The sequence below is a fragment of the Malaclemys terrapin genome, chromosome 2 (assembly GCF_027887155.1).
Source record: "Malaclemys terrapin pileata isolate rMalTer1 chromosome 2, rMalTer1.hap1, whole genome shotgun sequence".
NCBI classification, from domain to species: Eukaryota; Metazoa; Chordata; order Testudines; family Emydidae; genus Malaclemys; species Malaclemys terrapin.
This window is the reverse complement of record NC_071506.1, coordinates 280,090,913-280,235,091: the sequence shown is the minus strand read 5'-3', so window position 1 is coordinate 280,235,091 and position 144,179 is coordinate 280,090,913. Positions and strand designations below refer to the sequence as shown.

Below are 144,179 nucleotides of genomic sequence, written 5' to 3'. Positions count from 1 at the left end.
TCTTAGAATTACAGAGGATTAGAGTCGGAAGAGACTTCAGGAGGTCATCTAGTTCAACCCCCTGCTCAAAGCAGGACCAACACCAACTACATCATCCCAGCCAGGGCTTTGTCAAGCTGGGCCTTGAAAACCTCTAAGGATGGAGATTCCACCACCTCCCTAGGGAACCCATTCCAGTGCTTCACCACCCTCCTAGTGAAATAGTGTTTCCTAATATCCAACCTAGACCTCGCCCACTGCAACTTGAGACCACTGCTCCTTGTTCTGTCATCTGCCACCACTGAGAACAGCCTAGCTCCATCCTCTTTGGAAACCCCCTTCAGGTACATGAAGGCTGTTATCAAATTGACCCTCACTCTTCTCTTCTGCAGACTAAATAAGCCCAGTTCCCACAGCCTCTCCTCATAAGTCATATGCATATGCACACATACCCACAGAGTTACAATGGAAGGTAGAGCATATTTATGCATGACAATAATATACCAGCTGGAAGGTTTGAGCCCAAGCCCCCCTTCTGTCCACACACAGATCAGTCTGACTCAGGTCAGCAAACACTCGGGTCCTAGAACCCTGCTGGGGAGTGGGTCAGAGGACAAGTCCTACTGTGGCTTGGATCCAAGTCTTGTTATTTTACAGTGTGGAAACAGGTCACCCCATAGACCTGAGTCAGAAGGTCTGCATAGTGCAGTACGCATGCATTCACATCACTGTGAAACCCTGATCCAGCAACCGTAAAGCCATTTACAATGCAGTGTGGACGCTACCTGGTTTGCAAGCCCGGGCCCCTGGGTTTAGAGTGCAATGTAGACATACTCTCAGACCCTGCTGCAGACTGCAGTAATGCAGTGCTGGTGCAAGTGATGGGAGCCCCAGAAACACCTCGAGAAGTACGAGCCAGATTGTCAGCTGGTGGAAATCCACATAGCTCTGTTGACATCACACTAGCTGAGGATTGGGCCCATCTTTCAATCCGGTACATTTCACCAGCAATGCTCAATTCACTATAGGGAAAATATCTGTCTAGTTGAGTGGGAGGGGGAGAGAAAAAGATTCAAATTTAAATTAACTCAAGGCCAGCTTCAGTTGCATTCCCTGCTGGAATTCTTTCCAAGTGCCCCCACCCCCAGCCCCCCTTTTGCAACACAACGCAAATCTTTGACACCGAAGTGCTGTTACTTTTCACACAACACACCTCCTTTCTTTCTTTTTAGGCTGTGCTCCGGACATGGCTTTGGCTAATGAAGTTTGTCAGCAGCCTGGAGGACTTTTCCTTGTTGGGTGGGAGGGAGGGAGGGAAAATTGGCAGAATTTGTCAGAGTTCATCCACGTTTTAATGAAGCGGCCCCCGGCCAAATGAGGAATGACAGGGAGGTAACAATGAGCAGGCCTCCACTGCATCTCAAACCATCGCCTATAATTTCAGGAAGTAAGAATTCTCCAGGTGACAGATCTTTGGGTCCTTTCTCGTTGCAGTTTATGGAGCAGAGCTGTGGGCTGTAGGGTATTGAGCACAGAGAGAAACAAGTGACAGCATGATGTCCTGGGCAAGGTCTCCATGGCAGCTCTGAAGCTCATATTCCACAGTCTCTGGGCTCAGAGGTTGCAGACACAGCACACGCTGCTGCTCAGTTTGGACGCTTTCAGCAGAGAACGACTGCATAAGCGCTGGACGTAATCACAGCAGAGATGGAAAAGTCCTATTAGTTCTCCTTGTCTACTGCTGAGGCACGATTCCTCCTTATGCTGCATTATCTGGTGCTTTGTCTGATCCAGCTTTACATTACTCAAGCACTGGGCCTTTGTAATATGGAGGTACGGACATAGTGACACTTGGGAATGACCCAAAGCCTATTAGAACCAATTGGAGTCTCTTTCCATTGACTTCCATCAGCTGGAAACCAGTTTGGTTTTCAGCCGGATTCTTCTCCCACTTTCACCAGTGTAAATCAGGAGTTGCTCCAGTATAATCAGTGGGCCTGCACCAGTATAAAACTGGTGTGTGAGAGAGGAGGATGGATCCCATTAGGTTTGGTGAGGGTTCCTTTGCCTTCACAAGTTTGCTAATGTTCTTCAGGGAACAGCCCTGCATTGGTCCCCCAGGGGAGAATTGGATGATCAATAAAGTCTTTGCCATCTCCAGCTTCTACAGCTCCACAAGTGAGAAGTGAGGAAATGGTAGAAATTCACTGCCAAGATGATGTTTTAAACACAGAGATAATCAGCTAGATTAAGGGTGGCAGAAATCCAATGATTAGGGTGCTATTGGAGGACACAGGAGACATGGGGTCAATTCCCTACTCTCCCACAAGCTTCCTCTGTGACCTTAGATATGTACCTGGGGCAAACCTCAGAAGACATAAATCTGCTGGAGGCACCAGACTAGAAGAAAGGACTCCTTTTCCAGGCCAGTGGAGGAATCTATGCAAAGGAGATATTTCAACATCTGGTGGCTGAACACCATATCAATGGATGGAGGGGGCTCGTGAATTGCTGAGGTAGCCATTACAAGGTTGCCCAACCGGATAATTTGTCCGACGGTCTAGAATTCTCACAGCATGAAAGTTTTCAAGCATCACCACTCATGAGTGAAAATGTGAACAAATATTAATAAGGTGCTGAACTAGGATTCATAGATTCCAAGGCCCGAAAGAACCACTGTGATCATCTAGTCTGACCTCCTGTATTGTGCAGGCCAGAGAACTTCCCCAAAATAATTCCTACAGGAGATCTTTTAGAAAAATAGCCAATCTTGATTTAAAAATTGTCAGTGATAGAGAAAGCACCACAACCCTTGGCAAACTGTTCCAGTGGTTAATTATGCTCACCGTTAAAGAATTATACCTTATTTCCAGTCTGAATTTGTCTAGCTTCAACTTCCAGCCATTGGATCGTGTTATATCTTTCTCTGCCAGACTGAATAGCCCATTATTCAATATTTGTTCCTCATGTAGATAGACTGTATAGACTATAATGGACGGCTGACCTGTTTTGAATAGGATAGTAAAGAATAATGCTAAAGTTTGTGAAACTTTTGAGAATCCGTTAACATTTTCCCCCATACCTGGCAGTTGTCTAAATATCCACATATAATAAATATCAAAACAAATCAAATTCAGCCCTTGTAGTCATGGAAACATTTATAATTGTTTTTAATTGACTGGTTCCAGGGCTTTCCTCTAGATCGTGCAGTATGGTTCATGTTGTCTGTCTACTTAGACCAGGGATCGGCAACCTTTGGCACGCGGCCCATCAGGGTAAGCCCCGGCGGGCTGGGCCGGTTGTTTACCTGCAGCGTCTGTAGGTTCGGCTGATTGCAGCTCCCACTGGCCGCGGTTGGCCATCCCCAGCTGATGGGGGCTGCGGGAAGGGTGGCCAACGCATCCCTCGACCCGCGCCACTTCCCGCAGCCCCCATTGGCCGGGGACAGCGAACCAAGGCCAGTGGGAGCTGCGATCGGCCGAACCTGCGGATGCTGCAGGTAAACAAACTGGTGCGGCCCACCGGGGGCTTACCCTGACAGGCTGCGTGCCAAAGGTTGCCGATCCCTGAGTTAGACTGTAAGGCCCAGATCCTCAAAGGTATTTAGATGTCTAATTCCCATGAGATCAATTAGGCACCAAAATACATTTGAAGATCTAGGCCTAAGCTCCTTGGAGCAGGGACAATGGCCTTAAAGTACAGTAACGCTCTGCTCAAGGCAGGACCCAAGATGGGGACCAGGTGTAGGGTTGCCAACTTTCTAATCACACAAAACCAAACACCCTTGCCCTGCCCCCTGCCCCGCCCCTTCCCCGAGGTCCCGCCCCTGCCATGCCCCTTCTCTGAGGCCCCCGCTCACTTCATCCCCCTCCCTCTATTGCTCGCTCTCCCCCACCCTCACTCACTTGCTCATTTTCACTGGGCTGGGGCAGGGGCTTGGGGTGCAGGAGGGGGTGATGGCTCTGGCTGGAGGTGAGGGCTCTGGGTGGGGCTAGAAATAAGGGGTTCAGAGTGCAGGAGGGGGCTCCAGGCTGGGGCAGGTGGTTGGGGTGTGGGCTCTGGGGTGGGCCAGGGATGAGAGGTTTGGGGTGCAAGAGGGGGCTCTGGGGTGGGGGGTGGAGCTGTAGGGTTCAGTGTGGGAGGCAGCTCTCGGCTGAAGTAGGGGGTTGGGGTGCGGGCTCTGGGAGGGAGTTTGGGTGCGGGACGGGCTCAGGGCTGGGGCAGGGAGCCGGGGTGTGGGCTCCGGGAGGGAGTTGAGGTGTGGGAGGGGGTGCAGGATGCGGGCTCTGGGAGGGAGTTTGGGTGTGGGAGATGCTCTGGGGGGCAGTTATAGGTTCTGGGAGGGAGTTTATGTGCAGGAGTGGGCTCAGGCCTGGGGTAGGGGGTTGGGATGCAGGAGGAGGTGAGGGGTGCAGGGTCCGGGCAGCGCTTACCTCCTTGGGGAGGCTGCAACATGTCCCTCAGCTCCTAGGTGGAGATACAGTCAGGTAGTGCTGTGTGCTGCCTCTGCCTTCAGACATCACCCCCGCAGCTTCCATTGGCCATGGTTCCCGGCCAATGGGAGCTGCGGAGTCTGCGCTCTGGGTGGGGACAGCGTGCGGAGCCCCCGGGCCGTGCCTCCGCCTAGGAGCCGAGGGACATGTTGCTGCTTCTGGGGAGCCGCGCAGAGCTAGATAGGGAGCCTGCCAGCCCCTCCAACTGCCTTTTAACGACCCTGGTCAGCGGTGCTGATCAGAGCCACCACGGTCCCTTTTTGACTGGGCGTTCCAGTTGAAATCCCTAACCAGGTGGTTTTGTGCTACCTTTCTGTTCCCCCACTCTCTGGGGCCATATCACCTCTCCTTTTCATAAGCAACCTCAGAGCTGCTGTACTTTCTGGCCATCAAAGGCTGTATTTTGACCCTTCTGCTTCCTGTCTGCTGTGTGGCTCGGATACGAGGGTTTATGGTGTTGCCATTTCAAAGCTACTCTATTTGTTACTGTTCCCAGTGACACAATATTAGCAGCAGTGCCAGTTCAGGGTCGAGGTTTGCCAAGGCATCCCCATGCAGGTGCAGTGTAACTGCTGCACCATCAGCTGAGGTGCCTGGACTCTAAATACCCCTGCACTGAGCCGCAGCTCCCAGGTGTGGGTGAGGCACCTCTGTGTGTCAGTGAGGGGTTTAGCCACGGTCTGCAGGTCTGGGTTCACAGCAGCCCAGGTCATAGCGCAGCGAGGAGTGTATTTGTGAAGTTAGCTGGATGCTCACACAGCACAACCCTGGGCAAGGAAACCTCATGCCCTCTGGTGCCATAGGAAATGCCATGCTGGATCAGAATCTGGCAAAGCTGCTACCACGGCCTATCCTGCTGACTGCGATTGTCTCTCTTTCCATGTGCTCCCCCATCACTCTGTCTGTATCAAGGTGTTGTCTCTTGTCTTATACTTCAATTGTAAGTTTCTGGGGGTAGGGACCACCTTTTTGTTCTGTGTTTGTATAATAATAGATGGAGATATACCTATCTCATAGAACTGGAAGAGACCCTGAAAGGTCATTGAGTCCAACCCTCTGCCTTCACTAGCAGGACCAAGTACTGATTTTACCCCAGATGGCCCCCTTAAGGATTGACTCAAAAGAACTCATAACCCTGGGTTTAGCAGGCCAATGCTCAAACCACTGAGCTAACCCACCGCCCTATAGCCCCTAGCACAGCGGGGTCCCTGCTCCAGGACTATGACCATACAAATAATAAGGCCAGTAGCCCACTTACCACCAAGTGGCGCCCTAGGGGGTAAGAACAAGCTTCAAACATAGCCAATGCTTATCTCGTGATAAATCCAACAGCCCAGCCCCCTCGTTTTGACCTTCCATACCTGTTTTGGGTCAAGCTAAAATAGGGAAAGAACAAGTTGGATGTCTTCAAGTCACCGGGGCCTGATGAAATAAATACACCCTAGAATACTCAAGGAGCTGGCTGCGGAGATACCTGAGCCATTAGCGATTATCTTTGAAGAGTCACAGAAGACGGGATAGATTCCGGAGGACCGGAAAAGGGCAAATATAGTGTGTGACAGTGTACCCCATAAGCCTTTATGGGGGGGTGCTTATAAATGTATGTATGACATAACTGGAATATGTTTTGTGCTGCCTGTGCCATGTAACATATCTCCGTAAAGGTTATGGTCTACTATATCTATTCATCCTATTTGTACATATATATCATTTTCTACTTGAGGTTAAGAATATGGGCTGTATGCTTGCTTGGTTTCTAAGTAAGCTTTGGGAGGCATTTGGTCAGCTTCTTTAGGAAGGCATTTGCAAGGTTAAGTACCTGATCAGGAAACACTTGGGGAACAATGTTCCTGTGGCACCTTTAATACTAAAACTGTTAGTCTTAAAGGTGCCACAGGACTCTCTGTTGCTTTTTACAGATTCAGACTAACACGGCTACCCCTCTGATACTTGGGGAACAATGCATCTTGGAATGCTCCAATCCACATAAGAAGTCTTCCTGGAGACATGCAAGATACCATGTGGGCAATGGCTTCGGCCTGTAAAGACTGAGTCATGCAGGGACATGTGACTTGCCCAGGTGACTCCAGAACTCCATCTTGGAGCTGGACTTTGCATAGGAGGGAGGAGGGGGGTCTCCACCCACAAGAGAGAGTCTATTTAAACCCGTGGGAGACCCCTCCATTTTGTCTTCAGCTGGCTAAAGAAGGAGCCTCTCCATCCCCCCAGGATACTTGAAGGAAACTGGAACAAAGGACAGTAACTACAGGGGGTGTGAGTGATTGCTGGACCCAGGCTAAAAGGAGATTAGCCTGTAAAAGGGAGCATTCTGGAACTGGTGAGGAACTTATCTGTATTTAGTTTGATTAGACATAGATTTGCACATTTTATTTTATTTTGCTTGGTGACTTACTTTGTTCTGTCTGTTACTACTTGGAACCGCTTAAATCCTATTTTCTGTATTTAATAAAATCACTTTTTATTCATTAACTCAGAGTATGTATTAATACCTGGGGGAGCAAACAACTGTGCATATCTCTCTATCAGTGTTATAGAGAGCGAACAATTTATGAGTTTACCCTGTATAAGCTTTATACAGGGTAAAACGGATTTATTTGGGTTTAGACCCCATTGGGAGTTGAGCATCTGAGTGCTAGAGACAAACACACTTCTGTGAGCTGTTTTCAGGTAAACTTGCAGCTCTGGGACAAGTGATTCAGACCCTGGGTCTGTGTTGGAGCAGACGGGAGAGTCTGGCCTGGCCAGACAGGGTGCTGGAGTCCTGAGCTGGCAGGGAAAACAGGAATAGAAGTAGTCTTGGCCCATTGGGTGGCAGCTCCCAAGGGGGTTTCTGTGATCCAACCCGTCACATAGTGCCAATCTGTAAAAAGGGGAATAAGGACAACCCATGGACTTACAGACCACTCAGTTTAATGTCAATAACCGGGAAGATAATGGAGCAAATAATTAAGCAATCAATTTACGAACACCTAGAAGATAATAAGGTGATAAGTAACACTCAGCATGCATTTCTCAAGAACAAATCATGTCAAACCAACCTAATAGCTTTCTTTGACAAGGCAACAAGACTTGTGGATAGGGGGAAGCAGTAGCTGTGGTATATTTTGATATTAGTAAGATTTTTGATACTGTCTTGCATGACCTTCTCATAAACAACCTAAGGAAATACAACCTAGATGAAGCCACTGTAAGGTGGGTGCATAAACTGGTTGGAAAACCATTCCCACAGAGTAGTTATCAGTGGTTCACAGTCAAGCTGGATGGGCAAATTGAGTGGAGTCCCATAGGATCAGTTCTGGGTCCAGTTCTGTTCAATATTGATTTAGATAATGGCATAGAGAGTACACGTATAAAGTTTGCAGATGATACCAAGCGGGGAGGGGTTGCAAGTGCTTTGGAGGATAGGATTAAAATTCAAAATCTTCTGGGCAAACTGGAGAAATGGTTTGAAGTAAATAGGATGAAATTCACAAGGGACGAAAGCAAAGTACTCCACTTAGGAAGGAACAATCAGTTGCACACATACAAAAGGGGAAATGACTGCCTAGGAAGGAGTACTGCGGAAAGGGAACTGGGGGTTATAGTGGATCACAAGCTAAACATGAGTCAACAGTGTAACACTGTTGGGAAAAAAAAAAAGGAAACATTCTTCTGGGATGTATTAGCAGGAGTGTTGTAAGCAAGACACAAGAAGTAATTCTTCCACTCTACTTCATGCTGATTAGGCCTCAGCTGGAGTATTGTGTCCAGTTCTGGGCACCACATTTCAGGAAAGATGTGGACAATATGGAGAAAGTCCAGAGAAGAGCAACTAAAATGATTGAAGGTCTAGAAAACATGACCTATGAGGGAAAAATTGGGTTTATTTAGTCTGGAGAGAAGATTGAGAGGGGACATGATCAGAGTTTTCAAGTCCATAAAAGGTTGTTACAAGGAGGACGGAGAAAAATCGTTCTTCTTAACCTCTGAGGATAGGACAAGAAGCAATGGGCTTAAATTGCAGAAAGGGCGGTTTAGGCTGGACATTAGGAAAAAGTTCCTAACTGTTAGGGTGGTTAAACACTGGAATAAATTGCCTAGGGAGGTTGTGGAATCCACCATTGAATATTTTTAAGGCCAGGTTAGACAAACACCTGTCAGGGATGGTCCAAATAATACTTAGTCCTGCCATGAGTGCAGGGGACTGGACTAGATGACCTCTCGAGGTCCCTTCCAGTCCTATGATTCTATGATATCTATACCAGGCCCATTCAGAGTAGCCCCTCCTAGCTGCTTTAGAGACCCAAAAACCCCCACCAGGGACAATTATGGGACAACTTGTCCATAGAAGAAGTTTCTCCCTAATCCCAATCAGTTAGCAGTTGTTTTATCTGAGGCCTCCATCAGCTGGTGAGCTGCACCATCCCCTTTTGTGATAACACAGCCCTACCTTAGTAAAGACCTTTGAGCTAGGCCTATCACTGAGCAAAGAGTGGTGTGTAAGCTGCACCAGCCCAGAAAGCGCCCCTCGGAGACACAGCGCCATCCCCACTTCCTTCTCACTCTGGGAGGGAGTCATGTGCCGCTGGCCTGTACCCGTATTACAATACTTCCTGCCCTGGCTCGATTGCACTGGCAGCAAGTACAGGGGTGGAACTAAAGCTCTTCACATTACCTGCCCACCAGATAGGAACTCAGCATCAGGACCTGCAACACGGCCATTCTCTGGGCAGCCCAACGAGTGCAGCTGCCTGATTGGCTACACTGCCTGATTGACGGGAAGAGTCAGCAGACCTGCTCTTAAGCCCGGTAGCACCAGCTTTCAGCAGCTGCTCAAAGCATTTGCCCACGACTGCAAAAGTTTCTGTGTCTTCTCGTTCCCAGCCTTGCTCTTGCCTTGTCTCACTGCGGGTAACCCATCCCAGTCCACACCCTCGGCTCCAATTCCTGACTTTGGCTCTGATCCCTGGCTGTGGTGCCTGCCCTCTGACCCTGGGCTCTGAGTCCTGACTACTAACTCCTATGCTAGCCACTAGGCATGACTTCCCACATCCCAGTCACTGACAGCACGTGGGTGCATAGCAGACCTGGGAGAAAATTTTTGGTCCAGAATTTTTTTTCCAGTGGAAAATGCAGATTCGGCAACCCCAAAACATTTTGTAAATTCATACTGATTTCACCAATTTGTTTCTTTACAAAGACAAATGCCCCCAAAAAGTTCTGAAAAAATGAAAATGCTTCATTTCAACATGGGGGGCGGGGAGGGCGTTTTGATCTTTTGGCTTGAAATGACTTTTCATTTCAAAATGTCTTTGAATTTTATTTTTAAAACATTTTAAAATTGGCAAAATCAGAATGAAACGTTTCGCTTTGGTCAAAATAAAAAAGTTTTTCTTTGACCCGAAACAAAATTCTTCAAAACTTTTCGTTTTCAGTCTGACCCAAAACAATTTTTCTTTTGAAATTGCCAATCATAGAATCATAGAAGATCAGGGTTGGAAGGGACCTCAAGAGGTCATCTAGTCCAACCCCCTGCTCAAAGCAGGACCAATTCCCAATTAAATCATCCCAGCCAGGGCTTTGTCAAGCCAGGCCTTAAAAATCTCCAAGGAAGGAAACTCCACCACCTCCCTAGGTAACGCATTCCAGTGCTTCACCACCCTCCTAGTGAAATAAAAAGGAAATGAAAAATCCATTGTTCTCTCAGCTGTAGTGCATAGCCCTGTTTTGTGATCAGTGCCTGGACCCTGGGACATAGCAATGTAAGGGGAACTCTGACTTCTTTGCAATCTAGTCCTACGAATGGAAAGTGCTATGAGAAGCTATTTGGGGCAGGCAACATCCTTTACTCTGTGTTCATACAATGCTTCATAACGAGGCCCTGACCCTCATTATAGGCCTTTAGGAGCTACCACCATAGAAATATTAAATAAAAATAATAACTGTGAAATTTGGCAGAAATTCTCCATTTTGACCAGATGCTGTCCCCACGCACTCTGGCAAACACAGACCTAAATCCCTCCTGACCTGTGTAGTTTTGTGTGAATCCAGCAAAATAAGGCAGAACACACCAGATGACCTTTCCAAGGCAGTGAGTCTTTGCCACTCTAACTTGTAGCAACCAGTGGCGGTTCCGGGCACCAGCGCTCCAAGTGCATGCCTGGGGCGGCAAGCGGCGGGGGGCGCCCTGCCGGTCCCTGCGAGGGCGGTAGTCAGGCAGCCTTCGGCAGCTTGCCTGCGGGAGGTCCGCCGGTCCCGCGGATTCGGCGGTGGGTACGCCGAAGCCGCGGGACCGACGGACCTCCCACAGGCATGCTGCCAAATCCGCGGGACTGGGGACCTCCCGCCGAAGGCAGCCTGCCTGCCGTACTTGGGGCGACAAAAAAGCTAGAGGCACCCCTGCTAGCAACCCTGCTTTTCATTTGCTTTCCCAAACTCCTGCCAAGTCATACGGAACTGAATGAACACGATTCTTTCCCCTTCCTAGCAACCTAATGCCAGCACAATTGAGTTTATTATTGTAACTTAACCCTCTCTTGCAAAGTGTATTTAAGGGCCTGGCTTTGAATGAAACCATAATTGATCCTACTTTGCTACAAATTTTGCTGCTCTTTATTTAACTCGCATTGCTTGTTGCACAGCGGCAGCCATTGGATATTAAGCGTTCTCTGACAGGAAAAACCTGTGAGGACAAAAGATGAAAGCCTCAATAGTGCCCGAATAGCGGCCATTGTCCTGAAGTTTTAAAATTTCATCTGTTTGCAGCAGACCAGGGGTATTTTTTTTTACAGGTGCTCCGTGTCATTCAATGAAATTAATTTCACAGGACATGGTGGCAAATGGGTTAAGGCTCTTTGAGTGTATTGGCTGGAGGTTCCATCCTACAGCCACTTTTAGTGGTTGATGGACAAACAAAATGGTTCCATGGCCACACCCCTAATATCCCAGGTGCCTTTTGATTGGCTCTTCTTTGGTCTTCTTGACTAAAACAGGAAAAAGCCATACCAGATAGAAAACAGTTCACAGCCTAGCCCAAGGGAAACTTACTGGGGAGTCCTTTCTAAAGTCATGGCAAACCCATGGACCTGGAAAGGCAGTGTCAGGACTTCAAATTCAATTAAATCAGACAAGACCCACACCCAACTGGTTATTACTATTAATTATTATTATTATTTGTAGAACAATAACACCTAAGAGCCCTACTCATGGACCAAGACTCTATTGTGCGAGGTGCTGTACAAACATGGAACAAAAAGACGTCTCATCTAGTAAACAGCCACAAAGTCAGAACTGTGTCTGGTGATGAGCCCATCATTCAAACTCATCAAAAATTTCCAGAGAAAACTTTTTTTCCCCATTGCAGAATGTCATTTTTGTCAGAATGAAAACATTTTCTGCAAGAAAAATGCCAATTTTGACAACATTTTTCAGTTTACCAAAGCGGCCATTCACAATGAAACATTTCATTTTGAAAAGTCAGCTTCAGCCAAAATGTTCCATTTCAAACTGAAATTTCAACTTAAAATGACATTTTAACTCAAAAGGAAACATTTAGTTTCAAATCCACATTTGCAAACAAGGCATGTCTAAGGCCTGGTCTACACTGGGGGGACGGGGAAATCAATCTAAGTTACGCAACTTCAGCTACGTGAATAACATAGCTGAAGTCGACGTACTTAGATCTACTTATTGTGGTGACTTCACTGCGGTGAGTCGACTGCTGCCGTTCCCCCGTTGACTCCACCTCTGCCTCTCGCTCCAGTGGAGTATCGGAGTCAACGGGAGAGCGCTCAGCGGTAGATTTATCGCGTCTAGACTAGACGCGATAAATCAACCCCTGCTGGATCGATCACTCCAGAGGTAAGTGTAGACACGCCCTAAGTTGATCACCAGAGTATCTGAGCACCTTAGTAATTAAAGAAGGTTCTCTGATCTTTTCTGATATTAGCTGTAAATGAACCATCCAAAACTCTCATTTACAATAGATTATCTAGTACTGTTTATAGCAAAACTTTTTTTAGGGGCGGGTAGCAACACATAACCTTTGTCCAGCCCCAAAACTTTCCACTTGCGTCTGTTCCATGAGTCGTACCCTTTAGCGGGTGTGCCAAATTTTTCTCTTACTCCATCACTCTGTACCTTAGATATAAACCTCAAGTGCGGAATGCTTTCCAGTTCTTGCTGAAGATTTATCAGGCAACCATATGGCAGCCCCTCTGTCTTCTTTGGCTGGTGGTGACAGCCTCCAGGTTCCCAACATGCTACTGAGAGATGGCATTCATTTCCCGCAGCCATCTTTACCATCCTCACGCCAGTCGAGCTATGTTTCAGGAGTGGATTTCCCTCCCCCCCCCCCCTTTCAGCTGTTGCAAAGCTGACTTAATTATCATTCCAGGTCCGCAGAACAAACAAATGCCCTGTTGCCTCCCCCACTTGTTCTGTGGCTTTGTTTGCCTTTTGTCTGCTCCTCTTCTTTACAGCCCTGAAGGTGTCCGGGCTCTGGAGTGGTGGCAGCGAACTGAAACTATGAGCTGGGCTTGTTCATTTGGCTTTGCAGCTAGGACTCTGCAAGCATTTCCCTGCCTTTTCAGCTCCTGAGGGCGAGGCACTGCATAGCGACATTGCTCTGCCATTGCCTCCGTTTTCAAAAGTGACCAGCAATTAGGGTCGCTTCTGTTTTCAGGAACTCAATTTGAGCCACCGTAAAGGGGCCTGAGTTTCAGAGGCTGGGTGCTCAACCTTTGGTGGAAAATGGATCCCCTTTAAAGTGTGCCAAATTGGGGACCAAAAATACAGAGGCCCCCCAAATCACTAGCCACTCTTTAAGTTAGGCCACATATCTGAGATATAGTGTGTGGTGTGTTGAGTTCATTGACTAGTATTGTCTCCTTGTCTGTATGTTATCACTTGTTTGCTACTTAGATGGTAAGCTCTTCGGGGCAGAGACTGTCTTTTTTTGTTCTGTGTTTGTACAGCCCCTAGCACAATGGTTCAGGCCTAGCACAATGGTCCGAGCTCTTTGGCGCTATGGTAATGCAAGGAATAATAAACAATTACTAATAATAAACAGAAGGATATACAGAAATATATATAGCCAAACTCAGATGACAGATCCATAATTCAACCTTAGCAAAAGTACTCCAGCAATCGAGTCTTTGGTCACTGATTGCAAGAGTGGTGCACATCAAGTTAGGGAAAAGAAACGATATCACGTGGCCACTCAAAACAGCTCCAATTTAGACTGTCCAACACTCATAACCAGTCGCTCTCAAATAGGGTGACCAGATAGCAAGGGTGAAAAATCAGGACAGAGGATGGGGGGTAATAGGCACCTATATAAGACAAAGCCCCAAATATCGGGACTGTCCCTATAAAATCAGGACATCTGGTCACCCTACTCTCAAACAAGCCACTGGCTGAGACATTTACAGAAATTTATTCAGGGAATACTCACCTCCAGTGAATTCACTCAAGAAAACCATAGTCTGAAAAGAAAAAGCACAGCGAAATTAATCAAATAAACTATTCACCACAAATTGCATCCGCAGATCTAATCTCAGAGAGGCGGGTGAATGGGGTTTCAGAAATAACATCTCAATCATCATGTCCATTTAATCCTGTATATTTCCAGTGAGACTGACAACAAGGCTGACGATCAGTGCCAAACACGGGAGTGTATTTTTTCATATAAACACACTTCCACTAGGAGTGGAATTCACAAAAAGCATTTACTGAGTTCAATGGGAGTAAGGTGCTAAGTGTCTTTGTGAATGCCACCCTAGGAATAAATGCACCAAACTCCATTTCACACTGACCGTCAAACAGCCATGAGACGTAACAACTTTCTTTCAGTTCCAAGCTAGGTCCCTGATCCAATAAAGACGCACATGAGTAGTCCCATTAACTTCACTACTCACATGGTTAGAATTAAGCACATGGCTAAGGGATTGCAGGAAGGTGAAAGGCTCCATACATCACTATTACTCAACTGGGGACTGGACAGCACAGTCAAGACTATTAATGTTGCCCTGACGATTTTCCCTCTGTCTGCTTCCTGTCGCTCAGCCTCAAGATCATCAACCTTTTAATTCACCACTTGCCCATGAAAAGAGCTGCAAAACCATTTGTGCTAGATAAAATGCTTTGGATTGTTTGATACAACATTGCTGTGGTTCCAATTATGTTTCCTTGCTTTTATCTTCTTTGTATAATCTACTCAACCCTCCCACTAATTAGATCCTTATTTGCCCTTTTTTCCCCTAAAAAACTGTTTATTCTTCACATTGTTCCTTGCAGCTCTGCTTAGCTAGATTGGCTTCTGTTATCTTTATTTTTTAAATATATGTTTGGAGTTTATTGGCCCAGACGCTCATTAAAGCTCTCCAACTATTCATTACAGACCTGCAATTTTCCATAGTAAATTTTCTAGACAATCAACTCCGATCAGCATTATTTTTATCCCATTCCACATTCTTTCAAAGGGTTCTTTTAAAAAAAGGCCCAATTATTCAGATTATTACCTTTCATACATAATATCTCCTTAGAATCAGCTCATATCTGATGATATTCTGATGGCTAGACCTCCAGATGTTTTACTTTATTTATCATACTTGGCTCGCTTTCTAGGACTAAGTCCAAAATGGCCTCTGATCTAAATGATTGCTTAACAAATTCTGTAAGGGAGGGAGATTTGACATTAACTCAAGGGGGAAAAAAGTGTATCCACGATGATTTCTGTAACTGCTATTGTATTCTTTATCTATAAAACCAAAACTTACCTTGACCAATAATCAGCCTTTAAAACACAATAAGGGTTTTAATAAAAAGAGTTTTGGAAGGGATGCAAACCTTCATGCTTCAGGGCATAAGCTGTCCTCTAATTAACAAGGGTTAGGAAGAGAGTCTCCATAATTGTCAGCTACAGGGTTTCTTACCCTTCTTCTGCAGTTGCCAGCTCTGGCCACTGTTACAGACCCGGATATTGGATTGGATAGAGCACTAGCCTTCCTCCAGGATGGCAATCCCTATATTCCTTTAAAAAAAAAAAAAAAAAGTCCAATGAATTTGTAACGAGCAGTGGCACTTTGCCGACAGATTCTGTGCTTCTCAAGTTGGGGAATAGAACTTAGGACTTTGGTACCAAAAGGACAAGCTTCTACCCCTTGAGCTAAAGGAGAACTTTTAATGGAAAAGGAAACAGAGGTTCAATGAAGTGAAAGCCAATGCTGTCCAACAGGAGGCAGGAAAAATTGACCCATGAGGGTTGTGACACTTCCAGGGGTACCCAGGGCTGGGAGACCCCTCGCTACCAGCTGCTCTTAGAGAGAGGAAGCCTGAATATCTAGCCCCCTGTTCCACTGAATGTTCAGATTTGCTGCTTCCAAAGAAGCAGTATACCTCAGCTTACCCATTCCACCTCTGCTCACCGCTCTGCATAACACCCAGCACTGGTGTCTACTGAAATCAAGTATAAGTTTTTTTAACAAAGCACAGAGATTCAAGTGATAGCACAGAGAAGTGCTGGAAACAAATGGTTACAGAGCAAACAAAATCATAACACACATTCTAGAGCCTGGACTGAATTAACGAGATACTCTCCTGGCTGGCAGAATATTGTTCACCCCAAAACTTTACAGCCAGACTGGCTGTGAGCCTCTTTTCATGAAACAAATATGCTGTCGGCTCGTTTCCCGAGTGAAGGAGCCCAGGTGTCTCTTTGCTCCCCTAAATATACCACTCATTCTTCGTCTTCATTCATGAACCGGACACTCCCTGCTAATTGGTTTTTCCTTTCCTCTCTTGTAGATTTCACAATCTTTCAACTGGTATCTGGCTCAGGATACAACCAATTGTGAAACAGACACTACTCACATGGCCAGACATAGAGATAAGCATCTGCTACCTCCTACCTGATGGAAACATATCCACAGGATGTCACCTCCTGGTATGTCTCCTGCTTTAACTTCCAGACTTTAAGAACATAACTGTCCATATAGATACATAACTCCTTAAGTATTATCTTTATTTACACTTTGTGGTGATTACAACAACCAGTGGTCTACTGCCTCATGGTAGAGATCTCATCTGCCATCTTTTGGTGAACTATTATGTTCATATCTAACCCAGGGGATCCCTGTAAAACCCTACGCATGTGCCCTCTGCCAGTTGACACCAAAAGGTCTCTGGGTCACAAGGATGCATTTGGTCAATTTATAATAATAGAATCACAGAATCACAGGACTGAAAGGTTCCTCATGAGGTCATCCTGTCCATTCCCCTGCATTCAAGGCAGGACTAAGTATTATCTAGACCATCCCTGACAGGTGTGTGTCTAACCTGCTCCTAAAAATCTCCAGTGACGGAGATTCCACAACCTCCCTAGGCAATTTATTCCAGTGCTTAACCACCCTGACAGTTAGGAATTTTGTCCTAATGTCCAACCTAAACCACCCTTGCTGCAATTTAAGCCCATTGCTTCTTGTCCTATCCTCAGAGGTTAACGAGAACAATTTACTTCCCTCCTCCTTGTACCAACCTTTTATGAACTTGAAAACTGTCCCCTCTCAGTCTTCTCTTCTCCAGATCAAATAAATCCACTTTTTTCAATCTTCCCTCATAGGTCATGTTCTCTAGACTTTAGTCATTTTCAACCAATAATCAGTGAGTGAAGATCCTAATGTATTTTATTCCCTTAGGGAACACTCACAGTATAAAATCAGCTGTCTTGATGGCTGTCCGGCTTTCTCCCTGTCTATTTTCCCTCCTTCGATTCTGGCCTGATTAGCGTAGCCAGCAGACTCATGCTCTGTATAACTGATATAATCTGCAAGCCGGGATTCCAAAACAGGCCAGGGGAGCTGGAATTAGGCAGGGATTCATCTGAAAGACAGCACAGTGCACCCCTCACACCGTACTGGGTTTGGAGAAAAAAATATAACCTACAGAACCACCCCCACATCAGAGAAATCCCAGGTGCTGCAGGGACTGAAGGTCTCTCCCTGCACAATACTGAGCAGGCTTGGCTATACTTAGGCCCCAATCCAGCAAAGCACTTGACCCTACGTTTCACTTTAAGCAAATGGACAGTCCCATTGACTTCCACACCCGTGGAGCCCAAACTCCAGAGACTCGAAAGGCTGACCCTTGTCCCCGGAATGCTGATCAGCTGGGGAATGGGCAGAGAGGAGGAGGTGGAGAAAGGGGTGTGCAGGCTGCCTGAGAGGACACGTGCCACTGCAGGGACCCAGCATCAGGCCCCTGATCAATGACCAAGGAGCTGATATAGAGCGGGGCACTGGGACTGTTCATTAGCTGATAAAGCAGTTGAAGGGATCTGTGGGTGAATTCCTGCCTCCTCGAGGCTCTCCACCTCCAGGGAAGCTCACTACCAGCAAGGGGACCCCCCCCCGCCACACCCCCCGCTGGTCCAGGGCCTTAGTTTGTGGTGCCTCCTGAGATGGCAACAGGAGATAGCACGGCTCACAAGAGGGTCCCCAACGGGGTTGAGGAGTACAATGTGTTCAGATGGGATTGAGGAACTGTCTCTCTGCTGTGCTCTCTTACAGCTAGGGTGACCAGATGTCCCGATTTTATAGGGACAGTCCCAATTTTGGGGTCTTTTTCTTATATAACCTCCTATTACCCCCCACCCCGACTTTTTACATTTGCTGTCTGGTCACCCTTCTTACAGCCAATGAGTTTAAATTACAAAGGGCTGCGGCCTGTTTGTGAGCGTGGGAGGGTGAGATCCATTTCACCGCACGATGAGCCCTTTACTAAGATGGTGCTAATCCTACATGACGTAAGCAAATGGAAAGTCGCACAACATCATGCATTCAGTGTTGGATCCTGGCCCAGCCTCATCCCCGCCAGTCATGGCACTGTTTGCCGAAAGTCGTGTTCATTTTCAGACCAGGCTCTCTGGCACTCTAGTCCACTATCCTGCTTCTGGCAGTAGCTAATACCGGATGCTTCACTGGAAAGCAGAAAGGCAGCATGATGCAGCTAACCCACTGTGTAATCACCCACATGATTGCGCGCGCGTGTGTGTGTGTTTGTGAAATATCTCTTCCTGATGCTTACAAGTAAGCCCTGAAGCCTGAGGCCTGTTTACACTAAACACACCTCCTAAAGTTGTCCAGCCCTTTAAAAAAACCCATCTCCCCACTACTTGACTCCGTGACCTCCTGCAGCAGGGAGTTCCACAGATCGGCAATACACTCGCAGGAGGGGAGTAAGGTGAGGAGATGCACAGAGTAGAACTGATCTGCATTTTTCAAATGTCCAAGACATTTCAAAAATAAAAATGTATATAGCCAAAATAAAAATTGGGGGAAAAAATTGATGACTCCCCCCCCTGCCATTTTTCAACTAGCTATTCCCTTTCCCAACCTTATCACCATTGTTTACTAATATAATTCTTTATTATATTACTATTGCTAGGAGCTGTACACCTATAACATGTTCAGTTCTATTACACTGCCCTGCTCCCTGCATCTCAGCTTAATGCTTTGCCAAAGCACAGGCTTGAGGTTTGTCTTTCCAGGCCTTTTCAGAAAGCATTACCCCGAGTTAAACCTCAGGGCTGTTATATGGACAACCCTGCTAAACAGGTGTCAATAATTCCGAATCATCTCTAGAGAGAGAGTACCAGACAGATTCTTAGGCCACGTCTACACTACAAAATTAAGTCAACCAAACTTACGTCAGCATACAGCTGCCGCAGTACTTACATCACATGCGCATGTCTCCTCTTTGTGTCCTCACCAGGTTCACTTGTATCATCAAATGATTGAATCGTAGGACTGGAAGGGACCTCGAGAGGTCATCTAGTCCAGTCTCCTGCACCCAAGGCAGGACTAAGTATTATCTAGACCAGCAGTTCTCAAACTGTGGGTTGGGACTCCCCGAAGTGGGTTGCAACCCTGTTTTAATGGGGTCACCAGGGCTGGCTTAGACTTGCAGGGGCCAGGGGCCAAAGCCAAAGCCCGGGCCCCACTGTCTGGGGACAAAGCCTGAGGGCTTCAGCCTTGGGCAGTGGGGCTGAGATTACAGGCCCCCTGCCTGGGGCTGAAACCCTTTGGCTTTGCCCTCTCCCCCCCCCCCCCCCACACACACACCTGGGCTGGCAGGGATCGGGAGGGCTCAGGCTTCTTCCCCCAAACCCCTTCCTGGGGTTGTGTAATAATTTTTGTTGTCAGAAGGGAGTAGTGGTACAATGAAGTTTGAGAACCCCTGATCTAGACCATCCCTGACAGGTGCTTGTCTATCCTGCTCTTAAAAATCTCCAATGATGGTGATTCCACCACCTCCCCGGGCAATTTATCGATTGTACTATCCATGTGGGGCATAGTGGGACAGCTCCTGAAAGCCAGTAACAGTCAACATCAGCAACACCATGTCTACACTGACCCTGCCTACATCTAAGTTGGCGCTACACCGCTCTACACCCTCAGGGATGATTACTCAGTCCTCCAAGTGTGGCCATAATATGGATTGTGTGTCACCTGGACTCCTCTGACCTTGAGACGAATGGCAGCACCTCAGTGTCCCTCCAAACACTTCAGAACCCTGTCAGCAAACAGTTGTTGGAGGGCGAGGATCTCCACAGCCGGCAGCATTCCCGCCCCGGCATTAATAACGGACTGATCCTCAGGTGCTGTATCCAAGGCACGACAAGTATTGGGACTCTTTAAATTTCCGATACAGCTTCGGCAACAGCTAGTGAGCACGTCCAGTAACTGCCGTACCTTAGTTCTAGAGATCTGTGGGCCCTTCTAGCTGAATTGTCCTGGCCTGCCCTCTGCACGTGGGTAGAGACAGAGTACCCAACTAAAATCCATCCGTCCTCCCCACTGCTTCTTTCCCGTTCTTTGGAAGAAAACGGGAAAAAAATGGAATGCTGCAGAATAAAGCATGTGGGTTACATCAGACTGGTAGAAAGCTCTCTTGCGTATTAGGCCCTTTCCTGCTGCAGTGACATTTTTATGGTGTGACGTACGGTGCCAGCGATGGAAGGTGCCAAATCTGCCGGAGCTGAGGAGTTATTCTCAGGAAGCAGAAAAACCCGAACTAGCTATTTGAGCCCTGACCCTATAAAAAAAAAAATACAAACCCATCTGGCTGCTTCCCCACTGCCACCTTTATTAGGGGGACCCTGGGAAAGGGTATTGGAATCCAGGGGAATTAATCAGTCTTGAGAGTACGGAGCAGATATGTCAGCATCATTGATCAGGAGCATCTGGTGGGAAATTAGGGAGCATTCCATAAAGAACAGCTGGCTGCCCTTAGCATCCAAAACGGCCAAGGTTGGCACGGTGACTATACCACAGCCGTGCCATTTTCACAGCTCTCGGGCACTAGTGCCACATGCTGTTGCTCTCACGTCACTTCCCCATTTGGTTCACACACGGCTGGTATCCACCTGTCAGTTAAACGTTTTCCATATGGCAGTCACACACCCACGAGGATCTGTGGAGCTGGGAACGCGTGACTAAGACCAGTTCCAAATACAGCAGCGACTTGCTGTACTTGATCATGGGATCCATACGGGGAGGACTTTACAAATGAACACTGTATTGCTGACTATATATCAGGATTCCTTGCCACTGGATTGCAGCCTACTCTGGGGTGAAGCCCAGCAGGTGTTTAGCAGCACAAAGGATCACTCCCCAATAACACTTACACCATATACCTGTCAGTTATGCTGTTCTCATATCAGTCATCCCATCTCTATGCACGTCACAGCACAGTAGAAAAAGGCCCCGATGACAGTGCAGAAACCCCTCTCTTCCCAGCCTAGTTTTGGCAGCCAGATCCGATCCACAATATCCCCGCTCCCCTCATCACAGATGGCCCACCTCTTCGGGAATACTAATTCCACTGTCATGCCAAGGGGGAGGCTGAGTCTGTGACCTCCAAACCAAGAGCCTCCTGTGTTTGCTGCTAAGCCACGGGGCTGATCAAAGATCCCAGGATTTCCCTAATTAAAACTAGCAACGAACTCCTCAAAATAGATATGATTCTACATTGGACAAGGTCCCACTTTTGATATTGACCTTCCAGTCACGCCGTCTCTTTTCCTTTGAGTGGTAATCACTGGCTAGCAACCTTTGGCATGCAAAGCAGCAGGCTTATAATAAAGCTGCTAATTAGCAGACCAATAATTTCTGAGACTTGAAATGCCAGGACAGGAGTCAGTTCAACGGATGGCATTTTTAGTGCCATGGCCTGACTTGCTAGATCTGTTCTCGCCATGAAAGTCACTGGGTCGTATGAGGGCTACATCATTGGTCACATCCTGCTAGCTGATAAGAAGAATAATGTGGAGCCCTTTCTCTCCGGGGATCTCATTACAAAAAGGGGTTGAGTGTTAGCATCAGCATTTTTTCCAGTTAGGGAAAATGAGTCACGGAAATCCGGGTGACTTATCCAGGCTCACACAGTGCGTCTATTGCAGTGCTGGACTTAGAATCTAGATCCTCTAACCCACAAATGCACTGTCCTCGCTACCAAAGCACATAATCTTTCAATCTTCTTTATAAATAAGAGGGGAGAGAGAGCTGGGACAGAAGGAATATTTCCTTCCTTTAATTGCACCAACCAAACAGCATCTGGAGACACTTGAAATGGGTGAAAGATGCTCCCAACTCCTGCAGTCAAATGGCCTCGGATGGAGGCTTATGGGAAATTCTAAGATGAAGGGCACGCAAAGAGGTGATTCAAGCCATGCGGCTGTCTAACAGAGAAGGCATGAATCCCCTAGGAATGCCTTGTACATAACAGCTCTAGCAGGTGTCCCTTCATCACCCACCAAAAGAACCATAGCCCAGATCTAATCTCAGCTATGATGGGTGTAAATCCAGCGTGACTCTGCAGACAACAATAGAATTATCCTGGTGAGACTGAGATCAGAATTTGGCCCAGAGGCCTACAGTCCCCACCCTCACCCCGGCTCCATTTTAAATGTATACTTAGCAATACCGTTCCTGATTGCACCTTGAACCATCAGCTCTGCCTAGCTGGTCATGAATGTCCTAGGACATACACTTTTCTCCCATCATTATTGCCTAAAATTGCAATAACGTGATTTACGTTTCCAGGAAAATAATTGGCCCAGTGCGTGTGTTTGAAAATTAGGCTATAATGGTTTGGTTTTAGTATAGTAGGGCCTAGATGCCACAACAGATTGGGTGCTGCCCCGAAGAGCTTAAAAACAAACCAGAGAAGGGATGTGAAGCAGAACAGATCAGTGGCAGAGCTAGGACTGGAGTCCAGATCTCCTGAGTCCCAGCATAACGCCACTAGCCCACACAGCTTCCCCGCTTATGTCTGATTTCTAGTTCGCTGCTTTCTGATGGCAGCCAGGGGTCCTCCTGCTTCCCCTCCCCCCCCCCGCCCCCTCCCGTTTTAATAGTTCACACATTGCTAGCATAATACCAAGTAAAAATCAACCAGCCACCGTCTGAATACCACATTGTAAAATAAATTGACGAGCATGGAACCTAAACATCTAGGTCCACATTTTGTCTTCAGATTCACACATGCCGCTCCCATTTGATTTTCATGAAGATGCACTTCCCCAAGGTCCAAATTCAGCCCCTGGACTTCCTGGGCAGATCACGGCACATGATCAAGGACAGGTGTTGGCTTCTGATTTGTTCAGGCCTCGAGTGACTTTTGACTGAGAGGGTGTGTCTACATTGCGGTCAGAAAGAGCCATCTACACCTTAGCCTAGCTAGACCAAAGCTACCGTGAGTAACAATAGCAGTGAAGTCCCAGTGGCATCAGGGATTAGCTGTCCTCTCATGCTGCATTCACATCTCCCAATGATAGAGTAGATGTACCCAGTGTGTAACCAAGTTAATGATCAAAGTTGTGGCAAAACCCCCAGATACCTGGGTTGGCTCTATTAATAGGGAGCCAAAGGGAAGAAAAAAAGATACATCGACACAGATGATCTAGCTGTAGGTATAAAAGAGATAGAGTGAGAGAAAACCCACTCTCCATTCTTCCTATGATCAATCCCAAGGCCTTTAATATTACAGCTAGCAGGATCCTTGTAAGGCAAATGCCAAAGTAATTGTTCTTAATGGGGACCATAGGTGACAGCAAAGGCTCCTCTCATCTTCAAGCTTTCATAGGGCTTGATCCAAAGTTGCCCATTGATTTTTAATGAGTTTCTGATCAGAGCATGGAGCTCGCATGGACTTTAGTGGATGGCCCATATGTACAACACATGCAGGGATGGCCAGTATTCTCATCAGGACTTAACTTGGGGGGAGGGATAGTTCAGTGGTTTGAGCATTGGCCTCCTAAACCCTGCGTTATGAGCTCAATCCTTGAGGGGGACATTTTAGGGATCTGGGGCAAAATCAGTACTTGGTCCTTCTAGTGAAGGCAGGACCAAGTACTGGACTCAATTCAATGACCTTTCAAGGTCCCTTCCAGTTCTATGAGATAGGTATATCTCCATTTTGTCCCTATTCCTGCTGGCATAGGAAGGCACTTGCTACAGTGAAGGAGTTGTGATTGCTCTGTCCAACGTCCTTTCATTGCTTTGATCTCCTCTGAGAGATTTTTGATTTATTTCTGCCAGCCTGGGATGCCCTCTTTTAATTGCCCTTTCACTTTATTGCAGTGTGTAGCTGGAGCTTGCTTTATCCACAGAACAAGTCCGATGGGGTGACAGAATCTTCTCCCTCGCCTCTCGACCATCATACCGGCATCTTGACCTGGAGAGACCACTAACTATTTTCCTACAGAGAGATAGCAGTTCATTTTCTACTGATCATGCTATCCTTGGCCTCTCCGCTGACAAAGGGAATCAATTAGTGCCAATGGATTTTGATGACGTGGCCACCCATCCACCACAAACTGGTTTGAGACTATCAATTCAGGTCATGTAGGTCAGGCCCTGATAAATTGGATACATCCAAAGCTTCTAACCAGCCCATCAACCTGTGTTCCAGGAAAGGGACGTGATTATGTCTTTCTGGCTATAGGCATATATGCATAAATTGTGTGAAGCGTAGGGAAAGGGCAGGAGGCCAAATAAGAAATAAGGGTCAGATTAGAGTTAGTCAGAGCCAGTTCTTGAGGGTTGGTCCTTAAATCCCATTTTTACAGGGCACATGGGACCAAATGGGATGAAGGCAGAGATTTTGCTTCACTCTTTCCATTAGATACGATGACACCGCTAGGCCAATCGTCTGTTCCATGTAAAGGGATCGGAGAATGCTGTAAATTATTGACTTGCATTTCTTCGGCTTGTACTTTGCACGCTGCTGTGCTGGGCTGCATTTGGGAATTGCAGTAATAGGAAAGATATGTGGGGTTTGGAGCTGGGCTTGAGAACGTCATAGCAGAGGTGATGTGCACTGAGCCCATCCCATTTGTGCTCTCAAATGCTTCTATTTCTCCTTCCAGCTCTCTCCGATCAAAAGCTCTCCATGCCCCTGTCTCAGCATGCACAGACATTGCACTCTCCGGCAGCCCCTCTTTGAAATGCACCCCTCATCTTCAGGACCTTCTGCGCAAAGCCATCCTGCCTCAACTCTCCCATGGCTCACAACTTCATGACATTCAGAGCACGCCCTGTTCCTTCCTGGCCCAGCTTCGTAGGTTTTTCAGGAGTCAATCCCAGATTCATAAAAAGTTCATGAAAAAATGCAGAGGAGTAATGTTTGAAAAGGTCAGTCCAGTCATCACGACACCTGGTGAAAAGAAAAGAATCTACTCCATTTCCTCCATCTTTCGTGCAGTTGGTTTGGTCTGCATCATTTCATCTCCACGTCCAATGCAGTGTCAGCAGTAGACCATCGGGAGCTAGATGGTTCAAAGGATTGGTAATTGCCTACAAAGCCTTTCACTGCTACATCAGTGGTTTGAGTCCAGCTCAGATCCATCACTGTCAAAAATCTTCTAACCCATGATGGCTCCTTTGTGGCCTTCACAGAATGAGCTAGGGCATCCTAATCCAATGGGTAAGTAGCGAGATCACACGGTGTATCTACACTACATACTAAGCCTGAAATCTGACTCAGGTTTGAGTCCAAGCCCCATTTCTGTCCACACACAAATCAGTCTGACTCAGAATCTAGGACCATGCTAGATGGTTGGTCAGAGCCTGAGTCAGATCCTCACCAACAGAATTTGGTCCATTAAAAGATATTACCTTACCCACTTTGTTTCTGTATGATCCAAGCTCTGTCGTTTTGCAGTGTGGATGCAGTTCAAGCCCAGAAGGTCTGCATAGTGCAGCATGAACATGGGTCCAGGCATTGTAAAGTCAGGTTTATAATGCAGTGTGGACACTCTAGCATGGGTTTGGAACCACCCAGTCCACAAGCCCAGATCCCACAGACTTGGGTTTATAATGTAGTGTAGACATACTGACAGAAACCAATAGGCTCCAAGTGCCCCCCTTATTGGGATCCCAGACAAACAAGCCCATGGCAGAAGGAACCCAGCAGAATACACTGCTCCCTCAGCCCCAGAAGTGGTCCCTCCACTGCAGAGGACCCTCCCCTTGATGATATTTAGGCCACATCCAAGGATTTAAAGCCTCAGTCTAGCACTGTAGAAAAGGTCACAAAGCTCTCAAATATCCCGCAGGCACTAAAGGGGGTTACAGACAGGGAAGCAAGAAGATATCTCCGTGTGGCTGTCATTTGAGGTCCTGGAGAGCCGTTGCCTCAGGCTTAGATTAATGCATGATCATTTTGCTTCTTTGTGGTCCAGTCCGGGAGACCTCTTGTTGCTCAGGCTGGAGACGAGCCAGAGGCTGACATGAAAAAAAGACGCCTTTCCCGTGAGCTGTCGGCTGGAACGTCCGACGGTTTGCTGGAGCTGAGAAGAGTGGAGCAATTCAAGGGACGTCGCCCCCACCAGCACAGTCCATCGGGGGAACGCATTTCAAACTCCTCCTCCTTCTAATAGTCCTTGCCATTGCTGGGCAAAAGCGACAATGAAGACCCAACTCTGATGACCTAACAGCTCCGTTTAACTCATTCAAGTCCATGGGCTGGGTATTGTTCATTGCAATGCCCCGAGGACATCACCTCCAGGTTCCTGACCAGGGCTGTGGGAAAAACGAAGACAGGGATACCCTAAGTAATTCATGCCAAGTTTTACACGGAGCCCAGTGCCTGCTGGGGTGGGACTTAGGAAGTTCAATGTGAATAAATACCCCAGCAGTGCTGCTAGGATCCCCAACACATAGTGCTCAGTACGTTGCTTTCCAATCTCAGTGCACTGTTCCAGGGACACAAGGCTGACACCTAGGACACCGCTCCAAAGCACAAAAGTTCTGCTCTCACTTACACACTGGTGTAAATCATGGACAACTCCACTGACGCCAATGGCGTAATGCCAGCGTAAACCGGGGTTGATGGGAACGGAATCAGGCCTGGAGGCTGAAAGGAAGGTTTACTCTTCCTCAGGATACCCCAACGCACGGATCACCCAGCCTTTAGCTTTCTTACATACACTCCTAAAGAAATGCTGGTTTATCTTTTCTGGAAGGTGATAGGAACTGAAATCACCTGATAAAGGGGCCATTTAGTCCAGGGGCCAGTCTCTGCTAAGGGATAAAACTGGATATTTCAGTGCAGGCATAAAAACCCTGCTTCCAATTGCAGCCAGCCATGCAATAAACAGGCCTGATTGTGTCTTGTTATTATTATTATTTATTACAGCTGGTCAGACATTTTCTGAGGGAAGGCTTTGCGGTCAGAAAATGCTGATTTGATGGAATCAAAACTATCAACGGAAACGAGGCATGCAGGCAGGGTGGCTGGCTGCCAGCCCACCTGGCTTCCTGAGCTCCCAGCCTCCCCTGTGCCCCCCCCCCCCCCCCCCCCGGTGAGCTCCCAAGCTCTCCAGCTGCCCAGCTCCCTGCCTGGATGACTGGCCAGCCTTCACATTGGCCAGGAAGCCGTTTCCATGCGTCCCAAGCAAAATATTTTGGAATTTCTGTCCCGTGAAAAATGTTGATATTTTTTTGTGATGTTTTCTCCCGATTCCGGATGAGGGGTTTTGTTTGTTTGTTTGTTTGTTTAAAACTCTTCATTCGGTGGCGATTGGAAATTCCATTTCCCAGCCAGCTGTATATTATTTCTATTCCTTAGCAGCTAGAGGACCCATCCAAGATCAGGGCCCCGCTGTGGAGAGCACCGCATTGCCATATAGTAAGATGCAGCCATGTGTCCAGGAGCTTACACTCTTAAGAGACACAGGAAACATGATTCTTCCCATTTTACAGATGGGGAATTAAGGCACAGAGAGATTAAGGGACGTCCAATATCACTCTCAGCATCCATGGCAGAGCTAGTCACTGAACCCAGGTGTGCTGGTCCAGGGCCTTAAACTCCCGAGCCAAACTTTCTCTTTTACATTTGCTGCTCCATGGCTACACAGCCAATAGAACAGCTATAAAGCCTCTTCCAAAGGGCCATGCACAATTGCAGCCCCTGCTCTCGAGGGAGAGTGAGGCCTGCTCCTTTCCTACACACCACCCCAAAGTGGTGGGGAAAGCCCCCACCACCACCACATACACACACACACACGCACACACCTCAGAAGAGGTGGGTGGAACAAAACGCACTGATCTAAAGAACACAACAGCCTGTGCGTGCCCACCTGTGCACTGGGAAGGGGCCGAGCCATTTCGTTACCATATAGGATGGCGCGCTGATAAAGGAAACATGAACCATGTCAGTCTAGACACACTTCCGCCTTCTAAGCACCAGCCGCGCTGAGTCAGAGCCCTCCAGCAGGGCCTCCCTGCCATCCAAGGTGGCTTCAACAGCTTGGCGTCTCGCACTTTCCCACCCTCCTCCCCCGCACGACCCGATTCCCCTTTCTCCCCTGCCTCCCACTTAAGCCTGGCTTGAACCACAGCCAACGCTGTGTTTGATGGGTGAAATGTCAGAGGATTAACTTCTCCCTGACTCGGCGGGGCCAACAAGCAAACAGGAATTCTCACAAGACGGCAGCAGCTTCTCTTCTTATCCTTCCCAGACTCTCAGGAACGAGGCCTAGCAACGTCCGCCTCCCGAGCCTGCAGCCTGGGGAGCTCTGGGCTTAGTGAGGCTATTCGGCTGCCTTCATGGAAACAAGTGGGGTATTTTCCTATCCCGTCCCTTAATTCAGTCAGCAAACATTCCCCACACAAAAACCCCAGGCTGGGAAGAATGGCCGTATGCACCATCCTGCATTTGCCAAATGGATTAGTTACTAAATTGCTGACTCCCTCAAATGCTGAAGGGCTCCTGGGTCTTATGTCTTGGGAGGGATGGTTTTTAATTTTCATTTTCCCCCCTTGTGAGCCCTCGGATCCTGTTCCTAAATCCGTCTTGCCTTTTTTTTCATTAGCAAAGCAATGGGCCTAAAAATGACTTTGGGAACCAAGATCTTAACCTTTAAGGAGCCTAATGCCGCATTACAACGCATAATCCTGCATTCCACAGCATGTTAAAAACATAAAAGGATAGCCTCGAAGAGCAAAGATCACCCGTTGTGCAGAATTTACACTCGCCGAAGGAAACAGAGATCATTTGAAGGGAGGGAGGGTGAGGACAAAACCGAGCTGGGTCAGGCTGTCTAAGCGTGGGACATTTCTAAAGAGCGGAGCGTTGGCTCCAGAGTGGCGTATTGAAATGATCACTCCCGTACATACACACACACCAACTACTTCCTCCCCAAACCACTTTGCCACCAGGCATATACAGCCTGTGTGGGGTCAGCACTACCAACCCCATCAGCACGAGCAGGGGTCTGTGGCACACAGCCACTGTAGCCTGTTGGCATCCCAGAGGATTGAGAATGCATCACAATAAATAGAACCATCCTTTTGTTCACGGGTTACCTAGCTGCCTAGCCCCCGGGGCCATCTCAGACAGTGTCAGGATCTATTGCTCTATGGCTCTGCCCTGGAATCTCACCACTTGAATATTTCTTTCCCTGCGTATTGGTGAGGACATCAGAGTCTCCGATTTCATGCAAGTGTGATACACGTATCTGAGCAATAAGGTCATCAGAATGATCCAAGGCTTACTTAAAGATATTGCTATGCATCCAGCACACAATGGGAGGGTGGGAGCTGTGAAGGAAGGGGGGGTTTGGCAAGGGAAAAGCTGAGCAGTAAAGAAAACTTTTGTAACAAAGAGGAGAAGAAAAAAAGAATCCAGGTTTGAAAGCAACCTTCTCAGAACGTTGATTCTGCGAAATCACGGGGCACCAGAATCAATGTTCAGATAAGGTTGCTTTCAAATCATCTACGGTTAGGGTGACCAGACAGCAAGTGTGAAAAATCGGGACGGGGTGGGGGGTAGTAGGAGCCTATATAAGAAAAAGACCCAAAAATCAGGACTGTCCCTATAAAATCAGGACAACTGGTCACCCTATCTACAGCGCAAGGCAGTGGAGAATCAGGCCCAAAGAGTGTCCAGGATCTAGGTTCCTAGAGAGCTGGTTGGAAATTTTCAGAGGGAACGTTTTTCTGATGGAAAATGACATTTTCTCAAAGCTTCCCAAGGAAACATGCCAATTTGGATGATATTTCATTTCAGAAAAGAAACGGGGAGATTGAAAAGTCAAAACATTGTGTTTTGACATGACCAAACTGGAACATTTTGATTTTTCATTATGAAACCCCTTGCTGTTTTGCAATTGCTTGGCTTTTATATTAGCAATTCTTTAAAAAGGTCAACATTGATTTTGATTTTTTATCCAAAGGAAATAGTTCAACTGCCTCCATTTATTTTTTCCAGAAATGTCACTTCACGGGAAATTTTGAAATTCTGTATTTTCATTCTGATTCAGAGCGAAACAAATTTAAAAATCGCAGAATGTCTCACAAAATGGAAATTCCAACGCCCACACTCTAGATTCCTATCTATCGACGCATCTGCCTACCATAAATACATAGTCCCCATTCCAGTAGCATCTGAGTGCCTGTTGCCTGCACTGATTCAGATTTGATACATTTGTGAGCTTTACCCATTGCTATAAAGTGCCTCTGTATTCATATTTCTGTGTCTCTTTCATTTAGGGTGATCAGATGTCCCGATTTTTCACACTTGCTATCTGGTCACCCTACTTTCACTTAACTGCTTTCAGTGGACAGCAACCTCCCCTTGTTTGAATGACAGGGGCCTGATTGTTTATGTACACCTGTTTTAAAGCAGCACAACTCTAGACATCTAACTGGAGTTAGTCCTAATTTACACCAGTGTAAGTGAGAAGAGAACAAAGTCTAGCTAAGACAAAACTGAAGCTATCTCCCTAATGCACTGACCAGGGTTTTGATTTTGCAAAGCCAAAACCAGAAGGCAATTCAGAACCAGGTTCCCTTCTAAACCAAACATTCCAGTCCAGGTGCTGGGTTCTGTTCCAAAGCAAACACTGAATCCACCGAAGTTCAGATACAAGTTTTCAGTTTTGTTGAACTCTGTTCCACCTCAGATACCAAATCCTCAGCTGGTGTAAATCGCTGATTTACACCATCTGGGGATCTTGTACCCTTGCCTTCATTGGAGCTACTCTGATTTATGTCAGCTGGTCCTACACGTGTCTCCTGCAATAGATATGCAGCATGGGAAAGTGTGCTAGCGATGCCTTAAAGCGCTTTTCAAAATATCCGCAATAGCAAGGAGTGGGAGAAGATCATTGCTTTGCTAATGTATGGTTTGCAACAAGCACTCCAGGCAAGCTTTCTGAATGGAACCTGACGTTAGCCCTGGAGGGAGTCAAACCACAATGGTGTGTGGGGGAATGGGAATGGGTGCCACATGTGAAGAGCGGGGGGTGCACTTAGAAAGAAAAGTGTGGGGAGTGGGTTTGGGATTCCTCCCTTGGAAAATGGGGCAGTACCAAGAGCAAATATCCTGCATTTTAGAACATTTTAAAAACATTGCAGATAAAGGTTTATGCCCCCAAACGAAAGGAACTGCCTCAGTGGTTTTTATCCCAAACTCTCTTCACTAGGAAAACTTGTTGGTGTAATAGGACTGGGTAATTTTAGCTGGCCAATAGAGTCATAGAGTTTAAAGCCAGAAGGGATCACCAGATCATCTCGGGTGACCTCCTCTATATCACTGGTCACCAGCACCATCCAGCCACCCTTACATCAACAGCCAGAATTAGACCCAGCACACACCAAACCCAGCCACACCTCAGGGATTATTTGATTGTACTTGGCAGCAGCTAGGAACCCCCAGACAAGGATCTCCATGCATGCTAGGCGCTGTACAGCCAAGTAACAAAGACTATGGCTGCCCTGGAAAGCTCTCAATCGACACGTCAGACAGGACACACAACACATGAGTGACAGACATGTGGGGGAGGGGGAGGAGGAGGTAACAATAACATGAACAGAATTTGGCTAAAAAAACACAACCCATGTGGATCTGATCAGACACCTCTGGAAACAGAGGACCAAAGGTGTTCAGATGCTAAGACGATAGCACCTATGTAAAAACCTAGAGAGAGAGATTGCCAAGGAGCTGCCTGGGTAGGGTTAAGTCAAAGCAGATTCTGGATCGCAGCGTACAAACACGTTCAAGAAGGTGTGTATGTCTATCTATACACATCAGATAGATATCGATATGGATAAATACACACACACACACACACACACACACACACACACAATGTAAAACCAAAGCAGGATTCTCCCTTCCCATGTACACAAAGACAGGTCTCCCTTGATAACTTCCCATTCATAACCATGGCTGCCCATTTAAATCCCCATGGTGCAATTCCCCCTTGCCCTGCACAATCTCTTCCACTGATGTATATATAAAAAACAAACATTCTACATATATAAAGGCCAGACCCAACCCATACATACAGTCCCAAGCCCTTAAAATCTCTCTGTCCCACATGGGATTCGCTGCTCCAGCTGGTTAGGAAATGGTTTTCTCGTCCTATTAAAAATTCACATTTTGTATCAAGACAAAACTGAGACCTTTTGACATTTTTTGCAAACAGTGTGAAAGCCCCATCCTGGACCAGCCAATAGCTGAGTGCTATTGGACTCACCTAGCATGTAGGAGACCCAGGTTCAAGTCCCTATTTCAAGAGTAAAGATTTGATTCTGGGTCTTCTGCAGCGCCACCACCCCTCCCCGAGTGCCCTAATGAGGAGGCTATTGTGGGGCCTCATTGGCCAGAAATTCCATCCTGGACCAGAAGGACCATCCCAACAAAAGATTTTTTGAAATGGACTCTTTTGCAAAAAGTTTCAACAAATTGGCATTTTCCGACAACAACAAAAAAAGTCTCATAAAAAATTCCCCACTGGCTCCATTCCCAACCCTGCAAGGTAAATTCCTTGGCCTATTTTCTTGCTTCATACACACTCCGTTTCTCCAGGAAAGGTGCAATGTTAAAGTTGTATAGATTTGTACTGGGCATGCAGGTCATACCATCTGCAGAGAGACATTTATCATGCAAAATCATGGAAGTATAGGACTGGAAGGGCCTCAATAGGTCATCTGGTCCAGTTCCCCGCACTCAAATGCCCTAGAATGGAACATTGAACAACGAAATGGCATCCTAGGCGAGGCGTGTCTTCTGCACCCTCCCCCTCCATTTATTAAACCTTTGAATACCCTGTTTTTACTGCCTTTGTAGCCCATTTCACAACTTTTGATGCACAATTTGCATGCATGATTTATCCCTGTCATATAAGAGGATACATTTGCATGCTAGGATCTGTAAATCTGTATTTGTTCATGCCCTATATAAGCAACATGTAGTTCTCAAAAAATCTGGAAGGTTCCGTGAGATTCTACAAAGGTCCAGAACTTTCTAGAAAAATGAATCCTTATACAGAATACTTGAAACATGTTATTTCAAACATTCTCTTTTCCCTTTTCTCACTAACAACAAAAACAGCCCCCTGAGCCTAGCATCCCCCAAGCCTGGAACCCCAGGTGTTTGCCTGGGTCACCTGCCCCTAAATCCAGCCCTGGTTGTGGCATGCCCAGAAGCACAGCCAGCAGTAAAGAAACAAAATACCCAAGATACATTCTTAACACCTAAAAAAATTGGGAGCGGGACCTCAATGTGATTTACTAGCAGGTGCAATGCACAGAGAACTACCTCTTCTTCCTTTCCAACGGCCAATAATTCATTGGATTCATCTGCTGTCAGGTCTTACTATTTTATATATCAGATTGCTGGCTAATTTATGATCTGCAGCCATTCACTCATCACACAGGCCTCTGAAAAAACAACAACCCACACAAGAGTAAAAAAACCTGCCAACAACTGACAGCAAAGAGATAATCCCGAGATTAATCACTGACAACCCCTATGATTTAAAGGCCTTCGGAAACACCTTCCCCTATCAGTCATCTGAGTGCTAAGAGTCAAGTTAATTTTCAGGGTAGCACCACTGACTCCTGTAGAGTTACACCCCAGGGCTGAGCTTGGCTCAAGACATGCCCTGCCCAAATTCTGCTCAAAGGCTTTCTGTAAAGGGATAAGCCATAATGACAGGCTCCAGGGGACTCCATCACACCAGGGATGTGGTTGATGGGATGATATGTCCTGGTAACCAAGTGGGGCTGTGCTGACAGAGTTCTGTGGGAACTGCTTGACACCCCTGAGAGCAGTGTATCAGTGCTGGACCCACCTTCTACTGACCTTCCTCTCTTCTGTCCGGCCTGGAAGAGCAGACTGGGATGGGGCAAAAGAAGGCCGGACATGGAATCGTAGGCCTTGTGACCGGGTATCCAGTCAGGCAGCTCCACAGAGGTGCCCGGATCTGCTTACTGAAGTCAGTGGGGGCATCTCCATTGACTTCTACGGACATCAGTTCAAGCGCTAAAAGAACCTGCACCAAAAGCTCCCAGACTTTGGCCTCCAAGAACCTGCACCAGCAGACCGTTCACTGGAGCACTACAGCTGTTCTCAGCTGTCAAGAGGGGACATGGGGGAGAGGAGTGGTCAAACTCAACCATCCCAAAAGGAAGAGCAGTTTAAGCCAGGTTTAGACTTGATCCCTGGTCTCTAAAGTAGCCAGAACGCAGGCCTTTCTCAGAATATTTCAGCACATCAGATCCTGAATTAACATGTCTAGTCAAAGGCACTTGGAAATTATAAGAAGCAACAAAACCAAGTTATCCAAATTTTATTCCCCTCCCCCCTCCCACACACACAACCCTCTTAAAATACTCTTGTTTGGCTTGGGTTGAAGGGGAAGGTCCAAACCAGTCACTAATTAACATGGGGTTGTCTGGTTTTCTGGTATTTATGTGCCATAAAACTTAATAGGGGATTTCTTTGGGCAAATAAATGGTGAGTTGGAAGGTTTTTAGCCTTCATGGGTTTTTTTTTCTGTTGAGTCATAACCTCTCAGTGAGGTTTCCTCAGAATTTTGAGTCAGTTTCATCCCAGGAACCTATACTGGCTTCCCAAAGCCTATGCTTAGAATGGGGAATGACTACAATCTCAGGTATCGTCATGCCACTCTAGGGAAAAGTTAATTCTTTCATGTTGACCTCAATGGGCATTAGTATCCCGATTCTACAGAAGCAGGGAAGGGAGGCACAGGTTTTCCGAAGTGGCCTGTCATTTTGGATGCCTCCATTTTTTTCCGGGTACCCAAACTGACACAGCTACCGTCCAGCTTTCAGAAATGCCAACCATGCACAGAACCCATATGGAAGTCAATGGGTGCTCAGTTCCTCTGAAAACCAGGCCCAGAGGGGTTTAAAGCTGGGCACCCAACAATTGGACCATGAAAAAATTGAGAGCTCTCTCGAAAAAAATTGGCCCTATGTGATCTACTTAAGGTCACACAGCCAGTCAGTGATAGCGTCAGGGATCTAACCTAGATCCCCTGACTCCCAGCCCTGTGCTTTAGCCCCCAGCACTAATCTGTACTAAGCCTATGCCAACTGCTGGGTTTGGGACTCCGTTCCCTTACAGCTACTTTACATTTCCATCTGTAATATCCAACAGCCTCCACCAGAAACAGTAGTTCCATTCTAAGGGTATGAAGAGTACTCCATACTTTGAGTATACTCAGAATTCAGAGAAGGGTAAGCTTCAGAACATCATAAAGAACATCACTGATACTACTCCAGATCTCCTGGTGGAATAAATGGTCAGCAGAGCTCTGTTGATATCAATGGAGTGACACCAGTTTACATCAGCCAATCCTCTTTGAGTTGCTTCCCTCCCCCTCCCCTCCCCACACACACTGAGTCATGAACCATTCTCCCTAATGAATCCCTTTCCTCTAATAATATAGCATCGAGAAAGAACTCCTGTTGGATAGAACATTTCTACAGAGCTAGTTCTTCTTGGAGGCCTGAGGAGAGCTGCAGGTGTCTGGCATGGGATGAAAGCAGGCAACTAACAATGATGTTTTATTTCTGACACTAGTCCTGATATTTCACTGGGCTGAAGTATGTCAGTGATGCATGAGCCAAACCTTAAACTATATATGTAATACACAACATTGGGACCTATGTAATGGATTAAAAGGACACGATTATTATGGTTACCTCAACTGCCGTGCCAGCACTACTGAGTCATGTTCAGCCAAGGAAGTATCATGGAGACAAAATTTACTTCTTTATATACTCGAGGGGGGTAGGAGGGAGACAAATGACTCCAATTTGAAGGATGAAGACACCAGCCAGGCAAAGTTTGCTTCTTTGAATGATCCACTTTCGGAAGCGGCAACCACAAAATACAATGTTTAATCCATTAAAAGGGCCAGTCTCCAAGATTCAAAAGCTGGATTTTGTCAACCCACCAGACCGCAACTTGCTGGGTGGGCTCTGGCTGGCTAGGTGATACTCTTGCACTTGGTTCCTTCAGGAAAGACCAGGGTGCCACTAGCTTTACATCTGGTTATCCAAAAGCCTTCACTGATTGTCATCATGAGCACGATGGGACAACATATCATTATCTTAGAGTAAGTAAGATCAAATGTCTCCTGGTCAAAGAGAGACAGGATGCTCTTGCGGCTAAAGCAAAAGCCGTAGGAGAAAATAAATCTGGATTCTCTATCTCTGGCTCTGTCAGAGTCTTCCTGTTTTACCTTAGGTATGTCCCTCAGAGTCTACCATTGTTCTTAGCGTGAGGAAAGGGGGGAAAGATTCGCCATTTTGCTCACTGGCGCCGCTGGGTGGTGCATGCTTTTGCAAGTCTGGCCAAAGAGGTACTAAGCACCTCCTGAGAGTGGATAAGTGCCCTCAAATAGCACTGAGGTCAACTGGAATAGAGGGTACTCAGCACCTTTCAGGATCAAGCTATGGGCTTCTCCATGCCTCCCCTTCCATAAAATGGGGAGGATAAAACCGGCATCACCAGACAGTTCGGAGGCATCTTTCATTCCTGAGCAGATCCTGGCCTAGAAGATGCGAGGAAAGGTCAAAATACTAAGAGACTAATAGATGTAGCATGAGAAGCAGGACACAGAACCAGAGATTACATCGCTCTGGTAGCATAGAGGGCCCATGGAGAAATCACATCAGCCCAAAGGAGAGTTCCTCTGGCATAAGAGCTATGTAAGGTCAGTGGACATAGTTTCCTGCAGCCCCAAGGTAGGAAGCATGTTTGGGGTGGAGTTGGGGCCAGGAGGTGGAGTGGTCATAACCCTGAGCTCTGCACAGATAGGTGTCAGGAGACTGCCATAAGTTATGAGAGCAGGTCTATACAATCATGGACGGTGTGGCGAAAGTGCATAAGGAAGTGTTATTTACCCCTTCACATAACACAAGAACTAGGTGGTCCCCCAATGAAATGAAGAGGCAGCAGGTTTAAAACAAACTTAAGGCAGTACATCTTCACAACACGCACAGTCAACCTGTGGCACTTGCTGTCAGGGGATGTTGTGCAGGCCAAAAGTACACACGGCTTCAAAAGACAAATTAGATGAGTTTAAAGAGCATAGGCCCATCAATGGCTATTAGCCAAGATGGTCAGGGATGCAACCCCATGCTCTGGGTGTCCCTAAACCTCCAAATGCCAGAAGCATCTGGCACTGGCCACTGTCGGAGACAGGATACTGGGCTACGTGGACCACTGGTCTGACCCAGTATGGCCATTATGTTCTCATGAACTACTCTACTACTTTACACCGGGAGTCACACAATCCCCCAAGCAGGCCGAATCCATGTAGCACAAAGATAGCTTAAAGCCCCTTCCACCCCATCCCCCATCCATACTCGGTCTTGGACAGAGTCTAGTCCATATCCTACCGAGGTTATGATGATATGGGAGAGCTGGGTTCTTATGGGATGGCTTTTAGAATCACAACTACAGCTGGACCAGAAAACGAGGTCAGTATATTTGGCAGGACAAAACATTATAAAATAAATGAGCTTTTTCATGTTTGACATTTTCTGTGAAATTTTCCATTTTTCAACACAAAACTTCATTTTGTTTTGGTCGGAGAGGGGAATTTCCCCCCTTTTCCTCCCCACTGGAAAAAAATTGGAGTGGCAGGAACTAAAAGTAGTGGGGGGAGGATCTGGGGGTCCACCCTGACTTTGCCTGCCTGCCCCTAGCCTGACCCTAACACACCCCTGGTTTCGGAGACAGGGCCGTGGACAGCCATGCCTAATGGTTAGAGCAGGAGTCAATAGTCACTAATCAGTTCCCAGGGTCATAGCCAAAGCCGGAGGCCAGATGCCAGAGCCAAGGGTCAGAGCTAAAATCAGGAATTGGAGCCAAGGGACAGAGGCGGATTACCTAGAATGAGGCAAGGCTGGGCCCAGGGCAGGAATAGTCCAAAGCAGGAACAGGGCTGGAGCAGGACTGGGAACAAACAGGCGATATCACAGCCAGGGCCGGATTTCCAATTAGGCACAGTAGGCACGTGCCAAGGGGCACCAGCTTTCTAAAAGTTAAAAGTGGGTTAAAAGTTAAGAAGTTTGTACATACGCCAGTGGTTCTCAACCTATGGGTTGCATGCCGCCCAATAAGCACACAGCTGCGGGCGGCCCAGCTGCATGCTAAAAAAGATTCAAAGTCTGCTGCTCCCAGATCCCGGCAAGGGGTGGGACTGGCTGAGGGGGAGACAGCCCCACACAGCCCTGCTGGAGCGCTCCTGCCATCAGGGAAGGCAGAGCAGCCCGTGTGGCAGGGGAAGAGCTCAGAGCAGTCCAACGCAGGGGGCCCTGCCGGGCAAGTGGGTGCCGAGGGAGCCCGGCCTGGGCAAGCCCCACTCCTGCTCCAGCCTGGCTGATGGCGCCTCTCCCAAGGGGCCAGAGCGATCCCCAACTGGCCCCAACCACGCTGCCAGCTCAGCCTGCTGGACACGGTCACCTCCCAACTGGGCCGGTGAGTGTGGCTGGGGGGGCAGGGCGCGGGAGAGTGGGTCACTGAGGGGAGTTGTGGGGGACTGAGCAGCCAGGGGGTGGGGGTGCTGGGAAGGAAGAGGGTTGTGGGGGGTGCTGGGCAGTGGGGGAGATCTGTGTGTTTTGGGGTGCTGGGCAGTAGGGAGGTCTGTGTGGGGCACTGGGCAGTTCTGGTGGTGGGTCTGTGCAGGGGATGATGGGCAGTAAGGGGTCTGTGGGTGGAGGGGCGCTGAAGAGGCTGTGCCTAAGGGCGCATAAGGTGTAAATCCGGCCCTGATCACAGCCCAGGGCAAAGGCTTTGAGCAGCCACCGAACTGCTGCTAGTGCCGGGCTACAGAGCTGGTCAGCCAATCAGGCCCTATGGGCAATCAGGCAGCCTACTATGGGCCAGCTGCGCTCATGAGGTTGCCCAGAGACTGGTGCTGCTGCAGGCAGATACCTGGTCCTTCCAGGAGTTCCCCGTACACTGGGGGACTCCTGTGAAGGTGGAGCACTGCCAACCTGGCATAGGGGATCGGCTTTGCTGGGGGTAGGCCCCAGAGGCCCTAATAGTTGCCTGGTAGCCCCTCTGGCACAAAGAGACCATGGGACAGCAATAAAGTGGGCCCAAGGAGGGCTGGAGTTAGCCCTTCATTTACCAGAACCAGGTAGGGTTGCCGGGCGTCCGGTTTTCGGTGCAGCGGCTCTGGTCGGCGGTGCAGCAGGGATCCAGGGCTCAGGCAGTCTCCCTGCCTGCCCAAGCTCTGCGAAGCTCCCGGAAGCAGCCGCTGGGTCCCTGAAGCCCCTAGGCACATGGGCAGCCAGGGAGGCTCTATGTACTGTCCGTGCCCCGAGTGCCGGCTCCGTAGCTCCCATTGGCCGGGAATCACAATCAGTGGAGGCTGTGGGGACGACGCAAGGGTAGCGCGCAGAGCCTCACTGGCCACCCATGTGCCTAGGGGCCTGGTGGCTGCTTCCTGGAAGCCGCAGTAAGTGATGCTGGGACCCCACACCCTCTCCTGCACCCCAACCCTCTGAGCCCCCTCCTGCACCTCAAACCCCTCATCCCCAGCCCCATCCCAGAGCCTGCACCCCCAGCTGGAGCCCTCATCCCCTCAAATGCCACCCCCCTACCCCAGCCCTGAGCCCTCTCCTTCACCCCAAGCCCCTCATCCCTGGCCACACCCCAGATCCCACGCCCCCAGCTGGAGCCCGCACCCCCCCTGCACCCCAACCCCTGCCCAGTGGAAGTAAGTGAGGGTGGGGAAGAGCAAGCGACAGAGGGGGAGGGGATGGAGCGAGCAGGGGTGGGGCCTCACAGAAGAGGCAGGGCCTGAGGCAGAAGTGTGTGGTTTTGTGTGATTAAAAAGTTGGCAACCTTAGAACCAGCCTGTGCACTGGCCCCCTGCCACAAGGGCATAGAGAACAACTGGAAAGGGGGGAATAATGAGGTTTTGAGGAAGTGTCATAGGCAGGAATGTGGGGCTTTTTGTTTGTTTGTTTGTTAAAAAAAAAAAAATCAGTGTGAGCTAAGGAAAAGTGTTTCAAATGTGTACTGTTTCCTGAGTAAAATAAAGACAAAATCATAAAATATGAAAAATGAAAAAATGAAGAGTCCTTATCTTGACATGAAAATATTATTCAGAATCTCTACAGATTGTTTTGCTAATTTCCAGAATGAATGATCAAATAGCGAGGGGGCCTTCTTCGGCTGCCAATATTTTTAATAGGCATCTTAGTCAATGTTAGTACAGCTGCCCTTGCAAATCAACTCTTGTGATGACTCATGCTTGGATTCAGAGGTTTCCCAAGGTTTATCTGCTCTCTTAATGCTCTTTGGTGGACGCGTCTTTGTGTCCCGTAGCAGGAGCGCGCCATCCAAAACACACAGCCCCACTGGGTAATAAAAAGGACACACACAATGAAAGGAGGTGAGGATGAACTGCTTTCCAAGAGCTCTATATTTATACAGAGCACTCAGAATCCAACACTTCTCCAGCCTTACTCATGGCTAGTTCATATCACCTGTTTCCCCTCTGAGTCGACATTTCCAAGAACTCTGGCTTCCTGACATGCCCTCGGAAAACTAAGAAAGTGAAGTCTTTGGAGTCACAAGAAAATACAGCTGATTGCAGAGCACTAGGAAAAGTGTCAACAGCCAATGCAAACAAAGAAGAGAAGGGAAAAACCTGAATATACACGAGACATGAGCCTGGTGAAAGACAGCAACAAACAAAACAATTCATGTTATTTTAGGAACCTAATTTCTCTTTTATTCTACATTATCTTCGTCACGCTGGCCTGGCGCTTAACGGCCGTCAGTGGACCAGCAGGATTCGGTAGCAGAGCAGGGGAGAAGGAAAATCAATAAAATCAAGGATGCAGACTTCCGCTGAAAAAGTGACCCTAGGCCCAAAGGTAACGTGGGAAAGGCTTTGTTTAACTCAGGGATGTTGTTCCTTCTTCCAGACCAGTCTAGATCCTCCGATAAAGGGAAGCAATCTCTGAGCTGAACAGTCCAGTTTTGGAGCCTCCAGTAGATTGAAATATCTTCAAGTCTATTAAACCCTGAAACCAAAATAAGCATGTTGTCTTCCTTTCATGGAATCATATCAAAGACCTCTTAGGTCAACAGCTTGTCCATTTGCCTGCCAATGTCAGATTGTGCTCTAGAGTATATTCTCCAGGTCTTTGTCAAACCAACTTTTAAATGTGTTAAACAATGGGAAGTTCTGCCACTTTTCCTGGAAAGTCTATTTCAAAATCTTTTTCTTACGCCCTTATCAAAAACGCACCATAAATTAAAGAGGCAAAGTGGGTGAGGTAATATCTTTTATCAGACAAACTCTCTAATATCCTGGAACTGACCCTACTGCAACTACATTGCATAGCCATAAATTAAAGGCATGTATAAGTACCGATGTAATATCCAGCTAAGAATTAGCCTTTTCCTTTTGCATTGCTCCAGGGACTTAAGCTACTCAGCTATTCACGTATTAGGAAATGCATTTCATAGGAGAGAATGCCTGTAGTGCCACTGAAGGATGCCTTTTTAATAAAAGGGTACTGTCCATTTTAATTGGTGCATTTAGTACTCCTTATATAGGGCTGACACCTCCATTTCTCCTAGGGTTCTATATACTGCCTGTTTTAGGATTTTATACTTGCATCAATATATTATCTGAGGGCGCTGATAGGTTTCCTACGGTCCCTATCCACTCAGCAAAGCTCTTAGCCATCTGCTAACTTTAAGCAGGTGAGTAGTCAGTAGATAATTTGGATTACTCAGGTCCTTAAAGTAAGTATGTGGTTAACTGAGTTTCTGAATCGGGGCCAAAAACCTCACTTGTCTTGGAGCCTGACCCAAAGCCTATTGGGGTTAACGGGAATCGTTTCTGCCGACTTCAGTGGGCTTTTGAGCAGGCCCCGGGTAGGTGGATATCAACAAAGGGGCACATGTTCTCTGTATTCACCATCTTATCAATTAAACATACATACGTCTGTTTCTAGAACATGTCCTCCTGCCTATGTTCCAGATACTACCATTGAGAACACATTCACTCTGCTATCTTATTGGCTCCTATCTTAAGTCAAGGGCCCATTGCACATCTTTTGCAGGCTAAACTTTCTGGCATTGATTAATAAGTATTCTGCATATAGTAGTTGATTGCACTGTCAGCTGTTTAGTATTGATTTATAATTGGTCTTCAAGGAAAAACTGGGCAGTTCCAGGTCTGCAAGATGCCAATGAAAATAAAGCTCACGTTAGCCGTCATCAGTTTTTTTCTGGTGCTAAGGATGGGGGGGAGGGGTATAGCGGGGTGAACACCCACTCCAGCCCGGAAGGGGTTGGAAAAGCTCTGCGGAGGGCTGGGGCTTGGCAAGGGAGTAAAACCATGGCTGATTGGGGGAAGTGGCTGCAGCTGGGGCCATGCCCCAACCCAAGCAACTGGGCCTTATAAGAAGGCCAGGGAAGCTAGAAGAAGCAGCAGTCTCTCTCTCTGACTGGAGAGGGAGACAGGCCTGGCTGCTTGGGAACTCGCCCAGGGGACCTAGAGTGAGGCAGGGCTGGGGAAAGGCCTTAGGAACTGGGAAACCCTAGGCCAGCAACTCCCCAGGCTGCAGGGTCTAGTTCTAGGCCCACCTAGGTATTGGGGTTGCAGAGGGGCAGCCGGAGGGTGGGTAAAGGCAGCCAGTCCAAACCCCGTGTTGCCTGTGATGATTGGCTGATAGACTGCAGTCCACCCCAGGACGCGGGGGCTAAACAGAGACTGGCAGTAGATATGACTGAGGCAATGTGAGGATAGGGGGTGGGGGTTCCCCTCGGGTGGGGGAAACCCAGTAAGACTGGGGTATTACAGGAGGCAGAACCCTGAGATAAGGGCACTGGGGTCCTGGGAGGGACACGGGGGGGCTAACGGCAAACAGATCACTGGCCTGCAGAGGGCGCTCCTGGGTCGAAGAGCTAATTCCCGGAGATGACCAGCAGGAGGCGCCGCAGGGGTGAGTCGTGCCATGCTACGGGGGGCGAGATTTGTGCTCTGTTCACAGAGATACTGATCCTCAAACAGTTACCTAACCACAGTCCAAACCAAGGATAAATAAGGTGGGCTCTGAGCAAAGGATCGTGAAAGTGAGGGGAAGGCTAGCTCAGTGAAATACAAACAAGGCAGACGTTAGACTTTCCAGCATTCTGAAAGGGCAGGTTCTTTGCACAGTCAGGGAGGAAAAAAAACAGATTTACTAAATAGCGTGACATAACTTGTTTGCACAGCATTTGATGACGTCTATTTTATTACCTACACTACCTCCGCGTTAGCCCCCAGAGCCTTTTCCAGAGGGCTTGGGAAGAATGCATACAGTATGGAAAAGAAATAAAAGCAGTGTGAGGCTGGATGGCACAGCTGGGTGAAAGGAAAAAACCACCAGAAGCAACCTGGTTGTGTGTAAATAGTACTGACCAGCGGGGGAAGAAATATGGTTCTTTCCCTTACACTCAGTGTCATTTGCCCACTGGGTATAACTGCAAGCTCTGGTCCTCATTACTAAGATGTGCGCGATTGCTGGCACAGCGTGGTACTCCCATGAATGCCCATCTGTTTGCATACTCCGGCTCTCCAAGACCTGTTTGCAAACAAAAGGGCCATCGTTAACATGGCAGAAGGAGGGCACCTCTGGGAATGCTTTTTAGCAATTCATTTCAAATCGGGGCTGGGTTAAGGCATAGACACTAGAGGCCTAGGGCTGAGCCCCTGAAGTCAAGTGAGAGCAGAATCGCCGTGTTAATTAAAAAATGACAACAAATAGGTAACCTTTTTCAAATGTCTCTCTGGCTTGCCATGTCATTTAGGCATCGTAGGCCTTGGCTACACTGGCGCGGTACAGGGCTGCAACTTGTGGCGCTCAGGGGTGTGAAAACGCCCCCGCCCCGAGTGCAGCGCTGTAAAGCACCAGTGTAATCGGAGCCTGCAGTGCTGCACGCTCACTCGCAGAGCTGCAAGCTATTCCCCTCGGAGAGGTGGAGTACATACAGTGCTGGGAGAGAGCTCTCGCAGTGCTGGCAGCGCGACTACACTCGTGCGTCACAGCACTGCCACGGCAGCGCTGGGAAGTCCCGAGTGTAGCCAAGGCCTAAGTCACTTGGGCTTTTGAAAATGTTACCCTCTCTTCCTAACACTCATGGAAGCAAAGGAAAACTTGAAAACACTGACCGAAGTGTAACTGATGCCTGCCTGAGTTTGCAAAGAGCCTGAAACAATAACTCCAAGAGATGTGAACTGTCCTATACATCTTAAATCTGAAACCTGCTGTCTCACCAAAAAGGGGTGGGGACACAGCATGGAGGGTGGGATGAAGGAGAGGAGCGGATGGGTTGTGCCTAAATCCCCAGTTGCCTTAATTTTGCTCTGTTTCAAGGAATTCAAAAAAATATTCCAATAAACATTCTCACTGTCTTCTAATGAAATACTGTGTTCAACTGGGGGGGCTGAGTGGGGGAAGGTGTGAATTTCCCTGCCCTGAGGCTCCTCTCCCTTGAGGGATACTGCTAAACTGCCCACCCAGCAATGACTTATCATCCCTTGCTCATCAAGAGTGAAATGCATCTCCCCTGCATGTGGTCTGCCCAAGGTCTGGGCACTATTTCCCACATGAGCTCACAAAATATAGATCTTCAGCACAGGACAGAGTTTGCCCACAAATCCTGCTCACCTTGAACAAAGATGGCAATAAACCATTAGCAATACTAGCACTGACTGAAAATCAGAATGTTGTTCCCGGGGGGTGGGGCTGGGGGAAAATCCCTAGATTTCAAGATTTATTTTTTTTTGTCCCAAAACTGGATGAAAAGTCAAAATCTCAGAACTGATCATTTCAACCATCTATATTGTCACGTTTCAAATTTTGTGTTCTATTCCATAACAAACATCAAAATGATGAAGTCAGAATGAAAGGGTAGAGTTGAAACAAAACATTTCGATGAAATCTGTCCATCCCCACCAAATGCTTCAACTCCTTCTAATCAGCATTTTCCAGAAGAAAACAGTCACGGTGGAACACTTTCAGCCCTTGCTATTGAATATGGGTTGTACTGGGGCACTAACACCCTATTCTGTCCTGCAACATTGAAGAACTCAACAGGCAAAACTAACCACCGTTCACATCCAGCCCAGGCGGGATGTTAGAGTAGGGTGACCAGATGTCCTGATTTTATAGGGACAGTCCCCATATTTGGGGCTTTTTCTTATATAGGTGCCTATTACCCCCACTCCCGTCCTGATTTTTCACCCTTGCTATCTGGTCACAGAGAGACAGCCTGGTCCAGTGGATAGGAAAATGGACTGGAGATCAGGAGAGCTAGGTTCTGTTTCCAGCTCCATCACTGACCTTGGGCAAGTCACCTCACCATTCACTGCCTCTAGTTTTCATATGCATCTGAAGAAGTGGGCTGTAGTCCACGAAAGCTTATGCTCTAATAAATTTGTTAGTCTCTAAGGTGCCACAAGTACTCCTGTTCTTTTTACGGATACAGACTAACACGGCTGCTACTCTGAAACCTAGTTTTCATTGTAAGCTTAGAGGCAGGGACTGTTTCTCACTATATGTGCATACAATACCTAGCAGAACAGAGCCTGGATCTTGGTTGGGGCCTGTAGGTGCTGCTTAGAATAAAACTAATAATACATAGCTGGAGTTAGAAGATGTAAAGAAGAGAGCCGTGCATGAGCATCTAAGTAACTTTAATCACCAAGACCGGATATGCACACGCAGAGCAGCCCAATCTGATTCTGTAACATATTATACCCGAAATGAAATACCAGCACTCTCTTATTACCACCTGTGCCGTGTGTGTGAGTAAAAGGTTCTAAATGCCCTGCCTCAAATTGATCAAAAACAGGCCCATCACTAACCACCAGAAGCAACACTGGGATTTGGACGGAGACAGTCTAACTCCAGCTATTTATGATTCGTTTTATTCTAAGCTGCACCTACAGGCCCCAACCAAGACTCTCGTATTTGATATTTTTCTGAAAGCCGCAGCTCCTGGCCACAAGTGATTACCTGAGAATCTCAGTGTTTTTATTTTTTCCCCCTAAGTACGTTTCTAGTCTCCATGGTTCAAAACGGTTGGAATTTCTGTTTTGTGGGAAGTTTTGTGGAAATCTATACGATTTTGGCAAAATCGGCATTTTCTGATTTTGATCCTTTTCCGCCCAGTTTTACTCATGGTTGCAGAGAAAAGGTTGAAAACATGCCCCTTTAGTGTAACCTAAAGGCTCTGAAATCATGAGGCAAATAAAAAGAACCCAACAGCGATGGGATATTAGACGAACTGGATCCCAGCTCTGATCCATTTTGGTATTTCCTGTATTCTCAGGAGGCATGAGATGGAACGAACCCAGCCTGATGAGCTGATGTATTTGCAAGGCTGGCAGTGAAGAGAACACAGCTAAGCTCTTCAGGGCAGGCATTGTCTTTTTGAGATGTGTTTGCGTAGCGCCTAGCTCCATGTGCTCCTGATCTCAACCCCGAGGCACAGCTGCAATGCAAAATATAAACACCAATGAGCACATGCGATCTGGAACCGCTGAGAGACAAAGCAAACACAGAGATGCAGAAAGTTACTTTCCAGACTAAACCCACCCTTCAGTGAGCTGGAAGGGAGTTGAACAAGTCTTTGAACCAATATAAATATTAAATATCACTAAAAATAAAACAAAAGGGAAGCCACCGAATCTTGCTGCAAGGAGAAAAACCGGGAGGGGATTCTTTCGGTGAGAGGTGAAAACAAGAACAGCTGGGGTGACATCCAGTTTAAAATAATACCAACACATCAAGTTGCGTTCGTTACAGGAGAACGGAGTCTATGCCTTCAGTTCATCCAGCAGAGTATAATCTGAGCTGGGAGAACCAGTTTGGATAAGTAAAGATGAAAACCATTGTCCCCATGCTGGAACCAGACCAAACCAACCATTAGAAATGAATGTCCCAAGAGTGAAGCGCTCTCATGAACACCCTTGCTGCAGAAATATTTGTTGCAAGTGTTTCTGTGCTGGCAGTGAAAGAAGCACACCCAGAGATGGCCCCTAAAGGAGGTGGGCTTCACCCAGAAGGAAAAGGCCCTTGTCTGAGGAAGTTCAGGGAGTGGGGATGCATTTGTGCTTCCTGATGGGGGGCGTGGGAGGAGAAAGCCAAACTCTCTTCTACATCAACATGAGCAGCAGGAGAGGAGCTACCTCTGCAGTGTCTCCAACTCTCCTGAATCTCACAAAATTTGGTGTTTTTCTTAAAGCAGCAATTGTTTAAATCAGGACTTTATATGAGAATCTCCCCCCCCCCTCCTTTTTTTAAGTAAATGTCTAGCCCTTGCTGTTGCAAAGAAAAGCTTGAAAATATGAAGCAAGAGCAACCCAATGGTCAGAGATCAAATAAAAAGAACCCCGTTTTTAAAAAAAAAAAAAATTAAATATCATGATTGCTAAACCAATCTCATGATCTATGGGGGGATCTGACTCACCATCTTTCAGTGCTTGGGGCTGGCACCTCTGTACCCTTTTCCAGTAATAAACAGATGCTGTTCTGTTGTTTACTGGGCTTGTGCCTGTGTCATTATTCGGAGGATACTGCCTGCTTGTGATGATCCACCAATGAGGAGAGCACGAGGAGGCATAATATTATTCAACACTACTCTGGCCCCTTTCAGAAGCAACTCCAAGCCCAGGCCTTCCCAACTGATGCAAATGTTGCTCTCCTACTTACTGGTAAAATTGCAGGTATTCGATCTCTCTCTTTGATACTCCAAGAGTCGTATCACGTGCCTTACCACCAGGGTGATGGCATAAAACCGTTGTTTGCAATAACAAATTAAGTAAATAAAGAACAATGAATAATTATGCCCTAGCTGCAGGAAGTCTCTCTCCCCCTATTCATTTATCTGAACTCCAAACTCGTGCATTATTTTCTTTTCATCAACATGGCCTCAGCTTACCTTACCTGCCATACTTGGCATGAAACCTTCTATCAAATGCACAAAATAAACAGTAATAATAATAACGTGGCTTTAGCTTTCCCTCCTTGCCGACAGTCTGCCTTTGAAGTACAGGTGGATTATTTGGTTTCCAAGAAAAGATTTACACCTTAGCTGAACAGAATTGTTTGAAAACAAGACCAAACCTGACTTTTGGTTTTTTCTAAGATTTTTTTCTTAACAAGAAGAAAATGATTCTGCTGGTTTCCCACAGGCAAGGGTCACTTCAGTGCGGCTGTTTGACAGTCCCTGTAATTAATTTCTCAGATACCTGGATTTTGTAATAATCTGAGGATGTAGCGCACTGGCCCTTTAAAAGACAACCATGTCCTTCTCCTGTAGCGCCATCTGGTGTTGGAGAGGAAGGATACACTTGGGGTTTAGGCACTGAATTGGGTCTCAGGAGATATCGGGGTTCAGTTTCTAGCTCTGCCACTTCCACTTTGGGCCTCAGTTCCTCATCTGTAATATGGCGATAAAAATCCTTCCTTCATCTGTCAGGTCTCCTTAGACTGTAAACTCTCTGGGGCAGAGACTGTCTCTTGCTATGTTTCTGTACTGCACCTAGCACAATGGGTCCCTGATCTCAGCTAGTGCCTCTAGGAGCTATCATGATAATAGTAATGGAGAGGGATCAGAGAGTGCTGTGAGACAGCAGGGAGGGTCTGGAGCTGACTGCCCCTTCTGTGTGCTTCTTCTGTCTAGCCTGAGACCCTCCTGACCTCCAAAGACTATGAGAAAGTCGTCTGAGGCAGTGGTTGGACCTGATGACATGTTCCATACCCGAAATTCAGGAAACTAATAATTGGATGGCCAAGAAATCTGATAAATGACAGTTAATGGGAGTCTTTCTATAGACTTCCATAGAAATTGGATCAGGCCCAGTGTTTATCTTATTTGGGGGTGTCACCTGCTTCTTGCAAGTTTGTGGAACAAAGTAGACCCTGGTGTCCAATTTGTGTTTTTCTCAGTGGGGTGAGCTAGGTACAGAATCACAGAATCATAGGGCAGGAAGGAACCTTGAGAAGTTATTAAATCCAGTACCCTGTGCTGAGGCAGGACCAAGTAAACTTAGACCATCCCTGACAGGTGTTTGTCCAACTTGGTTTTAAACGCTTCCAATAATGGAGACTACATAACCTCCCATGGAAGCCTTTTCCAGAGCTTAGCTACCTTTAGAGTTAGAAAGTTTTTCCTAATATCTAACCTACATCTCCCTTGCAGATTAAACCCAATACTTCTTGTCCTATCTTCAGTGGACATGGAGAACAATTGATCACTGTCCTCTTTATAACAGGCCTTACAATATTGGAAGACTGTTGGTTGCCCCCCAGTCTTCTTTTCTTAAGACTACACATGCCCAGTTTTTTCAACCTTTTCTCATAGGTCAGGTTTTCCAAACCTTATCATTTTTGTTACTCTCCTCTGGATTCTTTCCAATGTGTCTACTTCCTTCCTAAATTGTGGCACCCAGAATTGGACACAGTACTGCAGCTAGGGCCTCATAGTCCAAACAGACAAGACAGACCAAGGACATGTTACCATCCCACTATACAGATGGGGATCTATAATTTTAAAACTTAAAAAAAAAAAAAAAATTGGACCAGATTTACAGCTGCTTAAAAAAACAAGGAGAAAATGTTATGAAAAATTCTCTCCATTTTTTTTCTGGATATCAAAATATGAGCAAAAAACCTGACCAGCTCTGGTAGCTAGCTAGCTAAGATGAGCGCAAATCTAAACTCCAAATGCCATGGATTTTTACATAAAGCTACTTACAAATACCAGCACTGACATTCGTGATTGCTGGAGATGCTGTCATGAGGGCACGTTCAACTCTATTAAGAGCACTTGCCTCACCCACCAAACACCAACGTAGATCTGATTCCAAGCATTCGAAACCGGTTTACTCTGGAGTGGAGGGTACCTGTAGGAGAAGCTTAGAGTCTGGAGGAGGGAAATCTTTGGCGGAAGCTCCATGCACAGCAAGCCAGAGGCCTAGTTCCAAAACATGCTGATGCAGCTCTAGAAGAGGAAAAAAAAAAAAAAAACAGCAAAAAACCTCACCCCTGCCAATTCACGCAGGAGGTTCCAACCCCTCGGAATTCCATAAACGGCCCAAGCACATATTAACAAAAAAGCCAGATCATGTGTGCCTGGAATCTGTTGGCAAACAGGTCAGAAAGGCAGATGTTGTCCTAATCTAACCTCCACCCACTAGTAATATAGTGCCAGTTTGCTGCTGACTGTCCTCCACCCACTGGGGCTGGTCACTCGGGGAATCCAGAGATGACAATGTGAACACTGCGTTTTACCCAACATTTGCTCTTCTTGCTATGGGGGGGGGAACCTCACAAAGGGCATTTCCAACCAAAAGGGAGTCGTCATCCCCCAACTCCAGAACTAGCTGAAATGCTTGGAAAGAAGCAATGTGGAGCCAGCACTAACCGATAGACCCTCAGGCACCATAAGTTGTGGTCTTGTCACTTCTTACTAGCTAAGCAGCCTTTGGCTTGATGTCTGCTAGGAGGGGAGCCTTGCCAAGAAGAGTCTGTTATCTTTCCTCTGATATGTAGATTGTAAGCTCTTTAGGGCAGGTACTATGAACAGTACCTAGGACAATGGGGCCTCAACCTCTCACTGGGGCCTCTTAGTGTCACCACAAAACAACTACTACTAATAAAACACATGGCCCTTAAGGGAGTGATGGAGATTCAACAGGAGACACACTTTGCTCTAAGCCAGTGCCCCAGCATGGTGCTATCTTTTAGGGATGAGATGGAAAACTGAGGCAGGTAGTCATTAAGGATCTGGAGGGTAGGGGGCAGTTCCAGGTGGTGGGAGGAAAGGCACTGAAAATAGGAGTCCATGTTATTACACAGGGAAGCTTTCCAGGACATCGCACATACTAAAATGGAGCCACCATGAGTTAGTCAAACATTTTCCATCAGTGGGAAGTTTGGTTTTCAACTAAATGGCATTTTTCAAGAACGGAGTCTGTTTTTTCAGAAAAATTATGAATACCTGGAAAGCCAAACTATTTTCATTTAGATATGTCACCATGGTGCCCCAAGGAAGCTATAGTTTGAGTATCTCATGTCCCCATTCTCCTCTATGGGCTGGGCTCCCCAGCCAAACTCTATCTCCCATGATGAAGGGACTCTCATGATGCACCAAGATGGACAGCGTGGTGCATCATGGGAGATGTAGTCATCGGAGATGAAAGGAGCCCAGTCTGCAGAGAATAGGACCATTAGGCACACAAACTACAGTTCCCATGAGGCACCACAGCTCATATCCAAATTGAAAGAGTTTGGTTTAAAATTTTTCATTACAAAAAAAATTACGTTATCCATAGAAGAAAAGCCCCATTTTCCAATCAGCTCTGGGAGCTAGCATGACCATGCGATCCATTCTGATAAGATCACCCATCCCCAGGCCTTTTCTCCTACCAAATCTTTACAAAACTCTAGGAAATTCCGAAACTTCAGAAATAAAATGTTATTTAGTTTCAATTCTTGCAGCCTCAAGCCATAACTGGAAGTGGAATTAAAAAGTTTCTTCCATCACATGACTAAAAACTCAACTCTCCCCCACACTAAGTGCTTACCCAGTCCCGGGATATTAGAGAGACAAGGTGGGTGAGGTAATATCTTTTATTGGACCAACTTCTGTTGAAGAGCTCTGTGTAAGCTCGAAAGCTGGTCTTTCTCACCAACAGAAGTTGGTCCAATAAAAGATATTACCTCACCCACCTTCTCTCTCTCTCTCTCTCAGATCAGTACCAAGTATAACTGTTCACTCTTTCCTTTCACATATTCTCTATATCCAACATTCCCATTTAGCCCAATGGCCACATTAGCACTCCTTCCTGGGCCACCCAATTCCAAGCAATCCACCCTCTTCTTCCAAACCAAACCAAGTGCTATAAAGGGGCCATGCAAGGTCACCTCAAAGTCAAACAACGTGGACATTTCTTCCCTGTCAATATTGTGCTCTTTAGGTTGCATGAAAGGATTTTCTTCTAAGCCTGTAAACCACCCCCACTTCCCCAATGACACAATAAATAAGGATCGTAATAAAGCTTTGAAATCAAAGGAGAGAGGAATCACAAGGTTTCCAAATCAACTTTGAAGACCCAAAGGTGCTCAGAAGGGCTCCAGTGATGACCTCTCCCCACCCCATCCTCCATTTTCCTTCTGCGTTTCATCTGTCAGACCTCCCAGCGCAGCTCTACAATTCTGCTGGCAGTGACATGGCTTGGAAGAGAAGGGTCCTGTTTTAATGAGATTAGTCTTCGGGTGCTTCTCTTTTAAGTAGCGGGAGCGGTGAGGGACAGTTCACAACACGAGTTTCTGTAATTTACACCTCAGAAGATCACACTGACCAGGGAAGTTGACAAGACAACAACCTAAAATGTTGCCAGAGCACAAACATCATTCTCCTGCTTTGGCAAAAACCCTCAGGGAGCGAACAGAAGTTTGGGAGATGATTAAAGACTGGAAGAACATGGTCTAGTGGACAAGGCCTCAGCAGACCTGGGCTCCAATTCTGTCTCTGCTCCTGGCCTGTTACGTGACCTTGGGCAAGTCTGTGCCTCTGTCTTCTCTATTTAGATTGCAGGCTTGGCAGGAGAGGGATTTTTACTCCTAGCTCCCAGCACAGTGGGCCCCTGATCATGTTTGGAGCCTCTAGGGGCTACTGTATAGAAATAATTAATAATAATAGAGGTCTAGAGACTTGCCTGAGCCCAGAGATCTAGACCTGGAAGTGCACTCACTCACCATCCAAAGCCCATGGAGATCTTTGTTGACTTCAATGGCCATTGGATCATGCCCTGGGCTTTAGAGTCTTATAGTGAAAGTTGCCAGCTACAAAAGTCAGATTGGATCCTGATGTGGGTTCCACAAACCCCCTTAAGCCTGTGGCTGTTGAGATCTGGTGTACACGAGCTGGGGAGAAGGTTGCTGTAGACTAGAGAAAGAAACCCTGTAGCCAGGATAAGACGACACCACCCCATTCTGTACTCTTTGAGCTGGGTGCCCAGTCAACAGCCGCCTCTCTCCGGTTGCCCAGCTCTGAAGGCAGCACAGAAGTGAGGGTGGCAATACCACGACACCCCCCCACTAAAATAACCTCATGACCCCACTGCAACTTCCTTTTGGGTCAGGACCCTCAATTGGAAAAATGTTGGTCCCCCTGTAAAAATCTCTATAGCATAAGGTAACAGCAAACAAAAGACCAGATTTCACAGGGGGAGACCAGATTTCCACAGTCCATGATGTGCTTTTCATGGGCGTGGATTTGGTAGGGCCCTAGCAATGAATAATTAGCAAAGCTGATTCCTCCAGACATATCAGGTCCTCCGATGGCACTGTGCATTCTGACGGAGTTCTGTTAATCTGTTTGCGATGATGCGGTGACCACGTTTCATTGTAAGCAGCGACCACAACCGCAGTTTTGCTCTTGCTCTTATCACAATAGATCGTTGGTTCTGTTTGAATCCAGGCCTTTCTTTTTTTAGTATTTAGTGAGAGTTGCATGTTGATTTTTTGGTAAACGGTATATGTACCTGTGTGGTGGGGGGAGGGGCATAAACTAGTACAGACAAAGAAGTAGGGAGAGATCAAATCAGTTTGAGAACCACAGTCATAGAATATCAGGGTTGGAAGGGACCTCAGGAAGTCACCTAGTCCAAGCCCCTGCTCAAAGCAGGACCAATTCCCAACTAAATCATCCCAGCCAGGGCTTTGTCAAGCCTGACCTTAAAAACCTCTAAGGAAGGAGATTCCACCACCTCTCTAGGTAACCCATTCCAGTGCTTCACCACCATTCTAGTGAAATAGTGTTTCCTCATATCCAACCTAAACCTCCCCCTCTGCAACTTGAGACTATTACTCCTTGTTCTGTCATCTGCCACCACTAAGAACAGCCGAGCGCCAACCTCTTTGGAACCCCCCTTCAGGTAGTTGAAAGCAGCTATCAAATCCCCCCTCATTCTTCTCTTCTGCAGACTAAACAATCCCAGTTCCCTCAGCCTCTCCTCATAAGTCATGTGCTCCAGCCCCCTAATCATTTTTGTTGCCCTCTACTGGACTCTTTCCAATTATTCCACATCCTTCTTGTAGCGTGGGGCCCAAAACTGGATACAGTACTCCAGATGAGGCCTCACCAATGCCAAATAGAGGGGAATGATCACATCCTCCTAGAGGGCTGCATGGGTAAGAGCGTGTGACACACCAATTTCAAGTCATTGCATTTTAAGTGTCACTTCCAAGTTATACGGGGCTCCATTTTGTTCTCAGCAGATCTGCCACCCCACACATTAGGGCTCAGTGAGGCCTAAGGGAGGTGGGCTGGGCCTTGGATTTTAATTATTTTATTTTGAGAGAGAGAGACTGAGACTGACTAATTCTGTATTTTTTTTTTAAATCCCAAATTTTTACAATATGTGTTCTAGCTTCGCCTCCTTCCGCTGCTGGAACAGCTGTCAAAACGCGGCTGGATCCGAGGCTACTGCGGCTTTACGACTCACATTAGCAGCTCTTTAAGGGTCTGGCAGAGACTGGCTGTGAGGTTTCAGCCTGCAATTTCTCATTACCCAACTGGCAGGAAGTGTAACGTAAGGTCAGAAGGGAAGCACCGAAGGTATGTGGCAGGTCTGGCCCCATGGGGTCTCCAGCTTGGATCACACCTCCTACACCCTTCCCTTTGCAAGGCTGGCCAAACGCCCTCCAGCAATAGATTGTGCTCCAGTTCCTCAGGGCCCTATCACAGCTCACCCCCTGCCTTCACTTTATCCCCACTCCATGCTGTCCCCTTGCTCGGTCAGCCCACTGCACCAAAATGCTCCATTCATTTCTGTTTCTGTGCTCCCTCCCATGCCACACCTGTGCCCAGATTAGTCTCCTTGCCCCATGTGGCATGCCACCTTGCCCTCAACAATCACTGCTTCCAGTCAGCCTCCTTCCAGTGCCAACCTCCTGCCACACACACACACACACACACACACACACCCTGGCATGTCCCACAGTCCCTAACTCCAGTGCCTAGCCCCTGAAAAAAACAGAACCCGAGAGGGTCTAATAAGATGCATGTATAATGAGCAGTGACGCTCATGACCCTCCCATGGAATCCACACCGCATTTAGCATCAGCCTTCACCGTGCCAAGTCTAACTTGGGGCTGGTGCGGATCATGGAAAAGCCCCAGTATAACTGCATCAGGGTCTGCTCTCCAGGGCCACCAAGCATCGGGAACCAATGGAGGAAGCAGGGAGCTTCCTTTTTCCTTCCTCAGCTCCCTGCATGGAGCCTGGCAGCGGGTAGGGAAGGGAGAAGAGGGACTGGGGTCAGAAATGCAACGCCCTCCTTCCAGGCCCACGGCCCATTGGCGTGTGATGTGGTCTCTGGTTGCTCTCAGGGCCTCCATGACATCTGTGCTCCAGTCCCTGGCCATTCCTGCACAGTAAAGGGAGACAAGAACATCTGGGGCCCTCCACTAACCAGGACTGTCCACGCCTCCTTTGATGAGAGGAATCTACTACCCATCCTAAAACGTGCACAGGGTTCACCAATACCAGAGAAACTATTGCTCAGTCCAAGAGCTCCCAGAATCCACGGGTCATTACGTGCAACTGTCTTCCACCTCCAGAGCTCCTCATCTCTTGCATGGTATTCATATCTATATGAAGCCACTGGGAGATCTGGTCAGGTTGAAGAGCCGGCAAAGACAACACCCCACTCTACATTCCGACATAAAACAGAGACATCTCCCAACTCTCTGAATGCCTAGCTGAGACCAACAGCTGGATGCAAGATAGCTGGCTGCAGCTGAATCCGGGCAGGACTGATGCTGGCAAGAAGAGGGAAGTGTTTCCAAGGATTTGCCATCTCGCCATTGAGGACATCTGCCCTCAGATTGCTAATTCAGTCCACAGTCTTGGGGGTCTTCCTTGCAATCCCAAATCCTACTGGATGCCCACATAGCCATGGAGGCCAAAAAAAACAAAACAAAACAAAAAAACAACCACTCATCTTTGACTAGCCAGATGGCTACCCCCTCCAGCTGTCGGACTCCAACCTGGCTACCATGATCCATTCACGTGACCTCCAGGCTACACTACTGAAACTCATACTCACGTGTCCTGGAAAACAATGCAACTGGTGCCCCGCACAGCAAGTCCTTCTGCTGAGCAAGAAAGGTTATCATGAGCCCATCCACTCAGGGCTCTGGTCTCTGCCCTGCTCTCCTTGAACTACGGAGTCCAGTTCGAGGTCTCAGTCCTGATATTCAAAACCCTCCATGAAACTGACTGGAGCCATTTGAGTAATAGCCTCTCGCTCTGCAACCCTGGCCTCTGGCAATAGCTACATGCCACCAAAACCACAAAACGGTCAATTAGCAAGGGAGTACGGGACACCAAGCTTTCACCAGAGCCTGATCAAGACTACGGGGCTCCCTGGCACATGAAACAAGAACGACTGTGGGCCTAAACCATCTTCAGATTGAAGGCAAGAACCTCATTTCAGCATGGCTTTCCCTCAATGAACAGTCCTCATGCACTCAGGCAGACGCACAAACACACCCTCTCCCGCACAAACTAGAAACATCCAAGCTAGTCCAACTATTTCTCCAGCAGCCAAGTGCACAGGTCCTACACTGATGGAGGGAAAAAAGAAGAGAATAATTGTCCAGGACTCCCTTACACAGCACCAGCTGGAGCTTAGAAGTTAGGAGTCTTACCTCAATGCTGTTGCTGCTTCTGTTTGCGAAGGAGGTGCGGGGAAAGACAGTTGGGCCCCAGCCCATTAATTAATAACAATTGGCTATTGACCAATTACTGGGCACAGCTGGCCTTCACTAACAATCCAATGGATCGCATTGCCAGCCTGGTTTGAAAGAAATGGAAAATGTGGCTCCGGGTTGAAATGGGATGTTGACCATCTTTCACCGTAGAACCTCCCGTGGTATTGCTACTCGCGGTAACAAGGTTCAGAGAAAGGCACCGCCAACGCTAAAGGTGGACCAGAGTCGTTTTTGGAATAGCACCAAAGATGAAATTCACTCCTGTGCAGAGAGCAGCTGTCACATTGGTCATGAGACCCAACGCACCAGGGACCTCTAGAGCAAAGGCACAAGCTGCTACAGCTGGAGATAAAGACCAAGGCTCCGTGCCTGGGGACTGTAACAGCTCATCCCCTTGGTGGTTCGGCACAGAGGGGGACCTCTAACCCACACTCATCAGTGGGTTAGGGCAGCCAGAGGCCCAGCCATCGATCCTTCAACCCTCCGGGGTTAACTAGTGCACGGGCTTTGCGCTGCCCCTCTGCACAGGGTGAATTTCATCCCCTCTGCTTAAACTAGGAAACCACCATCAGGAAAGAGAGCGCAAGATGTGTATGTGGCAGTTACCAAGGGAAAACACTAGGCTTTTCCTCCGTCCGCCAAGTTACTTTCTGCTAAGAATGGGGGAAGAGGTGTCATGAAAGTACTTGTGAGGTTTGCCATAGTGAATAATGGGAGCTGAATAGGTCAGTCTGGAAAAAAAGAAAGAAAGAAAGAAAGAAAGAAAGACACCTCACCCCACCCGCACCCTTGCAACATCCCTCTCATTAGAGAAGAGATGGAGCTTAATTATAATAAAGATAAAAGGGGGTCCTTTCTTGAGGCTACTAGATACACAGGGTATGCCTACACTACATTGTAAACCCAGCTCAGTGGGACGCAGGCTTCTTCGGGCTTGCCAAGTCCACACTATAGCGTCCACACTGCATTGGTAACCTGGGTTTACAGTTGCTGGACCCGGGTCTCAGAGCCATGCTAACACGTCCATACTGCACTACACAGACCTTCTGACTCAGATCTGCGGCTTTGCCCTGCAGCCACACTGCAAAATGACAGGGCTTGGACTTGAGGGCTCTGACTCTGCTCCTCTCCCAGTAGAGTGCTAGGACCTGGGTCCTGAGTGAGATCAACGTATGTGTGGACAGAAGGGGAGCAAGGGCTCAAACCTGAAGCAGGCCCAGACTTAGTGTGCAGTGTAAACATACCCTCAGGCCCTACGGTTCTCTCCTGCTCCTAGATCAACACTGCTGGTGCTGCCTAGCATCACTGCACAGGCTCTCTCTAAGCCCTGGCCTGGATTAGGAACTCATTGAAGGGTCTGCTGACCCAACTCACAGCAACCATGAGTAGGAACTGAGTCAAGGTCAAGGTCTCAGTCTTTATCTTCAAGGCACTCAGTGGCCTGGACCCAGGATAGCCTAACGCTCTGGGATGAAGAGCATGGTCAACAACTTTATTCTTAAGGTAAAATGGAACCATCTACAATAAAGGTAAAAGCTTGTCTGTGCAGGAGACGGAGCTTTCTTAGGGGTTGGAACAAAATTCCCCAGGAACGAAGGGCCATCACACACCTCACTATCTTCCATTTCAAATGCAAGGCACATTTCAGCAACCTGCCTTCTCCAGTATAAACACAGAGCTGTGTGTAAGTTGTTTGTTGTGGTTTTGTGGGGTTTTTTTAAAAGAGCAAAACAAACCAATCTACTGCACACTCAATTCTTCCTTCGGAGAAAGGATGAAAGAAACATGTAACAGATGCTAGTCATATCACTTAAGGCATTACTGGAAGGCGTTCAGACACTACTGCGATAAGTGCTGGATAAGAACCTCTTTAGAACAGAACAGAACAAATTGGTGCTTCACTAACATGCTAGAAGCATCTGCATGGACCAGCAGTGATTCAGGGAACAGTTTAAGAAGCTCTGATCTAACCTGTTTTCTGAGATGGCACATGCACCGTAGATGCAGACTTCTAGTAATTTACCAAGATCAGTCGGTCTGGTCACTGTCAGTCCTACAGTGTCTTTTGCTGGTAACATTAAAAAAGTTATCAGCCTTGCCAGATGGAGCACAAGTAGGAGTAGGGTTTACATAGTCCAGTTCCCCACGTAGTTGTTGTTGGACAGTACTACATAGCATCATGATGTTCTAATCATTAGTGTGGGAATACTGAGACCCCATGGCATCCTAGGTTCAAATGTCATCAGGGCCAACTGCATCCTTCAATCTCTTTCTGGGTGCATTAGAATTCAAAAATGACCTTCACAAATTGGAGAATTGGTCTGAAAACAACAAGGTGAAATTCAATAAAGGCAAGTGAAAAGTACTTCACTTAGGAAGGCGCGGGGGAATCAAATGCACAACTGCAAAACTGGGAATAAGTAGCTTGGTGGTAATTCCACTTATAAGGATCTGGGGGTTATAAATTGGGAGAATCACAAATTGAATGAGCCAATGTGATGCAGTTGCAAAAAAGGCTAATATGATTCTTGGGTGTATTAATAGGAGTGTTGTATGTTAGACATAAGAGGTAGTTATCCAACTCTGCTCAGCCCGGGTGAGGTCTCAGTTGGAGTAAGGTTCCAGAATTGGACACCAACACTTCAGGAAAGATGTGGACAAATTGGAGACAGGCCAGAGGAGAGCAACAAAACTGATAAAAGATTTTGAAAACCTGACCTGAGAAAGGTTAAAAAAATGGGCCTATTTAGTCTTGAGAAAAGAAACTGAGGGGAGATATAACAGTCTTCAAAAATGTTAAGGACTTCTATAAAGAGGACTGTGATCAACTGTTCTCCACTTTCACTGAAGGTAGAACAAGAAGTGATGGGCTTCATCTGCAGCAAGAGAGATGTAGGACAGACATTAGGGAAAACTTTCTATCAGGATAGTGAAGCTCTGGACCAGGCTTCCAAGGGAGGTTGTGGAATCCCCGTAATTGGAGATTTTTAAGAACAGGCTGGACAAACCTGGCAGGGCTGGTCTAGGTTTATTTGGTCCTGCCTTTGCACAGGGGGCTGGATTTGATAACTTCTTGAGGTCCCTCCCAGCCCTATATTTCTATGATTGTGTCCCCATGAAAACTGCTGAGTGCTGAAGATGTTTTGTGATCACCTAACATTTATATTGTGGTAGCACCTAGGGGCCAACCAGATTGGACCCCTCCTCTGTGCTGGGTGCTGTACAGAGTAAATAACAGCTCCTGCCTCAAGGAACTTCACCTGCTAAGAGACTAGATACAACTGGTGGATGGGACACAGGCAGGCTGGGAGAGACAAGCTAACAAACAATAGGATGTGTCGCAATTCTTAGCCAATCGGGAGCCACAATCACAGCTTAGCCGCTGTCTAGTTGATACCTTTTGATTATCTAGCCTTTATGGAGGTGCCCACCTGGGAGCTGAGCTCTTCTGAAAAAAAAAGAGACATCTAGCCCGAAACGAGGATGCTGAGAACTTGAGAAACCTCCCCGCTCCCTCTAGGGACTACAGTGATGAGTAACCTAGAAATACCAGACATGCTTAGAAGAGCTTCACTTACTCAGTTTAATCCACTGCTGGTGCAGCCCTCCAAACTGGATAGTGTCAGTTCTCTGCTTTAGAGGGTAACGTGTAAGACTCAAAGGGGAGGCAGGCAGAAAAACTTGGACAGCCACCCCCATGGTACTTGCCTTTCTGCCTCTCTCTACACAGTGGCTATGGATTTGGGTGCTGTCTAGTTTTGTATCTGCTATTTAAAATAAAAATCCTAGAGTCTGGTGGCTTCTACAGAATACAGTGAGGTTTTTCAGGCTGGAAGAAGCAGGCTCACTTGTTGAGCCGTAGGTGCATTGCACCTATGGGGCAGGGGGTAGATCAGTGCACGAACATCATGTTTCTGCAGGAGTGGTTTGTAACGTGAGGCATTTGCTCCTGGCCTGTAGTTTGCCCTAGGCTAGCCCTTCACTGCAAACATCTTCCACACCCAGAGGCCTCGCTCATGAACAGCACCCCGATGATATGGGCAAGGCTCATAGACTTTAAGGCCAGAAGGGATCATCATCATTTTTCTGTGGAAAAATTGGAAAGAGTCCAGCAAAGGGCAACAAAAATGATTAGGGGGCTGGAGCACATGATTTATGAGGAGAGGCTCAGGGAACTGGGATTGTTTAGTCTGCAGAAGAGAAGAGGGAGGGGGGATTTGATAGCAGTTTTCAACTACCTGAAAGGGGGTTTCAAAGAGGGTGGATCTAGACTGTTCTCAGTGGTACCAGATGACAGAACAAGGAGTAATGGTCTCAAGTTGCAGTGGGGGAGGTTTAGGAAACACTATTTCACTAGGAGGGTGGTGAAGCACTGGAATGGGTTCCCTAGGGAGGTGGTGGAATCTCCTTCCTTAGAGGTTTTTAAGGTCAGGCTTGACAAGCCCTGGCAGGATGAATTAGTTGGGGATTGGTCCTGCTTTGAGCAGGGGGTTGGACTAGATGACCTCCTAAGGTCTCTTTCATCCCCTAATTTTCTATGAAAGGTTGAGTGCCACTTCTGTAGCCCAAGTCAATGGACATGGGCCAACCACGGGTCTCTACACTGCAGTTAGACATCCCTATTGTTTAGCCCTGCAATGGCAACCCTGAGGAACTGCCAGGGCTTTTAATAGTCCCACAGCTAGTACAGCATTGAAGTACATACAGTACAATATTAGCATGAAGAGGAAAGATGGCCCAGTGGTGAGGCCACTTGCCTAGGATTTGTGAGATGTGGGTTCCAGTCCCTGCTCTGCCACAGATTTCCCGGGCGACCTTGGGAAAGTCACTTAACTGTTGCACCTGATCTATAGGATGAGGAGACTAGCACTACCCTCCCCGACAGGAGTGTTTGAGCATACACACTATAAATGTTGAGGTGCTCAGATACTATGGGAATGGGAGCCATAGAACATACCTTAGATGTTATCAGAATTAGCAAATCACAAGACCTCAATCTTTGGGCATTAGGTAGGGATGCTATACCCACCAAAACGAATATCTCCATTTTAACACCCCATAGCAAGCAGTTCACAAGGTGTCATTCCTCCAGGTGGCATTGTGCTGGGAAATACCATGAATGCAGTCATCCTTCTTGCACTTATGAGTCTCAGAGCCATTAAAGGTTGAGATCCTCCTCTTGAAGGCCTAAATCCCATTGGGGTAGAAAATTCAGAAGTTGGCATTTAGTGCCAGGCTAGTAAGGCTAGCTTCAGAAGTTTGGCTGAGGAACCCCCTGAATAGACAAATATGTTCAGGGGAAAATGGTCATCCACCATCCCATAATCTGCAAACACAGCAGCAGGATGAGTTACAAGTTCTTTTCCTCGCCTTAATGAGATGAGCTTTTCAAGTTCTTCTCCATTCAGTCTGTCTTGAAGCAGTTCCCCGGAAGCTCTGCAGCTAATCAAATCCTTGTGTGTGCCACCTATCCACCTAGTTTTGGATCTTCCAACCCTTCTCAAACTTAAAAGTGGAGGGTAACACCCTATTTCCAAAATATTCTTGCAATCTCCTTTTCACATGCCCATACCATCTAAACCTGAATTCCCTCAGGTTCTACAATTGGTACCCCCTTCAACATTCCCCCCACCCCAATTCATTCATTGCAAACGTTTTCATTTCCACTCTATCCAAGAGCTGCTCATCTCTTCCTCAGTGCCCTGCATTCAGGCCTGCACTCTTGTATGATTCTATCTAGTCTTGTAGATCTTACTTTTCAGTTGGACAGGCAGTCTCCTATCACAGATCACTCCGCTTGCTTCTCTCAATTTAATCCATGACTTTTCTGTTCTGCTTGTAAATTCTTGCTTGAGCTCCAGCTTGTCCTGTTCTATTGAACCAAGCTACTTGAACTTCTGTACCTTTGATAGTGGCCAGCCCTCCAGATTTACTCTCATGGTCTTCCTGCAAGTTATTGAATCCATAGACCACATATACTCTTTATTTCTGCTGACTTTTATGCCATTTGTTGCAAGTATGCACCTCCATCTCTCTAAATAAAATTAAGGGATTGTTGTGCATTATTCACTTGGCTCGGAGGGATTTAGGGCAAGACAAAGGCAAATATGAGAGGGAACCATCTCAGGTGAGGGCTTGGTTGGGACTGCATGGAGTATCTGCCTGTGAGTCTTTGCTATATTTTAACTTTTGGTAAGATGCCAATGCACAGGAGATAAACAGAAGTCCAAGCAGATGTGCAAAGCTAATATCACCCAAGGGTCCCATCCTGCACAACCTTAACTCTCAGGGGTTAGCTCAAATGGGTGGGAGTACAGAATTAAGTCTTAATGGACCCTTATGTCTTTTATGTCCTAGAGGAGGGGCACCCAGCCTGTGGTCCTTGAGGTTATAAACTGTTGCCTTTGAGGGCTACTGTATTTAAAAAAGGTGCTGCCTGAGCCATGATCTGATTTTTAAAACTGAAATGTTTGGCTCAGCCCCATCATTCCAGAGAGGGAGTAGGGCCTCCTAAACTCCATCCCACCCCTCCAGCCCCAAGAGCAGCTCTGACATGAACTGGGAGCACCACATAACTACTGCCCCTTCCTTGATGTGGCTTTTCAACAGCTCCCCGTGGTGGCCACCCATTGCATGGCCAGGGCAGCCTGAAACGAGTGGGGAAACAGGACAGAATCTGCCCCCAAGGACGGGTTGTGGCCACTTGACCTCTTTTGAAAGGATCTGACACCACTGCCCTAGCGGAGATGGTCTCAGACACCAGCCAGCCCAGGCAAAGAAAGGGGAACAGACGTCATGTATAATTTAAAATACATTTATTGTTTCATTTGTTCTGGCTTTTGTTATACAAAGATGTTAAATAACTTAAATACATTCTCAACAGTCACTCAGAATCAGATTTATACCTACAAGCTGTACATATGAGGTAGAGAAAAATAACTTAGGCTCCCATAAGACATTAAAAAAACCCAAAGAAAATACTAATCCTTCATATGTTAGTGTTCAGTCCCCCATCTCCCTTGCAAAAGGAAATGCCATTCTCAAGTGCACAAAACAAATCCTAGACTCCACATTCAGACCTCACAGGGAACTGTAGCAAAATGGGAAGGGGGAGGTCGGGGGAGAGGGAGGGTCATGTGCAGAGTAGGAAAAGGCTAGTTTGGGTTGGGTTCATTTAAAAAAAGCGAGGAGAGCTGGCAAGGCTGGGATAAACCCAGCTTCCTGTTCATACCTCTGCAAATTGTGTTATTTAAGTGCATTTCTCCAACTTCTTGAGACTAAGTGCTTCTACACTCATTGAATGGAGGCCAGCCCAGCATAACCCTACGAATACAGGATGCGCAACAGGAGAGCGGGCCGTGGTAAGAAAGTGACTTTTCAAAGCTTGGCTCTCGGGAAACATTGAGCCGTGTGCATTTGAACACAAAGGGTGGGGAGATTCAATTGAACTGGGTTGCCATGTATTGCATTAACTTAGGTTTTCCATTTACTTTAAAGGGATCATTCTTCCTCTAGATTTGTAAGAGCTAGCATAAAATGGCACCCAAGTTAAGGTGCTGTCTGCATTTCTAGTCTACTCTTGCCTACAAGCTTTGGAGCTATACAACTTCCCAGCAAAGATACCCTTTCAGCTTTAACCTTTAGCGTTCGGCTGAGAAGTGACTGGAGGTTCAAAGTGTTCCATATTATGGACCTGGTCCAAGTGTAGCCCCACATTGCACTCTAAATCCAGTCACCAATTCAGCAATCTGGTAACCTGCATGGAAGTAAATTACTGTCTCAGCCCAGGGCCTTATGGACAGAGGTCTGCAGGATCGATCCTACAAGGTGCGGAGCATCCTCCACCTCCTGCTGGCATCAGTAGGAGAGAAAGGCACTCAGCATCTCACAGGTGAAGCCCATTTTACAAAGCCACCCACCATGAATAAGCCAAGGACTGAATGGGTGAGGGAGACCAGAGACTTTCTGCATTAGCTATGTAGCTGCTGGAGATGACCAGGCAGGGAAAGAAGCTACCAATGGCATTGCCCGGGCTGCAGCTGTTCTATGGGCTACAGAAAGGCCTTGATTCTCCTAGGAACATTTCACAAGCATTAGAAAGAGTTTGCAAGTGACCAATACCCTCTAAATGCTCCCTTCCAAGCAATGGCCCTTTAGACATCTTTTCCCTCATCAAGCTTGTACTCTGATACTTGGCAAAAAGGTGGAGAAATGGCTAATGCCCATGGCAAAAGTGGAGCAAAAGAAAGAGTAAGTTTGCAGGCCACCACCATCCTGGTATTTCCTTACGGGAAGGAGTGTAGATGGCCAGCTGAGGACATACTAGGTGTTAAGTCTCCCTCATCCCCTTCACATTCCTTTCCAAAAGAGCCAACCACAGTAAGTCATGGCTTTTGACAACAGGTCCCTGACTCTATCCTTTGCCTCCAAGGAGGACTGCCAGGTGTCCTTAGCTGCCACGGACAATTCCAGCCTCTCATGCATTCAGCAACTACTGAACTGAAGTTAGTGAGAGCGGTGTATGTTGGAGGCCAGAATTGGGTCCTCGATGTTTAAACCCTTCCATGTCTTCTCATTTCCCCCCTCCCCATCTCCCCCATTGCTTTCATAATAGCCACCTCTGCTGCTCCAACTGAAAATCGCTGGCAAAAGCCTCATTCATTTCAGGGACACAGTGGTATTGGCCCTGGATTCATTATATTCCACCTTCTACAGCACAGATCTTAGAAGTTCAGTTGACAAATTTTAGGTGTGGGCATCTTTACTGTAAACTTCTGCTTCCCTCCACCTCTGATCAGAAATTCTTGTTTCCGTTTGAGGGAAGGAACGGATGAACAAACACGGTCGTCACCTTAAGGTAAATACTACTCAGTTTGCCAAGGTAAGACCTCTGAAGTCGGAAGAGAACAGTACTGTAACATTTAGGATTTGTTTTGTACTTCACATCCAATATATGGAAGTCAGTCACAGAATTCAGAAGCTTGTTAAAGATGATGGGTGCAACAATTATTTGTTTGGGATTTTTTATTATTTTTAGTAGAAAATTCTAAGATAAAACAGCAAACGTTTTCAGTTTGCCTGGTTTACAAAAATAAGTTTATATTTCCGACATAGCTAAATGCACTGCTCAAAAAAATATTTTTCCATCAGCTAACTTCTCTATGATAAAAAAATTAAAATAAAGTTATATAAATAATGGTTGCACCCTTCCATTACCTTCCAAGTCTTGCTGGATTAGATAAGGAGAACCAGCCCTTAAATGCTGGAAGGGAGAAGGGGAGGGGAAAGCAGAAAGCTCCCCATACACACACCCTGCTATCCCTCTCCAGTTATATCTGCTGCAAGAGTCCATTTTAGAAAGGGAAAAAAAAAAGTTAAGCTTTGCTTTCCTTGTAAAATGGCACCATGGCAGAGACCAGGTCCAATTCTGCTCTCATACCAGTTTTATAGACTGAGTCATTGCAATGGAGTTACATTGGCATAAGTGACAGCAAAACCAGCCCTTATGGAAGAGTAGAACTTAATATGGATGAAGCCAATAGATTCTCTAGAGGTTACTCTAAAAACCCTATCTTTATGTCCTATACAGGGTTTTTTTTTTTTTTTTTTGAGCTACCCTATAGAGCAGCAGGGATAGAATTCTCTGGTAAGTTCCATAAGATCATTTTAAAAACCTACAGAGAAGGGTTAGGAACTATTAAATTCTCCTTAGGGGTTAGCGGAATTTCTGTAAAGACACTACTGGATCCATCCTAATTAAGTTCTATAGGACCTTCCCATAAGGGAAAGACCTAATTTCCCGCCCCCAATCCATTTATTTTCCAAAAATAAGGCAAACATTGGAAAACCCTAGAATTTAACAAAAAACAAAAACAAGTGTGTACATGATACCTCCTTAGGTCAAAAAGGCAAGTTCTCCTGATTTCAGGGTGTTAGTATATTTTATACACTGCCTATACATTTAATGCATGTGCCTTGCTACTATTTTAGTAATTTATAGTTTTGCTTAACCACAGGAGAATAAACCTTACTATTTACAATATATAACAGAAAAGTAATATATCCAAATTAACATAAATACAATTTGTTTTTAAATACTTACAGAAAGCATCCAGGCTTCAGTGCGTGAATTATAATACACAGAAGAGCTCTTTCACTCAGTAGTTCATTCACTCTTTGCCTTTTACCTCTCTGTGATCGTTTAGTTTGCCTTATTGCCCCAACCTCTCTCTCTCCATTGTCAAACACATTGCTTGGAAATATATGCCATGTGCAAGCTAACCTATTTGATGCGTCCCATCCACAACCCCCAAACTCAGTGTCAATTCCACACCCTCTTCATACATATATATGGCCTCCTTGTCCTCTGGCATTGACGAAAGCATGGCGTTACCCCAGACAGGTCAACGCAGATGGATACACAGGTTAAAAGGAGGGGGGGAAAAACTCAGGCCCCATAGTTACAAAAAACATAAATGAAATCGAGCATGTAACTGTCCCACTTTAAGAGACTAGAGGGGGTCTGGACCCAGCAGCTCAGATCTAAAATGTCTCAAGTTTGGGGTATGTTTGGATCTGGGTTTAAGCCTCTTTTGGGGGGGGAAGTGATATGAAAATATTACTGCAGTGAGTTTGCATCAGAGAGAGATTGGACATAATACCACATTGAAACCACAAGGTCCTTCTGAAAGGCTTTACAATAAATAAATGTTCGTTCAATACTTATATATAATTATGCATATATATCCACACTGACTAATAGGTTTCTGTTCAGTCTATTTAAAAAAATAAAAAACCACCAGGTAAACTGCTTGTGTGCGACTTTCGAACTGGCACATCTGGCAGAAGTCACGGAATCCTCCTCATACCTCGCATTCAATGCGTCCATGTGCATTTGCTATGCAGAGTCACCAGAAATGACAGGTGGTGCCCCAGAACTGTCCTCCCCCCACCCGCCACCCTCCCCAGTGCACCCAGTCTCCAGAAATGTACAAAAAAAGCGCTAATGTTTCGCTTTGCAGGATTGTAAAGCTATTTTTTTAAAATAAAATAGGGAAAAACACCTTCCCTCCCACACTCTTCCCCACCCCACCCCTCACCCACCCAGGCCAGGCTGGACTGCAGTTATCTGTTGATTAGGAAAAGAGATCCCCTCCCAGTAGATGCACATGAACAGCTTAAATATTAGTGGCTACTATTTGAGAAGATGCTCCAATGATAGTCCCTCTTGGAAGGTCATATGGCTCGTTACGCAACCATCTACTTTTCCTTGAAAACAAGAAAAAAAAGTTTGCCAGTCAGCCTTCCTCCCTTGAAAGCCAGATATGGGTTATAAACTAGTGACAATCACTACTACTAGACAATCAAAGACTGCTACACCCCCCCCCCCCCCCCAAAAAAAATGCCCTCCACTCTCCAGTGTTTCCTTAGAAAGCTTGTTAAGGCATTTACCAGCCGCTTCTGATCCCAGCAGTGTTATATGACTGAAGAACATTGCCACATAAAGTACTACGTTGTAAATATCCTCTTTAAAGAAAAATATGGCGGTTGTCATCTAGTTCACAGCATTGGAGCTCTCTGCCATTGCATTTGGCTTTTCTTTCTTTGTCCACCCTTGGGTAGAACCATATGTTGACTAGGCATTTGGACTCCCATGGTTTGTTACCTTTAAAAATATGGTTCTCAATCTAGTGGTTAAAAAAAGCTTAAGGTCATAGGGTCTACATATAGCTTGTGCCATATTCTAGAATAAATGGAATTCTGACTAGGAAAATACAATCTTTTCCTCCAAAAAGGTCCAATCCAGTCCAGAATGGCAGCTATTCAACGAGAGCATCAAGTCGGCCTTGCCTTCTGAGAGGCAACGGAATGGATATGGTCATAAGCCAACTATCCAAAAAACACACACTTTCGAATTCAGCCTAGATAAGGCTAAAGAGTCCTCATTTGGGTTTTTGAAGCAGCTGCCACAGGGTGATTCTAATCAACAAGAGATGAAAGAAATTAACCCTCTACAAAATGAAAAGTGAAAGGTCTTCTAGTGGTTTTATTTTTTAAATTAAGACAGTGATTGTGCTAAAAAACCTGCATCTGAAGAACACATGAAGATGAGTGTCCAATCAGGCTGAAGGGGGCGGGTGTGTCTGAACTCTTCCCAAACTTTTTGTTGTCTGCAACATGGCAAGCTGGACGGACCCCAACATTTCTGAAGCTATGTTCACTAAAAAAAAAAAAAAAAAAAAAAAAAAAAAAAAAAAAGATAGACCCACTTTTGAGGGTAGCTCTTTGTCAGAGCTTTTTATGCTAGATCTGCAGAAATTCCACTAGAGGAACGATTGGTACTCTCTACGCTTAGCCCACCCCCTATCTTTAGGGCGCCACAATTACCTTGACCACAACGTTTCAAGGCAAAAAGATCCGAAGTCAGTTTATCTCGCTCATTTGCGTAGCTGTCTGGACAGTCAGGTAGATTTCCAGGAGTTTTGGGGAGGATTGGTGAAATAATCAAAACCTCAAGATAAGTGAGTGATCTATCAAGCTGATGGGTTCATGGACCGCTTTGGTGAGGGTCTACTGGTACCTAACCCCAATATGACAGGCACTTATTTCCACACGGTTGGACCTCATGGTTAAAATTCAGTCTACAGAAAAAAAACCCAACAAACAAAAAAGAACAGCAACACAGCTGGGTCACCTGTACCCTACAAAGTGCTTATGTCTCAACATAGCTTTCAGATCCTAGAATGTCAGTCAAACCCTGTTTGTCTCCATGTGTAGTTCTCATAGATCATAATCTCCCACCACCGAGGATCTCCATTAGGCAGAGCATGCGTTAGTCTTTGCAGGTATAAACTTCTTCTCTTTGAGTACACTGCTTGCACTCTACGTAGCAGCACCAGCGAACCTGGCACTGGCACGGCCGTGTGACCACCCTGCTCTGTGTGTTGTGACCTCGGCCGCAGCAAATGCTCTCGCAATTCTTGTCCTTGTAACATTTCCTTCCTGAAGTCCCAGGCGAATACCTGCTCATCAGACAGAAACTAGGGGAATCGTCAATGTAGACAAGATCTGTAGTCCTTGGGATTTGATCGCTGTGGCCAGGGGTGGATTTCTTGGGTGGCGAGATGTCCCCTTCCCCCGTGGCCTCGTTGGTGGTGCTGCCCACTTTGAGGGACGTCTCATATTTCTGCTTCAGCTGCTTGCCGATCTCATGGAACGGAGAGAGCTGCCGCCAACACGTTCGGACAGTGCAGGATCCGGACACGCCATGGCACTTACAAGTAGTCTCCACACCAGCTTTGATGACCTGCAGATAGAAGAACGAAGCCTAAGAGAGTCACTTATGGGAGCAGGAGAAGTTTAACCACAGAGCAAACAGACAGTCTACAGGCTACCCTGTGAAACTAGGAAATCATGGCAATACAAAAAGCAATCTCCTGGCTGGAGCAGGAACCTCAGGGGAGGGGCACAGTTCTTTTCCTGGTTCTGTCCCACGGATTTTAGCCAAGTCATTTAACTTCTGTATCTCAGTTTCCCTGGCCTCCCAGGGGAGTTGCAATGCTTAACTAGTTAATATCTGAAGTGGTTAGGGATCCTGGGGTACTAACCTGGAGTTTATTGTTACCCATTATATTTGCACAGGTAGATTTTTTGAAGCTGGGATGAATCAAGAGTTGTATACTGCAGTGGGATCATTCTTGTGTTCATGGTTAATACAACGTTCACCTTGCTTATCATTGTTACCATTCGCCCTTCCAGGGTAAGTTACCAAAAGCTACCAACGGCTAAGCAAAAAAAAGTATTTCTAAGACTCTTAATTTGGATGGGTTAAATGTAATCCTTCGTTACAAGTCTTAGATTCGTACCTCTAGTAGCCCTCTGTTGGGTCAGAGTTCAGTTTTTCTACAGTGGTGGTCCATAGACCACCAGTGGTTTGCACATCACTTAGTCACATTGTGGAAGCTTTCCTCCATTTCCAGTAACTACATTGCATTAAAGACAGCTAAACACTTTCCACCATCTAATCACAGGCAGATAAGCAATCATGAATAGAGGGGGAGCACCCACAGGAGTGGAGGGCTACACTTCAAAAAAGTTTGAGCCTATAGTGCTAATTTCAGATGTGTCACTTACAGTAATTTTAGTGCGACAATGCCCATTTTGAGACAGACAGCCCAAATTGGCAGCATCTGGGACCACCAGAGAAGTGGCTCACTAGGTTTCAGACCATACGACACACTGTCCTACTGGTAGGCATGAGGTTCTGGAGGGATTTAAGACCTAGTGCAATGTCCTGTTCTCAGGATGAGCATACGGAGAACAAGTTACTGTGTTTTGAAGCAGGGTAAGAGAGGAAGCAGGAGATGACAGCTGTGAGGTTCTAAAGGGCTACAGATTTGACGTTACGCTCCATGCTGAGGCCACTCAAAACCTCACGACTGGGATTCTGCCTCCACCTTCCTTCTCCAGAAAGCATAGGGTCCCTATCACGAGTGCACAGAACCCGCATTAGCAGGGTGGCACCTATGAAAACACAGCTGAGCAGTTCAGACGCCAGCGAGCAGATGCCAATAGTATACAGACACCGGTCAGGTGAGTACGTCAACAGAACACCTTTGCATACAACTAACGTCAGAGGGTTCCCGCCAGTTCATGATCCTATTTTAGAGGTCGACAGCTCATCCAGAGAGCTGCCAGAACTTACAGCAAGAGGTCATGAGCGCGTATGTTCTCACAAAGTATCACTGCTTACTGGCCAAGCGCAGGTTTAATGAACCATGCTGTAATTTGCTATGAAACCCCAGAACGCCCCTTTGTTCTTGCGTCTCGAAAAGGAGAGGGTCAGATGGGAAAGGATGGAATACATTTGTGTATGTGAACACAATGATCTCACTGTCCGTTGCAGAGCTGGGCAAATAACTGATTTTTTGATTCACTGGCAGTTAAAAAAAAAGTTTGCTTCAAGTCAAGCTGAAACCAGAAATTTGGGGGAAGGAAGCAAAGGGCTAGATTTACAGGGGAAGTAGGCACCATTAACAAAATGGAGAAGGAGATGTCCCCCACCCCCATAACCACTGGGCTCTTGGGTAAGGCGTTCACCTGGGATGCAAGACCCAGTTTGAATCCCCACTCTGGAGTCAGAATTGGAAACTTGTTAACCACTGGGCTGGGTTGTGGAAAGGACTAAATGGACCATTTCAAGATTTCTGAACCTGCCCCCTTTCCTGAAGCAATTTTCCAAAAGAGACACCAACTGGCAAAATGTTTCGGTCAACCCAAATCAGCATTTTTCAGTGCAAAAAAGGTTTCACCCAGCCCTAGTCAGCACATGGGGTTAATAATTCCCATAGTCAATGCTACAGGCAAGGACCAAGTTGTTAAAAACCTAGAGCCTTCAGAAGCAATTCTGCATATCTCACTAGGCTACGTTGTTACCTGTGCAGGGTCAGATTCGCTCCCAATTATACAGTATATGGTACTCCACAGATCTCAATGGCGTTCTCAAAATCCAGTTGGTGTAAGAGGCCCATGGGCCCAAGCCTCAGTCTGAGGGATCCCAAATAGTGGGAACTATGAGGAAGTTGAGTGGGGTAGGAACAAGGGCCTTGCCTTTAATCCAGAAGTGGGTGGCTTCATACAAGAGACATATTAATGGAGCCGGCTACTTGTTCTCTATACACATTGCGGTCATGTGGAAAGACCCATCATGATGAGAACCTCCATTACTATCCCATAGCACAGAGAAGCCCACTACAGAGCTCAGTGGGATGCAGGTGCACAGGGCCTATACCAGGGGTTCTCAGGACAAATTTTTTGGTGGCCTCAGAGTGCAGCCACCAACTCTGCCTGGTGGCCACTCTCTCCCTTTTTCCTAAAGGATTTAATTAGCTTTCGGAAAAATCAAATAAATATGCACATCGAAATCACTGTCATTTATTTATTGCTCGCTAGTAAGTCTGCTTTGGGAGGGCATATTCGCAAACATGCAAGTATCACTTTTCAAAGCAGACTTGCTCAGCCCTGGCCAGCCTGGGGACAAATTAAGCCCAGGGGGAGGGCAAGGGGAGATGGGGGGAGGGGGGAAGTTAGCAAGAGCTGGAACCCGAAGCCCTGAGGCCAGAGCCCAAAGTTCTGCAGCCGGAGCCCAAGGATGGAGCCTGAAGCCAGAGACTACTGCCCTGCCACCCCAGAGCTGAAGCCCAAAGCCTTAACCCCATTGCCCCTGGGAAGGTGGGGGACTCACCAGCTGCCTGTTCCTCCAGTGTTGTGCCCCAGGTGACTCCAAGGGGGTGGGGGGGCAACCCCTGCTGGCAGCCCCAGCAACCAACACTAAGGCGGTGCATCCAGGATAGCAGGAACTACTTTGCCCTCCCCACCCCTCCCAATCACAGCCTCGGCTTGTGGCCAGAAGAAAAGCCCCTGGTGGCTGCATGTTGCCACAGTGGCTGCATTTGAGAAACACTGGCCTATATGGTGTTTGGCCTCCACTCCACAGTAGAACCGTAGTTTAAGCTCTTCTGGCCCTTCCAGGAGTAGGATTTGACCCAGAGTGCGATGGCAAGTGAGGCTGGGAATCAAAGACCATTAGTTTGCAAAGGGTCTTATGACTGAGTGGCAGAGCCACGGGCATGCCATGCAGGTCTGCCGAAGACTTCAAGTCGCCACAGTGACTCACGTTGCCTCTTCTGTCCTTTTTAGTCTACCTTTCATCTCCCACTTCCCTCCAGAGCATGCTAGTTGGGCAAATCTTGGAGCCTCTTCCCACATAGTATGTTACAGAGCGAGCCTACACAATCTTGTGACAAAAAGGTCAGGATCATCATCATAATTATCCCTACTGTAGAGATGGGGAAACTGAGGCAGGGAGCTGAAATTACTTATCCAAGTCGCCCAGCAGGCCATTGGCAGAGCCAGGAACAACCTAGGTCTCCTCAGTTGGAGTCCATTGCTCTACCCAGTGGGTCACAACCCTGGGGGAGAAGGGGAAACCAACTGCTTTCGAAAGAGGCCACATTTGCATGATTTCAACCCCCCCCCCCCCAAAAAAGGAAGGGCAGTTCCACTTGAGTCCTTCAAACTCCAAGTTGGGGGTGGGAAGGAGGCAGCGGCTTAGAAACCCTGCAAACTGAAACCAAAATGGACACCTTCGTATAGAGGGTCTCGTGTCAGATTCTGCCCTTGTTTAAGCCCAGTGACTTCCGTGGGGGTGCAAGGGTAGTGTTTGGCCTGGAGGTGAGTTTTTTTATTTCTTCGCTCTAGTGTCCCAATCTTCCACCACCACATCCCGTTGCTGCAGAAAGGCAGAGGTCAGAGGATGGAGACATCAGGAGCAGAATGTGATTTCTAAGCAGGGCTGGGGGGTAGGAGGGACAGACAGAAAGACAGGATCTATTTCCAAGGTGTATGCACACCCATCAACCTAGGGAGTTCTTCCTGTCGCAACTTTAATTTGAACATGGGTTGTTCTTACTTCCCACACATCAAAATAATTCAGAGCTAAGTAGGAGTAGAGGTTGGGCAATGGAAGGAATGTGTTTTCATAGGCGATGGCGTGGGGAGACGGCAAGATGCAGGTGCTGCTGCACGAGTGGCCTGGTTTAACGGAGGAAGCCAGAGGAGGCTGGTGCTAGGTGAACGCAAGGAGAGAAGAATAAGGGCCAAGTTCTCAGCTGGAACAAAGCGCCGTCGCTCCACTGACTGATTTATACGAGCAGAGGATCTGGGCCAATTTGAAGGCATTATTTACCAAACCGTGCCAGAGAGAATTCCTATTACCGGAGCCCATCCACCTTAGAAAGGGCTCTCTAACATGCTCCTCCACCCATCCTTCTCCACAACTTCTTTGTGGCTGCTGGGAAAACCAAGTGGGCACCTTAATTGGACACCTTAATTGGACAGTCATGGGCAGCTTGTACTTTTCATGGATTGTAATAATTATATTTTTATAGTTCTAGTTCTTCCCCCGCTCTCCCCAGAGGGCAATACAATGCCACCGCCACATTTTCCACTAGAGAGACTTTGTTTTTACTCTAAACGGACAAGCTATAACCATCCCTTAAAATAGCAAAGGGGAACAGTCTGTTTTAGAAGCTCCCTCCCGTAAAAGGTACCACTGCTGAGCACTCTTCCTTTGGGCCATCTGGCTTTATTCAGTATCTTGAAATCAACCTTCACGTCCCCCTCCCGCCCATTATGGTGTCAGCCTACGTTACAGCCCCACAACAGCAGATGACTGGCTCAAATCCATTTTCCCGACCAACGGGTTCTTAGTTACTTGGCAGCACGAATCCCAAGCACCACATGCAACTTTGCAATAGGTCACGGACTTGGGAGCTGGGGCCCGGCCCAATCCTGATATTACACAGTCATTTTTAGAAAGATGCTCCGCATCATACGGCCTTAAGTAAACCCCAGCCAATGGTCACACTTCATTCCTGTGACAGCCAAGACCTTCTCAAATGCAATCCAATAATACACAGTAGCATTCAAACAAGTGACGGGTTACAGAGAGCGATGTGTTACTGCTCACAGTGCTCGGCTGGGCCAGCTTGGTTAGAAGCCGTTACACACTATGTGCCAAACTGTCTAGCCAACTCTCCAAGAAATCCCACAACGTTAGACAAGAGCACACAGAACACATTTCAAAACACTAAGAGAGACCCTATGCTTGCTCTTGCTCTCCTGCAGTCAAACTGGTTCTCCCCCCGCACCCCACCCCACCAGTGAAAACTGAAATAAGTTCTTATGCCTGACTTCATGCCCAGACCACCAGTGTGCCGGGCAAAGCCGACGAGAGAGGCTTCATAAGGTCTTCACTGCAGTCACTTCGTGCTCCTGGATCAAACGCCCGAGGCTGCTGGTTCTCCTCCTTGCTCCTACAACCCACTCCCTAGTGCTCCGGCAAGCAACCCAGTATGTGAAACTATCTACCTCCGGCAGCACCTCACTGTTGACTTGGCTGGTGCCTAGGAGCCTATATAAGAAGGTGGCCATGCCAGCTGTATTTAGAGCCATTTCAAAAATGCTTGTTATGACACTCTTGCAGTATCAGATGGGATGGACAATTTGACCACCTTGGCCCATCTCTCTGCCAACTGCACTGGAGGAAATGCAAGACTCTAGGGCTCCCCCTAGAGGACAGGCAAGTGCAAAGTACTATATGCAGGCTGCAAGCCTTCACTGCAGTGCCCAAGGTGGGAGGAGATTTATTGTGTCTGGGTGAGGTTTTTTGTTTGATGGGGGCGGGGGCTGTTGGAGAAGGAACACGGCAGTTTATGAACCATAAGTATTAAAACCACCAGACAAACCTGGCACCATTATCCTGATCTCCCTGCCAGCCCCATGGTTACCCACAGCCAGGACTACTCAGCTCTGGCACAGGGTGGAAGTGAGCATCAAGTTTCCACTCCCCTGCTTTTAACGAGCACACCAGTTCCTCTGTTCCAGAACGATGCATTTACACTGCCGGCGCATAACAGGGACACATACCGAGCTCCCCATAAAAACTCCTCTTCTGGGGCTTGTGAAGACTCAAGAATCTTACAAGGCGGCTACAGTGAAAATCCTAGCGAGCTTCCTCCCGCAGCCACCCTCCCTCTCTGCCATCAGTCACAATTCAGCTGCTCATGGAAGCCTTCCATGGAAAGCCATTATTTAGGGGTCTCGCCACACTGCAAGAGAGGCAGCCAGGAGAGGGCATCTGCTGCTGGACAGGTCTATGTGGTGCTGGAGAATGCGTCATATATACTAGTTAGTCGAGTGGAAGCCCATGGGGAGCCCTGACTCACCTGCTTTGCCCCCATCCCGCACAGACTTACTCTGATCTTGCATCCACCACTGGGGTCCTTTTACAGCAGAAATATTTCAGCTGTGACACTAAGGGGATGCAAGTTCACACAGCAGGTTGGGGCAGAATCAGGAACAGAAGCCCAGCTGCTCTATGCCCAGGCTTGCCCGACCCCCTTGACCATGCTGCCTTCAAACACCATTGGATTTACTTGTTGGGGGGGGGGGGGAAGAGAAGAGAGACAAAAGTTTTTAAATAGAGCTTTATCTCCTTCCTCTAAAAATCAGAGATAGTCACAGCTGGAGATGGGACACTGGACAGGCCAGGGCGGGGTGGAGGTGGTAGAGCATTCTCCCTCTCCAGTGCTTGGCTGGCTGGTTCTTGCCCACAGGGTCTGACTGATCACTATGTGGGATCAGGAAGGAATTTTCTCCTAGCTCAGACTGGAGCGGCCCTGGGACTTTTGCCTTCTTCTGCAGCGTGTGGGTGTGGTCACTTGCCAGGAGCATCTGGGTGTCTCACTTAATCCCCTTTAAGGACACACAGGAAGCTGATTAGGGTACACCCCTTCCAGAATCTGGAGCAAAGCCAAATGGATTAGCCAGCACTGGAGGACCCCACTGCCAACACACTTGGGGAAAGGGATCACAGCAGAGCATCACTGCAGTGCAGCAGCATAAGTCTTCCCCACAACAGCAGCAACTGTAGCCTGTGCTTGGTAGCCAGCTAAAGCCCAGTCTAAAAAAAATAAATCCATCAGTTTTGGACACTCTGCAAACAAACACTCTCCATTTTAGCTGAAACACTGAGCACCGATCCCCATTCACCCCCCCACTGGGCAATCAACCTTTCAATGGTTTTAAGCCAGTTCCTGGAATGGTCTAAACTCAGGAGCTGGACACAGTCATGGGCATCGGTAGATTGTTTTATTCTTCGAGCCCACCCTGCAGCTCCCTTAACTCAGATCAGTAACCTGCTCCTCACCCCTTTTTTCCAGGTGCAGATTCAGACATGTGTTCAGAGCAGGGAAAGAAAAACCCAACAGTACAGAACTTCCCTTTTGATGGTCATTCTAGAAACAATAACGGCATCCGTTTGCCCCCCCCCCTTTTAAAAAAAAATCCAACCCCATTCAATTTAATGAGACTTAGAAGAATGTAACCCAGCTTTAAAGCTGTGTTTTGCAGGGAAAGTTTAGCTTCAAGATTCTTGCTGGTTTGGTTAACTTTTGTAAGCACTTCTGAAGAGGAAAAGCACTACGTAAGAGCTAAGTACTTTTCCTGATGGGGTAACTTGGAAAGAATTCTAGTGGCAAGTTCATTTTCAGGCCTTCCTTTTCAGAATGTTTTTTTGCAAGGCAAATCTGAACCTGGAAAAATAAAATGTGTGCTTGCATCTTTCTGCCTGCAGTTGCCTTGCTAGCAGTTTGATTTGTAGGTATAGGTCAGGTAATTAACCCTCCAGCTGCCAGTATTTTGCTGGAGCGATTTGTTGTGGATGGAAAAATGCAGGTACAATTTGCAGCCCTAAAGAACTGCATATGCAACATGCTTGTGTCTCATGCTTTGACTTGTTACATATCCTTGTGTGTGTTTAGCCTTAGAAGCCCTGCCGGACAGCTCTGGAGATGAAATCTCCTTGTCTGCAGGGAATAGAAACAGGTAGAAAAAGGAAGGATTGTGCAGCGAGCTGGGCTGTAGGAGTCCTGGTTCAAGTCCCTGCTCTATCAGACGTCCTAGGTGACCTTGGATAGGTCAATTAGTCTCTCTGCCTCAGTTATTTTACAGATGGGGATATGAGCACTTCTCCCTCTCAAAGCGCAGTCTGGTCAGATAGATACTCCAGTGATTGGGGCCAGGGACAGTACCCCAGAGAGGGACAGGCTAGAATTCCACCTCAGGCCTGATATGGAGAGGTGACCTCCAGGGGCAGGAGAGCTGACCAGCCTGACCATTCAGTCCTAGAGCTCCCTATGGATACTGACCCAATTCCTTTTTTTGGCAGTTACAATGGGGCCCCAACCACGCCCTTCATGCTGAAAGCCAAACCATGGCTATCCTTAGTTGTTACCAACTGGGGTCCAGTGAACCCTGTGGGCCTTGAGGGGAAATGGTGACCTGCTGCTAAAGCCACTTCCTCTAGTACAGCAGTCCCCAAACTTTTCATGGTCATGCACCCCCCTTTACTGTGATTGTGTACCCCCCCAGGTGCAGGGCCACAGCTCTTCAGGGGAGGGTTGCATGGACACGGGTAACAGGGCCAAGAACTGAGCCGGGGCCAGGGGCTAAGACTGGGGCCAGGCCGGGAGCAGAACTGTGTCTGGGTGGTGCTCCTGCCCTGATCTCACACCCCCCAAAAATGTTCCTCCATGCCCCCTAGGGGGCATGCCCCAGTGGGAACCACTGCTCTAGCAGGATTCTCCCACCCATTCTTGCCCTTACAAACATGAACTGGGGGGGGGGGAGGGGAGAGGAGAAGAGAACACTGATGCAGAGACCTGAAATAAGGTGGATCCATTTTATAGCCCTGCAGTGGATGGCTTGGGAAACAGGCCTTTAGTAGGCGTATAATCTCAGCAGGCCCAAATCCCTCAACTGGCCTTTCAGGTTACTCCTAAATAAATTGAGGAAATTTAAAAATTACTGCATGAGGGGGAACAAGTTCTGATGGATTTATTGTCTAAAGAGACTGGTCAGGGAGAATTCGCTGCTTTGCTGTTTTTTCTGCCTCCTTTGCTCTACACCCTCATCCTTCCTAGCAGAACTGGCCTTTGAATGCACCACCCTGCAGAGGCAGCTGACCATCACCCACAGTCCTGTGCCCTTCAGTTCATTGAGAGGCAGGGAGAGAGGGCTGGGAACAATGGCCCTCCCTGGCTAGCTGCGTCCCCTCTAGTAGTGCCCCTCAGACTGGGAAGGCATGTTTGACCAAACATGCCTCAGGAAAAAGGTCAGGCCTTTGTGGGATTACAGGAATTTAGCAACGCTCCAGAGAGAGAGTTGCAAAGTCATGTTTAATGATACTTTGCTGAGAAACATGGACGAAAATTTAATTAAAACATCACTTACTCAAGCCTGGTGGAACTAATTGAGTGCTCTAACATTCTGACTTTTCATTAATGGGTTACAAAAGAGGGGGCGAAGAGGGTGGTGGAAGAGCGTCCAGCCTCGCTTTGTAATAGAGCGGAGCGGCTTCCACTTCGCTGCCAGCCATGGAACTTTACTGAGTGGACTTCTTTCGGGGGGGGGGGGGGGGCGGTGGGTGGACAGAATAGCTGAGTGAGCTCGAGTAGATTTGGCAGAGGAAGGGAAATTGCTTTTTTAATAAGTGGGCTATTCAGAGCCCATGCTTCACAATAAAAGAGGATGCTGGAGAGGTCTGAAGTCTAATTACCTCATCCTCACGCCAGACAAGCTTGCCCTTTCATTAGCAATTGAGGTCATATGGGAAGCACTTTGCAAGGCCGAACGGCCATAACCAGCTCAGAGAGGAGTTCAGCATTTGCAGGAAGTTACAGTCGACCCAGCGAGGGTGTCAAGACGTGAAGTCAGAACTTCTACCAAGAAAAGCTAGGATTTGTGTTTTTAAAAATGGAGTGACAGAATAATACCACCACCTAGAACTACATGGTGTGTTTGATAGCTTCTTTCCATGGAGAAGTTGCTCTGTTGACTGGAAGGAGACTAGAGTTTGTTGCCAGCCAAGTTCTCTTCTGCTGTATCTCAGGGCACCCGTTATACGTTCTGCCAGGATTGGGGAGTAACACGCAGGGTGGGAGGGGGCAATCCATGCTGCTGAGAAGTGGGGAAAGACCACCAAAAAATTGTGCTGCACCTTTAACAGATTGTTCCAGTGTTGGTCCATGGGGGGGTGGAGAGCCCTACCCAGACACTATCTCCTAAGCAAGCTATTGGAGGAAGGAGTCTTCTTGCCCACACCAAGCCAACGCAAAGCAGGATCTATGGTGCACTGCACTGATGCATCTAGTCTACACTGGTTTAACTAAACTGATGCCTTTAAGCCAGGGCAATCCCCCTGGTGTGGGCAGTTGTGGCCCAATGTTTAGGGCCCTAGCCTGGGACTTTGAGTAGGGAATTCAACTTCAGTCTCCACCATAGACTTATGTGACCCTGGGCAAGTCACTGGCTTTCCAATCTGTAAAATGGGGATAAGTGCCTCATATGAGTGTTGAGGGGATAACTACATTAAACCCTGGGAGATGCTCAGATACTTCAGTAACAGAGGTTCTACATGTACCTTAGATATTAAAAGGGAGCTCTATTGCAGTGTCTCAGGTTGGTTTATGCTAATTCAGATGAAGAGTTCCCCATTTTGAAACACACAGGGGGATTCCCCCCATTTAGTTAAATTGGTTTAGTTAAAAGTAAAGGGGCCAACTGGTTTTCCAGCAGCCCTCCCCTCACAGCTATCGATTTAGCTTTCCGTGCTAGTCAACGGTTGGAGAATCTGGAGCACAAAGAGCCATGTCCAGTTTCTTTAGGAAGAGATGAAAAGGAGGTTGCCAAGAAACGTGACCTTGAACTGGATTGATTAACTCTTTATCCTGTTACCTTCACAGAGGGGGATGCCAATAGAGGGGATGCTAAAGCAGAGGGTTCCCATGCTTCCCTCGACATGCACACCTACCACTCCTTGTTATCCCTGGGAATTAATGCCTGGCTCCATGTACAAGTGACAAGATGGACACACGAAAAAAAAAAAACAAGTTTCAGAGAACGCTCATTATTCTACCTGAAAGAACAGCTACAGCCACACCGTACTAATGGGTTTAGCCACCTGGTTTTAGCAGTTTAGCTCTTATTGGGCCAAAACAGGGGTAGCATTGCTTTGCCAGCCAGAGTGAACAAAGCCAGGTCAAACACAACAGCCTCTTGTCTACATCTTTACAGTTATCACTGAACGATGGTGGGGCAAACTAGCCTGACCACATTAAGCTACATGCTTAATTATAGAAATGGAGGGCTGGAAGGGGCCTCAAGAGGCCATCTAGTCCAGCCCCTTCTGTGAGGCAGGACCAAGTAAACCTGGACCATCCCTGACAGGTGTGTCCAAACGGTTCTTAAAAACCCTCCATTGATGGAGATTCCACACCCTCCCTCGGAAGCCTATTGCAGAGTTTATAGAAAGTTTATCTTAATAGCTAAGCTAAATTTCCCTTGCTGCAGAAGGTGGGAAACTTCTCATACGAGCTCTGCAGGGGCATCTTAGTCCTGACAGCAACACCGTGCAATTCTGCTCCCGCTGAGGGGAGGCACTCATGCACTCTGGCAGTGGCCATGGTATTAACATCAAGAGATAGCCAGATGTGATCCAGTCCAGAAGATGGGGAGGGGAGACTTCCTCTGATTCCAATTCAGACCCAACTAGGGAGGTGAAAGGCAAAGTGAATTAACCCAGATCACACACCCCCCAAACATGGATTTCCACATGACCCAGATCGGGCAGCTGGAAGGAGCAATCTCTCACCTTCATGCCCACGAGGTTGTTGTGAAAGTCCACCCTGGCTCGCAGGTCCTTGTTGGATTTCTTCCCTAGGAACTCCTTGACAAACTTGTTGCTGTACTTGAGGTTGTCACCGCAACCGCCCCACTGCCAGGCCTCTCGGTTTTCCAGATCGGGAGCCTCGTCGCAGGTGCAGCGCTCCATGCGCCCAGCGCTGCAGGCCTTGGCCATGGCGTGGGTGAGCCCGGCCGAGGAAATGGCATAAAGGAAGGCTGTTTCCTTAAAACCTAGGAAAGGAAGAGAAAGAGGACAGTGTTACTTTGTGGCAGACTGCCTTGCTGGACACAGTTATCTCCAAGGGACTGGACTGAAGGGAATAAGTCATGCCAAAAGCATTACTCCACACCTGCCGTTTATACAACACGGGGAGAAATATTGGAGAACAGAACAGAGAACAATCTTTCCATGGCAGAGAAGTGAGGAGAGAAAGGACAGATCAGAACTCAACCTGCAGCTCCCATCCTCTGTGTGGCTAAGGCCTTGTCTACACACGGAAACTTTTGCTGGTGTAGCCATTCCAGCAAACCCTCCTAGTGTAGACGCAGTTTATATGGGCATAAAAAAAGAGGGCTTCTTAGGGCATAGCTCACTCCAGTTCCTTAAGAAACAAGCTGTGCTGGCAAAGACACTTTTAGACTGGTATAAACTAGCTACAGTAGGGCTTACACTGGCATAGCTAGGTCAGTTAAAAAAAAAAAAAAAACACATCACACTCATACCAGCATAGGTATGATGGTTAGAAATTTTAAGTGTAGACCAGGCCTATGACTGAGTCAGAGGAAGGAGGAAGGAAATAGAGTGTGGGGGAGCATCTGTGAAGATCCCCAGCCTCCAAGACCAGCAGAGGAACAAGTCAAAACCATCATCATCAAGTAATCCACATACAACAAATTTGAGGTCAGCAAGAGCTTCATGATCATGACTGCGTTGCACAGCAGAACCACCTACAGTTAAATGGTTACAGTGGGGAACAGGAACAAAAAACTTTCTGCTCCAGAAGCACATGAGCTCAAGGAAACGAACTAGGTATACGTTATTATTCACAATAAATATCCAAGACACGGTTGAGCAGGGAGAGTGACCTACACAGTAGCTGGCCCATCACAGACACTGCCCCATTTGAAAAGAAGTTTCTCTTAAGTCTTACACACACACACACACACACACACACACTTAACCTGTCTGTGCCTCAGTTTAAGTGATCTGGCTCGAGATTACTCAAGGAGCTGATGAAGACAGAAATGGCTCCTAGGTCCCTTCTATCCAGGCAAAGCTATTGCATGTTTGAGATCAGATCCCAGAATTCTGTTCTGGATCTGACTCAAGAATCCTTATCTTGTGAATAACTCAAGCGAAGGGTGACAGTGGCTGATGTCCGTCTGCTAGTCTGTCACCCAAAGACATTCACGGCCACTGCCAGATCACTTCTAGCAGTGTGAGCCTTCAAAGCAGTAGTTTTGGGAGGGAGATTACATGGTGCTGGGTCAGCACCAGTTTTAGCACTGCCAGGGCATTCCCAGATCCAGGGATTTCTAGGGACACAGCACTATGTAAGAGTCGGGTTGACAGCAAGGGCCTCCTGGATGGTCTGGTGGTACTAGCCTTGAACTTGGGAGATGCAGGTTCAATTTCCTGCTTTGCTACAGACTTCCTGTGTGACCTTAGGCATGCCACTTGGCCTCTCTGCCTCAGTTCCCCATCGGTACAATGGGAATAACAGCACTGCCCTACATCACCGGCATGCTGGGAAGGTAAACACATGAGATTGTGAAGCACTTTGAGATCTGCCGACGGAAGGCACTGTATAGGAGCTCGGCATTATATTGTCCTAGCCCAATGTGATGGGGTGTTGAGCTCACACCAGCCCTGAAGGGGTTCAGGTGGCCCAGAAGGCTCTGACAGGAGGCCTGGGGATTTATAAATACTAATTGCTGATGAAGCCCAGCTGGGGGAAAAGCTGCAGTAGCAGGAGAAGGCTGCAGGGAGACCAGTCTGCCATCAGAGAGACACGAGGTGGGAAGGAGGAAACTCAGGGGAAAGAATGAGCCCTGGAAGAAGTGTCAACCCCAGAGGAATTGTGGGGAAAGAACGCCTGAGAAGGCAGAGTAGGAAGAAGCCCAGGGAAACAGCCGTAAGGAAAACTGTCGGGGTTGGCTGCTGGTTATAGGGTCCCTGGACTGGAACCCAGCGTAGAGGGTGGGCCTGGGATTCCCCTACCAGCCACTGGGAAGTGGCACAGGACTGTTGGAGGTGCCCTCCATACAGTTGGTCCTGTGAGACGGATATCCTGGAAGTGGGGACCATGTAGGACCTAGCTGAGGGCTGAGCTGTGAAGAGAGCACTGAATTATGGGAGACCACCACCACCACCGTAGAGTGGCCATCATCAGCAGGAGGCACATGGCAAGAAAGTTGCTGTGCCATGCCTAGCCAGGAGGTGGTGCTCTTGCAGTGGGTGAACTCCATCACCCCCCATTTATTGCAGGCCACACAGAGCTAAACATCTCTACATAGGGCCATTCCCTTCCCCCTCCCCCCATATGAATGCAGAGAGGCATGGCACCTACTGAAATCCCCAATTCCACAGACCGCAGCATTCAATGGCTGTTTCTCCTCTTGGTACCAGGCAGGCTAGACTCTAGATGTGTTACAATACCCGACGTTCAAAGGGCGGTGGCCGAAGGTGACTGTTGCCCATGCCACAGAATTATCACACAACCCCATGATTTGGCCCATCTCAAGCAGGCTAACCTGTATTCAAGTCAGACTTGCTCAAATCATGGTAGGGGTGCTCCATTGCCATAAGTGACCCCCTTTCACACAGGAAAGATTGTGCATTACACAACGGCCACTGACAGAAGTGTACAAAAATAAATCAATGGGAGCATTCAACACTCCAATATGGGTTTGTGGCAACTTTGTCCTGCTCACTTTTGGATGTGAACGGGTCAGAGGAGAATCTGGATTTGGCAGAGATTTTACTAGGTTTGTAGGGTGACGCAGTGTGCTCTACCAGAGGGATTCCAGACTGCTCAGGTGTGTGTCATAGGCTCTATATAGCTAGAAGTGGTTCTCTTTAGATAGAGGCGAGTGCTTTTGGAGTAGGACATTGTGGTCTCTCTGCTGAGAGTGCTATTGTAACCCACACATCGCCTGGGTTTGGGGCTCTGTCCCACCTAGTGGCACTGAGACCACTTAGATTAATGAGTCTCCAACAGCCTTAGCTAAGGACCACATGGCTTTTAGCTCATGCAGTAGAGACTCATGCATTTAGCTGCAGAGGTCCCAGGTTCAATCCACAGGTCTGTCAGCGTTACACCATAAAGTAGAGAAGCGAGAATTTGCACCAGTATTGTAACCCTTCTGCCAGGTGACGCCAGCGGCAACCAAGGCTGGATTCAATATCTAGGGGCTCTTTTCCATGGATACAGCACAGAAATGGCTTGAGCCCCCACCCAGTAACCTGGGAAAATTACACACCACCCCTGAGCGCCTCAGAGAGGCAATACTTCCCCACTCGCAAGCACAGACAGTGTAGAAAAGAAACTTAATAAAAGGAGGGAAGTAATTCAGCATTAATTTGGGAAACCACCACAAACAGGGTTCATAAACACAAACCATGAGTAAAAGACCCATCCCCTGGGGGGGGGTTGTGCAGCTTCCTGACCAGAACACCAGAATTCTGGTCTTCACCCCTATTACTTTCACAGGGCTCTGACATTCGAGCCCCTGCTTAACGAGGTTCTTTCAACTGAGGGTGCCTCCCGCCATTTGGGACAGTTTAAGCACAGCCCAGCTTTCCTGTATTCCTACAATAATTACAACATTGGTAACCTTATTTCAGCACCCCTGCATTTAGTACTAAGGTCATTTGTACCCACCACCAGCCAAAGTTGACCCTTTGACACAGCTGTAAATGATCAATATGTAAACAGAGCAGGAGCAAACTATTTACATAAACACACCCATAGTCTCTTCCCCTCCCAGCTAGCGGTCAGGGAAGCATTCATTCAGACCCTGCTTACTGTATAAAGCATGAAGCCCTTACTGGAACAGGAGATAAAAATACCTTCTGTGGCTAGGGATCCTGAAGGAAACGCCATCAGGCATCAATGTGAAACAGCCAGCAATAGACGTGCTAGAAAGGCAACAGGCATTTTTGCATCTGAGTTCTTGGCCTTGTCAATACAATGCTACCTTGGGTACATGGTGAGCACAACAGGCCCCAGATAAATAGCCCAGGCTCTGTGCACTGCATGGGGCGTATCAAAACACTGCCTGAAAAATGAATTTGGTGAGAAGGGATTGTTTGTCTGGCATGCTGCCACGACAGCGCTTAGTGGCAAAACGTCAGCGTAAGCTTGCTCCTCTTAGGTCGATTTCACAACCAGCCCATTAGGTATAATAGCTTATTCTCCACTTCTCCCTCCTCCATCCTTCGAGACTCAGATTCCCAATGCCCACCGGCCTGTGTATCATCTCACTCTCCGGCAGCTCAGCCAGTTCAGTCAAGTTCATGTGACATTTGGCTCTGGCCAGAATTAGAGCCATCTCTGCAGTGCACTATTTGATTGCACCGAGATATTTTGTAACAAGATAATAGACTCTAAATCAATGCAGGCATTCTAACCTCAAGTGTCTGGAGAGCCTGCCATCCACGGCGATCCAGTTTCAGCCGTTTCCAGATCACTTGCAAGTCTCCAAAAAGGGCATCCAAAGAGGATAACAAACACACAGTTAAAGGGATTTTTTTTTTTAAATGGTTAAAAAAGGAGCACTTATCTGAAAGTTACAACTCCGTGATCAGGCACTTTTGGTGACCGAATGCAAGATACAGAAGACAGGCAAGTTTCTCTCCTCCTTCAAAGGTGAAGTAGTTCCAAGGAAGCGCACACAAAAAAATCCCCATGCTGGCACATTTCAGTAACTGCAGATCACTAGATAACACACCTTCCCCTTTGCCCCAGGGTAATGGCTCTTGCAACGCGGAGACAGGAACCAAGAACTCCCCTTGTGGAGAAGTGAAAGATTCAAAGGGCAGCATGTTATGCTACAGGCACAACATCTGCAGGATTTATAGCCTCTGTGGAGGGCAGAGGACTCCAAAGAAATAAAACATGGAACAACGAGGCAGCAGGCAGGCTCCTGGAACCTGCAGGGTTGTCATTTGTTATGCAAAGCCATATTTTTAGGCAGCTAAAATTGAAGCACCTTTAATGTGGTAATGGCTGTCCATCAAGCCAGCTCTCAGCTGGAAGGAACAGGCTGTGGCCTCCAGGTGTCAGTATAAGAAAGAGCTTGTACTCTAAGCTCCATTAACCAGGGGTAGTTCTGGCAAGCGGAGATATTTTTAAACATCTTATAGCTCAGGTTCAGTGTCTAGGGTTTCATAGGACTTTCCTTATTCTACACAGTCAAGGACAGACCATCAGTTTAGACCCAACGCTTCAAGTGATTAACCAGGAGACAATTTCCCCTCTGCACCATCTTCAAGTAGTCCAAAATTTAGAGTAAAGGCAATGCTATACCGTTTGTGTGTGCATGGCATGTGTTGTATGACCCACAATTGGCCGGACCCGCAGAACGAGTCCATCTAGTCCCTGAACACGATGACATCCTCTGCACAGAGTGACTTCACATGTACTGTACGTGCAAGGCCATGCCACATGGAGGATGTCATTTTGCAAGCAAATGTGCAGTTGCATGCCTGACTCAAAATGTCACAGCATGCCACTGAGCAAATGTTGGAGTCAGGACACCTGGGTTCCATTCCTAGCTCTCTCATTGATGGGATGACTTTCCCTTAATGTCTCTTGGGTCTCAATCTGGAAGATGGGTATAGCATTACTCAGCCACCTCAAAGGGGATGCCGAGAGTTTAAAGTTAGTTTTTGCCTTTCCAGAGCCCCACTTTTCACCCAGCGATCTCTAAGCACTTTGCCAAAACACCAACTTATTTTCTATTAGGGAAACAGGAAGGGGGGTTTTGCCTCTTCCAACTAGCTTCCCTTGTATGGAGTATTATAGTCAGACTTGGTTCCCGCCCTTCATACAAGGTTAGGTGAGTTACAAGACTCACCACCACTATTCACTCCCCTCTTCTGCTCTACAGAGCAGCTCAGAGATAGTGTAAAGTAACCATCCATATTGTCCTTGACCTAGAACCATTCCAGGCCGGGGCAATTAGGGCTCATTAAAAGTTGCAAAAGCTTCATTTCACTTTACACTAGGACCTGGCAAAAGCTGACTCTGCATATCCTCTGTTTCCCTTTCACAACAAAGCCGTTCAGCACATCCTGCTCTTATGCCTTCATTTTAAGGAGAGGATTCAAAGCACTTTGGTCTGAAAGTGGAGTACTCTTTAGGCACTACTCCAGGTTTCATGGTTTATTAAGAGTGTTTCTTACCTTAAAAGAGAAGTCTGGGGGGCAGATTGGGGCAAATTCTACCCTCTGTTATAACTCATGGGTTTAGAGACCGAACAGAGGGCAGATAATTTAGCCCAATCAGTCCATCTGTGAAACTCCACTGAAGTCAATTGGTAGCTGGAGTGTAAGTGAGCATACAACTGGATCCATGGTTACCACATCCCCTTTGGTGACCCACCATGTTCTAGAGAACAGGGGCTCAACCTTTCCAGGCTTCTGTACCTCTTTCAGGAATCTGATTTTTCTTGTGTACCCCCAAGTGTCACCTCACTTCAAAAACGACTTGCTCACAAAATCAGGCATAAAAACTACAGATGTGTCCCAGCACGCTACTACTGAAAAATTGCTGACTCATGTTTACCCATACAATTATAAAATAATCTGTTGGACTGTAAATATTGTCCTTACCCTGAAATGTATGGCATAGAGAGCAGTATAAACAAGTCATTGTCCATATGAAATTTGTTTGTACTGACTTTGCTAATGCTTTTTATTGACTTAGTTTTACAACAGGCTACATATCTAGAGGAGTTGATGTACCCCAGGGGATTGGGGAGGTCTTCTAGGGGTACATATACCCCTGGTTGAGAACTATTGCACTAGAAGGCTGAGCAAATCCCCCACTGATCCCCCTCACTGACCTCTCTTCAGCAGACTGGCTCTGTAGCGCCCCTCGAGGGTGCAGTTCCACCGTTCGAAGCGGAACTGGTACTGGCACTCCAGGGCACTCATGCTGATGGCCTCCACGAGGGTCTCGGCCACCCCTGGATCCCGCCTGCACATCCGGCGCTGCTTCTTCTCCAGCTTCAGGCGGTCGCACACTTTATAATGGGCCTTGACGGCAGCTTCCTCCATTTCTGAAGTCAGAGGGAGGATGGTCAGAGGTTCATTCCCAGTCAGCCTGTGAAGAGACCAGGGCACAGGTTGGGGGGAGGGGGGGGGAAGAGAAATAATAAAAAAGAAGGACTAGTCAGTAGACCGCTACCATGCTCAAGCTACATTCTAGTATCTCTAGCCGGTGCCAGCCATTGGCTGGAGATGCCCTACCTCACGGAGTCAGGGCAAAAAGGAGAGAGATACACAGAACATGTCCTACATTATGGCTCTGCAATCATAGAATATCAGGGTTGGAAGGGACCTCAAGAGGTCATCTAGTCCAACCCCCTGCTCAAAGCAGAACCTAATCCCCAACTAAATCATCCCAGCCAGGGCTTTGTCAAGCCTGACCTTAAAAACCTTTAAGGAAGGAGATTCCACCACCTCCCTAGGTAACCCATTCCACATCCTTCTTGTAGTGTGGGGCCCAAAACGGGACACACTACTCCAGATGAGGCCTCACCAATGCTGAATAGAGGGGAATGATCACATCTCTTGATTTGCTGGCAATGCTCCTGCTTATACAGCCCGAAATGCCGTTAGCCGTCCTGGCAACAAGGACACACTGTTGACTCATATCCAGCTTCTTGTTCACTGTAACCTACAGGTCCTTTTCTGCAGAACTGCTGCCTACCCATTCAGTCCCTAGGCTGTAGCAGTGCATGGGATTCTTCCTTCCTAAGTGCAGGATTCTGCACTTGTCCTTATTGAACCTCAGATTTCTTTTGGCCCAATCCTCTAATTTGTCTAGGTCCCTCTGTATCCTATCCCTACCCTCCACCCCCCCATAACTCACCCACCTTCAGGCCTAGGTTCAGGTGATGCAGTCAAGAGGCTTTAGTTTTCAGGTTTGTTCATCTAAGTTAAGAGATTTGGGAGCTTTAAGGGGCGGGGGGGGGGGATTGGGAGCCCATTCCCTTCTTCAAGTACAAGGTCCTTGACTCATACAATGAGTAACAAAAGAAGCCAGCATACTGTTCCCGGTGTCAAGTGACTGGCTGCTGGACGCTGACCAGGCTGGCACCCGCCCCAGGGAGTAAAGAAGCTGCAGGAACATCTGCTGGAAGCATGAGCCGCTTGTTGGCTTTTCTACCAGTAGCCAGCTCTCCTGGCTCTGCCCTCTTCCGGCCAGGTGCCAGTGCAGCCAGTCAATGGGAATCACTATACCGGGTTTTGAGGGACCTGAAGATGCATTTCCCCCAGCCAAAAAGGAAGAATTGCTAAAGCCAGAATGAAAAAAAGCTTGCTGGAACATTTCAGCCCTGCACAGACACACACACACAGAGCGAGTGCAGGGCTGGGCGTTCGCCTTCACTGAAGCGTACTCTGTTGGTTTCAGAACTTGCACAGAGTAGACCCCTAACAGGGCCCAACATCAGGGGAGGGCAGCAAAGACAGGGCAGGAAGAGGGGGGGGGGGAAATGGACCATCACTTCCAGAATTAAAAATGAAGGTTCTAGAACCTTAAAAAGTTATACTTGTTTTAATTTTAGGAGGAATTCCATGTTATACATAGGGATTCTCCCTACCATGCAGACACACAACCCCCAGCCAATAGCCGGAATGCTGGAACTCCAAGACATTTCTTTACAAATAGATTTGTATTCCAAGTCCCGATCCGAGCCCCCACACCCAGCAGAGTTGACTGAAGCCACTTCATAGAAGTCAACATTCTCCTTCTGTGGGATTCAAAAATGGACCCAATTGTTTTGCTGATGTTGTTTATGGTTCTCCCCCCAAACCCTTGGGCACTTTTGAAGTATTGGGATTATTTTTTTTAAATGGCTAAAGGAAAAAAGGGGACAAAAAGAAATAAGAGGGGGAGACACTGATAAGTGAAAAATATCAAAAAGTGATTAAACACAATTAAGTGCATAAAAGTATTCCAAAAACCTAGTAGTTTTTCCACAAAGACACGGTTTTCAAAAAAGGTAATTTTTTAAACCACTCTTGTTCATAGGTTTCCACCATTGCCACTGGTTCCTGATCACCCCTTAATAAAATTTTACAGAAAGGTGCCAGATTGTCCACCATGAAAGTATAACAGTTCATTAGCTCAGAGTCCTGACCATGGAAGAACCAGCTCTAGTGAGTAGGGAGGGAAAAAAAAAAAATTCGAGTCCACTCTTTGGATTTCAGCCTGCTTGCTGGCCCTTCTCTTTGCTTAGTAGCCCGGGCTTTGGCACCCCTTCCCTCCATACCCTTCAGAGTTAACTTCTGACCTTAAGGGCTTGTCTACACTACAGGGGCTACAGCAGCCCTGTGGCTATAACCCTGCAACCTAAGTGCTTTTTCCAGAACTGGAGTAACTCCACCTCCTTAAGCAATGGTAGCTAGGCCAAGGAAAGCTAGGTCTACACCTGGGGTTAGTTGGTTAGAGCCACAGGGTTCTGGGGTATAGATTTCTCTCCACATCCCTGAGCTATGCCAACTTAAAATGTAAGTGGTGACCAGGCCTAAGCTTCAGAAAAAATCCCCCCTCCCCCCCCGGCATTATGCTCAGTTCAGTGAGCAAAAGACTCATCCAACGAGCATAAGCAAGTAATGGACATTTGTCACCCAACCCAGCTTCATGGCTTTTTTGGTTCAGGTCTGCTTGAGGCCAAAGCAAGAGAACAGGTTATAAAACCAAAGCACGTTTACAGGGTCAGTAACAGTTGCTGCTTCTTGGCCAAAGGCCTGTCCCATTCAGGCAAAAAAAGGAAGGGAGAAAACAAGTAAAATGAAGTGTGCCTCTGCTAGCTGTTAAACAGAACCCTTCTTCCGGATGAAGAATTCCTTTGGAGCAAATGTAGAGTAATATGCATCTTTGGCATGAGACCTATGCCCATTCCAGCAAGGGCACCAACCTAGCAGTATCAGGACTTTACTGTGACAGTTCAAAGGGCTGAGGTGGCATTTTCAAGAGAGTGCCAACACCACACACACACCCCACCCCCCCACCAGGGAGAGTCAGTGCCGGTGCCTGAAATACTGGCTTAGGGGCTGCCACGGCATGGAACCCTTATAATCCATCAAGCCCTTTTATGCAACCTAGGCTGAGTGAGGTCTTGTGAGGCCATGGGGTCAGAGTCCGATGCCCTCTCAGCTCTGCACAGAGGCTGAGCTGTTCCTGCCAAGGAGTCTGGGGCTCTGTAGGGGTGAGGGAAGTGCACTTACTCTCCCCAATAGAGATAATTCCAGCAAAAAGTCTAGGGTGCATATGATGGAGGTGTTGTTGCTCAGGGAACACCACCACGTGGGAGGAGCTGGGATTATTGTTGGTGGGAGCGATTGCTAACATTGAAGGTGGGCTTATATTAGTCATTTTACCCTTCAGTCTGCATCTGACTGCAAAATACAGTGCTTAGTTGGGAACCCTTAACTAGTCTCTTCCCGTTTGAAACAGATGCCAGCATTATACCTACTTTAAATATTGCAATAAACTGTTGGCAAGTGGTAGTACCCTGGATGCTCAGTTGTGCCCAGCCCTACGAGGCGAAAAAAAGTTTCCCTCTGAGATCAAATTGCAGTGATCCATGCTTTAATAGTCAAGATCCAGCCCTGCTCTCACTAAAATGTTCAGCTTAGCATAGCGTGCCCCACATGGACAGCAGCAAAGTCCCTAGGCAGCTGTGTGTTTGTGGCAATACGCTACCCCTCAATGAGCCCTGGTTTTAGACAGGCTCAAAGCCAAAGCTTTAGTTCCCTACCTAGCAAGAGGACTTTGTGATCAGTCAAAGCAGGACGAGAGAGGCAGGGTCTCTGCAAAGGCCAGGGAGTGCACTCCCAGTTTGACAAAATCAGGAGTTGCCTAAGCCCTGCCACAGCCAAGCAGAGCCACATCACATCACTGCAAGAAAATTTGCTCTTCTATATCTGCCTGGAATGCCAGGCCTGGTGAAATCCACCATGCCACTCTCCTCTTCCAAAGGATTTCCCAATGGTAAATCTGTACAACACTCCCCAATTGAGATCTTCCCTTTTTACAACTACTTTGCCTGTAGTTCTACTGCCTATACCAGCCCCTCTTTGCCTTCTGACCTTCTCCTTTCTTCCAAAAATGCTTTGAGGCGTGACTCTACTGTATATGTCATAGCCCAAGGCATAGGCCAGTGACTCAAGTGAAGGAAGCCAGACACTAGTTCAGACTGGACCATGTGGAACAACTGATCGGATGTCCTTTTTCTTCCAGCTTTCTGGCAATTCCAAATTGGGATTTTCCCCTCCTCCCCATAACTTTCCTAACTTGGGCCCACATCATGCCCCCTTCTACAAAGTAGAAACACTATTTGGAGTATAATGGGTCCAATTCCTCTCTGGGACAATTCCACAGACTTCAATGGAGATTAATCTGGACATTGGTTTGATGCCCGGTCTAGTCTTTGAAGGCCAGTAATTCATGAAGTAGTCACCACACTTTCACTGGTCCAATGCTTACAGAAAATATGACAGTGAATTGTAACTAGTAGGCTATTTAGAGTCCATAAAGAGGAATGCAACATATAGCTCTGTTGTAGACCTCAAAGGTCCACCGAAGATGTTTTTGGTTTTACCAATAAAAGTCATGGGGAACCTCCCATTAAGTTACTTCAGATTTCCAGAAGTAGCCATCCAGCTAGTGTGCTCAATAGATTCCAGTTTATAGAACAGGAGATGCTGATACCAGACTTGATGCTCAATCCAACTTGGACCAAAAAGCCATCAAGAAATCCATCACCACAAAAAGTAAACAAGTTGCAAACTTCCAGTCTCTGAACTTCAGCTCAACACTACAGTTTCCCCCCCCCCCCCCACACACACACACTTTGGCTACCAAACAGAAAAAAAACCCACCCCCACCCACCCCTTACCCCCATGCCACAATAAGATTCCCTCCAAACCTCAGCCCAGATTTGTTGGCCTTCTGGGTGTCTCAGTGCAAGTCAAGCACCATGCCTCTCAAGAGCATCCTGTCAGCAGCTCCCTCAGTTATAAACTAAGGGAGAGCTAGGTGGAAAGACGCTGCTGATTTCACCCTGTGCCACACCACCACAGAAGGGGGCATCACAGGTAGACAGATCCTAGGCCACTTAGAGTTTTTGGTGTTAGGTGCTTTAGAGGTCTAAACCAATCTGGAAATTGACAGACAGCTACTGGTCTTTTCAACATTCTCTTGCCTCTAGTGTGGCCCCTACCAGAGGGTTGACCAGTTCCCTGCCACATGTCGGCTTTGGAACCACTGCCGCATTTTTCGGTTTTTCGATGATTACATTCACTCCCTCGTTTGGGAGCTTCTGGGTAGCTTGGCACCCCGAGCTCCCAGTGACCTAATTCCCCTGCAACAACCCATTTTGTTTGTAAGTGAGCTGGGTTTTGCCCCCTCCCCCTTCATCCTCTCAGGAATGAGACAACCATCAGCTAGATTTATGGAGGATTTTTACTCAACTTAAAACCTGCTGGTGAACTCTGGTGCCAGTGGAATGCGTGGGCCAGGGAGCTTTCACTCACAAATTTAAGACAGCATTAGCTTCACTCTCCGCAGTTTGTGCCAGGAGTTCTTCTCGCCTCAGCCTTTCCCCCCTCTCACCCGCATTGGCTGCGCAGCTTCATGGATAACCCCCTCTCCACCCTCCCAGGGAATTCTTAGCAACCCAGGACTGTTAATTATTCTACTGACTACTTTTTTTGGCTTCATGTCATTCCTTCTGGCATGGGTCCCACTAGATCGTAGGCAAGCGTAGCTGAGAGAGTGTTGGTACAGGGAGGCATGAGAAAAAAAAGCAGTGGAAGGAGAGAAAAAGGCGGGGGGGGGCAGTTTAACCCCTTCAGTGCCCCACTGTTGGGGACAGCGGCTCCAGAATTAGCTGTAATTTTCAGCAGACCAAGAAGGGCTGGGAGATGGCTGCAGCAGAAGCTAGGACAAGAGACCGCTACAAGTTCTGACAGTTCAAGTAATGGATGTCCCCTCCTTGCCCCCCTTTGAGTCAGCAAGAGAAGGCAAGGCTGATGGGAGGGTTGTGGCCAGAGATCTTACACACAAGAATGAGTAGTTATTACAGCAGCAACAGTGCACGGCCATGGGCTAGGTTATCTGTTGCATAAGCCAGTGCTTCTCCATCGACAATAGAATTACATCAATATAGTCCGCTTGAGATTTTAGTCCAAGAGCTTTCCATGCTTAATAGTTTCATGTGTAAAATAAAGGCACCTGTAATTTCAATTCTTCTCCAAAAGTGGACACAGCAGGTACAAAGGACATGAGCAAGAGTCCTTTAAAGAGGCCAAAATCCAACCCCCACCCTATCCAGGTCTGCACCCGGCATCTCTGGCCCACCTGCTACTTCACAAGAGAGCGTTGATACACAAGGCACAGTGGAATGCCACAAGCTTGCCCAGACCCGTGTGGACTTTACTGTTATAAAAACGTCTCTACCCTCCTTAGCCCTGCAGAGGGAGTGACTGACTTACTCACAGATGCTTTACGATTCCCTTCTTGCTCTGCGTGATGCGAGGATTGGGAGTCAGAAGACCTAGATGCTCTTTGTAACCTTTGCTACCAATTCATTCAGTGACCTCGGATAAGCCACCTCATCTGTAAAGGAGCTGCCCTCACTTTAGTCACCTGTCAAGGTGCTAGATGTTGCCTATGGTTATTTTCACATGGTCCTCCTGTTTAATATTAAAGGCACAGCCAAAGGGTTTTTGGTTATTAGGACCCGGTTGCTACGGAGACACTGAGGGGAGTCACTTCTACTTGGATTACAGAATACACTGGATTTAGGCACTATAATGGTGGCAGTTCTGCTCTATTTCTAAAATATTTCTCTATGACTCAAACTAGCCCTCAAATCTTCAGGACATGGGCACTTGTGGCACAGATCCAATCATCCGCGCAGCATGCCATGTGTTAATGTCAGTCTCGTCTGTCCACTCCGGTGCCAAAGAACACATCTGACTTTGTAATGAATCACTCATTTGTCTCCCCAACACCTCAGCCAGCCTTTTGTTAAGCCTCGCCTCCCAAATTTAACAGCTCCGTGATGGATGTTCTGCAAAGCACTGGCCTCTCCCTTTCCACGCTCCCCCAATCCTGCACGTCCAATAAATCCTGCTTTCATTCAGATGCAGAGAGAGTTATATAGCCCTGGATCGGCCAAAGATTTGCAGAGGGAAGACTCCTTGTGGCAAAAGGCAACAGTTTCCTTAATTGCCCAGAGATATTAAGTAGTGTGTTTAGAGCACAATCGCTTAAAGAAGAGGAGTTTATGGTAATATGGAAGTCTCAAGCTTTGCCTCTTGGTGCTTATTTGACTCTTCTACAAAAGCAAACTTCGACAGAGGAGCTTTCTAAGCTAGTACCCCTGGTTTTGGTGGGGCCAGAAATACTTCGAGAACAGCCTCTCCTCTTGTATTTGGCACTTGTGTTTCACAAGTGGAGAGGAGAGATAAGACTCAATAGGGTTCATCCAAACAGGTCATAACCATCAGAAAAGGTTTTAGCCTTAGTGCGCAGAGCTGAGCGGAAGGTGCATTAGTTCCCATCCCACCCCAGCTCCTCCAAACAGTTCACCCATCCCCAATTTTACAGTCCACAGCTATCAGATCGTAGAGTATTCGGATGGTTGGGCAGTTTGACACATCATCTGCTCTATTTTGGGAGCAGTTTACAGCTCTGCAATTCCTCTGCCGCACAGCAGCGATAGCTATTTCACTCAGCCACTGGCTTTAGTGTCATATTATCCTGGAGGCAGGTTTAAAAACTGAACAGGTGAAAAAACAAACCTATCGGGCACTGGAGAAACCAGGATGCAGGAACGGGGATTATGCCTCTGGGTTGGTATAGGCTTTTCTTACTGAACCAGAGAAGAGAATGAGTTACAAGTGTAGTGGCTGGTTCTGTCCTTAATCAGTTAGGAAAGGAGGAAATTAAGAGGCTCTGATACACCCGTCTCCCTTGAAGGGGTATTTACAAGCTTTTGAAGCTAATCAGTGGAAGCGTTATTACTAACAATTGTATACAACAAGTGATACGCACCCTACTGTTTCTGGGCAAGCGCTACATAAGCAAAGCCGATTTAGTCACTGGAGCTACAGATTAATACCAACTGAAGACCTGGCCCACTGCTCTAAGAGAGTCCCTCATTAGGTTAAGTATCTGTGCAGGAAGCAGAGTTTTCTTGGGGCCAGTCCTGGAGTTTGGAGTGAACTCACTCAGGAACTAAGGACCATTGCAGCCCTCACAACTTTTGGCTTCAAATGTAAGGTGCATTTCAACCTGCCTTTTAACAAAAAGCAGCATTACAATTATATAAAAAAAAATCCTACCACACACAACCCTCTCAAGACACCACTTCAGTGTACACACAACCCTCCGCATAGAAAGATAAAGGAAAAAGTAGGAACGGACAGACTAGAGAGAGAAGGTGGGCAAGGTGATAGTTTATTGGACCAACTTCTGTTGGTGAAAGATAAGCTTCTGATCTATACAGTGCTGAAGGGCTCCATCAAAAGCATCTTTCACCAACAGAAGTTGGTCCAGTAAAAAATTCTCACCCACCTTGTCTATCGAGTATCCTGGGACTGACACAGCGACAGCCATTACTGCAGACGAGGGGACAAGATATTCACCACAGTTCTTAATCCACTATTGGAAGGTGCTCATCTACTCTGGTCACGAGGGTGGTGTAACAACCTATATACGAATCCATTTGCAGCCCTCTGGAGAAGTAGCAGGGGAGTCCATCTGAGCCAGGGAGGAGAGCAACGGATAAGTGGCTCTTGAACTTCCCTGTGGTTTAACTTTTGGTGTGGACACCTCTTGGGTTGAAGGAGGAAAGCAAGTGCTTTGTGTTGCCTGCAGTTTTCCTTCCAAGTGACAGATGTGGAGCTCAGCAGCTACTCAGAGAGAGTCCTTGCTAGTGCTCCCAATCCTAAGGCCTGGTCTACACTGGTGGGGGGCGGGGAGGGAAATCTAAGTTACGCAACTTCAGCTATGTGAATAACGTAGCTGAAGTTGACGTACTTCGATCTTCTCACCATGGTGTCTTCATTGCGGTGAGTCAACAGCTGACGCTCCCTTGTCGACTCTGCCTCTCACTCTGGTGGAGTACCAGAGTTGACAGGAGGGCGCTTGATTTATTGCATCTAGACTAGATATGATAAATTGACCCCTGCTGGATTGATTGCTGCCTGACGATCTGGCGGGCAGTATAGACAAGCCCTAAGTAGCAGCAAAATGTAGGAGGACATCCCAGCCCATGGCTCTCACCCCCCGCAGCCAAGAGTGTGATGGAACTGAACAGCTTACAAGAACCACATGTGTAGCTTTAACAGGAATAGTCACCCGTGTAGCTGGGCAGTGATATTTGAATAGATATACTGATGGAGCTACAGAAACATGGATTGCCATGGGGTTGGGTGTACGTGTATGTGTACGTGTGTGCGCGCACTCTCACAGGATCATGGCAACTAGAGTGAGACCAAATCAGATCCAGACCTGAGCTTACGTTGAGTCCTGCGCAGCCAAACAGATGGATGCAAGGCAATACCAAGACCCTGATTCAGCCAAGGTGCTGGAGCACATGCCCAGCTTTAAGCATGCCAGTAGCTCCACTGACTGGACCGAGTTCCATGCCTCGAAGGCAAAAGGGAGGTGAAACAATTTGCCAAGGCCCCTCCACCAAGTCCATAGTAAAGCTTGGTACTGAAGAGGTCAGTCCTCCTGACCATCACCACAAGTAACCCACTCCTGCCCTTCTTACCTGAGGAGGGCAGTGAAAGTAAGGAATATGATTGACGTGTTAAGATATTTCCTGTGCAATCTTGGGCATATCACCTATGGTAGGACTTTCAAGAGAGGGTGAGTGCTTGCAGCTGGACTGGTCATGGACTTCCATGGGAGCTGCTGTGCTTAGCATGTTGCGGGGGACCGAGGGGGGTGGGGAAGAGAAAAAAATAAATCAGGTTGATCTGTGCATCATTCCCCCCACCCCCATCTGTAAAATAGGGATAACACTCCCTTTCCTACCTTTTGTCTCTTAAAGATCTAAACCGATCTCTTTGGGGGCAGGGGCTGTTGCTTACTTGGCAGGTTTGAAGAGCCCCAGTTTCAATTGGGGCCTGTGAGTGGAATGAACAAATTGAGGCTGATGAGTGTCAGCGCTTAGCAGTTGCTCAGTACTTTATAGGCTCACAGCACTTTACACAGATTAGTCAAAATAAAAAGGATCTATTATCCCAAAATCATGCAGACCAGTGTATTAAGACACACATTTCCTTCCTGTATTGATTATGTATCCAATGTATTAAGTTAACCTCCACCCCACACACACACACAAAAAAAAAGAATCAACCGAGTGTTAAACATAGCAAGTTCCAATCAGATTAGGGAAAACTAAGATCTTAACAAGTGGACAGTGGACATTTACATAATTAGCTTGCTACTTGTAAATTCCTTCAGTGGTGCCAATGGCAGATTGTCACCACCTAAAATAGCCTAAAGCCGTTGATTCAGGAACTGTTGCCATCCCAAATTAGATCAACCCAAATACAGAGGCCATAAGATGGTTTTGTTACATCAAGATTATGAGTTGAATGGGCCATGTGTGTCAATTGGAAGGGGTGAGACTGCAGATGAGAAAGTCCTATCACAAGGTTACCCATGATCCACCTCAACACAGGATTGTTCCTTTGAATTGTCTGAAACCATTTACAGTATGGTTCTTCTGCCTCTTCTCTTACAGTGAGTTTCTACCCTAAAGAAACTGGCTCCCCCCCCGGCGGGAAAAAAAAGCCAGCAATAATATGCATTGTGGGAGTCCATGTTTTGCTCTCACTCACTTTGCAACAATCTGCCCCTGCAGTTGCCAGCCCCATAAATGGACCAAATTGGGTCCCTTCCATCACATCTCCATCTAGAGGTGCTCGACAGGCCAAGCCAGGCCTCCGACTACACCCAAGTTACCTCAGAGCCTTCAAGTCATGCCTTCCAGGACACCTGTGCAGACACATCTTGGGCCCACAGGCCACATTATCATTGAAAGATATCAAACAAAAAACCACCACTTGCACATGGATTTCTAAACCAAAATTCTATATGTACTATGAGATCCAGTGAACATGAAACCACACAATGCCATTTCTACAGACTAATTATATATATATATATATATAAAATATATATATGTCCAGTCCAATAGCTTTCTTGAGACGTGTCCTCAGTCCCATGTAGGGCTTCTGTTTTAGTTATATGCCCTGGGGAACAAATCTAGAACATTCTTAACCTAGTACACCTTTAGAATACTCCCCTCCACCCATTTAGAAGGTGGGCTAAAAAGCTACACCTCCATCCCAATATAAACACGACCCGATAGAACACGAATTCGGATACAACGCAGTAAAGCAGCGCTCGGGGGGGGGGGGCGGCGGCGCTGCGCGCTCCGGCGCATCAAAGCAAGTTCAATATAACATGGTTTCACCTATAACATGGTAAGATTTTTTTGGCTCCCGAGGACAGTGTTATATCAGGGTAGAGGTGTACTAGTAGGATTTCAAGGAGTGGCCATGTCAAAGGAAGAGGGGGATCTATACACCTGGTGTCAGATTCTGAACCTCAGTGGCAGTTGCACACCTGTAGTGAAGTCATTGGAGTTGTACACTCTTACAAAAGGTTAGAATTTGGCCCATTGTCAACAAGACAAGAGGAGACCTCCTGAGCTAGTTAATCCAATCTTCTGCATAGAATGAGAACTCTCCTCCTTCCTGATCCTGACCAGGGCATCATAGTCTCTACAAAAGTCCTATGGGCAAACTGGGGACTGCGGATATAAAAGCATGAGCTTCTACTGCTTCAGCAAATGGTTCTACAGCTCAAGAGATGGTAGCAAACGAAAGTTTGTGGCTCAGCTGCTAGAGGGAGACAAGGAACTAAAAACTGGATTTATGTGGATTACAATGATGCCATTTCTCCAATACCCAGCTCTACAACAGATACTGTTTACGGCTAGAGTAGTCCGGTCAGCTACTGCAATCGGATATGGCATTTCACTTGTCTTCTGAACCTGTCATTGCTGTGTGCTGTTGGACAGCTACCAACATTCCCCCTCCTTTCAGTCTTGTGGAAGGTAGAATTCTCCCACCAAGCTAGTAAGGGACAAATGACAAGGAATCTAGGCAGGCTGGAGACAGTGGCAGGAATTCAGATTAGATTCTGCCATGCATCTAGGGACATAAATTCAACAGAGGGCAACACCTGGAAAGCCGCAATGCCAAAAAGGAATAAAGTCAGAAGCCATAACAAATTGAAAGCAGTGGAACAATGCCCCTCCTAAAAACAAATCCACGAAATCTATCCTCCTGCATGGACTAGGATGACAAGACCTGGAACATAGCATTCAGTTCAACACAAAAAGCTAGAGAGTGTTCAGAGGAAAGAGGTCAAGGGGCTGGAGATATGCAGGGAAGGCTGAACTATATGTGCAGCTGGCTAACTGATGAGTTCGGAGGGTGTTGACAGCATAATGGTAGAGCAAGGGTGTAAATACAGATTGAGGGAGAAATTGAACCAATTTTAGCTAAACAAAAACCAGGTGGAGGATACTGCGACAAACTACTAGAAAGTAGTGCACCTATTTAATTAAAGAAGTTGATTCTCCAAAGTTCCATTACAATGCTCTTTTAGCACCAAGGCCCTCTCCTCTGACTATATCCATCACTAGTCACCTTCTGTCTTATGCTTTTCAGTCCAACTGGTGTTCAGTGAATCAGCCCCATCTTGGTTTCTCCTTCCTGAAGTAGTTCTTGGAATTGTTCAGGTCTTCCAAGGTGCATAACTCATTGGGTGCCTCTCAGCCTCAGTGTAAGAAGTCCTCCAACGTTCTTTACCCTGCTCCCCAAGCTAGTAGAGTTAAGCTGCATGTAACCCACCCTTGCAATCACAGATCAAGCACAGCAGCTCCTCAACCAACCACTTTGCCCATTTTCTATCTGCTACAGTGATGTTGGTTTTCCAGGTGGAGAAAGGGACCCATCAGAGCAGAAGCTTACTGCTATTAGATCACCATCCATGCATCTGCTGAATCAATGGCAAGTCTATTCCTCCACCATCAGTTAATTCAAGCACAAAACAAAAATAGCCCCTTAGACTTGCGATTTCCCTCCCCACTACAGTTTCTGGTGAAGGATATCCTGTTTACACCTTCAAAAATGGATCTGATATTCTGTTCTCACTTGCCCTGATGAGAAGTGGGAGCAACTTCATTGAACATGGGTTTAATAAAGGAGAATCAGGCCACCTAACTCTAGAGATGAAAGGAGCCATCTATTGTAGCGTCTTCTGAGTTAAGCAAGAACATTAGCCAAGTTAAAGAACTTTCAAATAAAAAATAAATAAAATAAAGAGTGTCTACATTTCCAGAGTATTTCAAGTGATAACTGAAGGGTACAGCTTGAAAATAAATTCCACCTGTAATTTGCACATACCTCAGAAGAGCTACACCCCAAAACCAGAAAAATCTTGCATGTGGTTCAGCTGAGTTGTCAGTCAATATATGTAACACTCAAGGTTTCCTATAACACAATATCTAATTATGTGGTTATATACAAAGCAAACATACTCCGTATCTAAGGCGAAGAAAAAAATAATTGACCTGAGGTCCAAATGTCTTGGCCAAGGTATAGTCAAGGCCCAGACTCCAGAGAAAAACAAACAATTCATAATAAATACAAATATTTTGGGGTCTGTTCAAAAGCATCTGGTGGTCTGGATTTGGTTCACCATCTGCCTATTGACTACCCCCATCTAAGGAGACACCCCAGGAAACTTGCAATACGGTATGGACAAGACCATTTAGTCACAAGATAAGCATTGTACTAGAGACCACTGTGAAGTCATCTTGCCAGCAGCCTGCAAATAAACTGCCCTTTGGACCATCAAGCTAGTTTGCTACTCTCATTTTAACTGGGCTGTGGTGCCCAAAGAAGGGGTCATTTTTGTTCTATGTTTGTACAGCACCCAACACCATTGGGTTCTGGTCTGTGACTAGGGAACTATGGTAATACAAGTTAATAATCCTGACAGTCCTGGAGATCGGAGTCTTTTCCATTCAAGTATAGGAAGCAGTACAACTCTCCAGCCTTATCCTTCTCCTGCATCTTTTCCTTTTATGCCTAGTCTTAAAAAAAAAAAATCAAAAGCTCCCTCCAGGAATTTTGGGGAACATAACATCCATACTGGGTCAGACCAAAGGTCCATCTATCCCAGTATCCTGTCTTCTGACAGTGGCCAGTGCAAGGTGCTCTAGAGGGAATGAACAGAACAGGTAGTCAAGTGTGACAAGGAATGGATCACATTCCAAGCTTCTGGCAAAGGGAGGCTAGGGACACCATTCCTGCCTATCTTGGCTAAGAGCCATTGATGGACCTATCCGCCATGAATTTAATAGTTTTTTTTTTAAACCCTGTTAGTCTTGGCCTTCACAACATCTCCAGGCAAAGAGTTCCACAGGTTGACTGTGGGTGTGTGCACACACACACACTTTAAACCTGCCTATTAATTTCATGGGGTGACCCTTAATTTTTGTGTTAAGAGGAGTAAAGAAACTTCCTTATTTACCTTCTCCACACCAGTCATGATTTTAGACCTCCATCATATCCCCCTCCCCCTTAATCATCTCTTTTCCAAGCTGAAGAGTCCGTCTTAGAGGAGGAGAGATTAATGGCAGCTGTTCCATACTCCCAATCGTTTTTGTTACCCTTCTCTGAACCTTTTCCCAATTCCAATATTTTTTGGAATGGCGCAACCATATCTGCACATATTCAAGAGGTGGGCATACCATGGATTTATATAGAGGCAATATGATATTTTCTGTCTTACTATCTATTCCTTTCTTAATGATTCCCAACATTGTTCACTTTTTTGACTGCCGCTGCACATTAAGTGGATGTTTTCAGAGAACTATTCACAATGACTCCATGATTTTTCTTGAGTGGTAACAGCTAACTTAGAGGCCATCATTTTATATGTATAGTTCAGATTATGTTTTCCAATGTACATTACTCTGCATTTATCAACATTGAATTTTATCTGCCATTTTGTTGCCCAGTCACCCAGTTTTGAGAGATCCTTTTGTAGCTCTTTGCAGCCTGCCTGGGACTTAATCTGAGTAGTTTTGTATCATTGGCAAAATTTTGCCACCTCACTGTTTACCCCTTTTTCCCCAGATCATTTATGAATGTTGAATAGGTCAAGGCCAGTACAGACCCCTGGGGGAACACTACTATTTACCTCTATATTCTGAGAGCTGACCATTTATTTCTACCCTTTGTTTGATCTTTTAAAGAGTCACCAATCCATGAGAGAACCTTCCCTCTTATCTGATGACAACTTACTTTGCTTAAGAGCCTTTGGTGAGGGACCTTGTCAAAGGCTTTCTGAAAATCTAAGTACATTATATCCATTGGATCCCCCTGTCCACATGCTTGCTGACCCCCAAAGAATTCTAGTAGATTGGCGAGGCATGATTTCCCTTTATAAAAACCATATTGACTCTTCCCCCAACAAATTATGTTCATCTATATGTTTGACAACTTTGTTCTTTACTATAGTTTCAACAAGTTTGCCTGGTACTGAAGTCAGGCTTACCAGCCTGTAATGGCCAGGGTCACCTCTGGAGCCCTTTTTAAAAATTGGCATCACATTAGCTATCCTCCAGCCATTTGGTACAGAAGCGGATTTAAAGGATAGGTTACAGACAGTTAGCAGTCCATTTGTTCCAAAACCACCTCTAATGACACCTCAATCTGGGACAGTTCCTCAGATTTGTCACCTAAAAAGAATGTCCCGTGCTCTACAAGAGGTCAGACTCAATATCACAATGGCTGGCTTGGAAGCTAAGTGTCTTTCTAGGAAGCATACCCTCAGCTTCAGCCAGGAAACCTGCCACTAGCTCCCGACTGTCTCTGCCTATAACAGCCCAAAGCCATCACAGGCTAAATACCTGCAAAGAACATGAAACTAGCCCTTGCTGTGGGAGGATACTCCAGAAGAGCTTCCCCCAAGACAGAGAACTTGGGCCATTCCTTGCTTAGGGAAGACTCAGAATGCATCCAATCCATGAAGCGACAACCATTTCCAAATGCAGCAGGCAGTTTGTAAACAAGGGAACACCAGGTAACGGTCTCCTGTGCTGACCTGCACCAGATACTTCAGAGGAAGGTGCTAGCACTTTTTGCCTTCAGGTGAAGCACCAAGAGCAACAGTTCAACTAATTGTACAATAAAATAGGTGTGTGCGCACATGGGGGGGCACCTTCCCACCCTTGGGGTATCAATTAAAATTGTTTCCATGTGAAGAGGGGAAATAGAGAGGTCTAGTCAATACCTGCTGACCAGAAGTAACTGAGCTATTCCAAAGTAAAAAACTCTAGTGGTTAGGGGACTCACTTGGGATGGGAGACCCAGGTTTCAGTCCCTGCTGTGCCAGATTCAGACTAGAGATTTGAACCTGGGTCTCCCACATCCTGGGTGAGTAGCACTTGACCTGTGGGAGAGGGAAACCCAGCCCCACAGTCCTTTTCCTCCAAAAAGCTCAACAGGTCACAATTTTGTCCCAATATGGGAAAAATTCTCACCTGAAAACGTCTCACCTGAAAACGTCTCTGCTCAGCTCTGCCATTCACATGGATCATTAGAAGGTCCCTGCTGAAGCCAAGTAGGGTAAAAAAAAAAAATTCATATTGCATGATCATTGGGAAAGCCAGAGTTTGTGGTGCCAGTTAATTAGCCTACTTCCAAGGCTTTCTGGGGTGGGAGGTCCTACTTTATCAAAGTAATTCAGGGGTTGCTTTTAAGAGTCTTAGAAGAAACATCTGGCTTTTTATTTTTTCTATAGACGTCCCAACTGGGACATATAGAATTAATTAGTAACTTTAAAAAAAAAAGTGGGTGGGAGAAAGGTGGAATCTATTGAGGACAAATTCTTATAATTCCTGATGTCAGTCTAGCTTGGTATGTCCCACTGAGAATTCAAACAGCTATGAAAGGACCCTATGCAACCAGGAAATACATTAGTCTACAGCCTGCACGTTCCTAAGCCAAAAAAAATCAGCAGGATTTACACAGTGGTTGCCAATTAATTCCACTGTTCTGAACTGACATCAAGGAACGGTTACAGGACCTTCGCCTAAGTAAGCCTCCAGAAGTCAATCTTCAGAAAGAGGTAAATAGGAGAAAATAAGTTGCATTATTGAAACAGAAGGTAGGTTGACACTTTAAGGCCTGTTCTTCACTCAAGAGTCAGGTTGATCAATCTGCATCGCTCAGGGGTGTGAAAAATCAACACCCTTGAGAGGTGTAGTTAAGCAGACCTAACCCCTAGTGTAAACAGAGCTAGGCTGATGGAAGGATCAGGGAGGTGGATTCTCTACAGCAGTGGAAGAACGCCTCCCTTTGGGGTAGTGAGTGTCTACACTGAAGTACTACATTGATGCAGCTGCAGCATTTCAAGTGTAGACAAGCCCTAAAAGGCAAAAAGGTTAAATGTTCACCAGTGGTCTTGCTAATAGCCATGTAAATTGCAGAATCCGAAAGTCCCACTCCAGAAGTCTTTCTGGAGGAAGGCTGTTGCTGCCATCAGAAGGCTCAGCAGTGGTAGATATCACCACCTTGTTATTCTTCAGTGTCATCTTATTCCAGTGCATGACAGGGTGAGGGTCACATCCACCAGAGAGCAAACCAAATCATTTACAGGGTGTCCCCCCTCACCATGTCTCCCAAGGTGGGACAGGTCTAGATCCTGGGATGAAAGGACCCGAATGGGGTCAGGCTCAAGTTCACATGGTCAGGCTTTCCTCTCACTCACTAAGTGATTACAGAGTCCCCACCTCAATTCTATGAGTCCAGCCTGCTCCTTTCTTGCAAAAGCAGGTCATTATGCAGCTAGAGTGGAGGGGAGTAATGAGACAACAGGACATACCTCATGAAGAGGAGCTACAGTTTAGTTAGTATTCCCAGCCAGATTGCAGCTTCATCTCCAAATACAAGTGTGTCTCTCCCTTCACCCTCATTGGATTCCTTTTTGTACACTATACTTGCAGATTGATTCACCTAGCATCTATGTAGGTAGCACTCAGTTCAGTGCTTGTAATCTTAACACTCCAACCCAACGGAGATTCTATTCCCCTTTGTTTCCCCCACCTGCCATAGTCAAGGTTATTTCAAGCAGTCCCTATGGAGCTGGGTTGGTAACAGGTGTTAAAGGTGACACGGAGGGGATGGGGGTGGGAGGAGGGTCAGGAGGAGTGACGATTGCCACTTCGCTACCTACTAGGTTCCTCTGGAGTTAGAGAGAGTGGGGTGGAGAGAAATAAAGTCTTACTGCAGCTACAGTCAGGAGGGAACCTCAAGTTCACAGACCACTTCAGTGCATGCACATCCCAAGGGTCGTAGGAGTCAGCCGCTGCCTCCAGAAGTAAATGTCAGGAAAGCAGGAAATAGAGTGAAGTTGTAGCTAGGAATTTGTTTGCTCAAAAGGTATTACTACTAGTGCAATCAGGACTGGCGGGTCTGTTCTGTTCGGTAAAGAACCAAGCAAGTCCCTTCTCTAAAGGGATTCCACCCTTTTGTAAGGAAGGATCCCAAGACACTGAGGGTACATTACATTGCAATGGAAAACCTACCGCACCAAGTCTCAGACTAGAGCCCAGGCTGCAGAGTGAAGAACCACTGTGGAACTACCAAGCAGCAGAAGTTTTGGTCCTTTGTAACCATGATCCCAGGAAGCAACTCATCTCTCCCAGCACTCATGTGCCCACTTCAGTGTCACCACCTGATTTGCTTTAGCACCGTGTTCAGACAGTGATGTACCTCCCTCCATGTAACACATACGCTGTTGCATATTAAGGCAACCAGATCACAGCATGCTAGTGAGCAGCTCCTGGAGCATCTCAGCCTGCAGATGATAGACTTTCACCACCTCTACTGGGAGCAGGCAAATACCAGCTTTCGTGTGCTTAAGCAGTGAATTAGCGTGCCCTCCTACAATGTATTCTGATCCACTCAACTCAACCCCATGCCATCAATGCAGGAGTCAGCTGCAGGGCTCTGTACTCCATCACTCCTGTCCTGCACAGTAGACACTGGTGCTTAAGATGTTCCCATACTGCTCCACTGCTATGCTTCAGCTCTGGAAAGGCCATCTCCAGACACAAGTGGTTCAGTTTTCTCCCTGCTATGCAATGAGTAGCAATTAAAATGGCTGCATCTCCCTTCATACGCTCTAGTATCGTACAGAGGACTTGGCTCAGGAGGGAACTGGAGGCTGACTGCACAGGAGCAGCAGACTGGAGGTACCAACCTGGTTGCTAAGACGACCAGACAACTTGGGAGCTGGGAATGAAAGGCCAAGCAGCAGTCTGTTGCTGCTGGCAAGGGGTGCCAATCTTTGCCCCTGGGTTTCCACCTGTTGTGGCTGCCTGTAGGCAGGGGATCCATGTAAGTGTAGCCACATGGGACAGACTAGAGGCATTGAGCGCTGTGGTGCTCAGAAGTTGGTCTCTTTAACCGAGAAGTTGGTCCAGTAAGAGGTATTACCTCATCCACCTGGTCCCAGCATGAGAGACACAAAGGCAGCTACAACAATGCTGCAAAATGAACATTTATGGCACTATTGTTTATAGTAACTGAAGAGCTTCAGAAGCTTTGAGCACGAACAACAAAAACAGTCACCCTGGCAACTGTGCGTTAACATGACCATGTTTACCCACCCATTTCTGTACTGCCTAGTCCCACCAAGGAATTTCAACCCCTGAAGCCAGAAGCTTCTTAAGTCACGTTATACACATGGTCAAGAAAGAGTTGACCAAGTTACAAGAACTTCAATAGCAAGAGGTTGGCAAGAATCAGAACAATTCTCGAAGCCTGAATAAAGAGACAGCCCACAAAATGTAACCTCATCCACCCCTCCACCCCCATCCATGAATAAGCAACACCTCAATGGTGGTCATGTAGCAGATGCCTCAAAAAGATTAAAGTCATTGCTTTGCAACGATCACCATGTAGAGGCGATTCAAGGCTCCAGGAGAGGTTAACAATGGAATGTTTGATTTACTTGTTCAAGGTCTGTTACCGTCTCTCTGGCATGTCATGCCCACAGCAGGCGCTTTAGAAACGTGAAAAGTTTGAGTGAAGCAAACTGTAGGTTTGTTCCCAGAAAAAAAGTTTGTGAAACTGCCAGGTGCTCCTATGACCACCCAAACTGTCCACGTATTTCTTAAAGAGTGCTGAATTAAGTACAGGAATTGAGATATCAGGAGGGAAGAGATGGGAGATTGGAAAATGACAGAACTACTGGCCAAATAAACCTCAGTTCTGGTGAGGGGGACCATATTTCCCCATGCTGAGTACAGGACACCTGGTAAAATTACTCACATTCAAGCAAGTTCAACAGCAATCAGAACTATGCAGTACAAACATTCAGTTGACTGAGGTGGTGTTGAAAAGAAACACTGCCCGTGGTTGGATTCATTTTATTTACCTTCTTATCTTTAAGGCTTTGGGGATCTCTCACACACACACAGTGACTGACTGACCCGACCCTCCATGCCTGGGTGGGCCCCTGGGACAGACTCCCCTCTCCTGGTACCACATCTTCAAGGCAAAGTGTGTGTGGGGGGGGGGGGGAGAAGAGCACATTTCCCCCCCCTCCCCAGATTTCTGCCAGGGTTCACCCCAGAATGTGACCAGCAGCTGCCTTTCTGCACTGTGCAGGAGGGAAGGGGTGGGAGCTGCTTCCAGCTTCAGGGGCGAGATGACCTGGCCAGTCTTTGCAGAGCTCCTCTCCCCCCGGCCCCACCACTCCCCTGTGGCTGGAACCAGCTTGTCCCTTCCTGCCTCCACAATGTCCAAAGGCAGCTAACAACTCCAGGCCGCTGCTGGCCACGGACATAACTCAGCCGCCGCCCGTCCCCTGACTACAGTGTGGGCAGGAAGGGGTTAAGCCCTAAGGATGCATTGTGCACCAGGGCCCAGGGAACCTGACTGCAGGGGCTTTAGGGAACCCGGCCAGAGGGGTGGCTCAGCAGGGGAGAGTGCCTAGGGGACGGAGCAGTCCCAGGCTCCTTGGGGGCAGGACCTAGGGTGGGGGAGAGAGGTGGGTGAAGAGTGTGTGCCTGGGGAGCTGCTGGAGGGGCACAAACAGGCTGGAAGTCGCTTCCCCCCCCTCCCCCTGCCACTCCAGAGCCTAGCCAAGGGGCAGAGAGACTTCCCCATGCCAGTGCAGTGCGGGGCTTTGGCACATGCAGGGCTTGGCTCCTCCTCCAGCCTGGGGGCTGACTAGATTCTTGGGCTTTTCCAGGGTGCCAGCCCAGCCAGAGGCAGTGGGGGAAGGAAGGAGCCTGCCGGCCAGGCTGTGATGAGCTGAGCGCTCCGACCAGGGGCTGGTTCACCACACAGCGCTAGGAGCAGGATGTGCCCCGTGGGGTGGGTGAAGGGGCAAAGCAGGGTGAGCACGTAAAGGGCCAGTGTGGGGGGCAGCAGAGGTGACACGTAACCAGCTGTTGCCTGGCACCTGCCTGCACTTACCAGCCACTGCAGCTTGCAGCCCGTGCCGGCTGGAAACAGGATGAGGCCCCGCTGACTGAGAGCCAGCACGCAGCGGGGGCTGTGCTGACGGACCAGCACGGGGAGCGGCTGGCCCTGTGTGCTGCAGCTTTGCCTCTCCATCAGCCTTGCACACCCACCCCCATCCTCGGCCGCTGGACCCCCGCCACTCACTGAGTGGGCCACTGGCGAGCAGGGATCCGGCCAGCAGCAGGACCTGCCAGTACTGATGTTGAGGGAGACAAAAAATATGGGACAATTTCCCCCTTTTTAAAAGAAAAAGTTGGGACAGCTGCAGGAGGGCTTAAATACGAGACTGTCCCTTTAAAAAAAGGGACATCTGGCCACCTTAGTTCTGGCAGGCTGAAGGAGCAGTAGCAAGGAGGATTGCAGACATTTCAGTCACAGGTTTTAACACTTTGGTTTCTCAACGGCTTTGCTGCCACCTACCCTTTGAACATCGAAACAAGGCAGAGTGCTACTGAATAACCTCGCTGTCTGCTCTGGTGACAGCCCACCTGCAAGGAATTTTGAATGTTGTTAACAGGCAGGCTGTTCTACCCAGACAGCTGTCTCTAGAGCACAGGGGAGGTGGGTGGCTGGATTTTTCAGTAAGATCCCATCTGTTGCAACAAGAGACACCAGGAAACAGCCTCCTTCTGAAAAGGGCTGCTCTGAAAACTTCAGTCTTTTCATTCTTGCCCCTCACATCGCAGCCATCATCTTAGGGGACATGGTACGTCTCCAGTGAGACTTCAGACCTGCATCTCAGAAGATGCGTCTGAATTTAAACCCCTGCCAAGATTAGGAAGAGAAATCTCCCACAGCATCACGTGCCAACCCCTCTCCCAGATTTAGAGTTCAGGTTTCCACAGGCACTGTTCCAGGAGAATGGTTTTGCTTTTGGGGGTGGGGAAGTATACTGGAGGCTGATTTTGTGAGAACCAGCTGAAGTTTAAGTTAGACCCCAGAAAAGTGGACATCAATGTGCCCCATACCTGACAGGTTTCCCCCCACTCCCCTTAAAAGTCTTACTGAAAGACTGAAGAGGAATGAAGTCCTGTTCCCTCACTCCAGCTGTCTGAAGCAGAGAGCCAGAGTCAGTGTCACCAGTACTTTGAATGTGTAAACCACAACAAGGGCTAACCACTAAACACGAGTGAGGGTTCCTTTTCACGGCACTGCCACTTGGTTTATTTGGGATACCTGGCTCATAAGGGGCCTGGTGCAGTTATTGGAGCACTCTTACTTTACTCCAGTGGGTTAAAAAAAGCAGAGAAAAGTGAAACTGTCCCTGCTGCCCTGGATTTAAGTGAAAAAGCAAGTAGCATGGTCAAAAGGATGCATGCAGGATCGGGGGGAGGGGGAGACAGAAATAGCATGGGAATGCAAGAGGGGAGAGACTGAACACACACCCCGCAATGCACCCCCAGTTAGTTTTAGACACTGCTTCGGTATGGGGGCATTTATCTCATTAAGCATCTAATTTGGCTAGAAAATTTCTACAAATGTACTTGAGTGTCTGATTACATTGTCCACACTTAGGGTACATCTACACTACAGGGGGGAGTCGATTTAAGATACGCAAATTCAGCTACGTGAATAGCGTAGCTGAATTCGACGTATCGCAGCAGACTTACCCCGTCGGGAGGACGGCGGCAAAATAGACTTCTGCGGCTTTCTGTCGGCGGCGCTTACTCCCACCTCCGCTGGTGGAGTAAGAGCGCCGATTCGGGGATCGATTGTCGCGTCCTGTTGGGACGCGATAAATCGATCCCAGAGAGGTCGATTTCTACCCGCCGATTCAGGCGGGTAGTGTAGACCTAGCCTTAGATGTGCATGAATGGGGAGGGGAGGAAAATCTACTGAACTTGCAGTAGGCAGATCACTTCGCCTATAGTGTTTTTACACAAGTCTGGTTGGGAACTGCATGGAAGCTTATTTCACTACTGCTTTAGCCTCTCCTTCATGCTTGACACATTTGCTATGCAGCCTTAGGTAGGGTCATCTCCCTCTGTGAGGGTAGCGGTAGTTATCATATATAACTCCCTACCCACACAAAAAAGTGGGTTACAGGCTCCAGTAGATGGAAAACACAGCACTTGCAGAGTACATATATTGTTCTCCACACTATAGGCTAGTCATTTTGACGCTAGATTTGTACCGACTGGTTTTCTTTCAGAGAAATTCCCATCTCTTTAATCCCTCATGCCGGACTCATCTACCAGTCCTCAAATTTTTGTGACTAACTGAGGATGGGTCCAGATAATCCCTGCTGCTTTGGTATGATTGCAGTTTCCACCTACAGCCTTTAAAATGAAGCAAGGTTCAAGCCTTCTGACAAAACTCGACCCAAAACGGTTTGTAATGGAACTGGAAAAATTCAGCCCTGCGCATGCCCAATCTGTTTCTAGATCATTCCCTATTATTTACTGGGCATTACTGCCTGGCAGTGGAGGAGGGTGGAGGCAAGAGAACAGGATACTTCATCTTTATGACCACTGAAAATGCTTTTATAGAGTCCCAGCTCTACAGAACTGGGCTGGAAATATTGCCCAGATGGCCCTAAACTGCAAAATCCTACGTAGACCACCACCAAGTTAGGTTTTCCGGCACAAAGGTTTACTGTTACATAAAGCCTCTTGCTGGTCATTATGGCCCTTCTGGTTCCAGATGGAATTTGCCAAGTACAGTAGGTAACAAAACTAGACTGAGTTTTGGTGTTGCTTCTAGAGCATGCTTGCAAGCCCTTCTCATTTTGATCTGAACTGGTTCTTCCACTACTAATAATCCACATGGCTGCTGTTTGATCTACGTATTCCCATGCAAGCCCAGTGGTTTTATCTGGTAGATATACCGGGAAAGGAGGAGTACATCTGTGTGTGTTCACGCTAGTTAAAGTTTCCTGTGTGGTTCAGCCAGTTGTGCCTACAGGTATGTTTATTTCACTACTTTAGCAAACCAGCAGACTTTTTAATGGAACTGTTGATATTTTTCCTGGCTGGAATTCCTGGCTGGGCTAGGCAGTGTACAACTGAAGTTCATTCCTAGCTACAGTCTGAAACTATTATCCTCCTCGTGGGACTGAAGAGAATTGAAGGTTTCCATTGCATCGGTCAGATTTCTTCCTTCTCCATCCTTCAAATTTAAAGATATCTAAATAAAGGATCTCAGGCAGTTGACAGTAGCTCTTGCATAAGCCAAGGCTTGCTTGAACACCAGGCACATTGGACATTCATCTCCATCACTGCAGCCATACATTGCACTGTAAGTAGGTACATTGCTGCACCCAAGCAGATGAAGCTTTAAGCATCGGACTTGATTCAAGGCCAAATACCTTGGGACAAGGCTGGGGGAAGATTCCAGCTTTGTTAGCTTAGGCCACATGATCAATAGATCATTCTTTTGGTATTTTTCTTGGCATTCCTTTAGATGCTGCAATGGGAACAGTAACTCCAGTCTGCAAGCAGCAGGCTTCTGTTTTGCAGGGCAGAGAGACAAGGTACCACTACCAGCAAGACATTTATATTCCAGTAGCACTCAGAGGTCTCAACGAAGATCAGAGATCTATGCAAGGTACATTAGATATGCACAATACGAGTTCCTGATCCAGAGAGCTTAACGTCTTCAGTACACAAGAGAATTCTCGTTTTTACAAGAGATTAAGTAACTTGCCAGAGGTCACACCGATTGTGGCAGAGCCAGGAACTAAACCCAGATTGCCAGAGTCCCATTGCAGTGTCTTAAATGAGGAAGGATAGGCTGAGAGGTCTAGCCTTCCCTGAAGGAAAGTGAGACAAGTTTAGATCGGTCAGCTATTGACCAAGTACAACCCATCAGCGACAGTCCCTTAAAAAGGCCAACAGGGCATGCATGCACATATCCTCTGGGGTCTTAGAGGATCACCTGGTCAGACAGTAGGATGGCTCAAGCAGTCCAATTACTAGATACTGCCTTTGTTGAGAACAAAATGACAGCTAGTACAAGACTGTAACAGGCTGAGACAATGCTGTCCTACAGAACAAGTGCTGGATTTGTTCTTGCTGCAGGAGGTGGTTTTTGCTCTAGCCTGCAGTGCATTCATGCCAAGCAGCACTTAGACCCATTGGGAGCCTGATCTATGGTGATTGGTCTTGGAATTCTTTACTGATTCTGGGGGGGCACTTCAAAGTGAATTCTACCCCTGCTCCCATCCTAGACCTCTGGCTGAGTTAGGCATTTGCCGGCTCCTCATTCTATAGCCACAATGTCATGAAGTGCTTCATTGAAGGTCCAGGCACACCTGGCCAGGAATGTAGACAATGGCTGGGGATTCCTGCACTCATTGCTGAGAAGAGGCTGGTTTCATACACTTGGTGACACCACACTGGTCTTGCAATTAGACAGACAGACATGTTTAAAGACAAAGTTCTAGCCTTGGCTACACCCACAACTTCCATTGACATAAATGGGAGCTGCATGGACATATGGTAGCCAAGGGCAGAATTTACCTGAAGCTTTAGGGTCTTGGTATTCTGAGGGGATCTCTGAGGGGTACCAGTTGAGTTAGTGTGTACAACAAGAAGCAGTCACTAATATAGGCATTTGCTCAGAGTAAGTGCCTACAAGATCTGTGTCAGATTCCTTTACAGAGACACTTGCTGTGTGCCTGAGTTTTGAGACCAGTCTGTGCAAGAACGCAAGTTGCAGCCTGCTCTTCTTCCCTAGCTCTGAGAACCTCTCCTCCACCCAAGCCTGTGGGCTAGTACATAACCTGTCAGGAGACATTTCTCAAAGGCACATGCTCACTCATTGGATTCTTCACCCTGGGCAATTTGTAGTGCACTGGACTGTCAGGACTAGCTGGGGAGAAATGAGAAGGATGCAGTTACGCTGCACTGCCAGACCAACCCACCCCACTCAAACCCTTGTTTGGGGACCAGGGCTTTGGAGCTGTGCTCTGCCTCCGCTCCAGCGCCAGGCAAAATCCTGCAGCTCCACTGCTCCGCGCTCCAGCTCCGGGCTCTGCTCCAAAGCCCTGGTTTGGTCCATCTCATGCTCTCCGTAGAAGGGTTCTTTCACCTCTGTCCTAGCCCACAGACCCAGTCTAATGAGATTTTGCATCTCTAGGGCCAACATACAAGACTGATTGGAAGCTGGTAGTTCCTATTCAAGCAAAGCCAGGGAAGAACTTGCTAACTTGACTGCATGCTACCTTTGAGCCCAAATGCAACAGCTGTTTCTTATAGAAGCGATCTTGTTGAGCCAAGCTAGGGTAGTGTATTGGAGGGGTTATGTTGCCTGTGGGCTGTCTGGGATCTGCCTGCAATTATACAAGGCACACACACTGTGTTGGGGGGGGGGGGGAGAAGGGGGAAGAGAAAGACTCCAGGTAGCTCCCAGCAGTTTTGCCACAGAGCTTGTGTCCCAGAAGAGATTTCCTACTGACAGTGGCTAGAAAGCCTTTGATTGTAGGGGTGTGCTGAGGGACGTGGGAATAGAATCTGGCTGGTTAGTTTGCTGTGTCTTTAGAGACCTGGCCTTTTATTTGAGCATTAGGATAGATGTGCCTGAAGTAGAGGCACCACCAGTGATTTTTTTAAAATGCAACACTTGTTTGCATGGAGCACCCACCCCTTCAAGGCATGGCTGAGTAACCAGAAACTGAACTAGAGGGGTTCACAGAGCAGAATCAACACCTTGAGTGGCACATGGAAGTAGACGAAAGAGACCAGAGAGACTCCCAGCAGCTCACACTAAGTTCAGCATCTTGCAAATATCAGGCTGTAAAACAACTCAGTACAACCTGTTGGGCTAAGTGTGCCCAAGTCCAGGAGATGACAACTAAGCACTCTTATTGGGAATAGTCTTGTATATTTTCCTGCTCAGCAGTCCCTGCTCAGGCATCAGCTACCACTCATTCGTTTCACCAAATGCACCATAAGAATGGCCATACTGGGTCAGACCAAAGGTCCATCTAGCCCAATATCCAGTTTGGCAGTGGCCAATGCCAGGGGCTTCAGAGGGAATAAACAGAACAGGTAATCAAGTGATCCATCCCTGTTGCCCATTCCCAGCTTCTAGCAAATAGAGGCTAGGGACACCATCCCTGCCCATCCTGGCTAATAGCCTTTGATGGACCTATCCTCCATGAACTTTTCTAGTTCCTTTTTGCACTCCGTTATAATCTTGGCCTTCACAATGTCCTATAGCAATGAGTTCCACAGGTGTGCTTTGTATGATGAAATGCTTCCTTTTGTTTGTTTTAAGCTTGCTGCCTATTAATTTCATTGGGTGACCCCTGGTTCTTGTGGGATAAGGAGTAAAGAATACTTCATTTACTTTCTCCACACCAGTCATGATTTTATAGACCTCCATCATATCCCCCTTTAGTCATCTCTTTTCCAAGATCAAAGTCCCAGTCTTATTCATCTCTCCTCACATAGAGCTGGGGGAATATTAAACTTTATACACCTGATCAGCAACAGAAACAGCTATAAATAAGGCACCTCATGTAGATGGAACTGGAAGTGTCTGACTGGCGCTTAGCTTAACAGGTGTTCCTACGAAAGGTTTGAGTTGAGCCAATTCAACCCAGGCACAAAGTTAACAGCTGAAGTCAGTGGGAGCCTCTACTTATGCCAGGTTAGAATGACCAACAGATTGAGGTGGGAATACTTGGGGGGGGGGGGGGAAGAAGATATTTCAGGAATGTCTAAGATATAGGAGCACAAATCCCACTGATTCACAAGAGGATTTGTGGCTAAATCACTAAGGCACTTTAGAAAGTCTCCCCTTTAAAAAAGATTAACAAAGCCTTCTCCAAACAGCAAGATCGTCAATAGATGAGAATTAGTGACAATGTTATTCCTTCAAGTAGACTAAGGAACCCAACTGGTAACTTCACTGGGACTTCATGGAATGGCCAAGGATTATGTGGGTGGGATCACAGAGGAGGGAAGCCACTTAAATTCACCTGCTACTGCCAGTGCAAGTGCTCCCTCTCAGATATTTTTCTAGTCCAGAATGCCAGAACCCCATGGCTTAGGTCTACTTCCCTTGGGGAATGTGCTATAGTACATATTCTACAGTTCTTGGAAGGATGGAGAAGACAATTTAGTCCTGCTAAGCTCCTGAATGACCTTGAGGCAGTATCTCCAAGGATGGAGCAATGCACATAGCTTCTCATATCCTTCCACAACAGTGGTGGGACAGTCATTACATAACCACCCAATAAAAGTCTAGTGTAACTATCTTCTGTTTTTGGAGTCTTCTGGTACAGTCTTCCCCCTCCTCTCCCCTCCCCCCCCATTTAAAGCAGCATTTTTGCAGCAGCTACAAAGCTCCTTTGTCAAAAGGAGTTTTTAATTCCAGGCTGTCCTAGATACTTACCCATCCAACAGAGCTACAAAACCATTGGTAAGTTAATGAAAACAGACCAACATGACTTTTCTTCCAGTCTCTTCCTGTAAGAGCTGGTGAATGAGCAATCTAGACTTCTAATGAGGACTTGCTACTCTTAAAAGAAAGAAGAAGATTGACTTGGGATCTGTGTAGTAATTCTGTAAGGTTTACTAGTATGGATCTGTCTCATCATGGAAGGTGATGCAGTAGGTGCATTCCAAGTCAGTACAAACTAAGTTTTAACACCAGATCTATTCCAGTTTACACATGCTCAGAGTATCTATTATGTGTCTTATGCAGTACAGAGTTGCCCATTTGCAACCCATGGGAAAGTTGAAGTATATATTTAAAATATTCCCTCACCTCTCAAGTTTTTGTAAAGAGCTCCCCACCCTTGACTCTTCTGGAAGAATGATTTAATATTAGAAGCAAAAGCAAAGAACCACACATCAGAAAGTTGTTTTGACCATTTCAAATATGAAGTTGTTTGCAACAGCTATATAAAACGCTACTCTGATTTTTCCATCTGCCAGAGCAAGTCCCTCGAGTTTAGCCAATATGTTTATCTATGTAAAGTCATGAAATACTCCCTGTTCTAGTTACTACTTTGCACTGTGCTGCTACCATAAGGAGTAGAGCTTACTGTGGTAGATTAAAAAAAGTCTGAGATTTTTACCAAGATCAGCTTTTCATCCAGCAGAGGTCAGATCCTGGATCTAGATTGCACTTGGGGACTGCATGAGTATGAAGTCAGAGTTTTATTTTGCAGTCTCAATTTTAGGAGTAAAAGGGAGTTCTGTAACAACTACATTTTGGAGAAACACGATAGCTCATTTGAATGCCAAAGCTGCTGCAAAAAGGAGGAGAGATGCAGCACCAAATGATTTCTGACTTCGTTATCTGGATCTATTTTAGACACCGGAATAGTTCATTAGCACTTGGCTTTTATGACTTTCTTGTGAACAAACACACGCAAGGCTATCTAAAGAGATAGAAACTTATTAGGACTTTATGGGAGCTAGACTGGCTTGGAAATCCTGACAGACTCCTTTGAAAATCCCGGTCCAAAAAGAAATATGTAGGTCACCACTTTACCCCTTCTATCGAAAATCAAAATTCGGCCTTTAAGGTTTTATCCTCCCACTCCCCAGCCTCCCAAATAAAGGTTTGTTTTAAACCAAGACAGTTGCACTTAAAATCTTTAGCTTCTCCCACATGCCACTGGCTTGGGTTCCACTTGAATTGGACTAGTTCTCCAGCAGTGGGATCGGACAGATCAGGAGGAGTAAGTGGACACGTGTCTATATTGGCTGGTTACAACCAGGGCTACCTAATGCTCCGTATTTGGCAGGGGTACAGTCTTCAGAGCACATCACAAGATCTCTGCCACCGTGTGGTCTAAGATGTAGCTTTAGATACTGTATTTTCCTACTGTGCCTGGCCCAGCTGCCCCACTTAGAACCTAAGGGCTGCTCACTGAAGTGCATTTCTGTACTGTTTTGCTTGCAGGTTCAGACAGTGGTACGTGGCATTAGCATGCCACTAGCAATAAGCAAGCTTCAGGCAACATGGAGAAGGGTGCTTCTTCATAACCAGTTCCAAGCCTTTAGAGCGAGTTTTCCATCTCAGTTGAGAATTAAGGTCAGATGCTTAACGTGGGCAGGGAGGGTTGAAAAAAATGGTTTCCTCCCCATGTTTATACATCACTGTTACTATTGGGGGGAGGGAGAGAACACATGAACACCTGTTCCTCACATTGGATTTGACAGGTGGGTTTCTTTCACTCCATATAAGAGCCAGTTAGCTCTGCTGGCTTGTACCACACTAAATTGGAGCTGAATACAAGGTGACCTATGGAGTCTTGTAGTCTTTCATGAGACTTCACTAGGGGTCTCATGCAAAGCACTCAAGGGACTGGGAGCTTTTCCAGTGACTTTCGGATCAGTCCCTAGAAGTGCCAAGGTTGGTTGGCGTCATTTCCATTCAGGAGCCAACAGCCTCACTTACTGCACTGTGACAATAGCTAAAGATTCCTGTACTATCGGAGGCCTGTAGATTAAAAGGCTAAGAGGGACCATTATGATCTGGCACAACCAAGCACAGAACTTCATCTCAAGTTCAGTAATGGAATTCACTCCATCCTTTGGGAAGCTGCTACAGTGTTAATTACCGACACTGAAAAATCTGCATTGTATTTCCAATTTGCCTGGCAGGTGAAGCTATCCATCCATCGGCTCTTCTGTCTTTGTCTGGTAGGTTAGAGCATCCTCAAACTTGAGGAGGTCTTCTCCCTGTGTAGGTACTGTCTGGACTGATCAACTCACCTTTTAACCCTCTGAGGATTTCAGAAGCTTGAACTCTTAGTTGTGTAAGGTGCATTTTCCAGACTATGAATTGTGTGTCAACTCTTCTGTGAACCTTTCCCTATTTAACATCCTTTTTAGAGTGGAGGTCTGAACTGCACATATTCCAGTAGTGGAATCCCCAATGCCATGTACAATGGCATATCACCTCTTCATGCTTACTACGCCCCTAGTAATACAGCTGAGTATGGTAACAGCCCTTTGGGGAGTTCATGATCAATGCAGTGATCCCTGCCACCTACCCCAGTTGCTTTTCAGTGTCACCATCTCCTCAAATAAGGGAGGAAGAAAACCATGGGGGGAGGGAGGGGAACTATCCTAGAAGTACCCCACATTTTCCTCCTTTCTGCCCTGAAAGAATCTCACTGATAGTTAGCCCAGCAGAGCATCCCATACTACAAGTGATTTCCTTGGGCTAGCAATGAACAGATGGGAAGGGGAGGGGGACAAGCAAACATTGACATGACCTAGAGTCTGGTGCGACAGTTCCCTAGTCTGAATGTATCAGGTTGGTCTTTGTTCCGTTTAAACCCCTTCTGTTCACAGCCCCACCAACAACCCACTCTGCAACTTAATTCAATTAACAGCCACTGAATAAGATTTAGTCAACTTGGTTAGTCTGTGGTAAATCATGAGCCCTTTAATAATTAAACACATGAGCTTTCTGTATTGGGGTTGTAGGGCTGCAAAGGGGGACTTCCTTTCATTGTGGTTAGCAGCTTCCAAAAAGCAAGTTAATCATTGACCTGCCCCTTCACCAGGAGACCAGAGTCCTAAAGATTTCAAGTGTCAAGTTCTGCATAGCCAGTCCCCAGAAAGAAAAGAACCCGCCGAGTCAGACACTAAAATCCTTATGATCTCCTCCTTAAGGAGTGATTGACAGTTGCACCTAGAAGCCCCAGCCAAGGTTGGAGCCTGGTTGTACTAGGTGTTGTAAGCAGGGTTACCTACTAAGGTGGTGAACATCAGGATAAGAGACAAAAAGCATTAGCCCTATTTACAGCAATAGAATTGTACCAGAGCCAGGAATTGAACCCAGGCCTCCTGAAGTGCAAGGCCATCCTTCTGCTCCCAAGACTGTAGGGCAATTTCCCCCTGGTCTCCTTGCACACTGGTGGCAGAGGGAGCCTATATAGGGTGACCAGGTGTCCTGTTTTTAAAGGGACAGAACCTTTTGGGGGACTTTTTCCCTTATATAGGCCCCTGTAGTGGGGCAGCTGCCCCACTCCCCCAGAAGAGGGGTTGAAAGCAGCCCTGGAGAGGACTGCAGCAGGGAAAGGGATCAAGAATGGCTGGGGGAAGCTGACTGGGTAGCTGACCACAGCTGTGGCCAGCTCAGTCAGGGCCCAGCAGCTGGGAGGAGAGTCTCTCTCTAGCTTCTGAGAGAGAAGGACCAGGTTTCCTCGGAGCTGAGAAGGGTACCTGAGGTGAAGCAGTGCTGGGGAAGGGCAGAGGGAGCTGGGGAGTTCCAGCCTGGTAAAACCCCAGGCTGCAGGCCTTGCTAAAAAGGCACTGGGGCAGCAAGGAGACAGCCCAGAGATAGGCAAAGGCAGCAGGTCCTAACCCCCTTGCTGATGAGTGGTTTATAGACTGCAGTCTGCCCCAGTGAGCAGGGGCTAGATGGTGACTGGCAGTAACCACTGAGGCAAGGTGTGGAATAGAGGGTTGGTGTTCCCCTGGGTAGGGAGACCCAGATTGTGGGTTACTGCTGGGGTTAGAACCCTGATGTAAAGGGCACTGGGGTGCAGGAGGGACACAGGGGCCAGCAGCAGGTGAGACACTGGCCCACAGAGGGTGCTCTGGGCTAGAAGAGCTAATTCCCAGGACGACCAGCAGAAGGCACCATGCCAGTGAGTCATTATCCCCCACCCTATCTCGTTTTCACAGTTGCTATCTGGTCACCCTAAGTCTATAGTTCCCAGGAAGTTAAGCACCCACATGTGGATTTGTGCATCCAGGTCTGAAAGCACTGTCCTTCACTTTCTGCTGTAGCAACAAGTTTATTACAAGGTCAGACTGCACCAGGTCTATGGGCAAGAGCTACCCTCTAAGCTCTTCACCTTCAGGGCATTTTGTAAGTGCAGTCCAGTACTCTTCTTAGGCAGGCTAAAACAAATGCTTCTTCATCTGCTCTTCTGTAAGTGGTTCCCTCCACAGAGGGGGAATAGTTAGAAGCTGCTTCTTGAATTCACCAGGTCAAGGCCTACAATTTGGGAACTGGAGATCACGGTTTGTTGATCATATCCATTAAAAGAAGCCCACACATGCACCTCACTCATTTTAAAGGGGTGAAGAAACTACTATTGCAGCTCAGGACCAAACCAAATGCTTCCTCATTTACTTCCATGAAATGTGAGACGAAAGGCAGAGTCTTGAACCGATGTCCCGTGTAGAAAAGGGACTAGAGAATCTCACCCTTGCTCAGTTCCCTCTTCTGCTACTCTTGATTATGGTCATTGTTTGGATTCCAAGACCACACACATTTGGGTCTGGAGGATTGAGACCTCTGTATGGACCACTGGGGTCATTAAAAGGTGCCATGGGAGCGTTAAACAGCATTGAGGGGTGTTAGACCCACACTCCTGGCCAGATTCCAATTTTGGGAATTACATTCTGCCTATGTAAATTCCAGCTGTAGATTCAACTGGATAGAGTATTCATAACAGCTCATTTTTCTAAACAGCTGCTGCGTTTCACTCTGGAGAAAAATGAACTAGACGATGGTACTTGTTATAACAGTCAGGCCTGTACTTTGGACTAGTCCATAGCCTATACCACAGTTCAAGAACCTGCAGCATAGGTAACACTTAGTGTATGCACCACTTTCCCTAGATCACACTACCATCCAATGTCCACTGCAGAAATTCCCTACATGGAAAGGCAATATTAGGATAGTATTTAGAGTATGTTTACATTGTGTCTCCAGTTGCCAAAGTCAAAGAAACAGAATCCTTAGTTTTGTTTATTACCCAAGGTGCTATAATAAAAAGAATTATGCAAGTATCCAGACAGTAGTCTCTTATCAAGTGGTCCCACAGAAGGTCATGAGTTCCAGTATCAGGCAATACCCAAACTAAAGGGCAAGTGCTTCATGGCCTGCCAGGACAGAAATGCTTATGGACCAGTAAGTGGTTCTGAACACTGGAGTGGACCAGGAGGGAAAAAAGTCACTCCACATTGCAGAAGTGCCAAAGGTGGGCGTAGGACATCCCCTGGGATGTGGAAGGAGAGTCAGCCTGCATCTGGTACCAGAGAAGGCATTCCTGAGTGGAAAGTGTTGCACTGACTTGTGACCCAGCCAGCCTGCCCTGACTCCAGAGGTAGCTATAGCAATCCATGTGTAGAGTACCGATCAGCAAGGTTTATGAAGAACATTGGGGTCTGTCAAGATGGACCACCACTAACACAACTGTTAAGTAATGTTATTACCTTGTCTTGTCATGCGTTTGCAATGGGACAGATCTGATGACTTAAGCTAGAGTTTTTCTGCCAATGGGATGGACACACACCTCTGCTTCCTACTCACCTGCAGTAGTGTGGCACACATGACTGGCCTTAATGATCTGTCACCCAAACAGGACACTTAACCTCATCTGTTACTTCGGAGGCCAATAATGCAAAGTCCACAGGGATTCCCTGAATGTTATCCTAACATCTGCCCTACAAAGAAAAGTGGAGGAGCAAAATAACCCAAAGCTTTTAAGCTACAGGAAAAATGAGGGGGGAAATGAAGTGCAATGCCTTCTTGGGGATTTTCCTTTTAGCTTTGGGCTGATCCAAGCTACCCCCCTCCACTATCAAAAAATGGTTTTGATAAAAGTTTGGCACATCCTATGCAGCTCGTCTAAGTGCTCTTCATATTCAGGAAGCAAATATCTTTAACAATCACTCATGGAAGAGAGGAAGCCAATCTGTAGGAGATGCCTTCATATGGCATGCACCACTATTTGTAGTTGTGTTCTGCCTTACAATGCCCTTTACCCTAGCAGTTGTGTTGTCCTTTCCTCAAGGTGTGTCCCAAATCACTGAAAATCTAGGTTCTTAATAAGAGAACAAGGCCTGTCTCACATTAGCAGAGAAAGTCTGTTGTCAGTTCAGTTTGGGAGACTCAGGTACTATAGTGATGAGGCCAATTAAGAGCATAGATTGATCTAGGTCACCTAGTTTACCCTAAGGGGCTAGTATAGGATTGTTTCCTATAGCATGTTCTCTAGACCAGAAGTTCACAACCTTTTTCTTTGAGCCTCCCCCTCCCAACAGGCCATAAAAAATGCAAAGCTCACCTGTGCCACAACTAGTTTTCTGCATATAAAAGCCAGGACCAGCACTAAGGGGTAGCAAGCAGTGCAATTGCCTGGGGCCCCCATACCACCGCCCCCCCCCCCAGAAGCTATGTTTCTCAGGCTTTAGCTTCAGTCCCAGAAGAAAGGGCTCAGGGCCCCAGTTTCAGACCCATGTGGTGGGACTTCAGCTTTCTGGCCTGGGCCCAAGTGAGTCTAACACTGGTCCTGCTTGGTGGACCCCCTGAAGCCCTCTTGCAGGCACTCAGGAGTCCACAAGCCACAGGTTGAGAGCCACTGCTCTAGACTTTATGAAGTCAATCATACAGATACAAGGGAGGAAGACCTCCCCTCCCCCCCTTCCCTTGGCAGACTCCTCATCTGTCATCACAGGTCTTTCTCCCCTACCCAGTATTCATAGAACCATAGGACTGGAAGGGACCTTGAGAGGTCATGAAGTCCAGTCCCCCTGCTCTCATGGCAAGACTAAGTATTATCTGGACCACCTGACAGGTGTTTGCCTAACCGGTTCTTAAAAACCTCCAGTGACAGATTCTACAACCTCCCTAAGCAATTTGTTCCAGTGCTTAATCAGCCTGACAGTTGGGAATTTTTTCTAATGTCCAACCAAAGCCTCCCTTGCTGCAATTTAAGCCCATTGCTTCTTGTTCTAGCCTCAGAGGTTAAGAACAATTTTTCCACCCACCTCCTTGAAGCAGCCTTTTATGTACTTGAAAAGCATTAGCATGTCCCCCCCTCAGTCTTCTCTGCTCTAGACTAAAAACCCATTTTTCCCCAATCTTTCCTCATAGGTCATGTTTTCTAGACCGTTAGCCATTTTTGTTTTTCTCCTCTGGACTTCTTCCAGTTTATCCACATCTTCCCTGGAATGTGACACCTGGAACTGGACACAAAATTCCAGCCGAGTCCCTATCAGGACAGAGTAGAGCATTCTGTTTGATGACAGTTAAGTACTCGTGGAATAAACATGTTAAGCTTCCTTGGGCTCCCACCATATATTCTTTCCATCTCTAGTGTCTTCATTCAGACTTGTTTGGGCACCACACCACTACTCCAGGAACAACGCTTGTGACCAGTCACTTCCGATCTAATCTCACACTGAGCACATCAGTTGACAAACACCTGCTTTTCCTCCAAGTGGAAGAGATTTGGGATTAAAGGGACAGGAGTCATGAGATCCAAGTTCCAATCGGATACAGATCTGCAGTCTGACTTCAGGCAAACCAACAGCGTATGCCTTTTCCTTCTGTTACATGATAATGTTGACCCACCTTTGTCAAGCGCCTTGAGTGTCATGGACAGAGCACTGTATAACCAGGGGACTACACTGTCTTGTGCAATTCTAGCAATTAAGATTCTTCTACTGCATGTATACAAAGCAAGAAACTGCGATGAACTAAGATCAGGAAAAAACAGGCTATATTTCTTCCCCCCCCCCCTCTTCCCCTCCTCCCACTCCATCACTTTTCAGCTACTCTACAATTCAATGGATCGCTCTCAAGAGAGGGGTCTTCATGGATCCAGAGAAGAAAATTAAGGAGCCCCCTCTATTGTGTTCACACCATCAATCTACTGCATTCTAGAGGGATACTCATCATCCTTGCTAGACCAGCCTGCTACTTCTGCAGTCTCCTTTGCAGGCGGGCAGACACCAGCGTTACTGCATGCTGACACAATCTCGTTAACATGTAACCATGCACAATTCCTGTCCCAGTGGCACTAATTACTGGGTAGGCCACCCATTTGGAAACATTGAATTCTTTCCCTGAAACAATTAGTTTGGGTGGAATGTGGGGGGGCACAGAAGGGAAGAGAAGGCATCGTCCACAGCTGTCTCAATTCCTTTTCAGACTGAGAAACGGAGCAGCCAAGTTTGGAGCTCCAGGGGGACGTCTGTTTAACACAGCCGCCTGCAGTTCACCCCTCTCTGCATGGAGACTTTAAAGAGTCGCTACGGAGATGTTTAAGGCTCCTAGGAAAGGCTCCACAAAGAAGAGAAGTCCATTTTAACGGCCAGAAGAGGAGTATTGCCACATAGGAGTGGGTGCTGAAGGCCAAGCTAGATTCGCACTAGACACCTCGGTGCTTTAAAAGCAGCTCCTGCTGACAGGATGAGGCAGATTCTGCTCTGCTACACTGGTGTAAATCCCAGGTACGCTGAAAGAGGGTATATGTTGGTTAATCTGGTATAGATCTAGGAGCAGAATTTGACCTACAGAATTTCCCTTGGCTATTAGGTTCCTTGTGCAGTTTTCACTTTAGTCTCATACCTAACAGAGGAGTCTCACAGGAGATCTTTGCAAGGGGAATCAGCACAGCCCATGCTACCTGGCAGGGGAAAAGAAAATCACATGCTTGTTTATAAGAGTCCCCTAGAGGCCTGCTGGGTTTCTTTTCACCCACGCTCTGGCTTGTAAAGCAGAAGCACTTCCATTCTCAACAGTAGGGGTGCCCATACTAAAGAGTGCAGCGCACCCAAGTATACCTTCCATGCACACTGTGCATCCAGAACAATGCCTGATTTACAAGGACCATGAACCCAGTTATTGAATAGTTGTGTGTAAGAAGGCTCAGTGAGCATGATCTCTGCTTTAGTCCTCTTAAAGAACAATGAAGAGATTAGCAGCAGATGCTAATCATTTGCAGGGCTCTAACCAAAACAGAAAAGATGCTTAATTTACATAAGCAAACTTCGTTTTGCACAGCAAAATCCCCAGGACCTGGGATGCTCACCTAGCAGGATAGAACAGCTGGCATTTCCCCTGCACAAGATGCTTTAGAATAATCAAGCCCAAGTCTGGAGAATTCAAGTAGCAACACAAACAGCCCCTCTGCTCAGCAATGCAAGAAATTCCCTGAGACCAAGAAGGGAATCTGGAATTAAGTCGGGCACAGTGGACATTGCACCTCTCTCTTGAACCAGGCTATTAGTTTTGAAGGGCCTATAATCTAAACTGACTGTTGGCAGCTGGCTTTAGGAAAGGCTACTCCTAACAGCTGCAACAGACTACCTGTTCCCCTACAGCATTAGCACTGCGTGGTTTAAACAGATCTCAGAACAATCCCCATCCAGCATAGAGAGTGGCATCAGAATGCAAATGCTTAGTGCCATCTGCTATTTTAGATGATGCACAATGTGGTTTGCAGAAGGCACAAACTTCCATGTGCTCCCAGGACTGCAGGACCCTTACCACAAAACCCTCACCAAATGAGACGTCTTCTCTCACGAAGCTAGCCCAGGAGCAAAGAGTTAAACAGCATGGGTTTGGGAAGGGAGCATGCAAGCCACAGTGTTTTGAGACGTTTGCCAGACCACAGAGCAAGACAATAGACCTGGTCTTACTGGAAGAAGAGATCTCAGCTCCCCAGTGGGTGGTTTACTAATGGATTGTGTGGCGCAAGGTGCTGGAGTATACAAATCCCAGAGACAGAACCTAGATTCACTATTAGATTTCACGTTTGTTTACTGGACTGGCTCTCCCGATCCCACTCCACCCTGCTCCCTCTACCCATTACAAGCTGATCCCATTTCAAACAGATTCTTGGGGTGGGGGGAGGGAAATAAATAACCCCACAATGCTTCCCCCGGCCACTGGGAGTGGAACTACACCAGGATTAACAGAGCGTGCAAGACAGACTGCTTCAGTGTCTTAACTCAAATTTCTCTACCGAGATCAGTTGAGGTTTTAGCCCAGTGACTGATATGGGAAGCAAAGCCAGCAGCAACTAGAGATCGATCTAGTGATAAAAGGGAAAGCCAGGTCTTCAGTAGGATGCAGAGGTAAAGCAGGAGAAGAAACCAAGTTGGGGGGGGGGGGGGAAAATGTACTTTTTCCTCCTTTCATATGTTTAGCTTTAGACTTCAATTCAGAATATTGAGAGAATGGATCCTCCCATTGAAGGACAAAAAAAAAAAAAAAAGGCAAACTTTCCCATGAAAATATTCTATTTTCTTTGAGAACAGGATACACCTGCAAGTCTCCAGTCAATTCCCCTCCACTCCACAGGCTTCATTAATGGGTTGACGGAACCCTCTGCTGGTGCAACTGTGAAACTGCATGCAAAGCCTCTTCAAACTTGGGGAAGAGGTAACAGGTGACAAGAGCAGGGAAGTCGCGGGTGGACCTATGCTAGCAGCACATCACATCCACACTGCAAGAGAGAGGACCAAGACTCTTGGTCCAAGAGGCACCATGTAGCCAAGGAAAAAGGTGTATTCCGGGAGAGCAGTGAAGAAAGCACGCTCCAGAAAAGCCATGTGCTTGCTGTTACAAGGGAATCTGCACAACAGGAACCAGTCTTGTGCTTTGTAAGCATTAAGCAAACTAAGCTGCATGCAAGAAGAGTGAAAGCTGTAAACATCAAACCAAAACCCCAGGCTTCCTGTCTCACTTTTCTTTACCTGCAGACTAGAAGGGGTCTTGATAGCACTGGAAAACTTACTGATCTTTAGTATATACCAAAGAGAGAAGAGTTGTCAAGACATTTCTTTTGAGAGAGAAAACTAAGAAACGAGAGCCAGAATAGTTGAACTAGACAAATCTGGTGTGTTTAAACCAGAAAACTATACCAATTCAGAAACTACATTCAAAGCCCACATGCACACTTTGAGACTGGAGAGTCTTGAGATGGGGGGAGAGGGAGAGAATACTTGTTCTTGCTGTTTTGATTTCCTGTCCAAAAAGAACAATGATCTGACACTTTCAATAGAACAGCCAGCGGGGGGGGGGGGGGGGGAATAGAGGATTTGAGTTATTTTTCTATAAAACAGTTTGTAAACATCTGGATTTTGCAACTGTTTTATGGTCATTAACTTGGTGGGGAGAGCTATGGTTTGGGGGGGGGGGGGAGGACAGAGGAGAATTTATCCCTTAAGGAGGCTTCCCATGATGTACTGCAAGTTTAGACAACTGAACAACAAAACCACACCTAGAGTGTGCAAATCCCCTTTCCATCCTCTAGATTCCAAAGCAATCACTCCCTCAACACAGACAGACATTCAGTTTTCCCGGCTACTGCCAGGTTTTTCAAGTCACGTTTTGTTTATGAAACTAAAGAGTAGCCAGATTTCAAAGAATCATGGCCCCTAAACAGAATAGCCGGATCCCCAGGACAGACCCACAAACGTGCCGTTTGCCATTGTATAATGTGCCCCTAAGTTGCACTGTATGCAGAAAGAGGGAAGGGGGTGGGGGGAGGGTGGACCACAAACATAAGAAAAATATCTGCTTGGAGACCACACTGTTCCCCCACCACTAAACATTACAGGAAAGACAAAATAAGACTCCAGAATCAGCACAATTTTTTTTTTAAATAAACCCCAGTTAAAATGATCTCAGTCAGTCTGCCCAGGCTACAGGGAGAGATTCAAAGCAGACGCCAAATACAAGAGTTATGAATACAGCGCTGCTATTCCTATAAGAAATAGGGAAGGGGGGGGGGAGAGAAATCCCACTTAAAACACAAACAAACAGCTCCCAAGCAACAACCTGCAGCTTCTAGACTCCCAGTGATTAATGACAAGGTGGAATTCAAGGAAAGAAGCAACGTCCCGCGCCCGCTTTCCAGGGGCTTGACAACAAGCAAGGTTACTGGAGCCGAGGGACTCGACCAGAAACAGAGTTGCCAACACTACACTGCGGGGGGAAACGGGGAGGAGAGGCTGGGTCCCTTCCACGCACCCCTTTTTCTCTCTCTGCTGTTCTGTGCGGACTGATCCCACTCCGCCGGCTCCCAGGGCTGGCCCCCTGCCCACACCCGCCAGCTGATGTCAGTTCCAAGAACTCGCCGAGTGGGTCAACCACAGTAAAGTGTTAGGAGAACTGGCTCCCAAGGGCCCTAGCATCTCGCCTCGAGGGGAAGGCGGGGTGGGGGGGTGCTCAGATGTGGGCTAGATCACTGGCCTCGACCCACCCCAGGCAGTCAGGAAGTGGGGGGCACCGACAGTCCTGGCACCAGGCCAGAGAAGGAGCATCCTCGCTCTCGAGGGGCAGAGATGGGGGCTGCCCCCGTATGATCAGTACAAGCCAAGCACTTTGCAGACAGCCCCAGCACGCCCAGGGCAGCGCGCCCCAGCCTGGTACAGGGGGCAGTTGCAGGGCGCAGAGACAGAGGGTGCGGGGGACTAGACCATGGAGGGAGGTGCCCCGGCTGACCAGCCCGAAGGAGGAGACGGGAGGGTCCCGGGGCGCCGCTGAGCAGGAGGGGGGGCGCAAGGTGCAGCGAGGGGCGTTCACAGCGCACACGGGCTAGGTGCGAGACGCGCAGGGCTGCGAGCGCCAGGGGCACCGAGAGGGACAACTGAGTGCAGCCTAGGGGGAAGGTGGGGGACTGCTGGGCTCCCTGAGGTGAAGGTGCAGAGGGAGATGCTTTGGGAGCAGACTGCGGAGGGAGAAGTGGGGGTGCAGGGGAAGTTGCCTTGGGGTGCCGAATGAAGCTGCCTTGGGAAAGTGGGGGGTGCAGGGCGCGGGGAAGTGGGGGAAGCTACATGGGGGTGCAGGGGAGCTGCCTTGGGGGAAGCGGGGGTGTAGGGCGCACTGAGGTGGGGGTGCACGGGGAGCTGCCTTGGGGTAAGAGGGGTGCAGGGTAGTGGGGGAAGCTACATGGGGGTGCAAGGGGAACTGCCTTGGGGGAAGGGGGGTGCAGGACGCGGGGAAGTGGGGCAAGTTACATGGGGGTGCAGGGCGCACTGCCTTGGGGGAAGGGGGGTGCAGGACGCACTGAGGTGGGGTGCCGGCTGAAGCTGCCTTGGGGCAAGTGGGGACGCCCGGCGGACCTACCCGAAGTAGGCGGCGGAGGGTCCCGGGGCGCCGCCCAGCAGCACTAGGAGCGCGCAGGAGGAGAGCCATCCCAGAAGGAGGTGTCCATCCAGCATTTTGCTGCAGCGCTAGGGCTGATCATCTCGTTTCCCCGCAGAGCCCGATGAGGCTCCGGCTGCCCGAGCCGCCTTCTTATAGCCTGGGAGGCAGCGAGTGCCCAGCCGGGAGCGGGGCGGGGCCCCTCCCACAGGCCACGCCCACACGCCGTGAGGGCTCTGCGGGGCGGGGCGGGGACGACCGGGGAGGGGCGTGGTTAGGAGCTCAGGCTCCGCCCCCAGCGGAGGCCGGCACATGCGACTGTGAGGGGCGGGCTGGGAGCAGCTGCGGCAGGCAGGCTGGGACTCACAGGGAAAGAGACAGACAGATATAGCGGGCTGGGCGGGAGGGGAGTGATCGAGGCACGGAGTGCGTGTGTGTGTGTAAGAGAGAGCTTGTGCATGAGTGTGAGAATCAGCTGTGTGAGCGTGATTGTGCACACGAGCGTGAGACTGAAGCTCATGGCTGCGATTCTGTGCATGAGCGTGTGAATCAGCTGCCTGAGTGTGACTGTGCGCATGAGTGTGCGCGTGTGCATGTACGCTTGATTGTGACTGCAGGAGTGAGCAAGACGTGAAAGTGTGACTGGGCTGGAATGCTTGCATGATGGTGAGCATGAGCATGAGCATGCGGGACTTGTGCAGGAGCTTCACTGTGCTTGTGTGTCTGTCGTGCCTGAATGAATGGGGTATGTGAGTTTGTGGACATGCGAGTGTACAGAGTGTGCGTGAACGTGAGTATGAAGTGTGTGAATAAGTGAGAGTCAGAGGAAACGTGCATATGTGAATAAACATGAATGACCAGGAGTGTGTAGTGGATGAGTGTGAATGAGAGGCAAAGAATGAACACATGTATGTGAATGAGTGTTTTGGTGTAGTAAGAAGTATAAAGTCCAGGGACATGGGGGTTATACTTCAGTGGATTTATTTTTCCGTGTGTAAAATGCACCTCTTGCAACCTCCAGGCGCATATGATATAAAAACTATCAAAATAAAATAATCATAAAATTGTCAACATGTCAATTAAAAGGAAATTCCTTGAGCCCTAAATAGAAAAGTCTTTCTGGCATTCCCAACTTCTTTGGGCAACTAGACCCATTTAACCAGACTAAAACCTTGATCCTATATAGATTCATAGAGTCCAAAGCCAGAAGGGACCATTGTGATCATCTAGTCTGATCTCCTGTATGACACAGGCCAGAGAACTTCCCCAAAACAATTCCTAGAGCAGATCATTTAGAAAAACATCCACGCTTGATTTAAAAATGGCCAGTGATGGGGAATCTACCACAACCCTAGGTCAATTGTGCCAATGGTTCATTACTTTCACTGTTAAAAATGTACACCTTATTTCCAGTCTGAATTTGTCTATCTTCAGCTTCCGGCTACTGGATCGTGTTATATCTTTCTCTGCTAGATTGAAGAGCCCATTATTAAATATTTGTTCCCCTTGTAGATACCAATGGACTATAATCAAGTCATCTCTTAATCTTCTCTTTGTTATGCTAACTAGATTGAACTCTTGGAGTCTATCACTATAAAGCATGTTTTCTAATCCTTTAATCATTCTGCAGGTCTTCTCTGAACCCTCTCCAATTTAGCAACCTCCTTCTTGAATTGTGAGCACCAGCACCGGACACGATATTCCAGCAGCCGTCACTCCAGTGTCAAATATGGAGGTAAAGTAACCTCTCTACTCCTACTCAAGACTCTCCTGTATGTGCATTCCAGGATGGCATTAGCTCTTTTGGCCACAGAGTTACACTGGGAACTCATGTTCCACTGGTTATCCACCATGACCCCCAGATCTTTTTCAGAGCCACTGCTTCCCAGGAGAGACTCCCCCAACCCTGTCATTATGGCCTTCATTCTTTGTGCCTAGAGGTATGCATTTACATTTAGCTGGTTTAAAACGCATGTTGTTTACTTTCGCCCAGTTTATATCAAGTGATACAGGTCAGACCTAGCCTCTTCGTTATTTACCGCTTCCCCAATCTTTGTGTCATCTGAAAACTTTACCACTGATGAATTTATGTTTGTGAGTGTATATGAGAGACCATGCACACAAGGATGTGTATATGTCCACAAACTGCTATATAGTAAAGGAGCGGGAAACTTTCTAGGAAATTGAAAAACAGAAGACAGACAAAACTTCCGAACCCTGAGATGTATCTGTCCTGAGATTTCTGAATTGGAACTCGGTTGAGAAAAGTTTTGCTTCTTCTCCCGTGCCCTGGGAGCATGTATGATTCAGGTGGTGGATTCACACCTGAGTGAGGGGCTCCCCGTACAGCTACTGGCAAGGGGATTCCACTCTGGCCCTTTTCCGCACCTCTCATGCCTCAGCCACTCTCCCTGGGCAAATCCGGACCCCCAAGCCGGCACTGTTGACCCTTGACCTTAGTTCTGCTCTGGAGTGCCCCTCGGGGGTGTTACCATGAAGACAGGTGCTTTGAGGAGGGAGCTGGCTGAGTGTAAGCCTAGAGGGAAGCATTTCCATACAAACCACACATACTAACGGCCAGCCAAATCCTGCCTCCACAGGGAGTCAAGAAGAGGGCTCTTAAGGAGCAAGCGGCATCGGCATAGCATTGACCACAGCAACCAAGCCTTGCCTCCATTTACAGCTTTTTGTAGGGCTCACATGATGGCCGCCATTTTGGACAACACACCAAGGATTGAACCAGGGAACCTCCAGAGCTGAAAACACATATCTCTATAGCTTGAGCTAAAGGGGGGAGGGTACATTTCCAAGCTCCACCCACAAAATAAGCTCCACCCACATGATACCACCTCCAGTAGATGATGCAGGTGTTCAGGCTATGATTATGCATGCTCTTGTATGGATTTTCAGATTATAATCCTCAATTCTCCTTCTTTACATGCTTGGATGAGCAGTGAAATAGTTAATCTCTTAAGGATCAACATTGTTAGCGTCACATATCTCAGTTGGAACTCACTGAGATGAAGGGTGCAGGTCACGCTTCTCAGTTATTGTTTCAGGTTCTTCGAACACAGGCAGACGTCGCTGTGTCAGTTACACTCAGCTCGTGTTGTCAAGGCTCTTTCAGCAGCTAGATACTTTTTAGTAAAATGAAAGGTTAAATACTGGAGAATGAAAAGGCAATATGAAAAAGGTACCAGTCTGCCATATCAGCTGCATATGACCCATATCGTCTGCGGATCAGACACAGATGAGGACATGTAATAAACTGGCCAAGATTACATACCTCCTCTGGACGAAGGAAGCTTGTCCCCAACAGTTCAAACCCCGGACAAATCCCCAAGTGACAGCTGCCATCTTAACTGATACACCAGGGATTGACCCACACAGACCTCCAGAGGTAAAGGCATGAGTGTCTACACAACTTGAGTAAAAGACCCAAGCTGTCAATCTAAGAGCTGAAATTGAGCACAGAGCAGGACACTAACACTCTGACTCTGACCAGTAGGTTACACTCATACATGACAAAACATCCAAAATCACAAAGCTTGCATCTAATTCATGAGTTCTGGGATGGCTGTGTTTGTGCAACCTCCATGCCCCTGGATACTTTATGGACAGGCGAGGTCAGAACCTCATCCACTCAGAGGTAGATAAGTGGGGAAAATCTTCAGGGGCACGTCAATCCCAGGCCAGTCCCTTTGGCAGATTCAGAAGCTAGACGGGCTCACTCTCCCTTCCTATTGATTATGCACCCATTTGTCATTTCAACCTGGGAATCTACACACACACACACACCTTCCAGGTTTTGAGCTTTTCCTAACACCAGCCCAGCTTTGCAGATCTCAGCTGGTGTTCCAGTGACTTTCAGAGAAGATCAAGTTCAGATTGCATTTCACCTAGCTGGAGACACCACAGAGAGCACAAAAATATTTCCGAGGTGTCATGGAACCTTCCATGGCCCAGTGTTCCATCTCCCCTGGTTAACTAAATAAACTCAAGACAATTGCCACCCAGCTGAGCTCTATCCCACTCTACATGGACAAGTTCAGGGCAGCCTCAGTTCCCCAGCCAATTGCAACGTGCAGAACCGAATGGAGAAGCAGGCAGCAGTTTCACCCTGGGCCCCAGCAGGGAGTTGTTTCTTGAGGAAAGCCAGTGCTGGTGGCACCTATAGACTAGAATATCAGGGTTGGAAGGGACCTTAGGAGGTCATCTAATCCAACCCCCGCTCAAAGCAAGACCAATCCCTAGACCCATAAATGGCCCCTTCAAGGATTGAACTAACAACCCTGGGTTTAGCAGGCCAGTGCTCAAACCACTATACTGCATGAGCCTTTGCTTCCACAGTGCTGCTGTGCCTCTCACCATTTAAATGAGAGAGTTCTGCACAAACTAGCTGACATTTAAAAAAACTATGAGCGGGGTCGCAAATGCGTCTTTGGGGGGGTTGGCACGAATCCTTCAACCGATGGACAAGACGCTTTAAAAACCATCCTCCATCTTCATCCCCAATAGGAGCAAGAATAAGGCAACAGGCTTGTGTGTTTGCAAGAGATTCCAATCGTGGAAAGGAACAATAATCTACACAGCCAGTCAGTGCAAATAGCAAGAGTGCTTGGAAAGGTGGAGTGGCCATAACGTCTTGCTGTTTCCCCGCTCTTGACGCTGAGTAAGGAAATGAAGCTGATTCACTTTGAAGTCCAGACTGCATGTGATTCTTTAATGAATGAGACAACACAGGGCATTTTCAGGAGTTGCAAAACAGGGGCTGACAAGAAGATTCCTTCTTTCGGGGGGCAGGTGAAAAGCACATGCAAGGTGTCTACAACTTTGCCCAAACTAACGTCTTTCCTGACTGAATACTCTGCTGAATGCTTAGGTGGTGGATTCGCATTGTTCTCACGATCACTTGCTGATCGAAGCCATCTACTGGATCCCTTTCCCTTATTAAAAAGGAAGTATATAATGATTTCAATATAGCACATAACAGTGTCACAACATTATATTTGGTGAGTCTAACCACCGATGAATACAGTTAGGGTGCATTGTATGCACCACACATATAGAGAGCATGAATGGTGCCATTCTGAAACAGACCTGTGGCTAGCCTGGATTTTCAAAGTATCACTTCCCTAGGAAGTCACAGTCCAAAGCGAAATGCAGGTCTTCCTGTTCCCGGCTCAGCACCTATTGGACACTCATTTGAGCAGGTCTGACATTCCACCCAGCAGAGGGCACCGCTGCATAGACATACGACACGGCGTTAATAGAGGTTTTACCAACAGTTAAAACAACCAACAGCCATTTTTAAAAAGCCTTTTAATTGATAGTGTTTTGCAGAATTTCAGTGGGCACGCAATAGCCTGCCTGAAACAAATAGACTGAGCAAACAACCACTCCGCAGTTCAAGAAAGAGCATTTAAAAAAAACCAAAAACGTACACACTTGCAACTACATCTAAACCCGCGAATAGTGCTGCTAAGGAAATATAAGATAGATAGCCAATACTTTATCATTGGAATAATGGACTGGAGCTAGAAGGCTCTGTGGAGAATGACTGGGACAAAGGCATGGAACTTGGTCGACTCGCCAGTGGTGAAGTCAATTATTTGTAATGTGCTAGCTAGTGTATGTGTGTGTGTGTGTGTATATACTTCCCCCTGTCATATGACAATGGTGAAGAATCACAGAGTCACTTTCTTCTAACACTGAACAAGGAATTTTATTAGAAAAAAGAAAACAGTCCTATCCAGGAAGCGACCCTGTTCCCATTCTTCTTCAGTGTAGTTAGAGCTTCTGCCTAGAATCTTCCCCTACCCACCCCTTTGGTCTCACTTCCTACTTCACAGAGCACATATCCTACAGCCCTCCACTGGATGGAACGGCAGCTCTTTTCAATGATTTGTGATCGCTGTTTAGAGGTTTGCCCCGAAGAGGATAAGCCATTGTCCCATCTGCCCCTTGCAGGCCAGACTTCGCCTTCCAAAATGGGAGGTGAGCTTTGATCTCTGCAACCAGGTCCTTATACAACTACAGCAGTTGCTTCACCTTCCCCCCCCTCCCTCCCGTGCCTATAGGAGCCCCATTAGATCACAGGGAATGACCAGGGTGACTTCAAGTTTTCCCTCTCTGTGACTTGTGAGTCAGCTCTCAGGCTCTTGGCTCAGCCAGGGCAGAGCCAGTTGCAGGATCGAAGCAATTTTTCTTTCCAACTTGCCTCTTTTACTAAATGAACCCTTGACTTGCTCCCTTTTACTGCATGAAACTTGAGCTGGTCTACCATTTTTAAACATTAGCTTGAACTTCCATCCTTTTATTTTCCCTTCCTGTTTCGTTCCTTTCCCCTTGGTTTATTTTTCATCGAGCTCCCCCAAAACATTCTCTCTTTCTGAAGGCATTTCCTGGCAGAAACCAAAGTGCCAACCACTCAGCTCTTACGAGTGGCCACTCAGCCAGAGCTCCGACAGCGTGAACCAAACCTCACTGATTCAATGACTACAGCTCAATGGGGGGGTTGAGTCATAGAAGTCAGAGCAAAGGGAAATACCTATGAGGTCACGTCGTTCATCCCTGGTTGCCAATCCGGTATGATTTCCTACAGTATATTTAGTATTAGGTTCCAGTTTGCAATGACTTTAGTGGTGCAGTCTAGTGAGGGGTGGAGAGAGCTAGTTATCCCAAGAAGCACTGAGCTATCGTTCCTGCCCTGACCCAGATTCCCTCTGAGGCAAATCACTCACACTTCCCTTCCTCAGTTTCCCCAGCTGGAAAATAGAGATTAGTTATCTACCTCACAGAGGGTTCCTGCTGTGTTTGAGGCGGCAATGAGCCCATATGTGCCAAATGAGTAATTATTTTAAAGTGTTTATTCCACAATCTAATGGAGCTTAATGGCTATTAGCCAGGATGGGTAAGGAATGGTGTCCCTAGCCTCTGTTTATCAGAGGGTGGAGAGGGATGGCAGGAGAGAGATCACTTGATCATTACTTGTTGGGTTCACTCCTTCTGGGGCACCTGGCATTGGCCACTGTCGGCAGACAGGATACTGGGCTAGATGGACCTTTGGTCTGACCCAGTACGGCCGTTCTTATGTTCACTGTTAGGAATTTTCTCCCTGATCTTCATCCTATATCTGTTTGCTTATTTTCACCCCGTGACGCCTGCTCATACCTGTGAACAATTGCTCCCTCCAGGGTGTTTCCACTATTCAAATATTCATAGACAGGTATTGATGGGGAAAAGGTTCTCTGTTCTTTTCCAGCAGCAATCAGCCAGATCTGCATAGCTAAGAATTCCCCCCAGTGCAGAGAGCTCTGAGCTGGCGCAAAGCCAGCATATCATACTTCTGGGCTACACCTCCCTGTATACGCACTCAGTGCCAAGGGTAGGGGAGTCTGAGGAGGGACCCGGTCAGAATGTGCTGTGCTCCAGTTATACCCTCTGGTGTACTGTCCCTACCACTGCCAGTTGGGGTAAGAGTAGTAGCCAAGCTTTTCTAGCCTATGCCCGGGCTGAAGATGGTGCATGTCTGCCCTGAGAATCAGGGAGCTGTAAGTGGCTACCTCGCATCACCTTCCCCAGATGCTCCAACCTCTTCAGTCCCAGCTCTCACTCCTCCTGTCTGCCCTCCCATTGAAATTCACCACCGTGCACCACTTAAACCCCCCTATTTTAAGGACTTTCAGTGGTGCATGGGGTTTTATGCAAGCCCTCCACACAGGAGCGAATGTCATCTTCTGTGCAAATTCCAGGATCCCCCGCCCTCTTTACGCCTGGGGAGGGGACCACAGGGAACCCTGCCAAAACCGATCCTGAAGGCACAATCTGATCCTCCAGTTGTGTCAACCCAGCTTTTTGGCTTGTTCTTCTGCCTCTAGTAACAACACACAGAGCCTGAGCTGATCTCACCTGCACAGGTGTACGTGGGATCAGGCCTATCAGGCGTACGTAACGTGGACAAAGCTACATGGAGTCATTTTGCAAGCGCTTCATTCACACAACCTCAAAGCACAAGAGGTTTGACCATCCCTAATTTGCACCACGGAACCACTTTCTCTCGCCTTACCAGCCATGCTCAGAGGGGGCTGACCACACCCCCTCGACCATCAGCATGTGTTACAGCAGCTGTTACTGGGTGAATATTAGACCACATCCAAAGAGGCTTAACAAGTGGGTGGCACTCCTAAATGTTCCACAGTTGTTAAACCTCATTAAATGTTGCTGACAAGCAATCACTATTCCCAGCGCACCATCATGGACTATCTCAGATCCCTTCCCAATGTTGCAAGCTCTTTCCATTCTATCCCAAGTCTCCCGGCAATTAGGGTTTTTCTTAAAGCCCCAGCTCATGATTTTTAAGCCAATCTCATTTTGGGGGGGAGGGAGGAGTGATGGTCTGACTCATGATTTGTGAACAGCTGTTTACAATGTTGTCTTCCTGATGCACCACAGAGAGGGACTGAGAGGGGGATGTTACTGGATTCCCCAAAGATGCTCTGGAATGGCTCACACCTTGCATTCATGGAGTCTGGGGTGAAGGGAGTATGACCTTTGAGAATCCTCAGCTCCTCCATCCTGGTTTCTAACCTTTCATATCAGCTATAGCCCAGAAAGGACAGTTCTCCGCCTTAAGGACAGTCATGTGCATCACGTGTCTTAAGATGAGACCATCAGCTTGAAAATTTATCAGTTGGGTTTTGGGCTTTTTTAATGAATTCAGGGTCATCCTGCACCTTTCCCTGGGTGTACACAGGCTCCAAAGGAAGGAACACAAAATCCATCCCAAGGCTTAGCTGCTTCCAGGGGTCCTCCTCAAGGACCGCTCAGCTCACACCCTAGGTCCTCTCCTTCTAGAGCGCTATTCCCCCTCTCCCTTATAGCCAAGTGGGGAAATTGAGCCATCTGCAATTGTGAGCCAGCAGTATACATTAATGCTTCCCAGCAAGGTCAACACCTGCTGAAAGGGCAGGGCACCAGGCAAACACTGATGGCCTGTCACGTGTGCAAAGTAAACAGTTAAAAAAAGCAGAGGATAGGGTTTTTCCCCCTCTAATACTTTTCAGTTATTATAAGCCCTGATCCTACAGGAGATTCACTAGCAGGGGCCCCTATGCTCATGCACAGCCACAATTCAGTCAATTGAACTTCACACTTCTACAGGAGTTTACACTATCAAACCCAGCTACAGGAGCAGGGCCTTTTGCAGTATACCGGTAACAGCGGAAGGCAAGATATTTTGACACCGTCTGATTTTAGTTAGTGTCCTGTTAACTATTATCACAGTGCATTATTACGAACCTTAGTTTACTAAAAGCAAATAGATTTTAAAGCTCTAATTGACTTTTCACCATTAGTCTGGTTTACAATATGTATGCATTCAGGTGCAGTAATAACCCTAACAGTACTTTGCACCTATATAGATCAAAGTGAATTACAAACCTTAACTTGTTTAGTCTGTGATGATCTCTAGCCAGTTTCAGTGCTGATCCTTGTGACCTGCCACAAGTTGCTGTGTTTGGGTCCCTGCCGCGCTGTCCTCCCAGTCCAGCAAAGAACCAGTCTGTCCAGGCCACTTCTTTAATGCCCCAACCGTTTTCAGCCAAACTCCAAAATAAAGCAATTCTCCTGCCCCAGGGCTTCCTTGCCAGAGTCTCCATGGTTCTTAATAGCTCTTCCCCTCACTTGAGCTTTCAGCCTCTATAGGAATCAGGTGCTCAGCACGTGATCCCTTGCAAACTACCAGCCTATTCTTAACAGGGCTTTCTACCTCTGAACAGGCCTGGCTGACCCCAGGCTCCTAAAGCGTCAGCCCCAGGTCACACAGCACTGCAGCACATGCTCAGAGTTAAGCACCTGCCTAAACACTTTACCGAACCTTGGCCTTTGGGGTCGGCTGCTGCAGGAGGGTGTTTGGTTTAGTTGCTGCTTTCAGTTTTTCTTTAATAAATCACAAAAACCTAAACTCAAGCCCTAAGCTTCCCGCTGGTGCATAACGAAAGCTGGACCTCGGCTCTTCAGCCCGGATCCATGTCCCACAGAAGCAGGGCTGGCTCCAGGCACCAGCGAAGGAAGCAGGTTCCTGGGGCGGCCAATAGAAAGGGGCGGCAGTCCATCCGTGATTGGGGCGGCACGTCCGGGTCTTCGGCGGCACTTCGGCGGCGGGCCCTTCGCTCCCCCTCTTCTTCTTCAGCAGCCCTTCGGCGGCAGCTCAACCGGTTGTTTTTTTGTTTTGTTTTGTTTTTTAATGTGCCTCTTGGAGCGGCAAAAAAGCTGGAGCCAGCCCTGCACAGAAGTCAACAGGAGTCTGTCCTTTGACTGTGATGGACGATAGCGGGCTGATCCAAACCCCGTTGCTGAGATCCCTGTTCCCTTGGATGAGCTCAGAGCAGGTCCTTTATTGGTTTGGGCCCTGATCTTCCGAAGACTTATGCTCATGCTTAACTCATGCTCCAGAGAAAATGAACAGAACAGGTAAACATCAAGTAATCCATTCCTGGGTGACAGGGGATGGATCACTTGATGATTCCCTGTTCTGTTCATTCCCTCTGGGGCACCTGGCATTGGCCACTGTCGGAAGACAGGATACTGGGCTAGATGGACCTTTGGTCTGACCCAGTAGGGCCGTTCTTATGTTCTTATGTTTAAGCACCTGGGTAATCCCAGTGAAATCAGCGAGACAGCTCCTGTCTTTAACGTTAAATAGGTGCACAAGTCTTTGCAGGACGGGGATCTTAATTAGCACGGTCTATGGGCCCAAACCTTCAAACAACCCTTATTAGACATAAGGAGTTAACTCCCATGGCACCTTAATACCTTTAAAAATCTAGCCCAGAATGCTTACTACTGTGATTTGCCTCATGGCAAGATTGGGTCCTGATTAGCTTTGTTGTGTTCGGTGACTTGAGGGAATAATGTTTTATTGGTTCTAGAAAGCCTCCCGGGGCCTTGGAGGTTCCAATCCAGCCAAGTATGTAAGCAAGTAAGAAATGCTGCTGATTTCAATGGGGTGAAGCAGGTCGCTAAACATTGTGCTGGGCTGGGGCCTTAATGTGTTTCTGTTCCAGCCCAATAAAAATAAAACACATATTTACAGGAAAGTCTCTAAGGATGCCCATTGCTTAACTCACCCACAAGAGTGACAGTTGCCCCGGCAACCTGTACCTCTATCTTAAGGTCACCCACCTTACCTGTATATCTGTTATTGATAGCATGACCAAGGCAGGGGTCACTGACCTTGAAAACGTATGAAACAAGCTAAGTGAAGGACATGCCAGGGCCCCACAAAGGAAAGGAAAAGAGAAGTGGAAAAATGAGTGCAGGACGGAGGGGTGGGGGACGGAGAGCAATAAATGAATTTAAAAAAAAAAAAAAAACCAAAAGAAAAGAAATTGCCAGACAGGGGGAGATACATGGTCCAGCTAGTCCGTTATCCCGTCTGACAGTGGGCAGCACCAGATGCTTCAGACTGAGGAGCAAGGAACCCCATAATGGAATAACCTGCAGTGATGGGGTTAATATGGGCCTGAGAGGCCAATTCACCAGTCTGGGTGCACCTGGAAGGTGGGCCAGGCCTAATTGGAAATAGGGTTGCCAGGTGTCTTGGCTGGAATACTTGGTCAAAAAGGAACCCTGGTGACTCTGGTCAGTACTGCTGACCAGGCCGTGAAAAGTCCAGTTGGCGGTGCAGTGGGATTGGCAGGCTCCCTACTTAGCTCCCAGAAGCATCCAGCATGTTCGGCTCCTAGGTGCAGGGGTGGCCACAGGGGCTCCACGTGCTGTCCCCAGCCCTAGCGCTGGCTCCGCAGCTCCCATTGGCTGGGAACCATGCCAATGGGAGCTGTGGGGTGGTGCCTGCAGGCACGGGCAGCATGTGGAGTCAGGGGGACATGCCAGCTGCTTCCTGGGAGCTGCCTGAGGTAAGCGCCATCCAGAGCCTGCACCCCAACCCTGTCCCAGCTCGAAGCCCTCTCCTGCACCCCAAAGCCCTCACCATGGCCCCACCCCAGAGTTCGAACCCCCAGCCAGAGCCCTCACCCCCTCCCATACTCCACACCC

General features: G+C 47.3%; 1 protein-coding gene across 2 annotated transcripts; it reads right to left on the bottom strand.

The window, feature by feature from the left end:
• Positions 1-69,131: 69,131 nt before the first annotated feature.
• On the bottom strand, positions 69,132-132,225 carry WNT9A (Wnt family member 9A). 2 transcript variants are annotated; one of them, XM_054016710.1, is made up of 4 exons: positions 132,105-132,225; positions 89,489-89,748; positions 82,386-82,648; positions 69,132-70,439 (listed from the first exon to the last, which is right to left on the bottom strand). In XM_054016710.1, exons 1-4 carry the CDS (start codon positions 132,197-132,199, stop codon positions 69,945-69,947), a joined length of 1,113 nt encoding a protein of 370 aa, XP_053872685.1. In that variant the 5' UTR covers positions 132,200-132,225; the 3' UTR covers positions 69,132-69,944. The 2 variants fall into 2 exon arrangements, with proteins under 2 accessions (XP_053872685.1, XP_053872686.1); XM_054016711.1 differs by having other exon boundaries at positions 69,132-70,418.
• Between the last annotated feature and the right edge of the window lie 11,954 nt (positions 132,226-144,179).

Excerpts from the sequence above, each read along its gene's own strand:
- WNT9A (XM_054016710.1), bottom strand. The coding sequence starts at position 132,199 with ATGCTGGATGGACACCTCCTTCTGGGATGGCTCTCCTCCTGCGCGCTC. Across the intron at positions 89,749-132,104 it reads CCCTCCGCCGCCTACTTCGG|GCTGACTGGGAATGAACCTC; the intron begins GTAGGTCCGCCG and ends GTCTCTTCACAG. Across the intron at positions 70,440-82,385 it reads ACAACCTCGTGGGCATGAAG|GCTTCGTTCTTCTATCTGCA; the intron begins GTGAGAGATTGC and ends TGACTCTCTTAG.